Source organism: Crocuta crocuta, unplaced genomic scaffold (assembly GCF_008692635.1).
Source record: "Crocuta crocuta isolate KB4526 unplaced genomic scaffold, BGI_CrCroc_1.0 scaffold377, whole genome shotgun sequence".
In the NCBI taxonomy this organism is placed as follows: domain Eukaryota; kingdom Metazoa; phylum Chordata; class Mammalia; order Carnivora; family Hyaenidae; genus Crocuta; species Crocuta crocuta.
The window spans coordinates 1,233,380-1,377,558 of NW_027528209.1; the positions used below are offsets into that span (position 1 = coordinate 1,233,380).

At 39.7% G+C, this 144,179-nt stretch overlaps 2 protein-coding genes across 2 annotated transcripts in view; both read left to right on the plus strand.

The window, feature by feature from the left end:
• Positions 1 to 49,774: 49,774 nt before the first annotated feature.
• Positions 49,775 to 104,704, plus strand: SNX2 (sorting nexin 2). The gene is made up of 15 exons (XM_077753009.1): positions 49,775 to 49,920; positions 68,246 to 68,363; positions 74,424 to 74,587; positions 75,917 to 75,983; positions 76,337 to 76,380; positions 77,686 to 77,827; positions 83,235 to 83,313; positions 91,123 to 91,198; positions 92,295 to 92,408; positions 92,666 to 92,759; positions 94,124 to 94,329; positions 101,356 to 101,499; positions 102,693 to 102,773; positions 102,906 to 102,977; positions 104,546 to 104,704. Exons 1-15 carry the CDS (start codon positions 49,813 to 49,815, stop codon positions 104,594 to 104,596), a joined length of 1,560 nt encoding a protein of 519 aa, XP_077609135.1. The 5' UTR covers positions 49,775 to 49,812; the 3' UTR covers positions 104,597 to 104,704.
• A 37,940-nt stretch (positions 104,705 to 142,644) lies between these two features.
• Positions 142,645 to 144,179, plus strand: part of SNX24 (sorting nexin 24) — a 139,056-nt gene continuing 137,521 nt past the window's right edge. Inside the window, exon 1 of the mRNA XM_077753011.1 lies at positions 142,645 to 142,716. The gene's annotated coding sequence lies outside the window, so the exon portion shown is untranslated. The remainder of the gene's footprint in view (positions 142,717 to 144,179) is intronic.

Consider the following 144,179-nt stretch of genomic DNA (forward strand, 5'->3'; position numbering starts at 1 on the left):
TATGGTCCCATTTTTGCTTTAGGTGTATATAAACATGGTAAGTCTGGAAGGATGTCTTCCTGACTATTAGTCGTGGGTATGTTTCCACATTATGTAAAGACCTCTCCCTCTTTATTTGATCTCTATGTTGTTTAACTCCTCAGGAGTATCTGTGATGTTGATTTGTAGGAAAACATAATGCTTTTTAAAATGAAAACTATTATTGGGACACCTGGGGTGGTTCAGTTGGTTAAGCATCCAACTGTTGGTTTCGGCTCAGGTCATGGTCTCACAGTTCGTGAGTTCAAACCCCGCATCAGGATCTCTGCTGTCAGAACAAAGGCTACTTCAGATCCTCTGTCCTCCCCCTTCTCTGTCCCTCCCACTCTCAAAAGTAAATATTTTTTTTAAAGTTTAAAATAAAATCTATTGAAACAATTAATGATTAATTGCATAAATGTGCAAGGATTCACATAGGCATGATGCCAGAGTGGAAATGGAAAAATGAAAAAAAAAATTAAAGTACAACAAAAGATTAAGAGCTTTGACAAGAATAATGTAAATATTCAGCCCTTCTTTTCTTAGATGATTACTATCTTTATAAAGCGTTTCCTTTAGAAGACCAGGAAAAATAAAATCAAACAACACATGAAGGCCCTTTTAATACTTTCAATGGAACATCTTTTCCTCACATCTCTCTGGCTTAACGTAAAAAGCAAAGCAGGCTGTCTTGGAAGCAGATATGAAAACTCTATCTGGCCCCAGATCTAAAAAATATATCCAGATTATGCCCCACATCACAGGCACACTCGTCCTGTGGTATTTTCATCTACTGTTACTCTATGTCTCAGTGCTAAGAATCATAACCTAATCTAGAAGTCCCCTGAAATGGCCTTCTGGTGTATACATAAGTGCCTGTGCATGCTTTTCTGGGAAGAGGGATCACAACCTTCATCAGGTTTGCAAAGAGATCTTGATACAAATCTGCATCTACTTGATATAAATCCACATCACAAATAATAAGAATCACAGCATTCACGTGTTCATACATATCCGCATACTCAAAAGACATCTCTGATCACTGTTTTCCTTCCACTTGGTGTTATATGTGTAATAGGAATGTGATTAGCCACCTAATATATATCATTTCTATCACAGCCATGTACTGCACATAAGGATTATCTTTATTTTATCAGCGAGGTATGTAGAGAAGTATCACCCACTACAAAGTCTTGGACCCTCCTTCCTTTGCAAGCTGGGGATCTATGCCTCCCTCCCCACCTTGAATTTAGATGAGCATTGTGACTCAATTCCATCAATTGAATATGATGGAAGTGACATTGTGTCAATTTCCAGACCAATGCCTGGCTGGGCAGCTTCCATTTCCTGTCCTTTGGAATTATAGCTCTCGAAATACAGAACCTTTCCCAAGTTGCATATTTGTGAACAAAATAAGTAGTTCTAAACCTCGACAGTTGGGGCCAGTTTATTACTCAGTGATAGATAAATGGAATAAGAAAAGTAAGGCTTCGGGTAATTTTATAATCTGTCCAAGTGACCTCAAAATTTCAATCATCTGACCCCGGCATTACATTTTTCCCCATGAAAATTATGAAACACCTCCATGGCCCAAACTTTGACAGCATTTTCCTCCTCCAGACTTTCTGGACATTACTTCTCTCCATGCCCCTCTCTGAATCTGCTGTCCCAGAGGACCCAAGCTCTCTCCTTGTGCCAAATCCCATGTGGCCTTTTTTCTGCCCTCGTTCTCCGTGGTGACCTTGCTGATCACCACTTCTCTTTCCTTTTCTCAGAAGATATTCATACACACGCCATTACTTCAAGGTCAACACATCTAAATCCAAACGTACCATTTCTTCAAAACAATGACTATTTTAAAAGTTCATAGTACGTCAGAGAAAAATGAGTGGCTTTTCTTAGGTCACTGAACATTTTTATGAATGCATAGGTCTTTTTTTTTTTTAACTGCTTTGAAGTGTGTTACAGATTTAATTTTCTATGTGTAAATAGCTTTGGGGGCACCTGGGTGGGTGGCTCAGTTGGTTAAATGTCTGACTCTTGACTTCCGCTATGTCTTGATCTCATCTTTCATGAGATGGAGCCCCGCTCTGTACTGACTGTGCAGAGCCTGCTTGGAATTCTGTCTCTCCCTCTCTCTCTCTCTGCCCCTCCCCTACTCTCTCTCTCTATCTCAAAATACATAAATAAAACATTTTAAAAAATCAAACAAAAAGAAGATTTAAAATTAGTCTACATTAAGAAAGTAAAAAATCAGCCAGTATTCCAATAACACTTGCAGAAACCTATTGACTTACAAAGATGAAAAAGTCACTGGGTAAAAGAGTAACTGGTCTGTTTCCCTGGGGGCTGCCCATCAATTTCAGGAGCAAATTAACAAGGGCACATTTAAACCACAGACGGAACTTTTGTTGGACTCCAAAAAGAACTTCAAACTGTAATGATTTAAAATCATTCTATAAGCTAGGACTCTCTCTGTGGCAAATGATGGAAAATCCAACTCACGCTTGCTTAACTAATGAAAGAAACGTGTTGGTTCATCTATCTGCTGGTTCAAGGGTTACTCCACCTTCAGGCATAATGCCATCTACGGGCATATGCAATGTTCTATGCACTCCATTCATCGCCAAATCTCAAATCTGCCCTCCTCTGTATGTTGGCTTTGTCTTGAGATTCTCTTCCCTTTCAGAACCAAGATGGCTGCAACAGTGTCAGGCTTTCCATCCTTGCGTCATCACATTTTGCGGAGGTGTGAATACTCTTCTTTCTCAGAAGACTAGCCAATGTCCTCTCTTGTCCCCTTGGCTCTGATTGGCTTAGATGCCCATCACTATTAGCCGGCCAGAGGATTGGATATGCTAATTGGTTTTCCCCTAGAATAGGAGAAACCAGCACTCTAGTACAAATAATGGCTGAGCAGAGGGAAATGGTTTCCCCATGGAATGTTTTTTAATTTTTTAAATGTTTTTTTAAATTTATTTCTAAGAGAGAGAGAGAGGGAGAGCATGAGCAGGGAGGGTCAGAGAGAGAGGGAGATACGGAATCTGAAACAAGCTCCAGGCTCTTAGCTGGCTGTCAGCACAGAGCCCGCACGGGGCTTGAACCCACGAACCATGAGATCATGACCTGAGCTGAAGTCGGATGCTTAACCAACTGAGCCACCCAGGCGCCCCTCCCCACAATGGAATTTTAAAATACTAGAAAGAATGAGAATGTATGTTGGGCAATGGTAAGTGCCCACTATGATAATACTGTTATGTAAGAGATATTTTAAACTTTGCTTATATTGTTTATGTCTTTTTAAAGGTTATTTATTTATTTTGAGAAAGAGCGAGAACACAACCAAGGAAGGGGCAAAGAGAAGGATAGAAAGAATCCCACACAGGCACTACGCCATCAGCACACAGCCCGACACAGGGCTCAAACTCATGAACTGCGAGACCACGACCTGGCTTATATTTTTCAAAGTAAGAAATAGAGTTATTTAGTCTTATAAGTACCATGATGTGATATAGAAGAATAAAAAATATGAAGCCAAATTACTTTGATACCTAGTGAGATATTGATTTTGTTCCTCTTTAAGTCACTGCTCTTTCCAGCCTTGTCTCCTATATTTGTTCATGCAAATTTTGCTCCAGTCTCACAAATCAACTGTTCTAGATTGCAATACAGCTACTTCCTCTATGAAGCAATTGAAAAATAATGATTCTTTCCCAGCAATTTTCTCATAATTTTTAAGTTGAAATTTGCAAATTTACCACCAATTCCCACTCTCTAGACTGTGGAAGATATTACTTTGATGTTGGCAGTCTTGCCGCTGACCTTGAGTGTGGCCACAGACTTACCTATATAGCACTCCTGGAAGTTCCTAATAATCAAAATTGCTCATCAAATGAAACTTACGGGTCATCTTGGATGGATACTGGGCACTATATCCTCACTTGTTTCTGTTTGTAATCCTAATAGCTCATGTGTTATAAGCATAAACATTCAATAAGTGTTTGGAAAATGGAACTTAATTGAATGGAAGGCAAAACCTAAGAGTAACTTAGACAGTGGTAACTGATCAAAGCTAGTCATGAGTTACAGATACACCCTTCTAACATGAACATCTAAAATGTGAGAACTCAAGAGTTTCCTTTCCCCAAAAAGTGGGTTTTCCCAAAATGTGAAATAAAATCATAATGTGTATCACAGCTTCCCCTGAGGAAATGGTTGAAAATCATTTAAAGCAACACACTGGCATTTAACTAGTCCTGATCCTAAGAAATAAAATAGTTTAACAGATTCCCTAGTTAGAAAATATAATATGAGGCAAGTGATGTATTTGAAAAGAGGGGGGAAAAATCCATCCTCCTAGCCAGATCTGGCTGGGGAATAATTTCTGGAATTGTGGACAATTATTGTATATATTCTTAACCATAATTTTAGATGACCTTATAGCACTGGGAATTGCCCCGCTTTATAGCCCAGAAGTGATTACATAAAATAGTGTTAAAGTGATTATAATAAGAACTACACAGGCAGTAATGTTTGCTGCTTTGCAAAATACTTAGCCCAGGAGACTCTTTAAGGCTGAATGGAACAGAAAATACTGGTAGTCATAATAGATCTATTCCTCCAATAAAACTCTGCACACACTGGCAACCAAAACACAGAGCCATTTTCTCCGAATTTCACATCTCATTTACCACTTGACACCAAAGAACCCAATCACATTCTTCAAAAACGGAACAGACTAGCTATTTAGCATCATGTCACAAATGCTTCCTTACCTCATCTCCATGACATTTGTATTTAAAATGTTCTGATTTGAATGCACTGATATTTAATTGCTTAAGGCTAATCAGTGAAGAGAGTATCGAAACAACATAACAATTAAAAATTTTAGGGACTCCTGGGCAGCTCTGTCCATAGATCATGCAACTCTTCATCTTGGGTTTATGACTTGAGCCCCATGTAGGGTGTAGACATTACTTAAAAATAAAATCTTTTTTAAAAATTAAAAATTATATAGTGTCACTTAACCAACATAAGAATTCCAAGTTTTTGAGTGCTTTTAAATATCTGTTACCTTTTTAGTGATCTATCTATGTTTGTCATTAAGAACCTTCTAAAATAGGGTATTTGTCATATTTTTCTGTACAAATGGTATTTTAATGTTTCCATGTAGTTGATAAGGGAATGTTGTTCTTTGCAGAAGAATCCCAATTAATAAACATGGAAGACATATGGAACACCCAATAAGATAATAAATCTAGTAAATGAACACCAGTGGCAGTTAACACTAGTAGACAAAATATTCATGGAGAACTTTATAATGGGGACACCTGGCTGGCTAAGTCAGAAGAGCATGTGACTGCTGATCTCAGCATCATGAGTTTGAGTCCCCACACTGAGGGTAGAGATTACTTTAAAAAATAAAATCTCGGGGCGCCTGGGTGGCTTAGTCGGTTAAGCGTCCGACTTTCGCTTAGGTCATGATCTCGCGGTTCGTGGGTTCGAGCCCCGCGTCGGGCTCTGTGCTGACTGCCAACTGGGAGCCTGGAGCCTGTTTCAGTCTGTGACTCCCTCTCTCTCTGACTCTCCCCTGCTCACGCTGTCTCTCTCTCTCTCTCTCTCTCCTAGAAATAAATAAAACATTAAAAAAAAAATTAAAAAATAAAATCTCTCCAGATTGCCAGAGATAATACATGTATTCAGCAAAGCTGCAGGATACAAAATCAACGTGCAGAAACCTGTTGCATTTTTATGACCCAGTAATAAAGCAACAGAAAAAGAAATCAAGGGACCCTATTTGCAATTGCACCAAAACCAATAAGATACCTGGGTATAAACCCAACTAAAGAAGTAGCAGATCTACACTCTGAAAACCATAGAACTCATAGGAAAGAAATTGAAGAGGACACAAAGAAATTGAAAAGCATTCCATGATCATGCATTGGAAGAATAAACATTGTTAAAATTCCATACAACCCAAAGCAATTTACACATTTAATGCAATCCCTATCAAAATACCACCAACATTTTTCACAGAACTAGAACAAACAACCCAAAAATGTGTATGGAACCACAAAAGACTCCAAGTAGCCAAAGCAATCCTGAAAAAGAAAAACAAAATGGGAGGCAACATGAGTCCATATTTCAAGCTATATTACAAAGCTGTACTCATCAAGTAGTGTGGTACTGGCACAAAAACAGACACAGAGATATATGGAACAGAAGAAGAAAACCAAAAATAGACCCAGAGCTATATGGTCAACTCATCTTCGACAAAGCAGGAAAGAATATCCAATGGAAAAAAGACAATCTTTTCCACAAATGGTGTTGGGAAAACTGGACAGCAACTTGCAGAAGAATGAAAGCAGACTACTTTCTCACACCATACACAGAACAAAATTCAAAATGATGAAAGATCTAAATGTGAGATAAGAAACCATCAAAATACTAGAGGAGAACCCAGGCTGGAGCAACTTCTTACCAGACACATCACCAAAGGCAGGGAAACAAAATAAACATGAACTATTGGGATTTCATCAAGCTAAAAAGTTTCTGCACAGCAAAGGAAACAATCAACAAAACTGAAAAGCAACCAGTGGAATGGGAGAAGATATTTGTAAATGGCATATCAGATAAAGGGTTTGTATCCAAAATCAATAAGGAACTTACCAAACTCAACACCCAAAAAACAAATAATCCAGTTAAGAAATGAGCAGAAGACATGAATAGACACTTTTCCAAAGAAGACATCCAGATGGCTACCAGACCCATGAAAAGATATTCAATAGCCCTCAGCATAGGGAAATACAAATCAAAACCATGATGAGATAACACCTCACACTTGTTAGAATGGCTAAAATTAACAACACAAGAAACAACCCACTTGGTGAGTATGTAGAGAAAGGGGAACCCTCTTGCATTGTTGGTAGGAATGCAAACTGGTGCAGCCACCATGGGGAACAGTACAGAGGTTCCACAGGAAACTAAAAATAGAACTACCCTACAATCCAGTAATTAGACTATTAGGTATTTACCCAAAGGATACAAACATAGATTTGAAGAGGTGCACCCCAATTTTTATAGCAGCATTATCAACAATAGCCGAAGTATGGAGAGAACCCAAATCTCCATTGAGTGATGATTGGATAAAAAGATATGGTATGTATATATATTCCATTATGTGTGTGGGCATATATATATAATAAAAAGATATATATATATATAAGAGATATAAAAAGAGATATATATATATATATATATATCCACACACACAATGGAATATTACATCAGCCATCAAAAAGCATAAAATCTTTAAAAAAAGTGAAATCTTGCCATTTGCCATAAGGTGAATGGAGTTAGAGAGTATTATGCTAAGTGAAATAAGACAAATACAATATGATTTCACTCGTGTGTGGAATTTAAAAAACAAAATAGATGAATATATGGGGGGGCAAGAGAAGAGGGGGAAACAAACTATAAGAGACTCAATGATAGAGAACAAACTATGGGTTGATAGAGGTGGGTGGCGGATGGGTACTTAGGAGGGCACATCACTGAATTCTACTCCTGAAACCAATATTACACTGTATGTTAACTAACTGAATTTTAAATATAAATAAATAATAAAATCTTATTTAAAAAAAAAACTTTATAATGGAAGGATAAGGTTGACAATACCTGAACCTATTGATCGATCATTCAAAGTATTCAGGCAAACAGGATGTGATACCCTGATAGATTTTTTTGTCTATTGCTGCGTAGTATGTTACTCCAAAGTTTAATGGCTTAAAACAACACCAAACTTTATCATCTCACAAAATTTCTCTCATCAGGAATTGAGTGATTTATCTAGGCAGTCTAGCTCAAGGAATCTGGAAGTTGCCATCAAGATGTCAGCTACGGTTACAGTCATCTGAGGGCTCATCTGGGACTGGAAGATCCATTTCCAAGATGGCTCACTCTCATGGCTGTTGGCAGAAGGCTTTCTCCATAGGGCCACTGAGTTTGCATCTGCCCTGACATCTGGCTTCCTGAGACTGAGTGACCCAAGAAAGAGAGAAGCAGCAGCTTTAAGGTCTTTTATGACTTAACCTCATAAGTTACATATCATTCCACCTATGTCCTATTGTTTCACAAGTCAGTCTCACTATTCATTGGGGGGTGGGGGAGAACTACACAGGGCATAGATATGAGCAAGCATCTTTTTTTTTTAATGTTTTATTTATTTCTGAGAGAGAGAGAGACAGCGTGAGCAGGGGAGGGTCAGAGAGAGAGGGAGATACAGAATCTGAAACAGGCTCCAGGCTCTGAGCTAGCTGTCAGCACAGAGCCCGACGTGGGGCTCGAACCCACGAACTGTGAGATCATGACCTGAGCTGAAGTCAGACGCTTAACCGACTGAGCCACCCGGGCGCTCCAGATATGAGCAAGCATCTTGAAGGTCAGCTACCACAGATGGAAAGCATTCCTATGAAGTATTCTTGCCCCATCTCCCGTAATACCATTCGAGAGTTAATCAAACATGTGGATCTAACTACCAATTTATAAGAAAGAAGGGAGAGATGAGGAATGGGTACAGGAACAAATTAACACAGCAGAGAAATGGTCAATTCCTGAATGTGAGACAATATAAAGAGCTAGCCAGGGATATGGAGGAATGGTTATAGATGAAAACAGATTTAAGAGATATAACAGCCAAATGATAATAATTCAAACATCTCAATTGTAAGACTTTTTTCCCACAGTTGTGAACATTTCCAGGACTGGGTGTTAGATGGTATTTAAAAATTGCTTTAAGATAATGGCGTCATGGATGAATGCATGTAATGCCCTTATTTTTTACTGGAACCTGCTGAAGTATTTGAGATGCAAGGGCGTACCCCAACAAGGGGTACCTGGCATCTGACTTTGGCTCAGGTCATGACCTTGCAGTTCGTGAGTTTAAGCACCACATCCGGCTCGTTGCCGCAGAGCTCGCTTCATATTGTCTGTTCCCCTCTCTCCCTATACTTCCTCCACCCACAATCTCTCTCAAAAGCGAATAAAAATTTTTAAAAATAAAAATAAAAATAACCCAACAAAAGTGAAAAAGTTGGGGGACAGATAAGACACGATTGGCCAAAAAGGAGAAAATTGTTGACCCTGGCCAATGAATTTATGGGAGTTCATTCTGAGTATGTTTGAACAATCCCCATAGTTCTAAGCCACTCAAAGTTTGGGGTTAGTGACAATAGCTAGAGGTATCCAAAGAGGCACTGCAGGACTTTTAGGCCAGTTGGGGAACGAATGGGCCTGCAGTTGTGCGACCTTGGAGTCTGGGGCCAGGGCGAAGGCAGACTGAGATGCAAGGGGAGGGTGCGGAGGGGGCAGGGATGTCAACTTGGAGTGGATGCAAATGCCTGTGCTTCATGGTGATAACTGTTTCTTGTAGGGTAGTGACCCAAGACCAGAAAGGAAGGAAAGAATCCTGGGCTGGTAGCGGCCCACATCCTTCTATAATCCGCACTTGCTTCCTGTCCAATCACCACTATTTCCGGTGTAACTTCCCGGCAGGGATAATGCTTTATTTGTGTCTTTAAGTACATCTCTTATAATTTCAGCTCAAATTTCCCTAACTTTTATAAAAGTTTTTGTTCTGTTTGCAGTTTAAGATTTGTTTTCAAGGGTGTTGTCGGGGCAAGAAGATACTAGTTGCTTTTATTCTTCCTTTCAATCTGTATCTCTCATACGGGTATTGGAACAATATATTAAAGTGTGTGCTCCGTATTGAGCAATTTGGAGAAAGCCACGGTGCAAATGCCGAATGATAACTATCATGAGGATAAACTAGGCGCCACAAAGGAAGACTCAGAAAGACGGTGGATTTTTTAATAACTACTTTTATTTTATATTATTTTATTTTTTTAATAAAGGAGAATTTTCAATAAAGGTGAGAGAATAATATTTTTAATAGGAGAGATAATAAAAGGGAGAGAGAGAATCCCAAGCAGACTTCATACTGTCAGCAGAAAGTGCCATGTGGGGCTCAATCCCATGGATATGAGATCATGACCTGAGCCGAAATCAAGAGTCAGACATTTAACCAACTGAGCCACCAAGTGGCCCTCTTTTATATGTTTATTTACTTACTTACTTACTTGGTTTTGAGAGAGAGCTCAAGTGAGCAAGGGGCAAAGAGAAGGAGTGGAGAATGAGATAATCCCATGAGGGGCAGAGAGAGAGAGAGAGAGAGAGAGAGAGAAAGCGGGAATGAAAGAGAAGCGGGGTTCACCTGAAGCAAGACTCAAACTCACAAACCAAAAGTTCATGACCTGAGAAGAAGTCAGATGCTTAAGGGACTGAGACACCAAGTGCCCCCCAACCCCGCAAGGCACCCCTCTTATAACCACGTTTAATCCGCTCATTTTAAAAGTATTTGTATATGACTTGAATGAACAGACTCATTTATGACTGATTTACAAGGTTGTTTAAAATGTTTACAGCGTCTCTGTATAGAAACCTTTCCTGTATAGAAACATTAGCAATTTGAACACTCTGAATTCATGAGGAAGAATAAAGGACTGTCCACGGAAGAGGAAAGCCTCCCTCTGAAATCAACACAGAAATGGTTTTATCAAAATCTTTCCACTAAAACTTTGTAATTTATCCCCAAATAAATTGGAGTTCCCTCGCTACTCATGGCTCAGAAAACGAATCATCTTCTTGGTCAGATTCAGATATGATCTGTCCTTGAAAGTAGTGGTTAAGAAAGAGGAAAGGTGTGGTGCCTGGGCTGCTCAGTCAGTTAAGTGTCAGACTCTTTGTATCAGCTCAAGTCCTGATCTCACAGTCTGTGGGTTCAATCCCCACATGGGGCTCCAAGCTGATAGCACAGCTCTCTCTCCCACTGTCTCTCTGCACCCCCCTTCCTCTTGTGCGCACACACACATGCACTCATTTTCTCTCTTTCTCTTTCTCAAAAATAAATAAATAAACATAAAAAACAAAGAGGGTGCCTGGTGGCTCACTTGGTTTAGCATCCTCAGGTCATGATCTCACAAATGATCTAGCAGTTCCTGAGTTTGAGCCCCACGCTGGGCTGGCTGCCATCAGTTCAGGGCCCACTTTAATTCCTCTGTCCCCCTCTGTCTCTGCCCCTCCCCCGCTCATGCTCTCTCTCCCAAAAATAAACAAACATTAAAAAAAAAAAAGGAGGAAAGGTAGCCAATCATATCTCAATAAAGCTGGGGGAGAGCAGAGAAAGGAAGAGGAAACATAGCAAGTTTCAGTTTCCATAACTGAAATAAAGTTAATTACATGCTCAACTGTTCATGAAAAACACTTTCTTGTGTATATAATGCTTTTGTTTAGGGAATTTGTTTAATTTTTTCTATACCCTCCACATAGACGTCACAGTGATTTCAAATAAAGGAGTCAAAACCTGGACCTCTATTTAAACAATGGAACAAATTAGTTGTAAAATTTAAAATTCTGTCAAACTGATCACTTGGGGTTGTGTAGAACCATAAAACCTGATTTAATTAAAACACGATGTTCAATAAGGAATAAGTCAGGAAAAGAGCATGTGTTTTCTTATGAAAGAGACCCTGTTACCTAACTTATTAGTGAGCTCAAATATGTGTGGGACCAGTGTCTTTAACTGGATTCTTCCTGGGCTCAAAGATGGAGGCAGCCCATGAAACAAGTATTGCACCTGTTCCCTGGCATCTGGACCCTTCCATTGTGGTCCCTGGACCAACACCTTCCGTAACAACCAGGAGCTTGTTAGATAGGCAGACTTTCAGGCTCTCCCCATACCTACTGCATCAGAAAATATCCTTGAACACATTACCCACGTGATTGGTATCCACAGTATATTTTGAGAAGTAATGCTCTACATTATATCAGAATGCTTCAGATTCTTAATCTAGCCTCTCACTTCAAATCTTAACCACTAGACAGGTTTTCATCCCTGTCTCTGAGATGTTTCCTCCCCATTTCTGGCTCAGGCTTGCAGGGTATCAGATACAGCATCCTGGTCAAGACCCTTGCACCTCAAGTTGTAAGCCTGAGGATAGGGAACAGGTCAGAATCATATCTCTATCTATTTTAGTGCTTGCCACAAAGCTGAAACTTAAGTACCATTTGAAGAATGAATGAAATGGATGGCAAGTATGAAGCCTGGCCCCTCCTCCACTTACTAGCTGTGTGACATTGAATGAATTACTTAATTTCTCTGAGGCTCACTAAAATAGGAATCGTGATACCTACCTCAAAAATATTTCTGAGAATTCAATGAAACTAAATGCACCTGGAGTAGGTACACATTCCCTTCCAAGGGCTCTAGGTATTTTTTTCTTGTGTTGATAAAAGAATACTGTATTTCTTTCCATGTTTAACCATTGCCTCCTCTCTTAGTTGGCTCAGACTCCAATAATAGAATACCATACACTGAGTGGCTAGCTTAAACAACACGAGTCTATTTCCTCCCATCTCTGGAGGTTGAAAAGTCCAAGATCAAGGTGCCAGCAGGATCTGGTTTCTAGTGAAAACTCTTCCCGGATTACAGAGAGCATTCTTCTTGCTGTGTCCTTAAGCTATCTGGTGTCTCATCAGTTTTTTTTTTTTTTAAGAACACGATTCCCATCAGATAAGAAACCTACCTTTATGACCACATTTAACCTTAATACCTTGCAAAGGTCTCTGTCTCCAGATATGGTCACAGTAGGGCTTAGGGCTTCAATATATAAATTTAAGAGGACACGGTCCTAACAGCTCCAATACCTGGCATTGAAGGGCTCACAGTTACCAATATTCTGTGTGTTAGAAACACCTGCATCCGTTACAGCAACACCAATTCTACTTCTTTGGCCCTACAATGTCTTCATGTTTCCTCATTCCAATTTTTATATTTCTGTAGTGTTCTGTATCCATCTTACCCATAGACCCTCATGGGGATCTCTTGCCTAATAATTGTTATTAGTTTCCCTAGGTTCAGCAGAGCACTACACTAGTCAGCTACCTCTACACCTCATAAAACTTTAAGCCTTAGATTAAGGTAATAAGGTCTCAGAAATGCAAGTAGTATTTATTTCCCTATACTAAGTCAAGATGAAAATAGGTTAAACATGGGGCTCCTGGGTGGCTCAGTCAGTTAAGCACCGACTTCGGCTCAGGTCATGATCTCACGGTTCATGGGTTTGGGCCCTGGGTCGGGCTCTGTGCACACAGCTCAGAGCCTGGATCCTGTTTCGGCTTCTGTGTCTCCTTCTCTCTCTGACCCTCCCCTGCTCACGCTGTCTCTCTCTCTCTCTCACACAAATAAATAAAAAACATTAAAAAATTTTTTTAAAAAAAGGTTATATAATCACAGGAATTCCAAAACTTCACTTTGAAAAAAGATGATACAAACTAGTGTCCCTTTTTGAATTCATGTCTGACTATTCTTCTCCTCCCTCATCCTGTTCGAAATCAGCATATACTTCTTTAAAAAGAGCCATTACCTACTTTCCATTCATAGCAATGTTATTTTTTAAATGAACAGGCTTTCNACATTAAAAAAATTTTTTTAAAAAAGGTTATATAATCACAGGAATTCCAAAACTTCACTTTGAAAAAAGATGATACAAACTAGTGTCCCTTTTTGAATTCATGTCTGACTATTCTTCTCCTCCCTCATCCTGTTCGAAATCAGCATATACTTCTTTAAAAAGAGCCATTACCTACTTTCCATTCATAGCAATGTTATTTTTTAAATGAACAGGCTTTCCGGGGCACTTGAGTGGCTCAGTCAGTTAAGCATCCGACTTCTGCTCAGGTCATGATCTCAGGGTTTGTGAGTTCAAGCCCCACGTAGGGCTCTTTGCTGTCAGCACAGAGCTTACTTCAGATCTGCTGTCTCCCTTCCTCCGTCCCTTACCTGCTTGCTCTCTCTCCTTCTCTTTCAAAAATAAATAAGCATTTTAAAAAATGAACAGACTTTCCACTAAATCTCTAGATGTGAATGTCTTCTTTAACTGCTGTGATTATGTTAAAATCATGCCCAGCTGAATGGTTAAATATTCCTTAGAATTGTGCAGAGTTAGACAAAGCAATTACCTCAGAGAAACAATTAATGAGAGGTTATAATTCGGTAAATGTCTACTTCATATTGTCCTTGGTAAAAATATAAAGATGGGAAAAACACAGATTCTTTTGTCTTGGAGCTGGTTGGCTAGTGTGAAAGGCCCAGATATGAACAAAAATTAAATAAATTATCATCATTGATTCTCTAATGAAAATGTCTATAAGATACAAATGATTGGTGGCATGTTAGGTATACTTTGACTGTGGTTGTAAATCGATATTGATGATAGCAAAACTCTTCAAGAGCATTTTTTAGATTCTCTGTCTTCCATTCCTCTTCTCCTATTTTCTCTTGAATACATGCCAAGTAAGCTTTGATCCCATTGACTCCTTTTAAACAGTCTTTGTCAAGGTCACCAACTTCTCAGTTTGCCCCCTGGTTTAAATTCCAAGGTAACATCTCACAAATGTATTTCCTCAGCCTCAGCCTGGATCTTTCCTCAGCTGAACTCCAGACCATCCGCTGGAATGTAAGACAAATTTACAAGATGTATGGCATCAATGTAATCAAAAACTATAATATCTAGAACTGAGTCCTCAGTTTTCTGCCACAAACCTTCCTCCATGACCGTTCTCCCATATTTTATCTGCTGCTCAGGCCTCAGCACCTAGAATCATCCTTCATTTTTCTCTTTACCTTGCATCCTTTTATAGACTTCACCAGCAAGTCCTGTTGACTCTATCTCCAAATCGTATCCAAAACCCCACACTCCTCAATGCCACCAATGCTCAGCACCGCTCCAAACCGTCATTATTTCTCACCTGAATTCTGCAATAGCCTTATAACTGCCCCCACCCTCTGCTTTCACTCCTTCTCCCTTACACCTGATTGTCCACCCAGCTGCCAGAGATATCCTGCTAAAATTGCAGCCACATCACATCACTCTGCTCCAAACCATCCAGTAACTCCCCATATCACTCCAAGTAAAAGCAAACACACTGAGTGGACTGTAAGGTCCTGCGCTATTGTCTCACTATCCTCCCCTTTACATCTCTGAACTCCCCACCAGCTCCTCTCCCCCACCCTACTGTGATCCCACCTTGCTGGCTTCCTTGCTGCTGGTTAAGCACACCAGTCATGCTCCTGCTTCAAGGGCTTTGCTGTTCTCTCTGCTTGAAACGTTCTTATGCCAGATATCCTTCCGTATAGCCTGCTCCCTCACCACCTTTTGGTCTTTGCTAACGTATCACTTTTTATGTTAGGCCTTCTGTTCCAGACGTGGTTCAATCAAAGGAGCAGAAGCATATGGAAATAGATGATAGATAGATACATAGATTGATTTGAGAGAGAGAGAGAGAATGAGAAAGATTTGTTACAGAGATTATAACATTGACTTCATGCAATTGTGAGAGCTTGTTAACAGTCTCTGTGAGGCTGTTTTATTTTCTTTTTTCTAAATTGTGGATGTATAAGATAAAATGATTAGGTTGATTTATTTGTCTTGAATCAACAAATTGTTTTGGTGCCATCTAAGTACATATGAAGAGTTAGAAATTTGAAGTAAAATTTCAAGAGGATAGGTTGAATGTTAAGTATATTAGACCAATAAATATATAACTTCTATTGAAAAATCTTGGGAGTTTGGGTTTTATAGCTACACTCCATAGCAATTCTAATATCAATCACCCTGTCCAATGTTCTTCCTTTTAACTAACCAATAGTTCTTTTGTCATTGTAAATATCTATTGTCTTTTGATCTTTTGCATAGTAGCTATTGAGACAATGGGAATGGCTTTTATTGTTGCAGTCTATACAGCATTTGTGTGGACTCTCAAAGGACCCGGTGGGTCCTCTCAAGGTTGGGCTTGCTTCCAGCTTTTCTTGTCATCTTTGCTGTACTCATTGAAGTAACATGACAGGTAAAGCTGGCCGACTTGGACATAAAACTGTTTTCTTCACATCTGGATGTGGAGCTTGAAATGCTCCAGCTTGAAATCTACAACTCAGAGAATAGGGCACAAGAACACATTTAAAGATGGGAAGGACAAGGAGAAGCTGGAATCCAGCAGGACACCCTGGAATCCTTATCAGCTCTCAGTGCCTCCAACTTGCTGGTGTGGGTGTCCTCACGACCAGAGAAACTGGCCCCCTCCATCCTAGAACTAAGCATCCAGCTGGTCCAGGAGTCTGAGAAAGTGCAGCAGACAGGGGAAAGTGGGACTGCGGTTCTGGCCACTGCCCTACACTCATGACGTGAGCCAGCAAATCAGCTACACTTTATATGAGCTACAATCAAACCTGTCCCGACTTCTCAGGCATAAAGAACACAGTGGAGGCTGCTTCACTTCCTCCCTCCAAATATTACCCAAGAAATGTCCAGGGAAAGAAAGCATCATTCAGCCCACTCAAGTTACACATCACAAAGCCACCACCCTCTCCAGGATCACGCAGTCTGACATTGTGACCCTACCTCCAGCGCTCACTAACCTTGTGCAATTTGTCTCTATGGCATTAACTTTCTTCATAGTTTACTTACTTGTTTTCTCTACTGTCCTGGCTTGCCCACATAAATGTGAGCTTTGTAAGGACAGGGAGATTTGTCCACTGCTCTATGACTAAGGCCCAAAAGAGTGCCTGGCACACAGTGGACCTGTAAATATTTGTTGAATAAGCGAATTATAGAAGCATTCTGATGAACATTTTAACAGATCTTTAATTATGATTACTTGTCTCTAGGAGAATCACATACAGATTTTCTGACTGTAGCAAAGGAGAATTAGAGGTATCAGTGATAAACTTACAACATATGAAATAGCAAGACAGCTAAGAACTAATGAGCTATAACTTATTCCCACTCCTTATCTTTTAGGAACAGGGAACACATTTACAGAAAATGGTAAAGGAGCAAAAAGATGTTTTAGAACATCTTTCAGGTGATGTGTGGAACAGTGAAGATAAGGCTTTGTTAAAGATTGCTTATCACCTGATTTCTCCCATTCAATTAAGCACTTGATAAATATACCTGGCTCTTCTTGATGAGTATCTTGAACATTTTGTCTTATCTTCCACCCTCTTTTCAAAATGAGCATGCTGCGTGGAGACCTGTGCTCAGGTGTGAGCATGAGAGAGAAATGGAGATCAATGCTTCCTTTCCCCCTGCACCTTGTTCAAAGCCCCCTCCTCAAAGAAAACTTTCATCACCCAGTGATGGCATGAACTACTCCTTTTTGAAAAAACCCTATTATATCAGTTCATCTGCAACACAATTCATCTCTTTATGAATCTCTGTATGTCTCTCTTACAAGCTCACTCAAACAGCCGGGGTCCTGACATGAACCAAACAGCACACACACCCTGGGATAATTCATAAGGAACTTGGTACACAGATTCAGGCAGGGTGCAGAACTACCAGAGACAGTCTATGAATCTGGGTGCTGTCACCTCCTTACACACAAATGCAGGAAGGTATTCACGGAAGGAGAGAGATCTGTGGCCAGTGGGTCTCCTTGAGAGAAGCCAAGACTTTGTGTGATGGTCACTTTGTAAGGTGACTTCTCAGGGAGGTGACCAGGAGCATAAATACCTTGACCGCATTCTCCTCCCCTCCTCTAATTTATTTTCAAAGCAACCCATTGGCTGACCCCAGACAGAAGCCAGGAACCACAAGAACTCACTGATGACATCTCTGCTAGTCTGGTTCCTAGGACCAACGGCAAGTTGGGGGAGGATGTGTGACGAACCTTGAATCGCATGTGGAAGGCATGCGGCACTCCCAGTGAAAAGCAGGTAGTAGGTCTCTGTTTTAGTCCCCAGAGTACCTTCACAAATCACTTGGTGTTTAAATTGGACTGACACAATGTCTACGTGTGAGGTCTACTAACCTACCTCAATACAGCTGGGCAGAATGTGAGGTAGATCCCAGTGACGCCTGAGGGAGAGAGATGACAGGTTGACTGTGATTAGGTCCTGAGATTATCTCTCAGAAACCAGGAATCAACCTGAAAGGCAAGGATCTTCCACCAAGAGTCTTTGGCGACCTGATCAGGAGAAAAATTCAAGGGTAAGACCCTGAAAGAGCTTCGGAAATATTTTTGGTTAGTTGGTATGCTGACCTGAAGGCACCAGCACACTCCCCTAGGTGGGAGGCAGGGAAATGGCGCAATGAACCGTAAGAGCAATCAAACACTCCATTCCTTCAATGGCATGCCTGGTGGTGAAATAGTAGGGGATGAGAATTCACAGACTGGGCGTCACAGGGTAGCATCATGGGTCCTTGGGGAAAAAAAACCCTCATATAAAGGCAGTACTTGGCAACATCTCACAGCTTTCTCTTATTACTTGTTGCATTACTCTTAGAGCCTTCCAACTTTATATGTATGATTTGTGTGTTGTGTTTAAATGTTGGTCAGTGACAGAATAAAGGAAGATCAATGAAGAAAAGAGAAAGGTACCTGAGAACTTTGGAACTTAATTTTTTAAATGTCAACCTAAGGAAATCGGAGAGGGCCACGAGGAAAATGGCATATATCTTAAAGACCAATTAGCATTTTACATGCCTTTTATTAAATGGATATGTCCTTTAACTAGCCATATCGCTTTCACTCAACAGCCTAATAACCCAGAAAGTAGTAAAACTAAATGCCTACCTTATTGATTAGCTGTCAAAAATATTATAATATTTCACCTTTCTCATAAAATATGTGCTAAAAATTTATTAGGACATTAATATACAAATTTACCATTCCCGTGGACTATGCCATGAATCCAAAACAGCATGCTGCCTTTGGTCTTTTTAAAAGCAATGTTCTTGTACAGAACTACAGAAGATACATATAAATATAGCAATTTTCCTAAATAAGGATTTATTTCCATGAACCTTTCACATATGTTCTTAGTTCTTTTGTTAGGGTTTTAAAATAGCGTAATTTCTGCATGATCCTTTGAAGATCTTAAGATAAAAAAGAAACCATATAAACATATATTAAACAGAGCTTGTTTTTTCATTCCTGGAAACATAGGATAAAACCCAAAATTATTTTGAAACAATCATGTTTTTATCCCAGACGATAAGGGTCCTGTTTTATTTACCTTGGGGTTCCCAAAGTTGACGTTAATCCTGGCATCTCCTAAGTGTTTTATAAATGTTTTAATCACCATATATCCTAAATATGCAGGCTATATACCTCTCTTGTTATTAAAACCCATGCTATAAGAATTCTCACATTGGGGCGCCTGGGTGGCTTAGTTGATTAAGCGTCCGACTTTCGCTTAGGTCATGATCTCACAGTTCATGGGTTCGAGCCCCGCGTCGGGCTCTGTGCTGACTGCCAGCTTAGAGCCTGGAGCCTGTTTCAGTCTGTGACTCCCTCTCTCTCTGACCCTCCCCTGCTCATGCTGTCTCTCTCTCTGTCTCTCTCCTAGAAATAAATAAAACATTAAAAAAAAAAAGAATTCTCACATCACTGCAATGTACTATATACATGGCTTATCCAAAATGCGTGGAATAACGTCCGTGGTATATTTTATTCATTAGAAGGCTTTCAGCTTCCAGGAACAGAAAGCCTTGTTTTAGTCTTCCAAAACAACAGGAAAACTGATTCTCATGTGATAAGTGGTCATGAGATGGCGGGGGGAGGAGATGGGGCCAGGACTGGCAAAGTTGGCAGCTTAGTGACCTTTCCAAGGATGCAGATTCTTTCCATCTCTCTGTTTTGTTTCCTTGGCATATCAGCCTCATCTTCAGACTAACTCCCCCCACCACGGATAAATCCAGAAATGAATACATGGTTCAGAAAGAGGAAATAGAAAGTCCCTCTTCTTCTCTGAGTCTCTTTCTTTTTTTAATGTTTATTTACTATTGGGAGAGAAAGAGAGAGGAGGGTACAGGGAGAGAGGGACAAAGAGCAAGCAGGGGAGTGGCAGAGAGAGAGAGAGAGAGAGAGAGGGAGAGGGAGACACCGAGTCCAAAATAGGTTCCAGGCTCTGAGCTGTCAGCACAGAGCCCGATGCAGGGCTCGAACTCACCAGCTGTGAGATCATGACCTGAGCTGAAGTTGGCCACTTAACCAACTGAGCCACCCAGGTGCTCCCTCCCTGAGTCCTTTTTTGAGATCAAGGAAGACTTTCCCAGAATTCAACCATTACACGCTCAGCAGGCTTCTCCTCAAGTTTCAAGGGCCAGAATTGTGTGTGTGTGTTGTTGTTGTTGTTGTTGTTTAAGGAGACTACAACATCTTAATTATGTCAGAAACAGTTGTCCTCCTAAATTCTAATAGCACAATCAAGATTATTGCTACAAGCTTAATTGAAAGTAACAGTTTTGTTATAACTTAAGATAAGAAAGCTATGCTTTCACTTGCACAGCAAATGCTGCTAACTGCCGACCCAACAGCCATACTCCTTCCTTTTCTTCTTGGTCAAGATTTGTATTATTAGCAGAGGTCATCAAGATCATCTCACTGATACTAGTTCACAATAAAATGTACTCAAAAATTTTTTTTTGTTTCCTTTACTGAAAATCACCTTGTTTCATTCATGCTATTCGATATACCTAGGATACTACTGTGAACAATACAGACCAAATTTTCTGTCCACATAGAGCTTAAATGCTATTATGAATAAGATATACCTCATATGAGGTAACAATGGGTACCAGCTTAAAAATATGTAACATTAGTTTTTTATAGTCTTAGAATAATCAAGCTTCTCAAAATTTATCCTGAAAAAAATAGTCAAATGTGGTTGCAGGCATGTTCATTAAGTGGATGTTCACAACAGCAGCTAAGAGGAGAAAATTGGATATAGCCTAAATATCCAAAATCAGGGACCTGGTGGAGAGAGAGTTATTGTGTGTCTATTTAGATAATCATGAAAAATAATGATGGTTACTATGATGAGCTCTGAGTAATGTATACAATTGTCGAATCACTATATCGTAAACCTGAAACTAATATGACACTGTATGTTAGCTATACTAAAATTAAAATGAAAAAAAGATAAGCTCAATCCTGAAATAATTAGTATATATTAAAAACATTTTAAATAAAAGATAAATTCACATTTGCAAAGGAAAAACAAAAGACAAAAGGAATTATGGTGGTTATTATTTAGAATATTGTATAATCATTAAACATAATTGTGAGGAATAGTATTTATTTATTTGTAAAAATGTTCAGGACAGGGTTGCCTGGGTGGCTCAGTTGCTTGAGCATCCAACTTTGGCTCAGGTCATGACCTTGCAGTTCACGAGTTCAAGCCCTGCATCGGGCTCTGTGTTGACAGCTCAGAGCCTAGAGCCTGCTTCAGATTCTTTGTCTCCCTCTCTCTCTGCCCCTCCCTGACTCTCACGCTCTCTCTCTCTCTCAAAAATAAATCAACATTTTTTTAAGTGTTCAGGATATAACACTAAATGAAAAAATGAGCCACAAAGCAGTACATAAATTACAGTATGTTTCGTTACACATGAATATGAATAACATCAACACATTAACAGTATGTAATTACTAGGTGATGTAATTAGGTGATGTAAGTTAGAGTGAGGCTTTTTTCCACCTGTTTTCCAGGTTTTCATTTATGAACTTACAATGACTTGATATATAAGAAAGAAGGTGGGAAGTTAAAGTCATCGACCCTGATTTTAAAGTCTCACTATAATACCATCAACCATTTATTTATCACGTGCTTCCCACGTGCCAACCAATTCACTAAGCACTTTGTAAGTATTTTTTCATTTAATTCTTTCAACGATCAGATAGGTTAGGCATTGCTATTTTTTTCAGGTTTTTCCCCAGGCTATAAAATGGGTTTAATGGAAGTTAAATATCTTGGCCAAGATATACACTACTAAGAGTATATATAACTTCTAAGTGGTTCACCCTGAATTCAATCCAATCCAAAATAGTCTGAGTCAGAGTCTGGTCTTCTAAGCACTGATGCTATTAAGTCTACAAACAGAGGCAGTTAAAAGCAAGCTGAATATGGCAGAAAATCAATGAATTAGATCACAAAACTTTGGGGAAAATATAAATGGATAAACAGCTCTATCAAGAAGGCAGATTAACTACAGGAAACGATTTCCAAAAGAGTATCTTGGAAAAGAACATGATTTGACAGATGATAGATGATAGATAGATAGATAGATAGATAGATAGATAGATAGATAGATATAGATATATCCTTAAGAAAAGTGGAAAAGAATATAAACTGCTGGGGCGCCTGGGTGGCCCAGTTGGACAAGCGACCCACTTCAGCTCATGTCATGATCTTGCAGTTTGTGGGTTCGTACCCCGTGTTGGGCTCTGAGATGACAGCTTCGAGCTTGGAGCCCGCTTAAGATTCTGTGTCCCCCTCTCAATTTGCTCCTTCCTTGCTCATGCTCTCTCTCTCTCAAAAATAAACACTAAAAAAACTTTTTAAGGAGTATTAGCTACTAGCAGTGAAACATTTACAATTCCCTGCAAGAAAGAGAGCAGTCTAAAATTTAAAAATACGTTCCTCCTGAAACATGTGCCAAACACTGCTCCTCAGGAGAGTGGGTGTGGTTCGTAAACACACTAACCCCTGAGGCGAAGAATACAAAATGAAAGCAAAACTTTAGCAGCTACAGTAACCAGCAGAGTGAGTTGAGACTCTGAGCTGAGACTCACATTCAGATCTACTGGATGAGAAGTACCTCCTCCCACTTTGAAGGATTGACCTCCAGCCCAAAGCAGTAGTGTGTTCAAGTGCAGGACCCAGGGCATCTGCATGTCCAGGAGGACGCCACACCCAGAAACCAGGTGTTTCACTTCCCTCTTGCTCCAAACCACTCCAAAATTTAGCTGCTTAGACAGAGTTCTTTGGCTTGATGGGGCTCCATTAGGCAGTTCTTTCATGGCTCTTGCCTAGAATTGTTCGAGCATGGGGTGCCTGGGTGGCTCAGTCGGTTAAGCGTCCCACTTCAGCTCAGGTCATGATCTTGTTGTTCGTGAGTTCGAGCCCCACGTCAGGTTCTGGGCTGACAGCTCAGAGCCTGGAGTCTGCTTAAGATTCTGTGTCTCCCTCACCCTCTCTCTCTGCCCCTGCCCCACCCTCACTCATGCTCTGGTTCTCTCTCTCAAAATAAATAAAACATTAAAAAAAAAAAAAAAAGAATTGCTTGAGCATGTGCAGATATAGTAGCAGAGGCTGAAATGTGCAAGAGAATTCAGCTGCATGCCTGGCCCCCAGGCAGGGAAGGTGGGAAGGCCGGAGGCCCTCTCCTACACACCCCCAATCCCAAGTCGGCTTTCCCCTTCAAGAAGTGACCTAGGGATGCCTGGGTGGCTCAGTCGGTTAAGTGACCAACTCTTCATTTTGGCTCAGGTCTTGATCCCAGGGTCGTGAGATCGAGCCCCATGTGGGGGTTCTGTGGTAGGCATGGAGCCTGGTTAAGATTCTCTCTCTCCTGTTTCTGTCCCTCCCCTGCCTCTCAAAAAAATAAATACATAGGTAAAAGAAGTTACTTGTTTCCCAACGTGCAGTAAATACCCTCAGTGGAACTATCTAAGCGTGTGTCCTCACGGGCAGGCCAAGAATCCAAACTACACTGCCTGGGTCCCCAGCCCCTACCTCTGGGGGATGTGATTTGCAAGGGAGGTGGTACAGGAAAGGGAAATAACTTTCTCATCCGAGACATGGACTGTTGAACCCACAGCCACACATCGTGTGGTGAATCTGGGGCCGCAGTTGAGCCGCCCAGAGGGCATCGAGAACACGCTGGGACCTTGGGGCACCTCTGCATCTGCCCATCCCTGTATCTATCAAAATCCCAAGAGGCTCTTGTTTGTCCCTCTCTAAGTTGGAACAATATAGAAAAGGAGATCGGAGAAAGGGAGCTCTCAAATAAATCAAGCCGACAACCACATGTTCCATTAGTTTTTAAGAAAAAAGTGGAGAAACTACACAGAAACACATCAGCACTGGGTCTGGTGCCTAGTTAGTATTTACTAAAAGCTCATTTATTCATCATAGTGTTCATAAATCAAGGGACCTGTGCTAATGGTATTTAGACTCGAAGTCGTTTATGACTGTTTTAAATGTATGAATTGCTGGGGCGCCTGGGCAGCTCAGTCAGTTAAGCGTCCAACTTCTGCTCAGGTCATGATCTTGTGGTTTGAGAGTTGGAGCCCCTCATCAGGCCTCTACAGAGCCCGCTTAGGATCCTCTGTCCCCTTCTCTCTGCCCCTCTCCCAACTGGTGCTCACTCGCTCTCTTCTCTCTCTCAAAAATAAGTAAACAAGGAAAGGAAAGGAAAGGAAAGTCCCAGAGTGCCTGGTTGGCTCAGTTGGTTAAATTTCAAACTCTTGCAATGGACTCTGTGCTCTGTGCATGGAGCCTGCTTGGGATTCTGGCTCCCTCTCTCTCTGCCGCTCCCCTAGAATAAATAAACATAAACTTTTAAAGAATGTATATATATTAAATGTGTGAATTGCTGGCCCATTTTGTTGTACCTAATGACACTGCCTCTCCACTGTATCTCTTCCTTTAATGTGTTTGGAAAGTGTTTATATGGATAATTGTTAATTTGATTCAATAGCAAAAACAATAAATGCATGTTGGGCATTTCTTGTATTTAGATTTATTTTCATGGGGCTTGTAATTGAACTTCTAGTCTTAATATAAGAAGAGTTTTAACCATAATTTTTAGGGGAGGTTTTACAATTTCATGTAAGACTTTTAAATATTCTTCCACTGAATTTTTATGTGCTATATTTTATTTTATTTCATTTTTCAGTGTTATAGTTACTCAAATCTTCCCAAGATTTCAAATGATTCTTTTCTAACAGCTCTTCTGAGAAAATGATCCACATGCTATACAATTCACCCATTTAATGCGCACAACCGAAACTCTATAATTCAGTGGCTTCTGCGTATTCATAGAGCTGTACAACCATCATCTTGATCAATATTTAAATGTTTGCATCACCCCCAAAAAACCCCATGTTCCTTAGTCAACTGAGTCTTAGAAATAAGTAAGTTACATTTGTAAATAAGATAAACCTTAAATTCTCTTAATTGTTCTCATTGTACTCTTTCCAAACTTAGTAAGATTTCCACTTAAAATCACAAATATAAAACATTTATCAATTATTCACTTTTATTTATTTTTTGAGAGAGAGAGAGAGAGAGAAAACAAGTGGGGGATGGGCAGACAGAGAGGGAGATTGAATCTTAGCCAGGCTCAGCACTGTCAGCACAGAGCCTAACATGGGGCTCAATCTCACAACCCTAGGATCGTGACCTGAGCCAAAATTAAGAGTCGGCCGCTTAACTGACTGAGCCACCCAGGCACCCCCACTCGATCCGCTAAAATTGGAATCATGGGGTCCTCCTAACAAGCCACATTATCTAAAACATTACACATATCTAAATACATATTATTCCTTCACAAAAAAATGTTTTAATAATATGGATTATCTACTTCATCATTTCTACCTTCAATTCCAAATCTTTCCACATTCCACAAACCTTTCCATACACCTGCCCACTCAAGAAACACTGTGGTGCAAAGAAACATACTTTGGGATTTGCTTTCTAGAGCCAAGTTGACAAAATATGTTTTCATCCAAAAATAAACTTTTCTTAAAAAACATTAAAAAATAATAATTAAAAAAAATGTTTTCATCCAGTTGTAGTTGTATATCAACAAGAGACTTTGGCCAGAGATACCTGGAAGAACTCTTCTTGTAACCATGAGTGACAAGCTAAGCTTGCTTCTATGGGCACTGTAACAAAAAAAGGGGCTGTTGATGCCTTCGTGGCAGCTAAAGGGGGGAGTTTAGAATAACCTAGAATAGAGAGGGGCCCAAATATTATGGTGGCAGGCAGAGGCTGGAGGGAAAGCTGCAGAAGGGATTTTATATGAGGAAGGTAGCTGGGGAATTGTAGGACAGGAATGGCTAATATACTAAGCTGTAATTACCTTCTCTTATCTCCCAGCCTTCAGCAGAGGGCTGATAGTCTTTTATTTGAAGCCCAGAAGTAAGATGAGTGGGATGGCCAGGAGTAATGTAAGGAACATGGCACCTCTCAAGGAGCAGACAGCAATGGGAGCAAATGCAGAAGCAGCCTAGACACTTCTCCCCAACGCGATCTTCTTAAAATGGCACTGGGTTGCATTGACTAGCGCCTTGGGCCATGTTATTTGACTATTAGAGGAAAAGGTGACCCCAGAAGAACAGAAGGCTAGGAAACCCAGGCAGCAGAGGCTTACATTAAAGGAAGGTGCAGCCACATGCTTTTTAAAGAAACTTCTACTCTAGAGAAGAGACGATGGGTTCTTCCCTCCATTGCTCCTAAGAAGACCAAGTCACAGACTATCCCATTTTGCTGAGTTACAGAATTTGACAGTGACATTCAGCTACTCAGCACCTTAGTAGCCAAAGAAGCCTTCCCAGATCCCCTTTTTTGAACCAATGCTAATGAAAGAAGGTGTCATATCAGCCTTTCCTGTCATGAGGGAGGAAATGAATCATGTGACCGCTCTGGCAGGAAGAGCTCTTGATTTGTCGCGGAACTCCAAGGAGTTTTGAATTTTGACCCAAGTAAGCAGAATGCTTCGTGAATGTTTCCATCAGGGTTGTTTGTTTATCTTCAGAACCCTCTTGTATCAGTTAACACTTTAAAAATAGTACTTTATGTGCAACTATGATTATGTGTCTGCAAACAACTCACCTCTTTCGAGTGGGTACTTGGCTGATACAAAGACACAAAAATTGGGGCTCATTTCCCACTTTCAGTAATGACACCTTGGCACTTTGTACCCAAATCAGGCCATTTGGGTTTGGATCTTTGAGCTCCTAAGTGTCCACAGACAGCTTGGAGAATTAGTGTTAATATCCTTCCTTTATTTTCACCTTTGCTCGGGTGCATTATTAGTCAAGGGATGCATAAGGGAAGGGGTGTGCACTGCTTCATGTTATTGTGTCCTGGTGCTGGGAGCTCTTTCATTGGAACCACCACAGCCTGTCCCGGCCGCCTGTCCCTGGCACGTTGTCGGCACTCAGAAAGAGAAGTCAGCGAACGCTTTGGTAAGAGAAGTTGAAAACATGTGAGTGGCAGTTAGGAACTGTTCCATGTAACCTCAGTAAACAGTTAAATTTACCACAACTTCAACTTTGGTGCCATTTTACAGCTCACTCTCTGGGGGGGATTGCTCTTACTGACAGCCTTGACAGCCCACTCCCACTGAATGTGTCGCTTCTCAACTGCTTTGGGGACAGGAGATGTGGGTAGACACTGACACAAAAGGGATCCTATTTTCCTGCCAAAGAGAGAAAGGAAGTACGTGTAATACTGAGCAGAGCTATAGTAATTGAGTTTGCTTTTCCTCTTTTGTCAGCCTCCTCTGTGGGTTGACCCTTCTCATATGAAAAAGCCTTTCCCCACAGAATGGAGATACTCTTCTGGGCCTCAGTGTAGACCATTTCAACTGCAAGGTGAAAATCTAGAACATGGCGTTCCTTACAAAGGAAGGAGTTTGATTTTGACGTTGCATCTCTACTGTCCCAGTGAAATATCCCCAATATATTCCCAGCATTGTGGTAAGATGAGCAGATTTCTACCTGAGAACATTTTTCAGGTTTTTTTTTTCATATCGATATGTAATCATGAAATGCATGTGAAGTTTCTTTTTTTAATGTTTGTTTATTTTTGAAAGAGAGAGAGAGCAGGGGAGGTGCAGAGAGAGCGAGACACAGAATCCGAAGCAGGCTCCAGGCTCTGAGCTGTCAGCACAGAGCCCAAAGTCGGGCTCGAACCCATAAACCATGAGACCATGACTGGAACCCACGTCGGATGCTCAACCTACTAGCCACCCAGATGCCTGCATGTAAAACTAAGTGAGTAAATATAGTGTTACAATTGCATTGCATGTCCTCAAGGTTTGTATGTTGGAGTTCTAACCCCTAGTTCCTCAGAATGTGACCTTATTTGGTGATAGGGTCTTGACAGAGGGTAAGGCAAGCTCATGAAGGTGGTGCTTACCTCAGCATGACTGGTTTTCTTACACTAAGGGGAGAACTGGACACAGAGATACACATACAGAGAGAATGCCCTGTGAACATAAAGATGGCCATCTATAAGCAAGGAAGAAAGGCCTGGACCAGATTCTCCCTCGGAGCCCTCAGAGAGTATAAACCCTACCAACATCTTTTTTTTTTTTTTTTAATATTTTTATTTATTTCTAGGAGAGAGAGAGAGAGAGACAGCGTGAGCAGGGGAGGGTCAGAGAGAGAGGGAGATACAGACTCTGAAATAGGCTCCAGGCTCTGAGCTGGCAGTCAGCACAGAGCCCGACGCGGGGCTCGAACCCACGAACCGCGAGATCATGACCTAAGCAAAAGTCGGACGCTCAACCGACTAAGCCACCCAGGCGCCCCTAAACCCTACCAACATCTTGATCTGAGACTTCCACACCTCCAGAACAGAGACTGTATATTTCTGTTGTTTGAGTTGCTCTGTTCGCGGTACTTTGTTACGGCCACGCTAACAAATCGCTATGTCTGTCAAAGTAATCACCTTTCCTCCATGTCCAGCCAGAAGAGGCCGTAATTTGGGTATCTCCTTCAGGATCACAAACTCCAATGCCGCCAGTACCAAAGCGGGTAATCCAAAGAAGTGAATCTAGCGGGATGGACTACTGGGGACTGTTAAATGAGATGGAAGCACAAAGGAAGGTAGGCAGCCTCCAGCTCTAGCCAGTTGTGACCATGCAGAAGTACACGCCTGGCACCTCCAGATAATCCGGCTTTTTTGAGAGACACCCAAAGTGCAGATTTTTTGTAAGTGTAAAGAGCTCTCTATTTTCAAATATTGACAAGTAATCAAAGGAGATTTCAGTATTGTCCTGGCCAACACCACATGAGCCAAAACAAATGTGCAAGGATGCCCAGTTTCGCCTACCACTTGGTATTTTGAGGAGAGATTACAGAGGATGCTCCGGGAGCATAAGAGGAGGGAGCTGGGGATGTCATTTCTCCAGAAACTTCATTCCCAAGCTTCCTTGAGTGTAATCTGGGACTGTGTCACTAGTTCCGACCAATGGAATATGATGAGCGGAAATATGTCACTGGGATGCTGAAATTGGCAAATACCTGGATGCCCTCAGCTTACTGTCATCCCCTTCCAGAACACCCTTGGAGGTACGTACTGACCTTGCCAGTTTAAGAGGTCAGACTTTATCCGACGAGGGCAAGCACCTGGAGTGTGAAGAAAATCACAAGCTATCCACATGTGGGATATTTCTCCCTGACGCAGACACTGAAAGAGAAAATGAGAAAAGAGAAAGAAGGGGCAAGTTGCCTGATATTAAGATAAAGAATCAGGGGGCATGGTTCCAACTTCCTCTTCTCAATCCTGAAGAGCAGGAGAAACATGAGTTAGAGTCCGATTCCCGGTTCCAGCTGTGAAGGGTACACAGTAAGCAGTAAGTGGAAAGTAAAAGGTGTCTCTTCCTGGTGAACATCCACAAAGAGTTCATTACCCTTTCTGAATTTATTTGTCCCAAGCAGACCACTCAGAAGCACAGAGCATATATATTGACGGCTAAGGTGATCTTTTGCCTCTTGGCCATTCCTTTTTCCCACACAGACGGTGTGGGACAATGACTTAGAAGTAAAACTTGCACTTCCTCTTTTCAGCTCCACAATTATACCATCAGCATAATCACTACAAAATCCTAAGGAAATAATCTTGTCATTCATAGTTGTACTTCTAATATCTCCTTGGTCAAAGAACTTAGAATTGAATGAAGTCGTGATATTACTAGAATTGGAACATGCTTTCTGGATCCCAGCAAATGCCACAGAGAGGCTCTGCTCCTTCTTTGGTCTTGCAACTTGACCTTCGGGCTCTTTCAAAATTTCCATTCTCACCTAGGTATAAACCCCTGGGTCTTATGACTCTTAGATGAATACATATTAACTTACTTTTGCCTGCTTACGGAGAACCTTTTACTGCTTACCTGGGTTTATGTCCAACATTGCCCTGTCTGTTACCCATAAAGCCTTTGCTGTCTATTTCCTCCCATCTCCCACCAACATGTCTTCACCCAAAACCTCTCCGGTCAGGCCCTGTCTCATTAAGCTGACTTCTCAGGATTTCCAACATTTTCATGTTTTTATTTAAGTCTTTGCAATATTGCAGATTTGATCATGTAAACTTCTTTTTTTTTTTTTTTGGTAAGTTTATTTATTTATTTAGTAATCTCTACACCCGATATGGGGCTCAAATTCACAACCCCAACATAAATAGCTGCACATTCTGCCAGCTGAGCCAGATGAGCCAACCAGGTGCCTCTGTGATTTTCTTGAGAGTAGTAAGAATACAGTGTATTTCTTGATATATCCCAAGTACCTACTGTACATAGTAGCCTTATATATTGAATTGATCACAGCTATGTCATTTTAAAGTATCTGTACGTAAATATAATGATTTACTGTGATACTTTCCTTATTTCCATGTTTCAAAAATAAACCTTTTATCATGGAGAATAAATAAGCTTATTTAGTTAAGGACTGGCATATAGAAACATAGAAACTGGTTCTACCTTTATACCCACCTCTGTTAGTTGATGTTTATTTTTTATTGTAACACTTGACCAACCTAATGGCATTGGAGAATTATATTGTTCAGACCTTTTAACCATGTGACTGTTTATCTCACACGTTTACACTTGAGAACTAGTAGTTATAAAGTCAAATAAGCAAGCAATGTAGATTGTTATCCACAGAAAGAATTCATCAAGGACACAGGATGTTATAGACACAAAAGGTGGGTACATTTTATTGTTGTAGATTTTCCTCACTCAGCTGGAAATTTCCCTTTGTCATTTAAACATTAACTTGAATAGACTCAATTTTGCGTAAGTGGAGGCATTTTACTCGTCATCTCTGATGCAACTCAAGAACACTGTGTTTCAGACGTTGCTGCACTGTTCACTCTACTTCTGAATAGATCACCTTGTCAGAGACAAGCCATCAGAGTCCAATGGCTTCTGTTGGGTCTCTGAACTTTACTGATCTGATATGTCTCATGTTCTCGCTCTTCTCCTTTTTTAAACAATGTTTTGAGTAATCTCTATCCCCCAACGTGGGGCTCACAACCCCAAGATCAAGAGTGGCAGGCTCCCCTGTTTTCGCTCTTCTTTGTATGTTTGAATTTCTAAATGTAAGCTACAGGGATTATTTCCTAATGGGTACTTGGTGGGCAATTTAGATATAGCCTCATGACCTATTTACCAAAATGTCCTGGTGGTTTAGGAGTGGTTGGCGAGATCTCAAGGCAGGGAGGTAATCAGGAAGATAATGGTAGGGTAGGGAGCAGAGGATGTGATGTAAGATCAGATAGGAGATACACCTTCGGAGGTTGGCAGTGGGAAGGCTGGAAAGTCACTTGAGCCCCAGAAGGCAGTGGTAAAATGCCCTATGGAGAAGGGGTAGATTACAGCACAGTCCCCAGGAAATGGCTGGCAAGAATAACACAGAAAGGTGGCATGCAGGGGTTCAAGGTGAGTTTACCCTTGGGGCAACGACAAAGGATTAATCCTCCCGCCATCTCCCCAGAGGTACTTAAAAGGCCTGACAACATGACAACATGACGGCCAGCGGAGAATAGCACAGCCACAGTGCCCAGGGCTTCAAAACTCTACTGAGTAGAAACCAAAGCAGTTTCTAAAGTTCCATGTTAGCAAGGAGAAGTCTAATGCCTCATCACCTTTGTTTATTGAAGATGCATGAGGCAACCTACAAATGACAGGGTAATTAGAGCCAACAGCTAGGGTAGAGTCAGCGGTAGGACAGAAAACTGGCAATTCGCATACAAGTGCTTGGCTGAGTAAAACGGGTCCACTCAGGAAGACGCTGTTGTGTCAGGTGGCTCAGTGCATTAAGCGCCTGACTTCAGCTCAGGTCATGATCTCAGGGCTTTGTGAGTTCGAGCCCTGCATTGGGCTCCATGCTAAAAGCACGGAACCTGCTACAGATCCTCTGTCCCCCACTCTCTCTGCCCTTCCCCCGCTTGCTCACACTTTCTCTTTCTCCAAAAATAAAAAAAACAAAAAAAACCCTTTAACACAAATTCATTAAAATTACCAAGTAATTTTAATTTTTTTAAATATTTAGTTATTTTTGAGAGAAAGAGAGAGAGGCAGAGCACAAGTAGGGGAGGGGCAGAGTGACAGACAGACACAGAATCCAAAGCAGGCTCCAGGTTCTGAGCTGTCCACACAGAGCCCAATGCAGGACTCGAACTCATAAACCATGAGATCATGACCTGAGCCGAAGTCGGACACTTAACTGCCTGGGTCACCCAGGAGGCCCCGAAGTAATTTTTTACTAAAGTATAATTGACACATAATATTTTATTAGTCTCAGGTGTACATTTTTATACATTACATAATTTTATACATTACAAAATGATCCCAATGATGAGTCTAGGTACCTACCATACAGTTATTACAATATTATTTATCATATTCCCTATTACATCCTCATGACTTATTTATTTTATAACTAAAAACTAACACCTCTTAATCCCTTTCATCTATTTCACCTGCCCTCCTACTGCTACCACCCCCACCCCCGGAAACCAACAAATTGTTTCCTGTATCTGTAAATCTGTTTTGCTTTGTTTTATTTGTTCATTTGTTTTGTTTTTTAGATTCCGCACATAAGTGAAATTAGATGGTATTTGTCTTTCTGTGTCCAACTTCTTTTATTTGACATAATACCCTCTAAGTCTGTCCATGTTATTTTACAAATGGCAAGATCTCATCCTTTTAGTAGTGGCTGAGAAATACACCTGAGTGTGTATATATATATATATATATGTACATATACATATGTATACATATATGTATATATGTATACATAGAGAGAGAGGGAGAGAGAGACGGAGAGGGAGAGGGAGAAGGAGAGAGACCACATCTTCTTAATCCATTTATGTACTGACACTCGGGTTGCTTCCATATCTTGGCTATTACGAGTAATGCTGCAATTAACATGAGGGTGCATATAGCTTTCTGAATTGATGTTTTCAAATAAAGTTACTGGAATTTATGGTATTTCTGTTTTTAATTTTTTGAGGAATCTTCACTGTTTTCAATGGTGGCTAAAGTAATGGACATTCCCACCAATATTAACTTGTGGTAAGTTCTTTATATGCTCTGGCTATTAACCGCTTATCAGATGCATGATACGCAAAAATCTTCTCCAACTCAGTAAGTTGTGTTGTCATTTTGTTGATGGCTTCCTTCACCAGGCAAAACACTTTTTATTTTGATGTAGTCCCAGTTGTGTGTTTTAGTTTCTACTGTTCTTGCTGGAGGATACTGGTCCCCAAAAAATAATTTTAAGACGATATCAAAGAGCTTTCTGCCTATGTTTTCTTGTAAGAGTTTTATGGTTCCAGGTCTTACATTCAAATCTTTGTCTATCCTGAATTTATTTTTGTGGATGGTGTAAGGAAGTGGTCCAGTTTCATTCTTTTGCATATTGCTGTCTAGTTTTCCCGGCGCCATTTATTGAAAAGACTTATTCCTCCGTGCGTGTGTGTGTGTGTGCACTGAAGGTGTGTGCCACCTGCCTATTAGTTCCCCAAATTTCCACGTGACAGATGAGCCAGGGAAACCGGCCCCCTTATCTGCTGCTTCTTCATTCCATCAGTGTCTACAAATCAGATTCCATTCTCAGGAGTCATGGGCATGGCTCGCCCTTCCTGCTTCTTGCCCTGCGCCCTCCACCCCACCCCAGAAGGGGGCAAACAGTTGGTTTCAGGCCCCATCTCTGGGTGGCCTCCCTCTCACCCTCTCTCTGGGCCCACATGGCAGGGGTAAGGCAAGGCACTCCGGCTGACAGAGTTTTCGGGAATGCATGTATGTGTTGGGGGGAGTCTATATTTCCTAATTTGTATGCACAGAGTTCAATTGTGTTTGCATATTTTTTTTATTATTCTTTTTTTCTAGGGAGAGCGTGAGTCGGAGAGAGGGTTAGAGGGAGAAAGAGAGATAATTCCAAGCAGGGTCCATACTCAACACAGAGCCCAACGTGGAGCTCAGTCTCACAACCGTGAGATCATGACCTAAGCTGAAACCAAGAGTCCAGCGCTTAACTGACTGAGCCACCCAGGAAACCCTATAAATTAATTTTTTAAGTTATTATTTTCATGTAAATCTAGAGGAAAATGGTACAAAGAGAAAATGAGTAGTACAGAGAACATACGTCTTAAAATCCAGTGCTTTTTCTAGACAGGGTCTGCCAATTCATCTCTGAGCTTTGTTGAAGAGTTTTGAAGGAAACTCATCTAATTACGGATTCATAATATCCATAAGATAAAAACAGCTCAGTTTGAAAGTGTATTTTTAGTTCCATTTAAAAAAATGTTTATTTATTTTTGAGAGAGAAAGGGCAAGCATGAGCTCGGAAAAGGTAGAGACTCTTTCAGTGCAGGTGGGACTCTGCTGTCAGTGCAGAGTCCAAAGCAGGGCTCGATCCCATGAACTGTGAGATCATGACCTGGGCGGAAATCTGGAGTCAGACACTTAGCCAACTGAGCTACACAGGCGCCCCTGTCCCATATTTCAAGCAGACAAGCAGAAGCATTAATTGCCTGAAGTTCCATGGCTAATGTGTGACAGAAATAAGAATGGTCCCCTGCAAGTCACCACTCCAACACACTCATCCCTTCATTATAAGGTGGTTGTTCAAAAGAAGATGAGAAAACATGCAGGAGGTGTCATTTGAGTTTGACCAGAAGAAAGGGCACTATTTTAGCAAGGTGGAAAGGAAATAGAAAAGGCATTCATGGGGCTCAATTGGTTGGCCATCAGACTCTTGGTTTTGGCTGCTGTCATGATCTCATGGTTTCATGGGTTCAAGCCCCACCTCAAGCTCTGTGCTCACGGCGCAAGGCTGCTTGAGATGGTCTCCCACTCTCTCTGCCCCTCCCCTACTCATGCTTGTCTCTCTCTCTCAAAATAAGTAAACAAACATTTAAAAAAACAAGAGAAAGAAAAGGCATTCAAAGAAGGAGCAAGAGCACAAATGCAGCAGCAGAAAAGTAGGATCAGGAAAAAAAAAAGAGCTCATGAGTGTTAGGGTTCTGGGTGCCCAGCTGATGTGAAATGTAAATACTCTTTACTCATTGATTTGATACATAAAAATTTTAATTAAAAACTGGTTCTAAATATGATTCACAAAAAACCATTTTCGTTGGACGTAAGAATAGAAGTATATACTTCATAGGATTTTTGTGAAGATTAACCATTTTAACACGTAAAATAATTAGCAGTTAGGGAGCACAAGTAAGCACTCTGTAATCATTGGTTGCTATTATTATTTTAATTATTATTAAGTCATTATAGTTCCTGCTGGGTATTATCTAAACACATTGTTTTAAGAACACGTTTTTAAAAATCAGTAAAGCTTTGGGGCGCCTGGGTGGCTCAGTCGGTTGGGCGTCCGACTTCAGCTCAGGTCATGATCTCACAGTTTGTGGGTTCGAGCCCCGCGTCAGGCTCTGTGCTGACTGCCAGCTTAGAGCCTGGAGCCTCTTTTAGATTCTGTGTCTCCCTCTCTCTCTGACCCTCCCCTGCTCACGCTGTCTCTCTCTCTCTAAGAAATAAAGAAAATATTTTTTAAAAATCAGTAAAGCTTTCTTTCTTCCTCCTTCTTCCTTCCTCCTTCCTTTCTTCTCTCCTTCTTTCCTTCCTCCCTCCCTCCTTCCTTCCCTCTCCTTTCTTCTTTCTTTCTTTCCAACTTATCCTCCTGGAGGCAATGCCCTGGCCTTCATTATTTAAAGGAGAAAGTAGCTGTAGAAATTTCAGTTTATACTCTGCAGGCAGCAAGCACACCAGGAGCCAGTGAAGAGGCAAATCTCTGAGAGCGCTGTTTGCTCCCTCTATGCATAAACTCAAGCCTCTATCCAGAGCCAGAGCACTTATTTGAATAACACAAAGGAATCCATTTGATACATATTATGACAACAAACGAAATGATAATCAAAGAATTGGAAGACATAAAACTACATAGCAGCTGATTAAAAAACTAACTTTCCAGGGATGTCTGGGTGGCTCAGTCATTTACGCATCCAACTTCAGCTCAGGTCATGATCTCATGGCTCGTGAATCGAAGCCTCACGTTGGGCTCTGTGCTGACAGCTCAGAGCCTGGAACCTGCTTTGGATTCTGTGTCTCCTTCTCTCTCTGCCCCTTCCCTGCTCATGCTCTGTCTCTCTCTCTCTCAAAAATAAACATTTAAAACATTTTTCAATTAAAAAAACCTGACTTTCTAGTTCCAAAAGCAGATCCAAAATGGGCTTCTTTTTCTAGATCAGTCATCTCAAAATGTGATCTTCCAATCTGGCCCCACCTCAGAGCATTTGAATCAGTAATACTTGGGGGGGAAGGGGTGGAGCCCAGAAATCTGTCTTTGGTCAAGCCCTCCAGGGGACTCTGGTGCACACTCAAGCTTGAGAATCACTATCTCCGTAAGCTGACTTACACAAAGACCTAGTCCCACAGAGCGTGGAAAAAAAAAGCATTAACAAATTGACTGGCCTCTCTCAGCTCTCAGGACCAAGTGAGGGAGAAAGGAAAGGATTGTGAGTCAAAATATAGCCAAGGATCAGTTTCTCCAGCCACCACACCATAGGTGAGTGGAGGAGATGGGTGGGGGGAAGACGTTCATACAAATCTTCAGGAAAACTGAGTTTGAACTTGCTCCAATAAACAAGTTCAATGTGAACTAGCGGTGGCTGTGACACTGGCAACACGAACAGGGCACATGCTCTAATGCACTGTGCTGCCCCAGAGAGATGGACATCTGGCCCTTCCCTCCCACTGGGGGGCCAGATACAGCCCTCTCACGAGAGGGGCAGGAAGTGCCCAGTCGTAGCAATGGGAGCCAGGCATTCAGGCAGGGGCTGCCGGGCCAAGGGGACCCTCCAGTTCTTTTAAAACTTACCCTCAGGGGGGCGCCTGGGTGGCTTAGTCGGTTGAGCGTCCGACTTTCGCTTAGGTCATGATCTCGCGGTTCGTGGGTTCGAGCCCCGCGTCGGGCTCTGTGCTGACTGCCAGCTCAGAGCCTGGAGCCTGTTTCAGTCTGTGACTCCCTCTCTCTCTGACCCTCCCCTGCTCACGCTGTCTCTCTCTCTCCTAGAAATAAATAAAACATTAAAAAAAAATTTAAAAAAATAAAAAAATAAAACTTACCCTCAGGGTATTCAGTTCCAAGAAGACCAGTGGATGCTTGAAACTGCCGATAGTTCTGAAATCTCTGTACATTCTATTTTTTCCTTTGCATACATACAGGCCTATGATGAAGTTTAATTTATAAATTAAGCTAAGTAAGAAACTCACAACTAATAATAAAATAGAACAATTATAACAATACACTGTAATAGAAGTTTACGAATGTTGTCCCTCCCTCAAAATATCTTGTCCTGCCTTGCCCTTCCTCTTGTGGTGATGTGAGATGGCACAATGCCCACATGATACGATAAAGCGAGGTGCATGGTTTAGGCACTGTGACAGTGTTCTATCACTACTGGCCGCCTTCTTCTTCTTCTCCTCCTCCTTTTCATCTCCTCCTCCTCCTTCTTTTGAAAGAGAGAGAACGCACAAGCAGGGAAGGGGGAGAGAGATCGAGAGAATCTTTTTTTTTTAAGTTTACTTATTTATTTTGAGAGAGAGAAAGACAGAGCAAGGGAGGAGCAGAGAGAAAGGGTATAAGTGACATAATCCCAAGCAGGCCGAGGGATTGAAAACACCTCCCATGCGGGGATGAGACTCATGAACCAAGAGATCACGTCCTGAACCAAAATTAAGAGTCAGATGCTTCGCCAACTGAGCCACCCAGGTGCCCCCCGATAGAGAGAATCTTAAGCAGGCTCCAAACACATCATGAAGCCGGAACCAGGGCTCAGTCTCATGGCTCTGAGATCATGACCTAAGCTGAAACCAAGAGTCGGAAGCCATCCGATTGAGCCACCCAGGCGTCCCTATTGGCCTTCTAACAATATGTCAGAAGGAGAATCATGTGCTTTGGAACCCATGTTTGTCTTCAGGCAACTGATTCTGCAGAAAGAAAAATCACAGACAAAGGGGGACTAAAAGTCAGTCACCCACTAACATTTTAAAAACAGCATTGGTACCCAAACTTAAATAGGCTATATTTAATCTAGTTTGATCAGACTGTTTTATAACTAAAGGCATCAAATGCTTTGAGAATCTGGTATCAAAGACAGAACGGCTCACTATAATTGCTATGTACCTGGAGAGCCTTAGCCCCACAAAACTAGATATATGACTGTAATAAAAAAAATGCCCCACAATCACACCTTCATAGAGTTTAAAATTTGTGAGAAAAAAAATTAATTGTATGGTCTCTACCAATTACAGATAGGGTTTCTCAGAGGTTTAGTGTCATTTTGTACAATTTATTCATGAAACATCGTATCTCTGTGAAATATAAAGAAAACTTAGGGTTTTTATGTAATTAGAACATTCTTTTAAATGAGGAGGGCAACAAAAAATGGTATGTGAAGCCTGCTCCTTCATTGCAAAACGACAACTTTAATGTAAACACACACTGAGGAATAAGATGTTCTCATCAAAGACACTGAGTAATGAACAACAATGTCACAATATACCTCTGTAAACAACATATTGACTCTATAATATCTTTTTCCATCGATGCAAATATTTTCCATTTATGCTCTGTTTGCCAAGATAAAACCCTTTTTAAGTCACTTCCCTAAAATGACACCAACTTCTTTATTTTCTCTAAGTCCCGCTTTTACTTTCAACTAAAGATATGTTTAAAGTTTGGGCTTTACTAGAAATTATTTCAGGAAGGGGTTGGATATTGGCATGAGGAAAAAAAATTTTAATTTTATTAAAGACTACCAACTGAATGGAATGTCTTCTGATTCCAGTTTGTACGCACAGTGTTTCTTTTTCGAGAGCACCATGCAGACCGGGAGCTCCCTCCCATTAAGGAATTAAGTTTCTCAGTAAACCTCAGGGCTCTTTTGAGAATTTACTTGTCTAATAATGGTGCTTTGAGAGAAAATATAGTTCCCGTTCAAATGTCATCAGATGTACTGCTTTTGGGGATGATTTAAGTGTGATATAAAAGTGATAAGATTTGAGATTCCCTCATTAGTCTTAACTTTAAATAGATCATATCTATGCTGGCTGGAAGTCACAACATAGCTCTTTCATGGTCTGCTGCAAACTTTTTCAGTATTCCTCCCACCCCTGGTAATGCTTCTTGCTGTGGGAAGAGCAGCGTAAGCAGAAAATAAAATGTGCCTCTCTAATTCCATATGCCTCCCCGCCTCCGGGCCACCATTCTGCCTCATCTGTCTAGAATTTAAGGAATGAGATTTCTCTCTTTGGCTATATGCATTATCTCCTCTAATCTGCTGAAGACACCGTTAAGGAAGTTACTATTTTTATTGCCCTCATCTTGTAGATGAGGAAATTGACGCAAAAGGATAATCAGAAACTGCAAAGCCTGTGTGTTTTACCACCGCACGGTAGTTTTAGAGAAGGAAGAGCCTCAATCAATGTGTGTTCATGGAATGTATACCTACTTCCCTGAACTGTGGGCGCCTACTGCATACACCCTTCCTCCCAAAGACTAGGGTTTTTCGTGGTATTTGACCTCTCGTAATAGTAGTCATTGTAAGGAAAACCCGTGCTTATCAGAGATGATTTATAGTTGTATTATTTAGAATGAGATTTGGCTATGTGTGACCGAAATTCCCAAAGAATGGTGGCTTACGCACAATAGTAGTTTGTTTCTACCTGATATAAAAGCCTGGAGGTAAGCATTCTTGGGCTGGAACAGCAGATTCTCAGCACCAGGGACTCATGCCATCCCTGCTGCATTCCTATACCAGTCCCAGGCTTACTTATGGTTCAAGACGTCTGTCAGGGGGCCAGCAATTACATTTGAATTCCAGCCTGCAGAACGAGGAAGAGGGGGAAGGGTAAGTCTCATCCTTTTAAAAAAGAGATTTTTTAAAAGAGATTTCCCAGGGGGCGTCTGGTGGCTCAGTCCGGTGAGGGTGAGTGTCCCATTCTTCATTTCAGCTCCGGTCGTGACCCCAGGGTCGTGGAATCAAGCCCCTAGTCAGACTCCATGCTGAGCGTGAAGCCTGCTTCAGAGTCTCTTTTTCCCTCCCTCTGCCCCTCTCCCTGACCTGTGATCTCTCTTTCTCTCTCGCAGGAAAAAAGAGGCATTTCCTAGCAGTTGTGCATAAAACTTTGTTGACATTAAATAAGACAACCAGAATTTAGTCGCATGGCCACCCCTGGCTATAAGGAAGGAGGAAAAGTTCTCTGTATTCTGGATTGCCATGATGCCTCCTGAAACCTATTAAGGAGCAATGGGGGTAGGGCTGGATTTGGGGGATCAAGCCACCTGGGGGTGGGGAGCGGCAGGTGGGAATGCATTCCTGTTGGGAGGACAGCAGGGTGAACTGGGCACTTGAGAGATCTGGAGAGCATATACCTATAGAGACCCAGGTCACCCAAAGGCTTGTCACTTTTTACGGGGAAGCCAGAAATGTGGATGTTTATGTGAAATTCCTGATTTCTAAATATTGCCAGTTCATTAAAATGTAAAACACACACACACACACAAAAACCCAACGTGGGCAAAATAAATCCCATCTGTGTCAAGCCCACAGGCTGACAGTTTTCTTCCTTTGATCTAAAAGAGTCGGCTTTGTTTCGCTTAGATTTATTTTCAGTTAAACAGCAAATATTGTTAGAGTACAATGTGTAAAGGTGCCATGTCAAGGGCAATGAAGGACAAAAAGAGATTATCTTTCTTTGGAAAGATGATCTTTTCTTCGGAAAGTCTCTGTTGTAGGAGATGGGACTTATGACAAAAATTGGAAAAAAGACAATGCAATAAGTGGGTATTTATTTATTTTTCTGTCCACAGACTTAACTTTTTTCATCATTATTATTATTGTTTTATTTAAATTTAAGTTAGTTAACATACAGTGAGATTTTGGTTTCAGGAGTAGAATTTAGTGATCCATCACTCACATAATAACACCTGGTGCTTGGGGCGCCTGGGTGGCTTAGTCGGTTAAGCGTCCGACTTTCGCTTAGGTCATGATCTCGCAGTTCGTGGGTTCGAGCCCCGCGTCGGGCTCTGTGCTGACTGCCGGCTCGGAGCCTGGAGCCTGTTTCAGTCTGTGACTCCCTCTCTCTCTGACCCTCCCCTGCTCACGCTGTCTCTCTCTCTCTCTCTCTGCTAGAAATAAATAAAACATTTAAAAAAAAAAAATAACACCTGGTGCTCATCCCAATAAGTGCCCATCACCCATCGAGGCCATTCCCGCACCCACCCACCCCCCTCCAGCAACCCTCAGTTTGTTCTCTACAATAATGGGCTTTTAGTTTTATTTTTTCACTGTGGTCGAGTTTCTTTACCTGACCTCCAGAACTATCTTATTTCCCTAGGACTTTCCTCCATGTTTAATGGTTTCTGTCTCCATTTTAGCTCACCCGAGTAAAGAACTTCATCCCTGAGTTGGGTTTTTTTTTTTCCCCACATGGAATATTTTTTAAATTGTTTGCTTGTTTTGTTTCTTAGAATTATGTTATTGCCATGAGCATAGCAGGAAGGTGGGTATTACAGTTAGTTTCTCATATTCCACAAATGAGGAAAGTTACAATGTGGTTAATTGGTATAAGGTCACTTCGTGAATGCAGTTGTCCTAATATAAATCCAGGGCTATTGGGAATCATTTAAATCAGAGCTTTTTTATTTATTTTTTTTCAAATTTATTTTTTTTACCCTGAGTTCTGTATTCATAAATACAGAACGTCTTGGAAACATCAAATAGTCTCTAATTCTGTTTGCCAACATTCTATTTTTCTCAAAATTCCTTCACATGAGCCAGTCCCTGAAACCTAACCTTATAAACATACGTCTCTGAACTTGACTTATTGTTGTCCAAAGCATGTGGTGATGGGACAAGAATTGTCAATACGCGTCTACAGCGTTCACTATTACTCTTCCCAGAAGGAGAGAGGTGAGAGCCCAGGGTGAAGCCACTAGAACCACTGAGTCAATTCTCTTAAGAAAAGCATGGAGAGGGGTACCTGCGTGGCTCAGTCAGTTAAGCTTCCAACTTCAATTCAGGTTACGATCTCGCGGTTTGTGGGTTCAAGCCCCATGTCGGGCTCTGTGCTGACAGCTCAGAGTCTGGAGCCTGCTTCAGATTCTGTGTCTCCCTCTCTCTCTTACCCTCCCCTGCTCATGCTGTCTCTCTCTCCCTCTCTATCTCTCTCTCTCTCAGAAATAAATAAAACATTTAAAAAAAATTTTTAATTAAAAAAAAAGAAAAGCATGGAGAGTGGAGCACAAGCTAGTCCTCCTCTTCCCCTAGGGGACAGGAGACACCTAACTCCACTGCATCCTCTGGTGCTGTCATAACTGGCAGGCTGGAGTCACAGCTGGCTATCACGTTTGCAAGACCTAGGGCAAATGGAAAATGCAGGACCACTTGTTCATAATTGTGAAGAATTTGCAGACAGTGAGAGCAAACCATTAAAGCATTAAACTCAGCGTGGGGCATCTCTGAGTGCAGGATGCAGTGTGGCTGCACACATCTCATGGCCGTGAAGCTGGCTGTGACTGCTATCGTCATCAGGGAGGTGGGCAGCAGGTGGGTAGCGGGAAAACAAAGCCCAGAAACATAAACATTAAGTAAAGGATTTTGCGTTTTGGGGCGTTTTGGAGTGAGCGAGGCGCAAGGGCAGCTGGCAGTATGAGGGGGAAAACGGAGGGGAAGGGATAATGTGTTTTTGTTCATTAAGTGTTATGATCTGCATGTCTCCCTTTATGGTGTTCAAGGAAACACTTATTTTGAAAGACTGGTTTAGTCTGTAGGACTCTGGTGTCCTTCAAGGACTGAGACGCAGGGGTCACAACTATAGGCTCATTTCATAGCTACTAGGCAAGTCACTGGTTAAGGGATCACTGACACTTTTAGAGGACTGACTGGTAGTTTGTTTGCATTTATGATCTATGAGAAAGAGAACGCCATGCTTGACTGACTGACTTCCTTCCTCCAACAAATGTGAAGTCCTTCATTGTCTTTGAATAAGGAGCTTAAATATTTGCACTGAACAATTGTTAAAGTTAAGCAGCCAAAGGATTATTTGACTAAGCAACCAAAGGATTATTTTTCCTCGTACAACTGCAAAGAAGATCATAATGGATCTTCTTTTTCATAGCTGCTACTGTATATGTCCCCTCACTCAGTAGAAGTTAGGTTCAAGGAAACGTTCTCTCCAGAGTCTTCTTGATCTGTTGGCCTCACTCCTGTGCACCCTTCCATCCATATCTGACTTCCATTTTTCTCTTTTCACTATGGCTCCTCCGGCCACCATTCCTATTCAAACAATTGTTCTTACATCATTGATTTCTTCCCAGAAAACTCATTTGACCTCTTTGCCTTGAGTAATAGGTCACTTTCACCAAAAATATAGCTCATGGTGGGTTCTAAATATCACTGTTGTACTACTGCTTTTTAATACCCTTGAAGAAAGTTCCTTCTTCTTTAGATGCGTACCACCTGCTTTCGTCCCTTGCCATTGGAAACCATCTATTTTTGGTCACCCCTCCCTTTTCAGGGGTCTCAAAATATTTAGCTGCCTTATCTTTCCACCAAGCTCATTCTAAAACTATCTAACCTTGGATCAGTCCAACCACCCACCTCCTCTCCTACACCTCCAAAGCTAGACTACAGGAGAAAATAACACAAATGTTGGGATTATTGCCACCAGAAACATATGGTTTCCACCTCGGTTTAGGCTTCCAGTAGTATTTGCCAGTTCCTTGTATGTCCCGGGTGAATGTTCTCTCCAAATCTTCACAAGATGTGTTGAAAATACTCTTCAATTTCCTCACGCCACCTGTGCTGACACTGACCTCTTTTCTCTTAGAAATTAGCCTCTCTTACTCCATAGGGAAAAAAAATAATTGCTCTTGGGTATGGACTTTTTCCATTTCCTGCCCCCGTAGTATTTACAAATAAGTCTGTGAATGTACCCACCCTGTGGTAACCTGATTGCATCAGTGGCCCAAATTAATGGGCTCCCTTTTCCACACCCTTTATCCTCCAACTTTGTAGTCCCTTCCCATTCTCACCCCGGGGTTGGCTCTGCGACATTCCAGCGAAGGCTGGAAAAAGTTCTTGTGTGTCTCCACCTTCTTTTCTTGGAGTCCTGCCTTTGCCTGGAGAAGAAGCCCATTCTAGAAGGATCAAAATACATGTAGCAGCATTGAATTGTCTTAGCCCAGACCAGCCTTGTCCTGCAGGCCAGAGTCAATCCCTAAACCAATCACAGGTATGATCTGAACAAGCCCTAAGGCAGCATTTGCCAAATCTGGTCCAGTGGAGCCACCGCACTGACCTGAAGCCTCCTTAGAAATAATAAATGGTTTTGTTTTCAAGGACGACGTTTTGGATGGTGTGTTATGCACAATAGCTAATACAAACTCTGACCTCCCTCTCTGTTCTCAGAAGTGTACCTTCCTTTTTTAAAGCCGAATTCCTACCTCTTGCCCTCTTTCTCGTTCTTGCCTGTATCCATTCAGATACTCTTCCCTTCTGATCACATCTCTCTGTATTTTCAGCCTCTTGCTCTGCTTTCGCCTCTTTCCCTGATATATAAACATGTGTATATCTCTCTAAAATAAAACAAACACACACCAAAAAGTAAACATGTGTCTTCAGCAAGTTACTGACCTATTCTGTCATTCTTTCCATTTATATGTCTTGAAACAATAGTCCACACTTGTATATATGTCTGGGTTCTCCAGAGAAACACAACCAACAGGATGTACTATATATACAGACAGATTTATTTTAAGGAATAAGCTTATGCAATTGTGTAGACTTGCTAAGTCCAAAGATATATATATATATGTATATACATATATATATATGAATTCATACCTATATGTATCTGTGTGTAGATAGATAGATAGATAGATTTGAATGGGTATACTAGAAAGCTGGAGACTCAGAGGAATGTTGTAGTTCAAGTCCAAAGACAGTCTGGTTGCAAAATTCCATCTTGCTTAGGGGAGGTCAGTCTTTGTTCTATTAAGGCCTTCAACTGATTGGATGAGGCCCACCTTTATCATACAGAGTAATCTGCTTTACTCAAAGTCTGCTGCTTTAAATGTTAATCTCCTCCCAAATACATCTTCATGGAAAAATCATGGAAAAGATTAGACCAAATATCTGGGCACCATGGTCTGGGCAGGTAGACACACAAAATTAACCATCACAACTTGCTGTGTCCATTTTTTGTACTAATTAATTATTCATCCTTTTCAGTTATCATCAGTTATTAATATACCCAAGGCATTTAGTACAAACACTCTCTTTGTCCTTTTACTTCTTTTATAGCCCTCTCTCCTAGACTGCTTCCTATCTCTCTCTCTCTCTCTCTCTTTAGATAGAGAGTGTGTGTGTGAGCAAGGGAGAGGAACAGAGGGAGAGAGAGAGAATCCCAAGCAGTGCGGAGCCAGATGCGAGGCTTGATCCCACGACCCTGGGATCGTGACCTGAGCTGAAATCAAGCCTTGGATACCCAACCCAGCAATCCAGTACCCCCTTTGCCTTCTTCTTTTGTGCTAGTTGCTTTAACTACTATATGTTACATCTTCCACTTAGCCCTCTTTTCTGAGTTCTGTGTATTCATTCGTTTATCTATTGAAGGTATTAACAGGGTATCTATTTTTTTGAGTACGAAACCCTATTTAGAGATTTATGCCAACCTCTAACATGGCCCCCAAGATCCCTGCCTCTTGTTATTCGCACTTTTGTTCTGTCCCTCCCCCTGGGTGTTAACTTGTAATAAACATAATACAGCAAAGGCAATGAGATGCCTTGTTGCAAATTAGGTTATAAAAAGACTCTGGTCTCTGTCTTGCTCACCAAACAAGCGTTCTTTCTTGGCACTGTCCCACTCTCTCTTTCCTAGAGTCCTCAGCTCTGGGGGAAGCGGGCTGGCATATGGTGTGAGGGGCCTTACAGGGAGGCTTGTGTGGCAGTGAATTCACCTGTTCAGTCAAAAGGCAGTGGGAACTTGAGGCAGGCCACCAGCTCTCCCAGGTGCATCTTGAATTGGCTGCAGCCCAGGTAGATATCTTTACCGCAGACTTGTGAGACACCTTCAAGCCACAGGCACTTAGCTAAGGTGCACTCGGATTTATGACCCACAGAAATCATGAGAAAATATATATTTGTGTTTTTAAGCCATGTAAGTTTGGTGTAACATGTTTTACAGCAATAGATATCTAATACAGGGCTACCCAGGATCCGAAGTCACTTAAGAAACAGCCCCTAAGTGCAATGATTCGCCAGACTATTAGGGGTGATTGAAAAGTGGTCATAATCACAGTCCAATATGATAGTTGTTATAGAAACATACACAGAAGTGGTAGGAGAACAGAGAAGACAATTTCTCAGTTGTGTTTGAAGGCTGATGGATTCACTCAGCGGATTTTATTTGGTCATTGAATGCGGATATTAAGTCATCTGATGGAAATGAGCAGAAAAGGTGATAGGATGCTTGAGGAGAAAGTTAATTTTTAGATCCTTTACCAGAAAGAATAGTGAAGGATTTGGAAAAGAAATAAATAATGGAGTTGGGAGTTGAAGACCATGGGCTTATAGGACTTTCAGTTAAGGTTGGGGGTTACTTATCAAATGGTCTTAGCAATATGGATATAAGATGAGAGAGGCTGGTGGTTGAATTCTGAGTTTCAGACAAGATTAAACAGAAAAGCAAAAACCAAGGGATAAAAACACCTGAGAGAAGCAGTAAGGGAATTTTTATCATTCTGGCTCATGGAATTCAGGTTGAATAGGGAAAGAAAGACAATCAAAGCTGCGAAGAATTTGTGGGAAATGCAGCTGATTCTGACCTCCCTTCAACCACTAGGACTAAGGAAGTCAGTACTACTTGGCTTAAGCCTAGGTCAGCCCTCCATTCTTGAGTTGGAGGAGACTTTTAGCAGAGGGTGGGAAAGGAACGATTACCCAGAAGGAAGGCCCGTTATGATGCCATGAAAAGAGTGAATGAATGCTTTATAGCAGAGCCTATTGGTTCCCTCTGATAGGTTCCATTTCCTCCAGACTATGAGAACCTATAATTTTTAGGGACTAGAATAATGACTTCATTTCCTCATTTCCTGTATCTAGAGATAGCCAATAACTAATGAGCTGATCAAAGGGATGTGGGCAGAAGTGGTGCGTACAACTTCTGGATTCGGCCCTTGAAGGGAAGGGGATGGCATTCCATTTCCCCCTTTTACTCCTTTTCTTCCAGCTGGAAGGTAGTGGTGGTGGTGAGCCAACTGACCACGAGGAAGAGATTACATCCTAGGGAGGATAAAACAACAGAAGGAGCCCATAAATCCTAAATGATCTCATAGAGCTTTCATGGTCCGAGATGAAAGACAACTCAACTACATTTTTTTAAAGCCACTATGTGAACCAGACTGATGCCATTTTGGACAAATCTGCCATGATGACCCCTATGTGACCCAAAGCCTACCTGAGCACAGCTCCACCAACACCCCTACCACATTCTTTCTTTTTGTTTAGCCACACCCTTGAGTACACCTTCAGGGCATAACGTCCCTGATCTGTTTGGAGATATATGACACACACCTATTTTCAAACACTCTCCTCCTGTGTGGTCCCCCAGCAAGTACTCCCCAGTCTCTAAGCCTATAAAAGCAGATCTTACGGGAGGTGGAGTTGTGGAGATTTATTCTTCTTGCTGCCATGAAGACAGCTTCTATCTGTAAGTGCCCTTAATAAAACATTTCTTTGTCTTAGGGCCCCTTTGGCCTCTGAAGGTCATTCTGCACGTACCTCCCTTTTACAGAACAGCCACTTGTAATTTCTGTCACAGGTGGCTGCACTTATATTTCAGCCAGATGTGCAGCACAAAAAGTAATCTGGGAAAATAAATAATCGTAGCAGAAGACAGAAAGTAGTAAGCAATCAACAGAGGCAGAGGTAAAAATTAGGGATGCAGGAAAGAAACATGTCTACCCAGGCTGTGAGCTCTCGGAAGAGGTTAAAGTGTTTGATCAGTGACAGGCTCCAGACTGTAGGGTAGTGGGGTGCAGGATGGGGAATGCTCCTCAACAGCCGATTCTTCCAGACAGGGACACAGCAGTGGCTGATGTAAGCCATTACCAATGATGGAAAGCATTGGTGATGGTAGCATAACGGGGACAATTGGTATATGCATCAAATCAACCCAAGCAACATTTGAACTTTGGTGTGCTTATTTATGTTTAATCTTGGTTTCGGCTACTGCTTCTTAATAATCATCATAGAAATGTAGAAATTTCGAAGTGGGGGTGCCTGGGTGGCTCAGTTGGCTGAAGGTCTGACTCTTGATTTTGGCTCAGGTCATGATCTCAGTGTTCGAGTCCTGTGTTGGGCTCTGCACTGACAGTGTGGAGCCTGCTTGGGATTCTCTCTCTCCCCCCCCCCCCCCCCCGTCTCTATCTCTCTGTGCCTTTCCCCTCACAATCTCTCTCTTTCTCTCTCTCTCTCTGCCCCTTCCCCGTCATGATCTCTCTCTCAAAATAAATAAATAAATATTTAAAAAATTAGGAAAGGAAAAAAATCCTAGCAGATAGAAAAACCTGCTCTAATGCAGTTTAAAAAATAAGTCCAGAGATGCTAAGTAAGTTTCGTGCATAGTAGGACCCAGGCCTAATTCCCATGCCGTTGGGCGTTCAGAGTTTGTACTTAATCTGTAAAGAAGCCCATCAAAGCTTTTTATTCCTCCAGCAAAATCATAACCCCAGGTCGCTATTTGCAATGCCCTCTTTTAATTTTCCTTGAGCATACTTTGCATTAGCATAGCGCTTTTTAGCCTTCAGAATATTTTCACATATTTTCTCCTATGATCCTGAGAATAATCCTGTGCAATGAAGTGGGTGGAGGATTAGAAACACTGCCATTGTGCTGCTATGGAAATGGAAGCTCAAAGTCTTCGGAAGACCATCCTGGGGGACAAAGCGCTAGTAACTGGCGGAGGGAACGGAGTATTACGCTGTTGCCAATCATCCACTGAGTTTCCTGTCATTTGTCCAGGCTTTCTCTGACTTTATGGAGGAAGAATAATGGGTGGCTCATGTATTTAGATTTAAATGAACTAAAGTGGAATAAAGTTTAAAACTCAGCTCCTTAGTCACTGAAGTTACAAGAAGGGCTCAGTGGTCACGCGTGGCCAGCAGTGACTCTACAGGACAGCGCTGACACAGAACATTTCCATCAATCAGCGAGTTCCGTGGGACAGCCTAACAAGCGTCTCTTTTCCATCAAACCTCAGTCTTGCTTGCCCCCGGTCTGTGTGTAAACCAAGCCCAACGGCTGGTCGCCCAACTCTTGCACCTTCCTTCAGGACACTTGAAAAGTGGTAATGCCGGTCTTAAAAGTGGTAATTCCGAGAAATCATTTGGGCCAGACGTGCCGCAAAGGGGACGGTAATAAAAGGGCAGGAGTCTCCCACCGTCAGCACAGCAAGCAGACGGTGAAAGCGGACGGCGACCCAGACGCGGGGGCGGATGGAGAGGCAGTGGGGCGGAGCCGAGTACCGCGCNACGTGACAGGTCCGCGAGGCCCCGCTCGCGCAGTCGTCTGGACGAGCGAAGATGGCGGCGGAGAGGGAGCCTCCTCCGCTGGGGGACGGGAAGCCCACCGACTTTGAGGAGCTGGAGGACGGCGAAGACCTGTTCACCAGTACTGTGTCCACCCTAGAGGTGAGACCGCGTCGCCGTGGGTGCTGCGCTCCGCTACTGCTGCGCGTCTCACCTTTAGGTGCCTTTTCCCTGCCCGGACTTATCCCTCCCCACCCCCCCGGGTTTGCGGGGACCTGGTCGGGGCGACACCTGTGACGCGGGCCCCGCCTCTGGTACCTGTCAGTGCGCTGGAGCGTGGCCTGGGCGGCCAGCCTTCCTCACGAGACCAGCCTTGCGGGCTGGGGGTCGAGCTGATCCTTGAGGGGCCGGGACCGGCCGGAGCATTGCAGCGCCCTTTCCCGGCTCAGCCGGCCTCCCTCGGTGTCACTTGCACCTCCTCTCCAAAGCAGAGGGTCTTGCCCTGAGTCCTGGTAAACCTCACCACCCTCCCGGGCGACCTCCGCAGCCCCCTTTGCAGAGGCGCTTGCCTTTCCTTTCCTAGGGGAGGGTGTGCCCCTGGAAGGGGAGAGCAGTGAACGGAGGGTTGAGTGGCCGTGGCTGTCCGCGGAGCGTGTGGATGCACTTTTCCCGGTCGTGGCCCTTCATGGACTGCTAGTTCCCCTTGAGGGAGGTGCCCCTGTTCTGTACTGTTAAGTGCACTTGACCCGTTTTGTCGTCTTTAGTTCCTAGACTTCTTAAGAATGCTAGCGTTTATAAAATACAAAGTTGAAGACAGGGAGTAGTCCAGGAAACTGCTGGTTTGGGGTTTTTGTTTTAGTTTTTAAAAACAAACCGAGGAGAGATAACAGATCCTCAGTCCCTTTTTCCTCTTTTCTCGCATGGTCAGCGATCTCTAAAGTTGTGTTCCTGTTTTTGTCAGAGGAAACACTGTTAACTCTAATTGGCCTCCTAGATCCATTGCAGGTTTGAATTGCTTTGCATTTAAATGAAGGCACCCACACCTCATAGCCCAGTTTTAAGTGTGTGTATGTGTATTAAAGTGTAAGTAAATTGCCCTGAGGATTGTTTACCTTGGGCTATACTTCTTTATAAAGTGCTTTTGTAAGCTTTTTTTTGGCTTGTGCAACTCTACACCAAATCAATTGGAAATTACTGTAAAATATCCATTATCTAAAATTAAGTTAGCTGGAACTTGTAACTTCCGGGAATCGTTTTGATCATTGATCATACTCTGCAAAGTGTATATACGGGTTCCCAGCCAAATCCCATCTCCCCTTAGATCTTATGCTTCTTGAGGCTAGAAATGGTGCCTTGATCATCTTTGTGTTCCTCACAAGATCTTGAGCATTTGCATTGAGTAAATGTTTGCTGGATTTATTGTCAAAACCAGCATCTCCTAAGAATTTGTAAAAATTGCCTGCCATAACAGATGAACCTTTTGGGTTTAGGATTTTTTTTAGCCCTTTATACATACTCTGTAGCTGTCTTAAAATGTACTGAGAGTTAGTGTCTATGCAGAATTCTAAAACCTGTGTTTCTTTTGAGGACTCTAAAGGTTTTCCACCAGTTAGGATCCAGACAAACTGTTGACCTAGTGTGAATACTGTGAGCACTAAACGTTCTGTTTAATTGAGGCTTTTCAGTGTTGAGTAAAAGGAACTGTCAATTTCTATGTCCCACGTGGATGGGACTTTTTAATAAGATATGTGAATTTTTTCAATAAAAGTCTACAGAAGTTTGAGTATGGATAAATTTATCTTGGTTAGTGCACTGTGAAAGTTGTAAATAAAGTTGGCTTTGATTGGTAAGCTCAATGCCTTGTGTTATATAGACTCATTCAGGTTATTAGTTTTAAGGTAGTAAAACAGATTTGTAAAATCAGATTCTTTGCCTTTTAAACTGTTAGGGGAGGGATGGATATATAGCATTGTTTTTTAGTATATTGAAACTACTCTGAAGGAATGTTCTTTTTCAGCACTCTACTTTTGTTTCCAGAAGTGCTTCTCAAACCTCAGAGTGTAGGAGAAACGGAAAGGATTCTTATTTGAAGCGCAGATACCTTCTGCTCCCTGGACTCTGCATGTGGAATGCTTAAGATCTTCAAACTTTATACCTAAGTTACTTAGGGATCTTGTTAAAGTGGAAATTACGGTTCTGTAGGGCTGGGATAAGGCCATTATAATACATTTTTAACACACTCCTCCTTCATTGCTTCTGGTCCATAGACAGTAATGAGTTGCAAAGCCCTAGATGATTGTGAAGCAGGTCATCTACTTCGAATAGTTACCTAAGCTGTAAATCGAAAGTAAGACTTCCAGATTATTGTATTTTAATTTAAAAATGGGAATTTAAAAATTTATATTATTTATGTAGAAGCTTTTTAAATCAATTGAAATTCACATAAGTGAAAATTAAATTATAGACATTTTTGATGTCATTGTTAAGCTTGTAACAATTATACAATTAAGTGTGTATGATATTAGTACATTTTTAACACAGCATTGGACTCCTTTCCTTTCACAATTAAGAACAGTCACATAAAGCCAGATTTAGTAAATGAGGAATATTTAAAAATTATAGTGTTTGTTTCTGTTGTGACTGTGTAACAAGAAATTGGTGGAAGCTGGCATAGGGAGCAGGAAATGGACTGAAAAGGGGGGAAAAATCTAGTGAAAGCTTGTTTTTGGTACCTGAGACACAAGGCTTTTACATTGTTTAGGAATACTTCTTTTTCCTTAAATAATTCAACCCTAAGTTTAAAAGGTGCTTGCCCTAAAGCATCATGGAGAAATTAGATAGCACTTTAAAAACAGTAAAATCAGGAAATACATATTATAATATGTCTTTTCTCTATTTTAAACAGATGTACTGAAGTAGAATTCATATGCAGTTCACTCATTGAATGTGTACAATTTAATGGTTTATATATATTCGGAGATAGGTACAAAATCACCAGTTAGTTTTAGAATTTTAAAAGAATTCTAAAAGAATTCACCTCAAAAAGAAACCCTGTACTTTTCAACTATCACTCCTTGCCCCCATTCCCTAAATCTCTTAAGCAACCACTAATTAAATTTCTGTCTCTGTAAACTGTTTTGGACTTTGTATGAATGAAACCATATGATACGTGTTTTTTCGTGACTGGCTTATTTCACTTAGCATAATATTTTCAAAGTCTGTGCTTGATTCCTTTATGGAATGGAATGAAATGGGATAATCCGTTGGTGTGGCTATACGGCATTTTGTTTATCTATTCATCAGTTGATGGACACATGGGTTTCTGCGTTTGGGCTGTTACGAATAATGCCGCAGTAAGTATTTGTGTACAAGTAATAGCCAGACTGGTTTCCCAAAGCAGCCGCGCCATTTTACATTTCCACCAACCATGTGTGGGGTACTGGTTTCTCCATAGCCTCACCAACACCTGGTGTTATGACTTTTTTTTTATTGTTTATCTTAATGGGTGTTACATGCTCTTTTAGTGTGATTTTGATTGGATTTTCTTGATGAGTAAAAGTGTTGCACATCTTCTCATGTGTTTGTTGGCCATTTGTAGATCTTTTTTGGAGGAGTGTCTTCAGATCCTTTGCTCATTTTTTTAATTGAGTTGTCTTTTACTAATGAGTTATAAGAATGATTTGCAGATGTTTTCTCCCATTCTCTGGGTTGTCTTGTTACTGTTCTGGATGGTGTCCTTTTAAGCACATTTTTAAAAAATTTGATGAAGTCCAATTTATTTTTAAAATTTTGTTTCTCATGATTTTCACTGTCATATTTAAGAATCTCCTGCCAAATCTAAAGTAATGAAGGTTTACATGTATATTTTCTTCTAAGAATGTTATAGTTTTGGCTCTTTTAGGTCCTTGATCCGTTTTGAGTCCATTTTTGTATGTGTAATGAGGTAGGGTCCACCTTTATTCTTTTGTACATGGCAGTTCAGTTGTCCCAGCACCATTTGTTGAAAAGGTTATTCTTTTGCCATATGCATGATCTCGGCACCCTTGTTGCAAATGACTTGACCATAGGTGTTCTCACCTGGTTCTCAGCCTAACCTCAGATATAAAGGTCACTTGAAGGTAAGATGAGGACTGTAGTTTGCCCAGCAGTATCACATGATAGAGATTATAGAGCATTTCAAATGAAATTTCCAGTTGGGAGGCTCACAGGTCTTAAAATTCCTTTTCTTTAACCCCATGCTGCTCTAAGTGTTTGCAAGACATTTTACGTGGTTGACTTCAGCAAATACTTGGTTATTTTACCCTCTGCCATACTATTTGGATCATCATCAGAGTGCAGATATCAGCAACCTCCTGCAAATTTTTGAGGACAAAATCTCTGGTGGAGAAGAAAGAGGTGTACAGAAAACTCCGATACAGATTGTGATTTTATAATGGTCTGAAAACACAACCAGTTTTCACTGAAAGTACCAGTGAAATATGGGGAGATTCTTATTCCTATCAATGTTCCTGACACATAGCAGATGAACACTAAATGCTTCTCTTGGCTGGAAAAGCTCATTGAAGAGGTGTATTTAAGAGAAACCTTGAAGGGGTAATGAAATTTCTAAGTGGGAGAATATCAAGGATCACTTGAGGGTCAGTCTGTATTCTAGGGAACCATAAAAAATTCAGAGTGGCTGAATAGAGGATGTTACAAGTTTACTATGTGGTGAGATTGTGAAGGGCTTTGGAGTAGGGGGGGTGAGAGCTATGAATGTGTTGGCAGTCTGAAGGATAAATTTGAGTGGGAGGTATTATTGGTAAGTTGATGAGTCGGAGGCTATTTGAAGTCTAAGGTTAAAGACCTCAAAAGGGAAAGCAAGTGCAAGTAATAAAGGAGAAAAGGAAATTGATGTCACAGTAGATTAAAAGCCAGACATCTAAAGACTTTCAATATCTTCCTCTCTTGAGGTGATTCTTAGAGGAATTCCAAGTTTTATTTGGGGCTACATTACAGCAACTAAGAGAACATCAAGCAGCTAGAGATGCTGATGGGCTAGAAATGTTTTGGGAATCTGTCATAAACTTACTGAATGATTATATTAAACCAGTCTGTGGACATCTAGTCCCTGCTCTAAGGAGTGAGTGTATGAATCATCAAGAGTCAGTATAATAAACACAGCTCTGTGAATAAATGCCTGCAATACCAGATGGTACATGTGTAATTGAAACATGTGCATGGTACAAAATAGTATAGAAGACTAGAGTGACTTAATTACATAGAAATGGTCTTTGAAATTTTGAAAATGGTTGGAATTATCAAGAGAAAATAAGAGCATGACAAGGGACTTTTGACCAAGAATTACTAAATTAGTATGTATTGTACCAATACAGTAGGTAGTAGCAGTGCCTGTTTTCTTAATTCTGTTTTCTGATCTCTAGGTAGGCCTCCAATTTTAAATACTAATTTTTCTGAAAATTTCATTATGAATTACAGGTGTGTCAGAGCAAAAACATTTTGTGAACAGGTATTTAAAGGGGTGAGCATTGAAAAGTATTAGAAAGATTTATGAGCAGCACGACTCTAATTGACCACTTTCCCTTAAAGCTACTAAACTGAGGGATTTTAGAATGAACAGTTTTTAGTGCCTGTCAAAAAATAATATTATACGAAGTTGCTTAAGGCAGAGTTGCTCACTTTTTTGCAGACTTTTTTCTTAAAAAGAATGAAATTTGCTTTCAGTGCTCATTTTACAAATACCCACCTTCCTATGAAGTTGAACTGTTGTTGTTTTTTTCCCTGTGATGATAGTTTTTACTTGAGGCAAAATTTACCTCAGTTTAGTAAAGTGCACTACTACCTCACTCAAGACAGAGAGAGCTTCCATCACCTAAAATAAAATTCTCTCACATAGTTAACCCCTCCCCACTCCAAACCTCTGGCAACCAGTGATGTGTCTTCTGTCTATAGTTTTGTCTTGTTTCAGTGTCATATAGATTGAATCATACAGTATGAAACTTTGAATCTAGCTTCTTTAACTTAATATAAAGTAGATGAGACTCAGAGATGTTGCATATATCAGTAGTTCAGTCCTTTTTATTTCTGAATTTAATATTCCATTGTATCAGTGTATCACTGTTGATTGTTGTTTTGACTTTGTAAGAAACTGCCATCCTTCCTGCCACAATGGTTTGAGGGAGGTGAAGTCATTTGCTTTTAGTCCCACGAGTTAATGGCTGTAGTAATAATGTAATTCAAGATGATATCTGTTAGGACAGTGTTCTCTGAGTCTGAACCTTATTAATCTATGGTTTCATTAAAACGAAAGCATGACGTTTCAATATAAAAGTATGTCACTGTATTTCCTGGAGTCATAAAAGTTATTTCAGTATAGAAATTTTATACTTATTCAGAGTCCCATTTTGTATGTATTATTGAACGTTGGAATCTTGAAAACTAGCTCCAGGGAAACTTTTGTGCAGCTAGATTTGTCTGTTTTCGTCTTTGGTCAGGTTTCTATTCATTTCATCTTTGAAGTCTAATAAAATTATAAAAGAGTCGAAAGAAGGAAAGCAAGGGAAAGGAAGGGAAAGAAGGAAACTGCCCTGCTCTTTCCAAAGTAGATCTATCATTAATGTGAATAGCAGTGAATGAGAATACGAGTTGTTCCACATCCTGTCTGCATTTATTAATATCAGCTTTTCTTTTAGCTAGTGGTGAGCTTGAGACTGGATTCTGTTGGTTTGAAAGAAGTGATTGTTCAATATTCGGGTATTTGTAAGCTGGTTATTAAACCCAGCCATTGTTAAAATTAAGTTATACAAACATATTTAAATGAATTATGTTAAAAATGAAGGCACTAAGCATTCAAAACTCGTCACTTCCTAATTTCTTTACTACATATTATTATTTTTTATGCCCTTGAGGTCATATGTTTATTTGTATGGTGCAAAGTACATACCTTCCCAAGTCCACATTCAGGGAGGGGTAAGCATCCCCAGCAGGCTCGTTTACTCCATAGAAATCAGCGAAAGCTATAAGTCGGTCTTCTCTCCCAAAGACCCTAGCAACCAGCACACTGAAGACGTTTAGCTGTCCCTACAGGCTTGTTGTGTCAGCCCACTGTAGTTTTAATATGCATTCTCCAGTAATGTTTTTGAGTGTCTTTTTAGGTGCATATTCACCATCTGAAAATTATCTTTGGTGATGTTCTCCCTTTCACAGCTTTTGCCCATTTAAAAATTTGGCTTTCCTTGTTGAGCTTTGAGAATTCTTAATATATTCTAATTATACATCCTTTGCCAGATGTGTGTTTTGCAAATACTTTTCCCACTCTTGCTTGTCTTTTTATGCAATTAACATTAGTTTCACAGAAGGAAAGTTTATTATTTTGGTGAAGTTCAGGTTAGTCCTTTTATTGTTTGTTGATAGTATTTCATATGTCACATGACATCCTTTCCTAACACCAACCCAAGGCCACAAAGGTTTTATTTATGTTTCCTTCTAAAAGTTTTGTAATTTTAGCTTTCACGTTAGGCATAGGATTCATTTTGAGTTAATTTTCACATGAATTCAAGTTTCGAGTTTTTTGCACACAGATCTCTAGTTGTTCCAGCACCATTTATTGAAAGATAATCGTATTGTTAAGGTTTGTTTTGTGGCTGAAACTGTGGTCTTTTGTGGTAAATACTATGTTTGCACTTCAGAAGGATGTATGTAGTCAGTTGTTGATGGCTGTCATGTTCTGTAATTGTTGATTTTATTTTTCAAAATGTATTTCACCAATGGATCCTACATGCTTTATGCTAAGTTAAAGAAGCTAGACTTAAAAAGTTTCTTTATGATTTGTTTTTGCGTCTTTGTCAAAGATCAGTTGAACATACATGTACGTGTGTGTGTGTGTGTGTGTGTGTGTTTGCGTGTGTCCATTTCTGGACTCCATTCTTTGTCACTGATCTGTTGACTCTCCTTTTGCCAGTTATATGCTGTCTTACTATAGCCAAGTCTTGAAATTAGCGGGTGTAAATCCACTGGCTTTTTTCAAAATTGTTTTGGCTCTTCTACTTCTTTTACCTTTTCGTATAATTTTAGAAGCAATTTATTGATTTCTACCCAATATTTCACCTGAGGTTTTAATTGGGATTGTGATGAATCCATAGATTAGTTTGAGGAGAATTAACATATTAACAGTATTGAAGATTTAAGCATACGTTTACTATTTCTCTCCATTTATTTAGGTTTATTTAATTTTTCATCAGTGTTTAGTTTTCAGCATACCAATCTAGCACATGTTGTGTTCATTTATACCTATTTTGTGGTTTCTTTTACATTTGCTCATTGGTGGCATATTGACCCTCTATCCAACAAATGTATTAAACACTCATTAGTTCTAGTAGTTTTTTCTAGAGTCCTTGGTATTGTCATGTATATAATCATGCTATGATTAGAGTTTTCTTTCTTTCTTTCCAATATTTATGCCTTAATGTAATACCTAAGATTATCAGCATAATGTTGAATAAGAGTGGTAAAGTCAATATCATTTTCCCTTTTGTGAACTTAGGGGAAAAAGATTCTTTAAGATTCTTTGTCTTTTAAATATCATGTTATCTGTTAAGTTTTTCTTGTAGGTGTCTTTCATTAGGCTAAAGGAATTCTATTTATTTTCTGAAATTTTGTACTCATGAATGGATACGGGTTTTGGCAAATTCTTTTTCTGCATTTAATAACACGATCGTGTAGTTTTCTTCTTAGGTTAACAATGGATTATATTGATTGATATATCAATGGATTGATTGATTGACATGGATTATATTGATTGATTTTTTTAAAACACTGACTAAACCTTGCATTTCTTGGATAAGCCCCGCGGTCATAAATGTGCTTATCTTTTTTATATATTGTTGCATTCAGTTTGATAGTATTTTGCTTAGGCTGTTGTGTCTGTCGTGCTAGATATTCGTGTAATATTTTCTTTACTTACAATGTCTTTGATTTGGTACCAGAAATGCTGGTCTCATTAAAGGAATTGGAGAATATTTATTTCTCTTCTGCATTCTTAAAGAGCTGGAATGGAATTAGTCTTCTGTCTTCTTTAAAGGTTGCTAGAACTCACTGGTGAAGTCATCTGAGCATGTAGTTTTTTTGGAAGACTTTTAACTTCAAATTCATTATCTTTAATAGATACAGAACTATTTCTTCTTGTTGAACTTCTGTAGTATGTGTCTTTCAAGGAATTTGTTCATCCATTCTAGGTTGTGAAATAGGCATAAGATAAGGTTCATAATACTCTTATTTTCCTATAACAGTATTTATGGGGTCTCTTGGTGATGCCTTTGCCTTTTCATTCTGAATAGTGGAAATTTATTCACATATTTATATATTCATTTTAACCTCACTAGAGCATATCTTGGGATCTTTTCAAAGAATCATCTTTTCCTTTCTTTTTTTTTTTTTTAAAATTTTTTTTTTTTAATGTTTTATTTATTTTTAGGAGAGAGAGAGAGAGAGCGTGAGCAGGGGAGGGTCAGAGAGAGAGGGAGTCACAGGCTGAAACAGGCTCCAGGCTCTGAGCTGGCAGTCAGCACAGAGCCCGACGCGGGGCTCGAACCCACGAACCGCGAGATCATGACCTAAGCGAAAGTCGGACGCTTAACCGACTAAGCCACCCAGGCGCCCCTCATCTTTTCCTTTCTTGATTTTTTTTTCTATTGCTGGTCGAGGCTTTCATCATTGATTTGAAATTTGGATATTGGGTTTTTTTTTTTTTTTTTAATATTAGTAGCTATATTTTTATTTGTAAGCACTGTTTTAGCTGCATCCCACACACTTTGTTACTGTGTTGTGTTTAGTCAATTTAATCTATTCTTCACTTTCTGTGGTGACTTACTCTTTGACCTATGGATTATTTAGACATGTGTTAATTTCCCAAATTTGGCAATTTTCTCAGTAGCTTTTCTATTATTTCTAGTTTAATTTGCTTGTGGTCAGAGAAAGTTTTATGATTTTAGTTCTTTGTTAAGGTTTGTCTGGTGGCCTAGAATATGAACTGTTATGGTGAATATTCTGTGTCTACGTGAAAAGAATGTATGTAATCTAATGTTACTGTTGGAGTGTTCTTTAAATGTTAAGTCAAGTTGGTTAAAAGTAGTTTCCAGCTCTCCTCTATCTTCCCTTATTACATACCTGTTCTGTCAGTTGCTGAGAGAAGAATGCTCTCGTGTCCCAATATAATTGTAGACTTCAAATTTTTAATTTATAGTTTCAGTTCAATTTTTTCTTCATATTGAAACTTTGTTAGACACATAGGCATTTAGTATTGTTATGATTTCTTGGGAAATTAATGATCATTTTATCATATCGTGCCCCTCTTTATTGCAGATAGATCTGTTATTTTATTTGTTTCTTCTCTGTTTTTCCCTCTGTTTCCCCCCTTTTCCCCTTCTTTTGTATTATCTTAATGCTTGTAAGTATTTTTCATTTATCTACTGGATTTTTTGCTTTATTTTCCCTTCCTTTCTTTAAATATATAAATATACTCATATATACATATGTATATAGAATACATATGCATATCTATCTACATAGAGAGAGAGAAGGTGGTTGCTGTAGGGCTTACATAATATATACCTAATGACTTACAGTCCAATTAGAGTTAATAGTATACTTAGAAAAATAAAATGTAGATTCTTATGCCCATTTACCTGCCTTTATATTACAGTTTTCACGTGTATTATGTTATACATTGAAAACCTTACCATTGTTACAAGTTTTGCTTTTATAGTCAAACACTTTTTAAATGACTTAAAAGAAGGAAAATGATCTATTATATTTCTCGAGTTAGTTACTATTTCTGTAATTCTTAACTGTATTCTTGAAGTTCCAAGTCTGTGTTACTTATATCTAATATCTTCAGGCTGAAGATTGTCTTTTAGCATCCTCCCTCCCCTTCCTTTTTTTTTTTTTCAAGAACTGTCCTGGTGATGGTAGATCCCTATAGTTTTCTTTCATTTGATAATATCTTTATTCGAACTTTGTTCCTGAAGAATACTTTTGCTGGATATAGAATTACATTTACAGTTCTTTTCTTTCAACACTGTAAAGATACGGTGCGAATGTCATGGTTCCTGATTTCTGATGAGAAATAGGCAGTCTTTGTCATTGTCTCCCTAAATGTAAAATTTCCATTAGCTCTTTCAGGTTGTTGTTTTTTTGTGTTTGTTTGTTTTAAGTAGGCTTTACACCCAGCACAGAACCCAATGCAGGGCTTGAACTCACAACCCTGAAATTTAGACCTGAGCACAGATCAAGAGTTGTATAGTTAACTAGCTGAGCTACTCAGGCACCCTTCAAATTTTTTTATTTTTAATCTTTGGTTTTAAGACACTTTTTAAAACAATTTTTTGTAATGTTTATTTTTGAGAGAGAGACAGTATGAACAGGGGAGGGACAGAGAGAGAGGGTGACACAGGATCCGAACGAAGCAGACTCCAGGTTCTGAGCTGTCAGCACAGAGCCCAACACGGGTCTTGAACCCACGGACGTGAGATTATGACCTGAGCTGAAGTCAGATGCTTAACTGACTGAGCCACCCAGGTGCTCTGGTTTTCAGCCACTTTTTATGATGTGCCTGGGTATAGTTTTCCTGAAGCTGTCCTGTTAAAGTTACTTTGTTCTCAAATCTGTAAATTTATGTCTTTCAACACATTTGGGAAGTTTTCAGCCATCATTGCTTGAAATATTTTTGTGCACTTCTTTTTAGGACTTCAGTGATGTGAATGTTAGACTTTTTAAGATTGTCTCACAGGTCCCTGAGGTTCTGCTGTTTTTTTCCCCATTTTTTCCATTGTCACTTATTTATATTAGTTATTTTCTAATAATCTGTCTTCCTGTTCACTGATTTTTTTCTGTCAAGAACTGTATAAAACCGGAAATTTTATCTTCCTTGTAACACATTAACTTGTTTTATAGTTGCTGCAAGAAGACTTGATGAGGCACTTTTTTTTTAATGTTATTAAAATTTATTATTGAGAGAGAGAAACAGGGTGAGTGGGGGAGGGGCAGAAAGAGAGGGAGACCGAATCCAAAGCAGGCTCCAGACTCTGAGCTGTCAGTAGAGTGTGATGCATGGCTTGAACTCAGGAACTGCAAGATCATGACCAGAGCCGAAGTTGGATGCTCAGCCAGACTGAGCCACCCAGGTGCCGCCCCCTTGATTAAGCACTTTTTCTCAAAGCATAGCAAACAGCATGAGTATCAAGTTTGTGACAATTTCCCTTGCCTTTTTCTTGACACAGTGGTGTGATGAGGTGTGGTGGGGTGAAGGAGGTTGATACTGCACCTGCCTTTGATCTGTGTCACAGCTGAAGAATTTGAGGTTAGGGAACCAAATCATTTATATATAATTGGCAGTAAGTGTGCCTACTCTTTGCTCTAGAGGAGACGTTGTCTGTATTATACCAGACAATCAACAAATCTAGTCTTTGGAAAAGAGACAGTTACCTTCCCCCCACCCACCCAAGACTTTTTCCCAGAAACATTGCTTTCTGTTAGTCTTAGCTACCTACACTGTCACACTCTTTTGCTCAGCTTGGGCCACCCTTGCAGAAAACAAGTGAAAGAAAGGAGAGAAAATACTAATGAAGATTTCTGGGTCCCCTTTTCCCAGGTGAGCTGGTTAGACAAGTAGATTTTTCTTTTGGGGTTTTAGATGCCTGTGCTCTCATCACTGCTGCTTTCCTGCACTTAAGCAACTGGGTCCGGCCTCATGGCAGGGCCAAGAGAGAAAAAATGGGGTAGAGATAGGAAGAAAAGGAAAAGAATTTTCCACCTACATCTCTTGATAGCAGGTGCCCTGGTGTTATGGTCAGAAAATAAGAACTTTTCTTGGCATCATTTTCTGCTCACATGATTAGTATGATTCTGCAGTTGGAGCCATTCTCAGGAAAAGCCAAAAGAGAATAGACAGGGGGAGAAACCCATAAAATCACCCTCACATTTGTGTCTCTTTCCCCAGTCTACCTGCCATTATTTACTTTTAGATCTTTGTGTATTGTACTCTGTCCAGAGATTTTAGTGTTAGTCGGTGGGAAAGAAAGGGGCTCTAAGGGGTTTCTTTAATGTTGTTTGAGATCTTAAATACTACTTTTTAATTGAAGAGATACTAGCAACTCTCAGTGTTCAGCACACTAGTAGGTGATGATGTAGGGAGAAATATTAAACATTTTCTTTAAATATTGATGTCTCTCAGGTTCCCTTCTTTGAGAACTAGTTCTGATCACCCAGAACTTGTGCTCTAGGCAAAGAAATCATTAACGTTCTCTTCCATCACATCCTCACTCACTGGCCACTCTCCACACTCCTGTTCGTCCAGTAGAGAATAGCTCTTTCTCTCGCTAGGAGACTGAAAGGGGCACGGGGAGCTGGGGACAAAAATAGGTCCTCACTCACAGCCTTCAGTGAGGTGTTTAGTGTGCAAGTTATATACAGGACCTTAGTGCTTGTGTCTTACTCAGTACAAGAATATCTTAGTTTTAATGAATATTGTCAAGAAGCTGAATCATGTGGGTAGGTGCCTGCCTTTCTCATATAATGGCATATTATAAGCATCTTTAGTGCCAGTCTGCTTCATTTTATTAAAATAGATTTTATTTTTTAAAACAGTTTTACATTCACAGCAAAATTGAGTGGAAAGTACAGAGGTTTCCCATATACAGCCCCTACACGTATCTATATCCCCAGCCACTGTGGTGTGGTACGTTATGTTTGTTAGAATAGCTGAGTCCACACTGTGACATCGTAATCACCTAAAGTTTATGGTTGATAGTGTCTTACATGTTGTGGGTTTAGATAAGTGTGTAATGACACCACGTGTACNATCCTGTCTTCCCTCCCAACCTACTGACCTTCTTACTGTCTGTATAGTTTTGCATTTTCCAGAGTACCCTATGGGTGGGATCACAGGATATATAATCTTTTTAGACTGGATTCTTTCACTTAGTAATATGCATTTAAGTTTTCTTTGTGTCTTTTCATGGCTAGATAACTCATTTCCTTTTAGTGCTGAATAACATTCCTTTGACTGGAAGGAAGCACCAGTTTACTTAAGCCATTAACCTCCTGCAGGACATCTTGGTTGTTTCCAAATTTTGACAGTTAGGAATAAAAGCTACTCTAAACATCATGCGCTGTGTTTTTTGTGGACATAAGTTTTCAGGTCCTCTGGATAAATACTAAAGAAAGTGATGGCTGGACTGTATGATAAGAATATGTTTAGTTTTTTGAGAAACTGCCAAACTGTCTTCCAAAGTAGCTGTACCATTTTACATTCCCACCAGCAGTGAATACGAGGGTTGCTGTTGCTCCACATCATTGCCAGTATGTGCTGTTGTCAGAGCTACAGATTTTTGACCATCCTGATACATGTTTAGATATACCAGCATGAGGGGCTTGCAAAAAGCATGGAGGACATCAGAGAAACTATGCTACAAACACTATGGAGCTTAAAAATAGTTATGATGAATTAAAAATGCTATAAATGAGATACATAATAAAATGGAGGCATCCAATGCATGGATTGAAGAGGCAGAAAGGAGAATAAGTGATTTAGCAGACACAATTATAGAAAAAGAAGAAACTGGGAAAAAGAGAGATAAACTGACCCAGAGACATGAAAGAAGAGTTTGAGAGCTCAGTGATACAGTCAAACGGAACATTATCTGTATCATAGGAATCCCAGAAGAGGAAAAGGGAGGGAAAGGTGCTGAAGGAGTCCTAGAACAAATTATAGCAGAGAACTTTCCCAACATGGGGAGGGAAGTAGATGTTGAAATTCAAGAGGCACAGAGAACTCCCCTCAGACGTAACTTGAATCGACCTTCTGCATGACATATCATAGAGAAACTGGCAAAATATAAGGACAAAGAGAGAATTCTGAAAGCAGCTAGGGAGAAAAGGGCCCTAACATACAAAGGGAAACCTATCAGAGTGGTGACAGACCTATCTTCTGAAACTTGGCAGGCCAGAAAGGAACGGCAGGAGATCTAGAGTGTGATGAACAGAAAAAATCCTCTATCAGCCAAGAATCCTCTATCCAGCAAGCCTGTCATTCAGAATAGAAGGAGAGATAAAAGTCTTTTCCAAATAAACAAAATTGAAAGAATTTGTCACCACTAAACCAGCCCTACAAGAAATCCTGAGGGGGACTCTCTGAGGGAAATGCTGCAAGGAACACAAGATACTAGAGATACCACCGCAAGCATGAATCCCACAAACATCACAATGACTCTAAACTCATATATTTCAATAATAACACTGAATATAAATGGGCTGAAAGCTCCAATCAAAAGACATAGGGTAGCAGAATGGATAAAAAAACAAAATCCATCTATTTGCTGTCTACAAGAAACACATTTTAGACTGGAAGTCACCTTCAGATTAAAAGTAAGGGGATGGAGAAATATATATCATGCTACTGGAAGTCAAAAGAAAGCTGGAGTAGCTATACTTATATCAGACAAACTGGGCTTTAATTTAAGACAGTAACAAGGGATGAAGAAGGGTATTATATAATTACAGGGTCCATCCATCAGGAAGAACTAACAATTATAAATGTCTACACACCGAATATGGGAGCACCTAAGTATTTAAAACAATCACAAACAGAAACACTCTTATAGATAAGAATGTGCTGATAGCAGGGGACTTTAATACTCCACTTACAGCAATGGATAGATCAACCAGACAGAAAATCACTAAAGAAACAATGGACTTGAATGACACATTGGACCAGATGGATCTGACAGATATCTACATCCTGAGGTGATGGAATTCACTTTCTTCCCAAGTGCACGTGGCACATTCCCCCGAGATAGATCACATACTGGGACATAAAGCAGCCCTCAATAAATATAAAAGAAGTGAGATCATACCATGCACACTTTCAGATCACAATGCTGTGAAACTTGAGATCAGTCACAGGAAGAAATCTGGAAAACCTCCAAAAACATGGAGGTTAAAGAATACACTACTAAAGAACGAATGGGCCCATCAGGCAATTAGAGAAAAAATTAAAAAAGATATGGAAACAAATGAAAAAGAAAATATGGCAGCAAAGGCAGTCCTAAGAGGAAAGTACACTGCACTCCAGGCCTATTTCAAGAAATTAGAAAAAAGTGCAAGTGCAAAATCTAACAGCTCACCTAAAGGAACTAGAGGCAGAGCAACAAAAGCACCCCAAGGCCAGTAGGAGAAGATAAATAGTAAAAATCAGAGCAGAAATAAACAATATAGAAACCAAAGTAACAGTTGAACAGATCAATGAAACCAAGAGTTGGTTTTTTGAAAAAATAAACAAAATTGACATACCTCTAGCCAGGCTTCTCAGAAAAGAGAGCACTCAAATAGACAAAATCATGAATGAAAATGGACTTATTACAACCAACCCCTCAGAAATACAAGCAGTTATCAGGAATACTATGAAAAATTATATGTCAACAAATTGGACAACTTAGAAGAAATGGACAAATTCCTAAACACACACTCACTACCAAGATTCACACAGGAAGAGATAGAAAATCTGAACAGACCCATAGCTAGTGAAGAAATCGAATCAGTGATCAAAAATCTCCCAACAAATAAGAGCCCTGGACCAGATGTCTTCCCTGGGGAAGACATTTAAAACAGAATTAATACCCATTCTTCTCAAGCTATTCCAAAAAATAGAAATCGACGTAAAACTTCCGGACTCGTTTTATGAATCAGCATTACTTTCCTGAGCCAGACAGAGATCCAGCAAAAAAAAACCCTACAGGCCAATATCCTTGATGAATACAGATGCAAAAATCCTAAACAAGATACTTGCAAATCGAATCCAACAGCACATAAAAAAGAATTATCCACCAAGATCAAGTGGGATTCATTCCTGGGTTACAGAGCTGGTTCAGTATTCGCAAATCAATCAATATGATACATCACATCAAAAAAAGATAAAAACCATATGATCCTGTTGATAGATGCAGAAGAAGCATTTGACAAAATACAGGATCCCTTCTTAATAAAGACCCTCGAGAAAGTCAGGATAGAAGGAACTTACTTAAACATCATAAAAGCCATCTATGAGAAGCCCTCAGCTAACATCATCCTCAACGGGGAAAAACTGAGAGCTTTCCCCCTGAGATCTGGAACACGACAGGGATGTCCACTCTCACCACTGTTAACAGTGCTGGAAGTCCTAGCATCAGCCATCAGACAACAAAAGGAAATAAAGGCATCAGAATTGGCAAAGAAGAAGTCAAACTCTCACTTTTTGCAGACGACATGATACTGTACGTAGAAAACCTGACAGACTCCACCAGAAGCCTGCTAGAACTGATCCATGAATTCAGCAAAGTTGCAGGATACAAAATCAACATACAGAAATTGGTTGCATTTTCATACACCAACAATGAAGCAACAGAAGGAGAAATCAAGAAACTGATCCCATTCACAATTGCACAAGAAACCATAAAATACCTAGGAATAAACCTAACCAAAGATATGAGAGCTGTATGATGAAAACTATAGAAGACTTAGAAGGAAATTGAAGAAGACACAAAGAAATGGGAAAACATTCCATGCTCATGGATTGGAAGAATAAATATAGTTAAAATGTCATTACTACCCAAAGCAATCTACACATTCAATGCAATCCCAATCAAAATTGCACCAGCATTCTTCTCAAAACTAGAACAAACTGTCCTAAACTTTGTATGGGACCACAAAAGACCCCAAATACCCAAAGTAATATTGAAGAAGAAAACCAAAACGGGAAGTATCACCATCCCAGACTTTAACCTCTACTACAGAGTTGTCATCATCAAGACAGTATGTGCTTTGGACATAGACACTTTATGTGATGATTTTAAAAAAGAGTATTGGTTTTCAACTGTTCTGAAAAAGCTATAATAAAGCTAAAACCTTCACAATCTAGATTCTGTTTTGATAGTCATTATACTTTAAGGTTAAGAAGTACAAAAAGAGTCCCTGTGCTCATTTGAAATGTAAGTGTTCGGGGGGGAGCTTATTTTTAGTTTGAAACCATGGACATTTTAGAATGATTTTAGTTTTAATTCAACTACTACTTAACCTTTCTCTTTCAATGAAGGAAAACTTTGAACCTCTAATACATGCAACATGTTTTCAAGATCTGGTTTTTTACTCTTATAATCAATATTATTATATGTGGCTGTAAAGTATTAAGTTTTTGTTAATTATAAGTCAACATGATAAATTAGTATCTCTAAAGGGGTGGTCAAAAAAATTTTTTTAATCATAAATGAATTTTTGTTAAGAAGGAAAATGAATAAAAATGTGTTTTGGGTTCACTCTTACTCTCAGCAGAGGTATTATAAATAGCTATTCTTCTTCTTCACTTTTTATCAGGAGAAGGTTCTATTTCTATAATGTATAGAGTCATAATTATAACAGTTAAACATTGCTAATTCTTTATCTATTGTTACACTTTTAACAGTCAAGTCCATCATCTCCAGAACCAGCTAGTCTTCCCGCAGAAGATGGTAGTACAAACTCCAACGGCCGGAAACCTGCAGAGGTTGTGCTAGATGATGACAGGGAAGATCTTTTTGCAGGTAATTATAAATATCTCAATGTTTTTAGTAACAGTCCATTATAGTATATGTCCTGTTACAAGATATTCTGTAAAGCAAAATTGAAATTTTGCGTAAGGTATTAGTCTTGGAAGGATAGAAAGTTTCCAGTTAGATCACTTTGTGAAAAATACAGACTGTTGAGAGAAGCAAACATGTGATCCTTTCTTGTTTTAAGCATTTGAAAGTAAATCTCATGTTATAATTTGATGTTTTGATCAATATTTAGACTAAAAAAACTAATGATTACGGCACTCATACCTTGGCAGATAGCAGTAATTGTCATTTTATTTATTTGTAATGTTTTTATTTATTTCTGAGAGAGAGAGAGACAGCATGAGCAGGGGAGGGTCAGAGAGAGAGGAAGACAGAGAATCTGAAACAGGCTCCAGGCTCGGAGCTAGCTGTCAGCACAGAGCCTGACACGGGACTCGAACCCACCAACCATGAGATCATGACCTGAGCTGAAGTCGGATGCCCAACCGACTGAGCCACCCAGGCATCCCAGTAATTGTCATTTTATTACTTAGAGGGTAACACCAGCAAAATTAAACTCTGGACTTTAAAATCATTTCAAATCTGTTTGCTTTAATAAAATACCTTAGTATTTACCATAGTTCTATTTTGATTCCTTCTGGATGAGTAAATGGTGATTGAGGGATTTATTTATGATATAACGACAGGATTTGGTGCAGCTTTGCCTTTAAACTTCCTGGGTTCTCGGGGCAGCTGGCTGGCTGGGCTGCTGCCGTGTGATCTTTATCTCGGGGTTGGGTGTAGAGATTCTTTACAAATAAAATTTTAAAAAATTGGATTCTCTTCAAAACAGTTACCTGCTTTAACATTAAAACTTAGGTAAAAGTTGAAGCTTGGGATTTTAAACAAAGGACACAATCTGTTTAGAATTAATGACACAAAAAAATTGAAGTAGTAAATCTTTGTCTGTTTAACAGCTCAATTTACCTGAACTGGTTTTTATTAGGTTAAAATTTAATAACATGTCCTCAGCTCTTGTTGCATATTTGGACCATTCTGTATTTTTATATAAATGTCTTTGAAGATACAATTTTACATCTTGGGATGCTTGGGTGACTCAATCAGTTAAGTGTCCAACTTAAGCTCAGGTCATAATCTCGTGGTTTGTGAGTTTGAGCCAACAGCTCAGAGCCTGGATCCTGCTTCATATCCTGTGTCTCCCTCTCTCTCTGTCCCTTCCATGCCTGTATTGTCTCTCTCTCTCAAAGAAAAATAAACATTAAAAAAAAAAAAAAAAAAAACTAGTTCTCCATTCCAAGGGTCCATATAGCTTCCTGCTTGATTAGTTTTATGAAAAATNTCTAGTTCTCCATCCCAAAGGTCCATATAGCTTCCTGCTTGATTAGTTTTATGAAAAATTTTTACTACCAATGAATTCATGCATTTTAGCATGTCAAAAAATTTTAAATGCCATACCAAATACCTATCATATTTCCCATTTATTTATTTACTTATTTAGTGGCTATCTAACAACTTATAGTAAAATCACAGTTAACCAATGTTGTAATATTCCTTTTTGTTTTCTTTGACAGACTTTTCCCTAGGCATCCCTTACAAGTTTTTTCATGGCATTTATGTTTTAAACTAAAAGATGACATGAGTTCTTTCTCTCCTAATTGGGTACTAATTTAAAGTATGTATTCCTGGGGCGCCTGGGTGGCTCAGTTGATTAAGCATCCAACTTCTAGCTCAGATTCATGAGTTGAAGCCTCGTGTCAGGCTGTGTGGTTGATAACTCAGCCTGGAGCCTGCTGAGAGTTCTGTGTCTCCCTCTCTCTCTCTGCTCCTCCCCTGCTCGCTCGCTTGCTCTCTCTCAAAAAATAAATAAACAGGGGCGCCTGGGTGGCTTAGTCGGTTAAGCGTCCGACTTTCGCTTGGGTCATGATCTCGCGGTTCGTGGGTTCGAGCCCTGCATCGGGCTCTGTGCTGACAGCCAGCTCAGGGCCTGGAGCCTGTTTCAGTCTGTGACTCCCTCTCTCTCTGACCCTCCCCTGCTCACGCTGTCTCTCTCTCTCTCTCCTAGAAATAAATAAAACATTAAAAAATTTTTTTTAAATAAATAAATAATAAAAAATTAATAAAAGTTTTTTTAAAAACCTGGCACATCCAAAATATTTTTTAAAATAAAAAAATAGTGTATTCCTCTAATAGAGGGTTATACATAGAAGTTTTGAATTATCCGTTTTATAAAAGGCCCTTTCACCTTGAAATCTCAGAATTCATACATAAAGAGTATGCTGAAACCTATGTGAGGGTTGTTTTTTTTTTTTCTTAACCGGCATGCACAACTGATCAGTTTGCCAAAGTGAGAACTGTACAATGATATTTGCCCACTTAGCTTGATTTGAAAAGTCTTGTTTGTGTTTTCTCTACCTAGCACTCTGTACTAAATATGTGATTCAGTTATGGTCATTGTTGTATTTGTCTTAAAAAAGAGAGGGGCACCTGGGTGGCTCAGTCAGTTGAGTATCCACCTTTTGGTTCAGGTCATGATCTCACAGTTCATAGGTTTGAGCCCTGTGTCCACCTTTGCTCTTACAGCACAGAGCCTATCTGTCTCCCTGTATCTCTACCCCTCCCTTACTCCCAGTCTCTCTTCTCTCTGAAAAATAAGTAAACATTAAAAAAAAAAAAAACTTTAAAAAAAGAGAGAGACATGGGCACTAAACAGTAAACATAGTCATCTGTTTCTGTTTCCTTTGCTGTCTGAACATAAACACTTTCTTTAAATTTAAAAAAAATTTTTTTTTTTTTTTTTTTTGAGAGAGAGAGACAGAGTGTGAGCAGGGGAGCGCCAGAGAGATGGAGACATAGGATCCAAAGCAAGCTCCAGGCTCTGAGCTGTCAGCACAGAGCCCTATGCACAGCTCAGACCTACAAACTGTGAGATCATGACCTGAGCCGAAGTCAGATGCTTACCCAACTGACCCACTCAGGTGCCCCCAAACATAAATACTTTTTATGCTTAATCTTTTATCTTAAACTCAGCTATATTTCAAAATGACATCATTAGATATTCTAATAATCTGATTTTTTTTTAAGTTTATTTTATTTATTTTGAGAGAAAGACAGCTCAAGTAGGAAAGAGGTGGGGGGGGGGAGGGAGAGAATCCCAAGCAGGCTCCACACTGTCAGCGCAGAGCCCATTGTGGGCCTCTAACTCTCAAACCCTGAGATCGTGACCTGAGCCAACATCAAGAGTCGGATGCTTAACCTACTGAGCCACACAGGTGCCGCTAATCTGATCATTTTTATCTGAAAGGATTAATACTTCACTAGCATCTTAATGCCTTTAAGCTGGTATTTTATTCCTTCTATGGCAGAGTGGTTCTTGGAAACCATAAAAGAGCATCTGTTGTTAGGATGATGAAAACTGTTGTTCATTTAATAAAGACATGTACTTAGTGTATTTCCCCTCTGTGTCAGGGAGAGAATCTAAATATTGCTCTAGTGATCTAGCCATTTTGATTTTAAAACCATGAAGAGATTAGATACTATTGGTACTATGCTAAGATGTTTCGGGTAGCATTTCAGGTACTATTTTGTCAGAGGTGGTACCAGAAAAAGTTTGTAAGGGTGACATGTTACTGTTGCTAGTTTACTTGGTTGGAGAGCATTCACCAAATATGGTTGACTGCAAGCCCCTCCACCATCTGTTCGGCCTTCACACTGAGCTTCACTGCACATACTTCAAGACATTGTCATAGAGGAGTAACAGGGTGAGCAAATTGCCAATGTTGAAATTGTCTGACACTTTTAAATCTTGTTTTTGCCAGGGTCTTTAACTTATTTCAGTTATGATACCATTTGTAAGTTTAATTACCATTCCTTTGTTTAAAAAATTCTCTGGTATCTATGATATGAATGAAATTACTTTCTGACGTTAACAAAATCAATTCATATTTGTCCTCAATGTGTCTCTTCCAAGGAAAAGTTAATCTTTATATTTAAAACCTGTGGAGCATTTCCTGGAACCTTCAGATCTGGTTTAAGTTAAGATTTGTGAGTTTGTAGTATTGTTAGTTTACTTTTGTTAAAAGTCATGAGAAGACTTCAAGGCAGACTGTATGTTAGTTAATATGCTAAATCTAATCTCTAGCCATTTGTTTTCATTTTCCTCCTCTGTGTTAGCTACTTAAGTAGACCATAGTTAGCTTTTTTATTTTGAGGTAACCTACTATTTATGAAACAGCTTATCAGAGTCCTTGCAAGGAACACAAAATGTAGTATCAGCAAAGTAAAATGTGATTGAGAACTTAAAGTTACCAAATCCTGATACATCAGTAGAGTTTATATGCCTTTCCCTTTTTTTGGTCTCTGGATCTGTGACCTGTAGCACTGCCTCTTTCAGAGAATTTTAGATTTCTTTTTATTTTGTTTGCTGCTTGTTGTTTGGCTTGTCTGTAGATTGTAGATTTCACACCGCCTTGCTACGCTATACTGCTTTCTTATTTTCTTTTATTGCTCATTTGTTTTATTTCTTAAGAAATAAATAAATACTAGCACTCTTAACAACCTGAACCTGCATGTAAGCTTTTAGTTCGTTATATCAGGGTCATTTATTGTCTAATTGTCTATTTTACATCTATAGTCCATTTTCCTTCCTCTTGGTTAGTATGATGTTGCTTATGCTTTTTATTTTTAATTTAAAAATATAAAGAGAGCTATATCAAGTGAGGGTCTCATCAGCATGAGAAAACCAGTAAGAGTAGATTGATAGAATGTTGACCTGTTTACCCTGTTCACATTTAAATGTAAATGTTAACATTATTTACCTTATTTCAGGTAAATATGTTGTTACTGCTCTACTTTTTGAGGTCTTAAAATTAAAATGGATCACTGACTGCCATTACTACCCTCCCAAACCTCTGGGAATCTAAGAACCTCAGGTTAGAAACCACTGGTCTGATTCTGTTTCCCTTACAGCCCTGCCTTTCTTTTCCTGTTATCAGTTCTATAATCCAGCAGAACTGTGGTTCTCATTATGGCCACTGAATGTAATTACCATTTTTCTGGTTTTGCTTTTTGTTTATGATGATGTTTCATTTTCCTAGAATTCTTCCCCTATTTTTTCCTCTGTGCATCCGGGTCACTTTCATAAACTGTTGCTGATTTCCCCCAGCCTAAAGTGTTGTCTCTCACCTCAAATTGTAGTGTTTGTTCAGTAGTTTATATACCAATTAAATGTCTTGTAACATTCTTTTTATTGTTCTCTTGGCTATTATTTGTCTTTTATTATTATTTAACATTCCACATGCTTATGTCTTGTTTTCCCAACTAGATTATAAACTCCCTGAGGGCAGGTATGATACTTTATATTTCTTTGTGTTTCTCCAATGCATTTAGCACAGTGTTACATAGCTTGTAGACAATCAGTTTATTGATTTGATTTGATTTTAAATGTTTAATTTTAGATTTTTCAAGTGAATGAGCATTTTAAATTAAAACCTAAACAACTGTTTGCTTTGTGTTGTATTTGTGTATTCAACTAATATCCAGTAATCTTTAGCAGTTAATTGCTTTAGATCTCTTTGTGGATTTTCCATAAAATCCACAAGAGATTTTTAATCCCATTTGGGATATTTCTGGGCAGCCTGTTACCGTAAAATTTTTGTTTGTAAAGTAATCATAATGTTAGCTTGAATAAAAGATTTTGAAAGGTAAGTTACCTCAAGTATAAGATAGATGATAAACCCACACACAAATTAATGTGGAATTATCCACATCATTGCTTTCCTACTAGGTTTATCCCTATCACTAGTTTAGATAATTAAGCTGACTGACTTTAATTCTTCCTAAAATCAACAAAGTCACTGTTGGTTTTAAAGTTTTGATAAACAATTAAGGAATGATTTGTTAAATTATTTATAACAACCGTATTTAAATACCATTATTTTGATATTTGTGAGTGGCATAAAACTATTTTTCATAACTCATTAACTGCAGTATAGACTGCTGGGGTTTGTTGTCAGTGTTCCCTAAGTAACTTGTTTAATTTGTATCTAGAAGCCACAGAAGAAGTTTCTCTGGATAGTCCGGAAAGGGAACCTATCCTCTCCTCAGAACCTTCTCCTGCCGTTACACCTGTGACCCCTACGACACTCATTACTCCCAGAATGGAATCAAAGAGTATGTCTGCTCCTGTGATCTTCGACAGATCCAGGGAGGAGGTATGGGACAATGTGTCTGTTCTAGATTGGTGTGTAAATAGTAAGTTTTTTGTTCCCTGCCCAGCATCGCTCTCTTGTGAGGCATCACAATCAAAGCCATTTCACCATTTTGGGGAAAACATACTGGACTAAAGAAGTCAACTGGTGTGGCTTCTCATCTTACTCTCATCACTTGTTAACACAGTGATTTCGGCACGTTACTTTCCTTTTTGAGGATTTTGTCATCTGTGATCTCATGATCCCAATGTAGGACTGCAGGTTTCTGTGTCGGTCACATGAGAAAATGTATGAAAGTGCTTTGAAAACTTTAATAAAGTGACATTTTGAGTAATTTTATTTGATGAATCCTGCAGTAAATGTTAGTGGTTATATTGGCAGGGTGCAGAGTGGGCTATGAGTGGAGAGGAAGCACAGGGGGCCATCAGGCGTGTGAGGGTGGTATTTGTGGAAGTTACTGAGCTGTATTCTTAGGGCTTCTGATTTATATACTTGATCTTACTATTCAAATAAGGTTTAGTTTTTTTTTTTAATCTGTACAAGAGGACACCTTTGGGAAAAAAAGGTTATGGGTAGAAAAACTCACTTTTCTTTTAGATGACTTTAGGCTATTAATATTACTCTAAAATATTTGCAAGATTTTGCAGTTTCTGTGCTTCTTGGGAATGACAAGACTTGCCTGCAGAGCTGCTCCTAGATTGCTCATTTATAAAGGCATCCCAGAGTGCTTCAGTGTAGTCCAGGGGTGACCGTCTGTGCTACTTACTGCTTTCCAGTGCTTTCGTTGTCTTCAGGAAGAGCGTGTGTTTACTGGGTTATTAGACAAATCATGATGCTGAAGATTCTAAGTATAATTATTTCTGCTGATAAGTAGCATGCTACGGGCAAAAGAACCGCTACTTCCTGGTCATTAAAGAGTAGACACAAGTTCAAAAAGTGCTAATATTAAAAATAATTAAGGTGTTAGATTAATAGTTTGAATCTGAAGGTTCTGTATATAGAACAACAATAACAAAAATTCCACAGTATTCTTCCCGAAGGCTAAGTCTGCAGAGTTGTGAGAACACAGGCTTTCTGTAACTTCTCCAGATAATCCTTTTCCTGTTGTCTGTGTATGTGTGTGTGTTGTGTACATGTGCATAGGTGTGTATGTTTTTTTTAATATTGTCAGGAAGTATGAAAGCTTTTGTTTTTCAGATAATGGAATGCTGAGTGGTTTTTTAAATGCTTATGACACTGACCCTAATAAAAGATCGTGAAAATTAAAGTTGTTAGTGTTAGAACAGTAATCTAAACTGGAATCTTTAACATCAAAAAAGTTATCTTTACTAGATTGAAGAAGAAGCAAATGGAGATGTTTTTGATATAGAAATTGGTGTATCAGATCCAGAGAAAGTTGGTGAGTAAACATTCACTACATTTTAATTTCCTTCTTTTTGATAAATACCTTGGCTGTTAATATGCTGTTTTTCATTATTAAGTGCAATGCTGACAGTATTAAAATGGTACTTTTGTTCTTAAGCTTCTAAGGCTTTTTACCCATTTTACTTTTTACTCATTTTACTTTTTTTAGCTTTATTAAGTTATACTTAACAAATGTATATTTTTAAGATATACAGTGTGATGATTTAATATATGTACACAATAATATATTACCACAGTCAAGTCAGTCAACATATTACTTCACATAGTTACCTTTGTGTATGTGTTAAGCTTATTATTTTTAATAGTGTTGTTTGACTTTTCTTGTAGGTGATGGCATGAATGCTTACATGGCATATAGAGTGACAACAAAGGTGAGCCTTTGCTCCTTTAAAGGAGTAGTGACACCTCACCATGTGTAGTATGAGATTGCAACATCCTGTCTTTACCAAGGCGAAGATTTCACATAAGTAGCTAAATGGGTTAAGATTTATTAAGTACAGTATCCTCTAAAGGAGAGGGAAAGTGTTTTGCATTTTGTATGTAGGAGGGGACCTAATAGAGACAACCATAGGGGAAAGTGATGGGGGCAGGAGGTTCTTGGAGAACCTTGCTCCAGGCAAAGCGATTTGCTTTTATAAAAGCCAGGAGTCAAAGCATTGTGCAGGGGTTCTGCAAGAAGGGGTACCTGATTGAATTTTGGTGGTAACCTCCCTATATTATGAGCAGCCACATTAAGGAATTTGGGCTTCATCCTGATTATAATGGAGAGCAGCTGAAGAGGTTCAAGCAAGAGTGTGTGTGCACAATTAGATTTTTCTTTTAGAAAGATCTTTCCAACTACTACGTTGGGAGGGCGAGGTAGATGTCAGGATTTCCAGTTAATTCCTTTGTAATTTCTAAAGGATTGTAGGCCTTCAGATCTTAAGAGACAAAGAGGATCTGCAGCATTCCTAGCTGTGAGAAGCAATATCTTATACTAAGGAGTTGATTCTGGGCATGACCAAATTAATGGCTTCCTGAGTTGTGTAGGCGGTAGAATCAGTAGGGCTTGGATGTGCGGAGGGAAGGACTGACAACTCTGACTGGTTGTCAGAGTAACTCAGAGAAAACGCAGCACAGAGAGAGCAACACAGTTTGGATGGGGGTACAGATTTGTTATTTCACTGAACAGGTATTTACTCAACAATTAACCATGGGGCCTGGCTCTGTTCCAATTTAAGCACAGGGCTTAATAGGAAACAATACAGACAAGTGCCCTTCCCACATGGAGATTATGTTCCAGCAGAAGAGGTGGTGAATCTGAGGTGGCAGTAAGATATAAGTGGAAGTGTCCCTGGGACATTTTGATATATTGGACCGAAGCTCAGAGGAGATCTGGGCCAGAGGTCATAATTTAAGAGCCATTAACATAAATGTAATTAAAGTTGTTGAGATGAATCAAGGATAGAATAAAGCAAACATTTTGTCCCTTTAAGTTTCTGTAAAAAACAACAATATGTAACGTAGGGGTTTTTTTGGTTAGAAGTGTGTATTCCACATTTGTTAGCTACCTGCAGTCTTGGGCGAAGTAAAACAACGTGTGTGTAGGTATGCGTATATTCACAGTTATATGTGATACTAACTTCTGAAGAATTGCTTAGTATTCAAAATTTAAAATGCCTCTTCTTCACTTGTAGACTTCTCTTTCCATGTTCAGTAAGAGTGAATTTTCAGTTAAAAGAAGATTCAGTGACTTTCTCGGTTTACATAGCAAGTTAGCAAGCAAGTATTTACACGTTGGTTATATTGTACCACCAGCTCCAGAAAAGAGTATAGTAGGTAAGTTTGAATTAAAAAAAAAAAAGTTACTGCTACTAGTTCACTTTTAAACTACATAGATTATTAGGCTACCATGATCATTCATTATCAGGATAAATTATAATGTCTAGTAATACTGAATTTAATAAATATTCTGTTTATGATAATCACTCATCAACTAAAGAATGTATAAGCTAATACTTTTATTTTCTGACATCTTAAAATTTCGATTTATATAGGATCAATTTAGGATTCGATTTGTATAATATAATGATGTTACATATTGGGTCTGAATTTGTCAAGTTGAAAGCAATTGAAAACCCTAACATTTTACTAAGTAACACTCAGAAGATATTTAATATTGGTAGCATATTAACATTTTTCTAAGGAATGCAAGTATTTGGCTTTCAGCTATTCATTGTCCAGAAAGAAAATTTAATCCACACTAAATGCTAACTAAGTTGGACATAAATTTAAATGATAAGCAAATTAAAAAAAAAAAAAAAGATTTGATCTAGTCAGAATCTGATCTTTTAAGAGGTATCATGTTAGTATATTCCATACCTCAGTTTAATGCTTAGAAACATTTCTGCCTATACAGGTAATAAGGGCTTAGTTAACAATCTGCAGAAGGGAGCACCAGGTTGCCTCACTTGGTAGAGAAGGCAACTCTTGATCTCTCAGGTCTGGAGTCCAAGCCTCATACTGGGTGTAAGAAAGAAAGAAGAGGAAGAAGAAAGCATATACAGTTTCAAAAGAGGACAACTTACATTGTCCCATTAAAAGACTTCTGTCACCTCTTAAAATTTTGTTCTTCCTCTTCCCAGTGTTTTCAGTTACGAGTTTTTATTTATCTTATTTTATTCTGAAAATACTCAAAATGAATTCTGCTGATCTTTAAATTTTTGTTTTTACTTTTTAAAAATACTTTGTTTGAAAAGCAGTTCTGTTATCTTTTATGACTTTGAAACCTGATATATTTAAATGCATTTATTCTCTAGTTTTGTTTTTTTTTTAATTATAAAAAACTTGTTAGGGGCACCTGGCTAGCTCAGTTGGTAGAGCATGTGACTCTTGATCTCAGGGTCGTGAATTCAAGCCCCACGTTGGGGTAGGAGCTACTTTAAAAAACTTTTAAAAAATTAATAACAATGAACTCAATTTTTGTAAGACCCTATAAGTTTAAGTGGTAAGAGTGGCTTGCTTTTTGTTTTTTGTTTTTTTTTAGTTTTCCAAATCTCTAATATCTGGCTTAATAGAAAATAGCTATGTTCTTTTATCTGTTTCTGCTTTCAGTCTCTTGTGATATAACATGCCGTAAGACCTTTGTAAAACTCCACTGCACTCTCCAGAAAGAATGAGAGTAAAACAGACAATAATGTAGTATTATGAAAATAGCCTTTGGTACATACACCCTTCTCCCACACCAGTCCCAAAAAGGGTGTCAGAAACCTTTTGGGCATTCTGACTGTTCTTTGAGAACTGCTGACCTACTTCATAATCTTATTTCTCTTCTCTTTAATACTTTTGCAGTGGTATTTTTTTTGGCATCCTGCTATCCATATGGAAGTTAAGTTTCCTGTATCAGAAATTACTTTTTATTACCTTTTGTCTTTGACTTTAGATTGTGCAACTATTTTTATATGTCAAAAGAGGAAAAATAAATTATTTTTCTCATTTTGGTAGCTAACATGCTAATCCAGTCCATAAACAATGAGCAAAAATTTTTTTTTGAAAAAGTAAATTTTAACATCCACGTTAATTGTTTCAAGCTAATATTTTGCCTTAATAATCTTCAACCTTCCACAGATTGTTACCGCATAATAAATCGTATGTGTAGATTTAGAATAGAAGTAAGAAACTAATTCTTAAGAGCATCTTTTTCTGATATTGATCCTCACAGGCCTCAAAGTGTCATTAGGTGACAGTCACACAGTTAAGTTTGTATTATCCATTTATGTGGCCAGGATTGCCCATTACATTGTAAGGTTATCAATTAAATTATAAGCATAATTAACATTTATTGAAAGTTTACTATGCTTTTGCACTTTGCTAAGTAATTTATGGTGCATTCCTTCATTTAACCTTCACAACAACTTTATGAAACTAACTTGTTGTTATCCTTATGAAATTAATAAGGAAGGTAAAAAGGTTCATTAAGGTTACATAACCTGCCCAATGCCTTACAGCTACTAAGAGGCACACTGAGTTCTGAATGCAGGCCATCTTACTGTATAACTTACATTTTTAACCACTGTTCTAGTCTCCCTTTAATTTAGGTATATGATTTTTTAAAATATGGGTTAATTATGGTTTGCTTTTAATTTTTAAAATTTTTATCCAAAATAGAAAACTTTAGTTTTAAAAATAATCCAATGCCATGCTGTTGTAGAACCGTCTAATACGTATTCATGATGGATTGAGTTGTTTTAAAATTATTTATTTACATACTACTTTATTCCAGAAAGGACTTTTGAGACAACTACATATATAATTCAGTTTAAAAAAATCTAAATAAAGAAATTAGCAGGAAAAATAACCATAGTCAAATAGTAAGATGAAGACTAGTTAAATAGTTTCTTTAAAATGTACATGTAAAGTCTGAACAGTTACTAAAGGTGGGTAACGGATCGATCTAGGAACTTTCTGGCAGCCAGCCAAATAGAGAAGCAGTCATTTTTTTTCAGATTGTCTATCAGTTTTTTAAAATAAAAAAACAAACAAACAAACTCAGATGGTTAGGTGTCTGACTCTTGGTTTTGGTTTAGGTCCTGATCTCACAATTTGCGGGTTCTGCTCAAGTCACAGTGTCGCGGTTTGTGGGTTCGAGCCGTGCTAGGAGCACAGAGCTTGCTTGGGATTCTCCCTCTCTCTCTGCCCTCCCCGACTTGCTTGCACATGTGCACTGTCTCTGTCTCAAAATAAATAAATAAACTTAAAGAATAAAATAAAATTTTAAAAAATGAATAGGGTGTCCAAGGAACTGTTGGTACATGGGAGGCCCTCTTAATTATATAGCCAGTGGTTTTCAACTAGCACTGGACATGGGGGCAGGAGGGAAGGAATTGTAATTTGTTTTCTTTGCTGAAAAGTTAGATCTGCCCCGAAGGAATAGGAGTCTTTTCGTTAACCCACAGTTGTTAACCCGTTTGTAAGATTAGTTAACTGAAAACACTATTTCACTAAGCTTTTAGAAAGAACGACAAGGTGGAAAAGTTTTAAGAGTTAATTGGTTAGAGTGAGCATTTATTCGCTGTAATGGCCCCTAACAGTTACCTCTAGGAAATAGCATGAGCAGAAAATCCTTAACTTCATAGCGGTATGGTATGATTTTTTTTTTGAGGGAAACAATATGTTAAGTCATTAACACCCCACTTTTAGTGGTCCATCCAGGGCAGATAATTTGAGGTGTTTGAGTTTTCTTTTTCAAACTTGTATTTAAGAAGAATTCTGACCAACTTGACAATAAACTATTTGTAAAAAATTAAAAAAAATTGAAAAAAAAATAAAGAGTGTGGGCCACCTCTACCAGCTAGAAATCAAGGCAATGGATCCAGAAAGGGACCAGCCTTGCCAATGTCTTGATTATGGCCTTGTGAGACCTGTGTTAGACTGCTACCCTACAGAATTGTAAAATAAATATGTGTTGCTTTCGCTCCAGAAAAAGAAAAAAAGAATTCTGTTAAGCAAAACATTCATAGGTGATATGTTTATTTACCACATGTACCAGCCTGAATAAGAATTACATGGTTTTACATAATCCATTTTTAATAGCTTTATTGAGATACAGTTTACATGCTGTGTATCCATTTAAAGTGTATATAATTTCTGGTGTCTGGCTCAGTTGATAGAGTATGCAGCTCTTGATCTTAGGATTTTGAGTTCAAGCACCCCATTGGGTGTAGAGCTTGCTTAAAAACAATAAAGTGTGTATAATTAATTATAGTATATAAGGCTTTTAGTATATTCAGAGTTGTGCACACACCACCACATTCAGTTTTAGACATTCAGAAAGTCTTTAAAAAAAATTTTTTTAATGTTTATTTTAGGGAGAGAAAGTGCACATGGGCATGGAAGGGACAGAGAGAGAGGGAGACAAAGGATCCAAATTGGGCTCTGTGCTGGCAACGGAGAGCCCACCGCGTGGCTCTAACCCACAAATTGATCCTTAACCTACTGAGTCACTCAGGCGCCCTGTTGAGTATCTTTTTTTTTTTTTTTTAATATTTTTATTTATTTCTAGGAGAGAGAGACAGCGTGAGCAGGGGAGGGTCAGAGAGAGGGAGACACAGACTCTGAAACCGTCTCTGAGCCTCTGGCAGTCAGCACAGAGCCCGACGCGGGGCTCGAACCCACGAACCGCGAGATCATGACCTAAGCGAAAGTCGGAAGCTTAACCGACTAAGCCACCCAGGCGCCCCCCGTCGAGTATCTTTATTAGCATTTCCTGCTATCCTCTTAACTTCCTCAACCCCCCAGCCCTGGGCAGTCAATAATTTATTTTCTTTCTCTATAGATGTGCCTAGTCTGAACATTTCATATGAAGGGAAATGAATGAGCCTTTGTGACAGACATCTTCACTTAGATTTTTTTTTTTTTTTTTTTTTTTAGAGAGAGATGGGGGTAGAGAGAGAGCACAAGCCAGCTAGCCTGAAGCAGGCTCTGTACTCAGCGCAAAGCCTGACCACAGAGCCTGACGCGGGGCTCAATACTGGGATCATGACACTCAGCTGACTGAGCCACCCAGGGGCCCTTTCACTTAGCATCCATGTTGTAGCCTGTGTCATTACTTTGTTACTACAGAATTGATTCTGAAAGAAAAAAACATGGGAGAAAAGAAAAATATGCATTATGATACATTACTATTAAAATTGCCAGTACGGAAATGATTAACATGATTTTTTATGAAAGTTTTTTGTTTCAACTATTACAAAACCAGCTATGATAAATAGGATGTTTTTAGACTCTACAACAGGGAAAATGTTTAGCACATTCATGGATTACGCTTAATTTTTCTAGTCCCCAAACTAAAGAACCTTAATTATTACTCATAAGAAGTGAAATTATTGAGCTCTCATTTGCTAATTTGAATGTCTTTATACATTTTGAAATGCAAATACATTTTTACTTACCATGAGTGTAATGTATAACAATCAGAAGGAACCCAGAGTTTAGAAAACTACAGACACAACTTAGCATCTGCTAGCGTCTGCTTTATCTGGTCTCATGTTATGCATACTTACCAAGATGAGATGTTAATATATGAGTTTTAATTTCTTAAAAGTATGGTATTGGTTATGAATTGAGGAGCTTTTTTTTCCCCAACGTTCAAATTTAAAGTACATTTTACATCATGCAGAAATGACTATAAAAAACTGTTTCAAATAACAAAATTACCATGAGTCTCACATTGAGTGTTTTTTCAAAGGTATGACCAAGGTCAAAGTGGGTAAAGAAGACTCGTCGTCCACTGAATTCGTAGAAAAGCGGAGAGCAGCTCTTGAAAGGTAATTATAGACCAGCTGTGCTTTATTACTCTCATGTTTTTACTTCAGTAATATAAGTCTAATTCCGTTATATGGCACAACTATTTTTTTAGTAATTTTTTTCGTAGTACCATTTCATAATTCTACTAAGAGTGCTTTAAAATTTATTAAGAAAATTACTTTTTTCAACAACACAATACTGTGTTCTGTTTTCGTTAATTTTAATTTAGCAAGTAGTATGTCTAACATAACACCTATTTTTGTATCCTGTGTTATGAGCAGAAATGTAAAGGCATTAGTTGGGGATAGAATTAATGTATCATAGGGGTACCTGACTACTTCAGTTTGTAGAGCATGTTGATCTTGGTGTTGTAGTTCCAGCTCCACATTGCGTGTAGAGATTACTTAAAAATAAAATCTTTTTTAGGGTGCCTGGGTGGCTCATTTGGTTAAGCGTCTGACTTTGGCTTGAGTCACAATCTCACAGTTCGTGAGTTCAAACCCCTCGTCGGGCTCTGTGCTGACAGCCTGGAGCCTGCTTCGGATTCTGTGTGTGTCTCTCTCTCTACCCCTCGCCTGTTCCCACTCCATGTGTATCTTTCTCTCTCTCTGTCTCAAAAATAAACGTTAAAAAAAATTTTAATAAACAACATAAAATCTTTTTTAAAAAAATGTATCAGAGCTGTACTCAGCATGAGAAATAAGGAACAGCCAAGCTTGTAAAAAGATACCGTGAAACTTGTGACTGGGAAGAAAGGAATGATAAAAAATATTTGGATTTTTAATATTTAGTATTATTTAGGCTCTTCGTAAGTTCTGTCCATATTCACATTCTTTGTTGGATAATTTGGCCAACTGTAGTTCCATTGAATTATTACTTGGTTAGAAACATTACTAGATACCATGAAAAATTAAGTTTCTGTGCCCTCCTTTAATTTTGTATAATTGATTTTGACTTGACCACACAGTTGTATGAGCCATTTATTGAGTTGACTATATGCTTCAAGGCTGATACATTTGCTGTACCTTCATAGTACTTGACATGTTTCCTTTAGTTTTGAAGGCTTGTCTTCAATGTCACAGACTAAAAGAGGAGTGGATATAGGAGGAACCCACTCCCAGAATCTTAACATTTATTTATTCCTTCCTGCTGTGCTGCAAATTAAGAAAACAATTTTGAAACTATCTTAAAGCCAACTTTTAGAACATAAGTTGGTAATCACCTGGACATAGAAATTTTCTAATTTCATAGGGGTTTTTTTTGCTTGTCATTTTGATTGAATGTGCTTATTTATTTTCTCGTTAGGCTTAAAATCAGTAGATGGGCAGTTAGGACAGATTATAAGGAATAGTATATCTATCTCCAGGGTACACATTATTATTATTTAAACTATTTTTAAGTCACTTTATTTCTGGGCCTTAGTAGTAAATTGTTTCCATTTTAAGAAAATGCCACAGTACAGTCAGGTTTGAACAACTTACAGTAACAAAGCTGAGGAATGTGCAGCTTATTATTAGGGAGGTCTTAAAGGATGTGGTTGTGTCCATGAGAACTGCATTTACTCAGGAAAAGGATTTAAATTGTGTCCAAAGAAGTTTAGGTTAGGCTTTAGAATTGTTTCTGTTGTGAAAGAGGTCACAGACTGAATGTTTTTAAGAGTAAAGGTAGATAATGTTCTGCTTTGATTTCACTTAGTTCTTCCTGAAAGTGTAACCATGACCCTTTGAGAAACCTTTCAAGTCCTATTTTTCTATGAGTAAATTTGAAATGTTTCAGATGGCATGCTTGATAAGGAGCTTAATGAAGATTTATTGTACCAAGGACATATAATTTGATTCTTCATTCACCTGTCTTGGAACTCGAATGCATTGCATAGTACTTACCATAACATCATGCGGTATGAAACACTGAGGAGAGTTGTAAGAAAATATTCAGATTTGATCTAGTGGATATTTGAAAATAGTTTCTTTAGTGAAAAATGTTACTTGTTAAGTGTTACCTTAGTGGACTTCGCAGTAATAAAGATTAAAAAAAACCATGTAATAGGAAAAAGTTCATTTTTCAGTAAAAAATATGACTAAAGTAAATATAGGTATAAAGGTATAGAAGCAGAGGAACTGGAATGCTTTTTCTAAAGGGAGTTTTCTGTGGCATTTCTTAAAATTTAAAAATTAGAACAGGCTTATCTGTGGGATGCCTAACCAGGTTTAATCTAGTGGGCCAGGGAAGTATTTTCATCATATGTACTATGGTAATATATTTACATATTTATTTGTTTGTTCAACTCAGAAAATCTAGATGTCACTCTTAAAGGAAAGGATGAATATCTCGTGTTAAAATACAGGAAGAGAAAGGGAGTGGTTAAGAAAGGTACTCTCCTGGGCCACCCACACTCACTCAAGTAAGGAGGAAAGTACTTCTAGTAAGAGTTTCCCTAAGATCACTCTCTTGGTTTTCTTGAGAGTGCTTCACATTTTATCTTAAGAGCATATGGAGTTTATTTCATAGGTAAATATACACTTCTGCAGATATAAATAAGAGAAGTATAGAGTAGCATGATACTGTGTATAGGGAGTTATAACCCCTTCTCTGTTGAAGCCTGTACTCCGTTACATACTATAAACTATTTGTGTGACCTGGGGCAAGTTACTTAACTTAAACGCATTTTCTCTTATCTTAAGATATATCAGGATTGTGTTTATTCCAAGCACCTAAAAACTCTACTGGCTTGGCGTAAACAGTATAGATTAATTAATCTCTGCTTTCATATCAAGAAGTATTTAGGATTATCCAGTTCATCTGAAAATCTTGTTGCCACTTTCTGATATCTGGAATACAGTCATTTCTCACTATTACAGTAGTAGCCCACATGCTAGAATTAACTGCAGCAGGCTCCTCATTCGTTTCTGTTCCCATCCTTGAGCCTCTACTCTTTTAGTGCAGCAGTCAGAACTGTCCTCTTAAAATATAAATCAGATCATCTTCCTCGTTTCCTGTTTCACTCCCTAAAAGCCTAGTCCTTATAATGGCCTGGGAACCTTACATGCCGTGCCCTGCTCACTCCTCCCTGCTTGATCTCCTGTGCTCCTTGATCACTCTGCTCTAGGCCACACTGATGGTTCTGCTGCTTCTCAAAGATCCTTGGACTTTAAGAAACCTTGGCGTTTTCTCCCTGTCCTCTCCCACTGCCTAGAAAGCTTTTGTTCTCAAGTGTCTGCATGGCTAATTCCCTTCCCTCTATTATTTTTATTTTTTTAAATTATTTTTTTAATGTTTTATTTATTTTTGAGAGAGAGGGAGACACAGAATCTGAAGCAGGCTCCAGGCTCTGATCTGTCAGCACAGAACCCGACGCGGGGCTTGAACCTACGAGTTGTGAGATTATGACCTGAGCCAAAGTCGGAAGCTTAACCGACTGAGCCACCCAGGCGCCCCTCCCTTCCCTCTTTTAATTTTAAATGTTCAAGTATCCTCTTTCCAGTGAAGTATGTTCTGATCATTGGCTTTATTCTGACCTTAAGACAATTCTCTTTGAATTGTCCCCAGCCATTCCTTATACACTTGATCTCATTTGCTCTACTGTACTAGCTAGCCTCTTTTTTCCAAGCTTTTGCCAGCAGGTTACATACTATGTAATTTATATGTTTATTATATTTATAGTTTATGATCAGTCTTCTCTTATGAAAATACAGTTTTCTCTCATATTCTGAGTGTTCAGAACAGAAGGTGACATGCAGTTAGTCAATGCTTAACAAATATTTGGTTAATCCACAAGTGAATGGCATCAAAGCCCAGGTTCTTTCTGCCCTCCTGTTCTTTCATTTGTTAGCACATGTGTTTGAGTTTCAAGCAAGAGAAATATTTTTAACTTTATCCCTCTCAATTTTGTGTAACCTGCTTTATTTTGTTTTTTTCTTTAAGTCAGTCAGTCAGAACTTAAAACCCTAAGTGATTCTTCTAAATTTATCAGTAGCCTTTCCTTGGAGCAAATCTGAAGAACTACTTACTGTCTCATGTTAAGTGTGAGACTTACTTGTCAGTATTTCCATTGTGGCTTCCATTTCTCTCTTCCTTCAAATGTTTCTCTTTCTCCCTGTGCCTCTTTTTAGGTCTTCTCCCTGTATTCTTTTCCTCTTTTTGTTCTCCATCTGTCCTTTATTTATCTCCAACCACGCTGACCTTAATTCTGAATTGGTGAATATTTACAAATATTCATTAATTTGAAATATGTCTTAAGATGCTCAATAGCACTCATCACCAGGGAAATGCAGATTAAAACTACAGTGACATATCACCTCACATATGTGAGACTAGCTAAAATCAAGAAATCAGGAAACAAGTGTTGGCAAGAATGTAGAGAAAAAGGAACCCGTTTACACTGTTGATGGGAATGCAAACTGGTGCAGCCACTCTGGAAAACAGTATGGAGGTTCCTCAAAAAGTTAAAAATAGAACTACTCCATTCCAGGAATTGCACTATTGTGTATTTTCCCAGAAAATACAAAAGCACTTATTCAGAAGAATATATGCACCCCTGTGTTAATTGCAGCATTATTTATAATATGGAAGTAGCCCAAGTGTCAATGGATAGATGAATGGATAAAGATGTGGTGTTAGTGTATGGATAAAATAGAATATTACTCAGCCATAAAAGGAAATGAAATCTTGTCATTTGCAACAACATGGATGGAGCTAGAGAGTATATTACTAAGTGAAATAAGTGAGAGAAAGAAATACAGTATGATTTTATTCATATGTGGAATTTAAGAAACAAAACAAATGACCAGAGGAGAAAAAGAAAGAGTAAGGAAAACCAAGAAACAGACTCTTAGATAGAGAACACACTGTTAGTTACCAGAGGGGCGGAGGGGGAAGGGGGTGAACTAGGTGATGGGGATTAAGAGTGCACCTACCTTGATGAGCACTGAGTACTGTATAGAACTGGTGAATCGCTGTGTACTACACCTGAAAGTAATACCACACTGTATGTCAACTATAGTGTGACTAAAATAACAAACTTCTAAAAAATGAAAAAATACAAATCCATGTGAACATAAGGATTATGAAAATGAAGGATATAGTTTCATGGCTTGTAAGAAATGGTGAAAGTTATAATGGTAGTAAGATTGATGTGAAAGAGAAAAAATGCAAATCCACTCATTCCTTTATTGTATAATTTAAAAAAAGCAACCCCCTTAGTAATTGTCATTTAAATATGCCTGTTGAGGGGCACCTGGGTGGCTCAATTGGTCAAGTATCCAACTTCAGCTCAGGTCATGATCTCACCTCATGGTTCAGTATGTGGGTTCAGACTCTGCTGACAGCTCAGAGCCTGGAGCCTGCTTTGGATTCTGTGTCTCCCCCTCTCTCTGCCCCTCCCCTGCTTGCACTCTGTCTCTAAAAAATAAACATTAGGATAAAAATTTAAAAAAAATAAAATGTGCCTATTAAGATAAGTAGAGTAGATTTTATGTACTATCAATTTGAAGAATAAAATTCCATTGTATATGATAGTCCTTTGCGACTTTAAGAAAGCAAGTAGCGATTGTAGTATTAAAAATAATTCTATTATAGTGTATGTATAGGATAGAATTCCATGTAGTAAATAAAAACACATTAGAGAATAGTATTTAATGATGTAGAAAGGTACCCACAACTGTTTTGCAAGAAAGGATACACAACTTACAAGTATAATGGTGTAATATTTTTGTGAAAACCAAAGTATCTTTGAGTTTGTGTGTATACATATACCCTTAGGAAAAACATTAAAAGGTAATTATCTCTGGCACAAAAAATCTGTCTTCTGTGTCTGTTCTTAATTTTAATTTTATGTAATCTTAATACTTCTAAAGAAATGGTTAACTGCTGTTTACTTCTGTGTAACCTAAGCTTAAGAAGTGAGGTTTTCTGTCTAGAATACCCCTTTCCAAGATGATGTCTCAGAATGCTAGTTATGGTAGGGTGAAAAAAGGAAAATCTAGACAATAAATTCTGTTACTGTAGGGTTTAGCAAAGTTAGATGGAGTTTTTTCCTACAGTGCTTCACACGCTGCTCTTACTTATGACTCCAAGAGAGGGCTATGTATGTAATATATTTCAGACTTTCTTGATTATAGAACCTCTTTTCCCTGGAATACTGAGAGAGACTAGCATTCTACAGAGCTCACGTTGGAAAGCCACTTTAGGCTATGAGTAGTGCTAGGCAATTACACTGCGGTTTGAATCCCTAGGATGTTCAAAGTTTGGGTGCGATATGTTTCATCTTCCTTCCTGCTTGTTCCTTTACAAATGTCTGAATACTTGCTGTTTGCCACTTGTGTGCACTCCCGTGAATAGCCTATGCAAACTGCTTTAAGCGGTACAAACAACCAAACGACCTAATAGTAGTGGAGAACTTGAGTATTCAGATCGTAAGTAAAATCCCCGTGGGAGTATACCAGCATTTCTTTAACAGAATTAGCATTCCTGTTGCATCTCGTTTTTAGCTTGACAATATTGGTAGTAAATTTTTTAAGCCACAGTGTAGATTGTTTTGCACATACCTGATAAATGCTCTATTTCTGTTACAGTGTTTTCTTACGTGGGCTAATGACTTGAATTTTAATTTATTTAAATTTATAAAAACAGAAGTTAACATTTCCGCCATGATAAAACTGTCATTTTAACTATCATGTAGAATTTGACTTCATAGAAGGTTACCATTGAGTTTAGAAACTTGAGGCATGTTTTATAATCTTATAGTGAGATAGAAGAAAATTAGTGATTGCCTTTATTTTGTAGATTTAGAATAAACATATTAACTGTGAGGATAAATACTGTAATTGAAATACTACGACATGTAATCATTAAGGAAAGAATTTTGCAGAACATGAGATTAGATAAGTAATCAAGAATCATTAAATAGTGGACTTTTTTCTTTTTATGAAAGTGTTAATTTATTATGGATGATGGAAATTTGGGCTTTTCTATTTTGTAAAGGAAAAATTACTAGAGTTGGGCTAATAGTGATTTAGCAAGGGTGTTTCTCTTTACTTTTCATTCTTATTTTATGTTGTGTCATATAAGAAAAACATGAATCAAAAGCTGATTTGATAATTTAGATCTGCTGACAAACAAAAAATCTGGTAGGTGTTTCTCTTTTTTGGTGATCACAGCAATAAAAAAAAAAAAGAGTTGGTGGAATATATATAGAGATACTGTGTTAGGACTCGGAATTAACAGATGGGACCATGGTCACTCCACCCAAAAATAAAATTATTCAACAAACTCATATACCTTTTTACAACTCTAATACTTTGCATTGAGAAGCTTAGTAAATTGTTTAACTTCTCCTGTATACCCCACCTCCACCACCTGCTATCCCTTTTTGTATATGCTGAATTTTCTTTTTTTTTAAAGTGTTTTTTTTTTTTTTTTTTGAGACAGAGAGAGAGAGAGAGAGAGAGAGAATGAGCAGGGGAGGGTCAGAGAGGGAGACCCAGAATCTGAAGACAGGCTCCAGGCTCTGAGCTAGCTGTCAGCACAGAGCTCGATGCAGGGCTCGAACCCACGAACCGTGAGATCATGACCTGAGCTGAAGTCGGATGCTTAACCAACTGAGCCACCCAGGCGCTCCTGTATATGTTGAATTTTCGAAAGATAAAAAGCTTTTTAATCACTAAATTTCTGTAAGAGTCTAAACAAGAGTAAAAGAAGACTGATATTCTAGGAGGCAGACCAAAGACATTGTTTTACCTAATTTTTAAAATTTTTATGCCTCTGTTGAAATAATAATTAAAATAAGGTGCTACTTGTAAATAATAAAAGAGAAATTTTATTCTTTAATCAAGGTATCTTCAAAGAACAGTAAAGCATCCAACTTTACTACAGGACCCTGACTTAAGGCAGTTCCTGGAAAGTTCAGAGGTATGATTTCTACTTTAAATTTTTGTATGATATGAGCATTCTTATTATTTTTGTTTCTCATTTTAATAATTTTTATAAAAATAGATGTTTGGTAAATAGTGGGATTATTGGATGGAATAAAATTATTATTATTATTTTTTTTTTTTTGGTTTAGTGTTTGTTTATTGCAAGAAAGTGCATTCATGGGTGAGAGGCAGAGGGAGAGGGAGAGAGAGAATCTTAAGCAGGCTCCGCACTGAGTGCAGAGCTGATGACATGGGGCTCAGTCTCATGACCGTGAGCCTTGAGCTTACTGTTTTAATAATTTAAATTGCTAGTAAAATAGCTTTTCTGCTTTGGTAACTGTGGGATGACTACTTTCTTTTTCAAAATTTTAAAACCAGATTAGAATGATCTCTAAACATTCCAATTCTGAATGCCCTAAATTGTTACTTAGGCATTGTGTTGAAATCAGTTTTGGGGGGCCTCCTTTTAGAGACAGTTAAATGTATTTTTATGTCAGCATTCTACTATTCTTACCAAGGTTCTGAAATGCAAATTTGACTTAAAAGAGCTTAAGGTATAACCAGTGCTGCTCCTTTCATTTGAGATGTTTAATACATTTGGGACTTGTAACAGTTTAGAGTAATAATTATTATTTGAGATTTTTAAAAAATTTACTAGAATCCTAGAATTTTTTAAAAATTTAGAATCCCACAATCCTAACTGAGCATAAGGAGATTTTTCTCGAGACTTTCTTCTTCCTTCCTTATAAACAAGTTTATTTCTGCAAGCAAACAGGTGGCCAGTGTTAAGGTACTTGACAATTTCTTAATATATTTTGACAAACAGAGTGTTGTTCCATCTAAATGTAAACGTGCAGAAGAAAAGCAAATGGAAAGTCTATTTTTTAAGTTTTCCTTTGAGAGTGTACAAGTAGTGTATTTGAGAAATTAGGTCTCACTATTGAAATGTGTGAGAGTGAAGAAAATACAGCCTCCTTTTTTTCTTTTCTTTCTTTCTTTTTTTTGGAGGGGGTGTGCAGTCCCTTTTGTGCCCAGTTAAACCTCCAGGCTTTTAACCGGTTTGTTTGCCCTTATTTGTCATTCAATTCCAGCTGCCGAGAGCAGTTAACACCCAGGCTCTGAGCGGAGCAGGAATATTGAGGATGGTGAACAAGGCTGCCGACGCTGTCAACAAAATGACAATCAAGATGAATGAATCGGATGCAGTAAGAGCTGATTTTTCGACTTGAATAATGAGATGAATTAATGAGCCCAACAATTGCATTTTAAAGCTGTACAAGTAGAAAATAGGATATTAATTTGCTTATTGAGTTCAGTCCTCAGTCACATCACTTGACTACCATGGTTATATATACACGGTTAATTTGTTGCTCTAAAACTAGGAGTGTGGCTTGCTATTGGTAACCTAATTTACAGTGGTTTGTTCTTGCTAAATTAGCTCCATTTTTCATTTTTTTCTCAGTGGTTTGAAGAAAAGCAGCAGCAATTTGAAAATCTGGATCAGCAACTTAGGAAACTTCATGCTAGTGTTGAAGCCTTGGTCTGTCATAGAAAAGGTTTGTTTGCCTCATTATTGATGTGAATTCAAATATTTTATTTACATTTTATTAGAATGCACATTCTGGAGTTCCTATAGAAGAGAGAACAATAGTTTGAGTGTTTTGTATTTCAACCTTGTTAATATTTTTTTGTTCTATTTTAACCTTAGTTTAGAAGTATAAAAATCCTGAGCTTATAAAAGTATATTTTAAAGTTTGGATTAAAGCTATTGTTCATTTGATTAATACTTTCTTAAACATTCTTATAGTTTAATGAGTGAAGATGCCTTATTAGTAACTGATACAATAAAAAATATCAGGTTAAAAATTAATATTTGAAATTTGTCTTTAAAAAATTTCTCTGTGCCTGCATTTCCTAGAAAAATATGGATTATTTCCTTCCTTTTTTGAACAAATTTAAAACATCTGGGGGACGGGCTGTTAAAAATTGATTTAAAAAATTTGAATTGTGTGTTTTAACTCCATGGTGAAGGTTTTGTTGTTTTTTAAGAATATGAGGATTTTAATGTTAGCTTTCTAAAATTCTAAGTAATTTGGTGTGTACCACTAGCAGTAATCCATTTTAGTAAAATAACTACAGAAATCTATCAGTACACTTTTATTGAAAGTAGTTTATAATAGCTTTTGCCATTTGTACTGCATCTCGTAGAGAATGACTTTATGGTTCTTTTAGAGAATATTATGTAATGTAGAGCAATTTCTGGACAGTGTATTATTAGGTTTTGGCATCATATAACCCTATAAACATCTGTGTCTGAAATGATTATGTTCAGAAATCTCTTTAGAGATTCTTAGTATTTCTAGCAAGCATTGTTCAAGCATTGTATACAAAGAAAAAATTAGATTTCTATGAATTATACAGTTCTCTGCAGTTTTACCTTGATATTTTTCCAGTTACCTAAGTATTTTCATTAAAAAATAGAAACCTTTTCAATTTCAAATAAATGTGTAAATTCAAAGGAAGTTTCATTTCAAAAAATGTAGTATCAACCAATTTAAGTGCTTCCAGTGCTTTCCAGATGTAAAAAATATTTTTTATCTTTTATAGGAATACACAAAACAGCACTATAGGATGAAGGGGGAGGCAGATTATTATATTATTAAACATAGTTCACCCCTTGGGAATATAGCTAGTGGTTCTTCTTAATTTTTCTTTAACGTTCTTGTAATTTTCCATAGGGCTCTGAGCATTTGGCGTTTATGCCAAAGGCATTTTAATGACTGGTTGTTTTACGTTAATTATTCTAAAATAATTATTTGAGCAATAAGTGAATAGATAAAATTTTAGAAAGTAGAAAAATCAATGCATTATTTAAAAACTTTACTAGCGAACAGTAAAAGTGAATACTTGTTTATTTCAGAACTTTCAGCCAACACAGCTGCCTTTGCTAAAAGTGCTGCCATGTTAGGTAATTCTGAGGACCACACTGCTTTATCTAGAGCTTTGTCTCAGCTTGCAGAGGTGGAGGAGAAGATAGACCAGTTACATCAAGAACAAGCGTTTGCTGACTTTTATATGTTTTCAGAACTACTTAGTGACTACATTCGTCTTATTGCCGCAGTGAAAGTAAGCCTTATTTTGCGATCTTCCTTGAATTTTTCTCACTTCAGTGGTTTGCTTTTAAGAAGAATTTGGTTATCTATTCAGCATGGATTTAAGTGTGCAAGTTCTGTATTCTGCCAGGACATTTTGACTTCAAGGTGATGATTTGTAGCCCAATATTTTCTCCCACTATGACTTGGACAATATGGTAGATAAACCTGATGTTTTTAAGAGGTGTAAGAAATGCGAAATAAGGTAAAGCCCCAGTACACATTTACTTACATACTTACATATACAAGCTTGCAACTAGCTGATAGCATTTATTTGTTCATTCTAGCTTGAACTAAAACTAGCCACGGACTCTGTTATCATTAGTAAAGGTATAACAGGAAGCAGAACAAAACCAGAGCGGATTGTGGCATAAATATATTCAGTGGTGGCTTTCAGCATTCATCTTGAACTAGAAGCAAACATTCTTTGCATACATTGAAATGTGTAGTCACTACATATTTATAGCTGACATGGGACTAGATTAGATAATAAAGTGTGTTATCTTGTGGCAATGTTTAAGGATGAACAGTGAAGTTTCTGAATAGTTGGGAAAGTAATCGAGTCAACTAATGAAAATTAGTTTTTTACAGTAGTTAAATCAAAGTGAAGTCATCTATCCTCTGTTTCAAAAGGTATTTAAGACCTTACGGTGTCATTTGATTATTTATATGAGCATATAATTGTCATAGTGTCGAGGAACTAGGAATTTATCTTTTACTTTGAATTCAGACAGAAAGTTAATGAGACCTTGTTCCTTGCTTTCTTATGCAACATTTTTTCAGTTAAAGTCTGTGATCATTTTAGTATTAATGTATCGTCAGATCATTGATACACTGCATATTTATTTATGATCCTCTTCTCAAGCTAATGATGACAATCATTGCCAGAGAGTTCTTAGCTCTAAAGAATGGTGCTATCTTGGGATTGGTAACATTAACAGTTTTGTTTGTATTGACTCTTGGGCATTAGTCTTTATATTCCTGGTGGTTAATTTTGCTTTTCAGTTATTTAAATTAATATGGGTAATAGTTATTAGATTATACTTAATTGTATATGGGCACCTTGTGATATGCAGAAATCCATTTCAGACATAATGGTTCCTGTTTTTCTCCATCCATTCTCACCTCGTTCCAGAACTCGCACTAGCATGAGGGCTGCTGTAAAAAAGTAGAGCACCTTTCAGAATACCTGTGGATCCAAAAAGGGAAGCCGGGTAGGGTCTGTAAGAAGGAGTGCCTGCTGAGAAGCGCTCACCCAGGAGTTCACTCTCTGAGCCCTCACCTGGGCTGGCCCTGTGCAGCCTCAGTTTCCTGCTGTATTTGTACATTTTCTGAAATTCATTTAAGTTCATGTTTTGCCGGATAACATTGACACCAAAAGATATACCACAATCAGTGGAGTTTGGGAGATAATTTGTACAGTTCCCTGTCTTACAGATTGAGAGAGCATTAAAATGCTCATAACTGTCTAGGAGTAAAAAATAAAATAAAACACTTAATTTTATTTAATCCCGAGATTTATAAATTCATAAGAACAGGAGTTCTTTTCCACTTAATATCATTTTACGTAAATGAAACAGACTTTGAGAAGAACTGAATTACTGATTCATTGACTAAAAGAAAGTTAAAGAGCTATGCTTAAGTTATATCTTGAAGTAAATTAAGCTCTTTCACATTGGCTTTGTGTTTTCTGTTGAAACCTAGCCCAGGTCAGCTTCACCAAAGAGTTGAGAAATTATGGAATAGATTGAGAGGGAATTTTCTGGTCTTTATGTTTGGTTTGGTTTTTGTTTTAAACTGATTTATTTGTATTTGAAAACATGTTCCATGGATGTAATAAATCTAACAACCCAAAAAGGTCAAGTTCAGGAATGCCTGGGTGGCTCTGTCAGTTAAGCGTCCGACTTTGGCTTGGTTCACGTCATGATCTCGTAGTTCCTGGGTTCAAGCCCTGTGTCGGGCTCTGTGCTCATAGCTTGGAGCCTGGAGCTCTACTGGAGACTACTTTGGATTCTGTGTCTCCTCTCTCTGCTCCTCTCCTGCTCGCTCGCTCACTTACTCGCTCTCTCAAAAATAAATAATAAAAAAAATTTTTTTTAAAAAAAGGTCATGTTCTTCTCTACCCATTGCCACTAGTCTCGTTCCTCAAATGCTGTTACATTCTTATATGTCTTTACAGAATTAGCTATGTGTGTGTATGATGCTAATTTTCTTTTTTATTCCCTCCTTCCTTTCTCTTCTTGTCTTTCTTCATTCCTCCCTACATCTCTTCGTTTTTGCAGAAGGAGCATACTATATGCACTGTTCCTTGCCTGCTTTTTTCACCCCCTCCATTTTGGACAAGGGTTCATGTTAGCCTCTGTAGTTATGTTACATTCTTTTTAAGGTTTGCTTTGTAGTCTATTAGATAGCCTCAGTCTAGTTGTAAATATCAAGTTTTTTGAAAATTACTCTTTGGACATAAACTTCCTAGAAGTAGATAGAGTTGCTTGGCCAAAGGGTATGTGAATTTTAAATTTCAGTAAATATTCTCCTATCACTGTCCTAAGAGATTATACTTCTTCTACTCCCATCATGTTATGAGTTCCTTCTCCCTCCCCCAAAATGAAGGTGTTTTTTGGTATAAGTTTTCATTTCTTTAGTCACTATGAATTTAAGCCTCATGACAAATGTTAAGCCATTTCCATGTCTTTTTGTATATATGTGAACTCTTCATGTCCTGTGCCGTTTTATTTTGTTTTTTGTTTTCTGTATTTCTAATAGCTATTTAATACTACCAGCCCTTTGTTTTCATCCATATTGAAAATACTTTTCTGATGATAATTTTGAAGCTAAAAGTACTTGGAGAATTAGAGTATAGAGCTGAAGTGGGGAAGGAACTAAGCCCATCCATCTCCAGTATTACCTAAGCCTGGTCATGTATCCAGGAAACTCCTGCTTTCCCCTTTGCACAGGGCATGGCCTCTCACCTGTAGGACTCCACAGTTTGGCCAGTACTCTTACCTAACACATGTTAAGCATTGGACTTGTTGCATGCATTCTCATGTATTGGCTGCCTGTGAACCCCTGAAGTAGGGTCAGTGAAGACGTGGCTTTCAGTATGCTTTGCACTAGAATTCTTCATGAAGAATCCTCATAGAGAATGTCAACTTATAAACTATATAAATACCTTTTAAACCCACTAGATGGGTTCCCTAAAGAGTTGAAAAGCTTCATTTTGTGGCTGTGAGTAATCAGCATCCTTTGAGGACTCCAGGAAGCTGAGAGGCATACTTTCAGAATCACTGAATTAGAATGTGATAATAAATAAAATTAAAACTAGGAGTGCGTGGGTGGCTTCGTCAGTTGAGCATCTGACTCTTGATGTCAGCTCAGGTCTTGATCTCAGGGTCATGAGTTTAAGCCCTGTGCTGGGCATGAAGCATAAAACTAAAAAAATTTTAATTTCAAAAATTAAAATTAAAATTGTAGTGTCATGGTAGGCCAGGAAAAGTGTTCCACAACTGTGGTCTTGTCTGACCTAGACCCATTTGCACACAGATATATAACATAAATTGGCAGAGGGGTGGAGGTCCAGAGTGGATCATGAGTATCATCTGTCTCCCAGGAGAAGCTGGTTCTCCCGGGGCAGACTAGCTTCTAGACATCCAGGACAAGCATTAAGTTGTAATCTAATTGATATTTTCTTACTTTTTTATTCTTTACTTATATTAGAGAGAGAGACAGACAGACAATGTATGAGCGGGAAGGGGCAGAGAGATAGAGACAGAGACAGAATCTGAACCAGGCTCCAGGCTCTGGGCTGTCAGCATAGAGCCTAACACGGGGCTTGAACTCTTGAGGTGTGAGATCATAATCTGAGCTGAAGTTGGATGCTCAACTGAGCAACCCAGGCGCCCCTAAATGATTTTTAAGGTAGCATTTCTAGAATATCAAGTGTGGTTTTGGTCCCTTTTTTCTTTTTCGATTATAAGGGTAGGAAGACAAATGAAAAGTTATTGCTCTGTAGAGCTGAGATTAATTTTTTCTTTCTGATTATAAACCTGCTTCAATAGTTTTAACTATATTTTAGAGCTATATCTGTGCCACAATAAACATGATGGTTCTGGAGTCTTAGGAGATAATAAATTGGGCAGGGATTAATTTAGTTTAAATTACTATCTCGCCAGTTTATATATATTGAGAACTTAAGCAAGTGTTGAAATTGAAGGGCATTTTGTTTAGCTTTTGCCATGTATTCATACATATTTTAACGATCAAATTGTTACTAAATAGAGGAGTTTATAAATGAGGAGCTGATGTGGCCCTCTTGCGCTAAAGACTAGAAATAAAAGCTTAAGTTTCGGTGTTATGTGTAGGGGGTGAGTAAGGGGCAAGTATTGTTTGTTTTAAATGGTGGCTTTCTGTATCTCCTTATGGTAAACATATTGTTTTTATTGTTTTTCACCCAATTTGGCTGAAGCAAAATTAAGTTATAATAAATGCCTTGAGATACCTGGGTAGCTCACTTGGTTGAGTGCCTGACTCTTGATTTTGTTTCAGGTCATTATCTTACAGTTCTGGTGTCAAGCCCTGGGTGAGCTCCACGCTGATAGCACAGGGCCTGCTTGGGCTTTCTCTCTCTCTCTCTGTCTCTCTCTCTCTGTCTCTCTTTCTCTCTCTGCCCCTCCCCCCTCTTGTGTGTGCACACGCGTGCTCTCTCGCAAATAAACATTTAAAATAAAATAGAGTCTTAAGGACAATGTCTTTTAGCTATAAGAAAAGCAGATGAGATACCTGAGTGGCTTAGTCAGTTGAGCATCCGACTTAACGCTCAGGTTCGCAGGTTTGAGCCCCACATTCAGAGCCTATCTCTGCCCCTGCCCCACTTGTGTGCTCTCTCTCTCTCAAAAATTAAACATGAAAAAAAAATTTATTTTAAAGCAAAGGAGACAGTAAGATTTACTCAGTAATATGAAAAGAGAAATTATGTGAGATGACAAAAAGTAACAAAGTGGTGGCACCTGGGTGGCTCAGTTGATTGAGCATCCGACTTCAGATCAGGTCACGATCTCACAGTTCATGGATTCAAGCCCTGAGTTGGGCTCTGTGCTGACAGCCAGAGCCTGGAGCCTGTTTGGATTCTCTGTCTCCTCCTTTTTCTGCCCCTCCCCTGCTCATGCTCTCTCAAAAATAAATATGTGTTAAAAAAAATTTTTTTTTTAAACTGAACAAAGTGGATTTAAATACCTGAAATAAGATGCTTTGACTTATCAGTTTCCTTAGGATATCTTTTGTCCTGGTTAATTTGAAACATGCAGGGTATTTGGGGAAAAAACACTTTGGTTTTTAGTTAATTTGGAGGGTTTTTTTTTTGATGCTGTTGCCCACATTTTTGAAATACGTGGTGATATAAATGCAGTCCAACTATGGTTTTTTCCCATGTTACTATGTTGTTGTTATTTGTACTTTTAGTATAAATCTAGGAGTTCTAATTTATTTGTATGTGGTTTTTAGAAGTAATTGGTAATAGTACCTGCTAATTCTTAAATATCTGCTCGGTTAGTCACTGTGCTACCTAGATTTCATTTTATTTCCAGTCCACTAACATAGATCTCTTTTTCTTCCTTCTATATCTGGGGAATCTATGGCTTATGGAAATTAATTTACCCAGGATCATACAGTGACCAAGCTAGTATTTGAATCCAAATTTGATTTGTTCCAGATCCTATATTTTTATGATGTATTATCTCTATACTTTTCTCTTCAGCAAGTCCCTATACGGACATGGATTTATTTACTATTTCTTGATCCAAAAAGTTCTTTATTGGGGATAATGAAAATAACTCTGGTTTAGTGCTTTCTGGTTCACCCAGTGTATTAACACTGGCTTCATCTGTTCAGTTAGTTCTAAAGTAATACAAATGCATCCCCAACATCAAATGAGAGAAGGATTTATTATTACAGTCTCCCATCCTGTCCATCCTATCCTTCATGTGTTTTCATGAGATTCTAATTACTCTCTGATGTTCATATTTCTTTCTTCCATCCACTTGCTCTTACTTTGCCAAACTCCTTGATAGAATAGCAGATTGGTTGACTTGGTCTGTTACCATCTCTTGGTCTGGTTTTCATTTGGTCCTGCCTGCCTGATGTGTGTGTGTGTGCTTGTGTATCACACACATTCATTTTCCCTGTTCATCTTGTGGAGGACTGTCTCTTTTGTTGTTGTTGTTATACCTTTACTTTTTAATTGCTTTGCCTTTATTTGCTGTGGGTCATCTTTTCCACATTTTTACTTCCTGTTGTCGTATGGAACATTTTTTTTTATTTTATTTTTTCTCAATTTCTCTTTTTTTTTTTTTCAATTTCAGGCCTATTTCCAACACTTATATCTGCTTTTGATATTTTTTAAAAAATATTTTTATTTATTTCTAGGAGAGAGAGAGAGACAGCGTGAGCAGGGGAGGGTCAGAGAGAGAGGGAGTCACAGACTGAAACAGGCTCCAGGCTCTGAGCTGGCAGTCAGCACAGAGCCCGACGCGGGGCTCGAACCCACGAACCGCGAGATCATGACCTAAGCAAAAGTCGGACGCTTAACCGACTAAGCCACCCAGGCACCCCTGCTTTTGATATTTTTTAGTAGGAAAACTTACAGGGTAGATATGATACCAGCCTTTTTCCATTAAAGAAATCTTTCCTCAAAAAAGTCTGTTAGAAACTTATTACAAGCCAAATTTAAAACCTGAATGGCTAGTGAAATGCATCGCTGTATGTAGTTTCTATTTATTTACTCAGAGCTCTTCTGTTTCACCTAATCACAGGGACTTGTTTTTGCTTTTAAAGAAAGGAATACAGAAATTTTATTTTTTATTGGCATGTCTATTTTCATTATCTTAGCATATGAGAATGACATTTAAAATACTTGTTTTTATTGTTTTCAGTACTACTGAATTTCAAGTATTATGAAAGTATTTCAGTGTTAACTCTCATTTAATAGCTTTATGTCGTTCACTTACAGGGTGTGTTTGACCATCGAATGAAGTGCTGGCAGAAATGGGAAGATGCTCAAATTACTTTGCTCAAAAAACGTGAAACTGAAGCAAAAATGATGGTTGCTAACAAACCAGATAAAATACAGCAAGCTAAAAATGAAATAAGAGAGGTGATTAATATAAAGTGCTTTATTTATCACTTTACTCAAATTTTCCATGAGTCATTCATATATGCATAATTTTTCATAAATTTTTTTCTGAACCATTCAACACTAGCCATTTCTCCATAATTTTATGAACTGTGTTAGAATTACTTTACCATTTTGAACATCATTAAAATCTCCAGCGCCCTTTGTTACTTACACACAATTATTATGGAGTGGATAAAGAAGTACACAAGGAAAGAATTAAATTAACCTTTCATTAATAATTAACACATTGCTTTTGAGATGGTTAATTTGATTTCAGATAATTACTTATTTTATGTCTAAAAGTAGTTTTAGAGCATAAACTTGCCCCATATTTAGCTTTGCAAGCAACATTATTCCCCATATATATGTACTATATATAATATTTTAGTAAATTTGTATAAGTTTATTATAATTTATACACTTTTTTTGCCATGCTTCAATAAGGAAATTGAAGAGGTAGGACAACCTTTATATTATTAAAAGTAAATGTACCTGCTCTCTGAAGAGTATGTACCACTGTTTTGGTTACGTAGTGGGGAAATACCATTTCATTGCTAAAGTCTTCAGTTATTTTATTTTAGCTGTTTCATTGGTCACTGATCACATGTTTCGTTGTTTTTGTACTGAATTTAATGTTGACCAGTAGGTCTTCAGTAGACCGTAATTCCACACTTTTTTTTTTAATCTGAACATTTTACTATTAAAAAATGTTTTTTAAATGTTTGTCGTATACTTTTCTTAATTTGAAGTATTTCCATGGGCATATAAATTGTGAAGAATACACATTCTTGAACTTGGCAGAATAATTTTGATATATTATGGAATAGTTGATGATATCAAAAAGAGCACTGTTGAATCATTTCATAGTGAATTTTATACTCAAAATGCTTTCATCTATCTTAGTTATATATAATCAAGCTATGGAGATTGTCATTGATTAAGTACTAAAATATCCTTATCTTGAGTAAATGTGACAGTGAAATATTAAAGAAAATTAAGCTGATAGGTGTTTCTTCTCTCAGAAGTTAGATGTAAGTTTGAATGACCCTGAAACGGGCTTTGCCAGTAGTGAGCTTCCTCAGGGTTTATAGACCTTATATTAAATGAGCTAGTTTTATAATTTTTTCCTGACAAGACTTATAAATTTGTGCATTTTTGTTTGTTTTCATTAGTGGGAGGCAAAGGTACAACAAGGAGAAAGAGATTTTGAACAAATTTCTAAAACAATTCGAAAAGAAGTGGGAAGATTTGAGGCGAGTATAATGATTTTACACTTGTCCCAACAATGTGGTCATTTCTTTTTTTTTTTTTTTGCTATTATTTTGTAGTAAAGTCAAATTTAGTTTTATAACTAATGGACTTCTTCTTCATGTATTGCACTACAGAAAGAACGAGTGAAAGATTTTAAAACTGTTATTATCAAGTACTTAGAATCATTAGTACAAACACAGCAACAGGTAAGCTCATTTTATAATAACTTATTTTGTAACTTATAAACTTCTTCTCAGACTTACGTTGGTAAACTTTTTCACTTTAAACATGTCTGTGAAAGGAGGTTTTAAATGTCCGTGAAAGGAGGGACAAGAAGCGGGGTAGAGAAACTTAATGATCGCAGAGGACAGAGTTACCGGTGGTTAAATTGGAAAGCCTCATGTCCTCTGTGCCTCTGCTCGCCATCACCGGACGAGATGCCCTCTTCCCAGCGTTAGGTGATGAGACCCTCGCTGCACAGCCTTTCCCTTGTCCTGTCTTCCTAGCTTGACTCCCCTTGTGGTCACGGCTGTTTGGTACATCCTTACAGTAAACCCTCTTCCATCACAGGCCTCCACGGAGACACTAGCGGATTTAAGGGTGGGGGGTGTTATTTTGGTCTCTGTTTTATTTTGTGTGTGGTTTGTCATGATTGTGTGTCACAGGTGGCATTCGTCTCCTTCACCAGAGACCAAAGACCATGGGTTTTAGTTAAATTCTATAATAAGAAAATAGTAGTTTTTCCCCCCTATATTCTCTAGTATAAATGTGAATAATCAAATTATTTAATGGCTTGAATAAAAGGATTTCTTTCTCCAGTTTTAAAATATATAGATTAGAAGCTTGATTATGTAATACATAATAGAATGTTTTTTAATTGAGTGATGACATCATATCTTCAAATTATATTTAGTCTTTAAATTCTTAATTCACCAAGTTAGATTTTTTAAATATGACAATTTACATGAACTTGTTTTTAATGGAATCATTTTAAAAATAACTTCAGTATATTTACACTTTGGTTAATTCTGTGGACTATTAAAGAAACACTGGCAGCTAATCCTTCCAGTTTCAAAAGAGATTGCACATCCCTTTCTTTCCTCGCTGGTGGTTTCTTTTCTTGCTCCTTTTTTTTCCCCCATTCTTTTTGGCTAACATAAAATGAATACCCTCTGATCAGGATGTTACCACTTCATATTGGAAAAGTTTATTGCAGTTTTATTAATTAAGGTAGTCTCATTTTAATTTACATTAACAATCTGTTTCTGCATACAATTCCACGTAAGCCAAAAAAATCTTAACTTTTAAGGTATTTTAAAAATTATATTGTTTACATCAAAAACTGAAATTAGCCAGTGGTAATTGATACTTTAAGTCATTTACACATGAAATCTATTGACAGACTTCAGTTAGGAAAATGTAAGTGATCCCATTTAGAACCAGACTTTAGTAGGGGCTCCTGGGTGCCTCAGTCAGGTAAGCATCCAACTTCAGCTCCCAGTTTGTGGGTTCGAGCCCCACATCGGGCTCTGTGCTGACAGCTCAGAGCCTGGAGCCTGCTTTGGATTGTGTGTCTCCCTCTCTCTCTCTGCCCCTCCCCCACTTGTGCTCTCTCTCAAAAAGTAAGTAAACTTTAAAAAAAAAAGTTAGAACCAGGCTTTAATAAATGTTAGTCATTGTTAGCTACTTGTATATACATTTTTAAGTGCTGTAGGGAATATATGCAGATAAATGACAAAAAGGTAATTAGAATATCTTTGCTTATGATCCACAGCTGATCAAATACTGGGAGGCATTCCTACCTGAAGCCAAAGCCATTGCTTAGCGAGAAGATTTTCTGTTACGAAGACCTTGGATGTTTGTTCCAGTTATGCTGAATTCCACAGTGAAATCATTTAAAACCATCTAAATAAACCACTCTATATTTTATGAATTACANTCTGACATTTCAGTACAAGCTGCATGTCCTGACGCCCTCAGAACTCATGGTCTGTGGCATGACATTCTGCAATACTTTGCTGAATTGAACACTATCGTGTCTTAAATACCTGCACTAAACAGTGCACAGTAAGGCCAGAAAATTTTACATATTTTTTTCTTTACAATACATTCTGTAGTGCGTTTGCCCTCTTTACGGAGTGAATTATCAACACATTGATTAATGTTCACTTACACATTCCTGTACAGAAATTATGATTTTGTGATTACAGTAATAAAATGATATTCCTTGTGAAGTATTAGTAACAAATTATTTGGGTATATAAGCATATTAGAGATCTTTTAAAAGCATTTTCAATGGGAAGAAAATTTTGTTTCTAGATGTACATGGGTGATGTTATGATCCATTAATTTTTTTTAGTTGACAGAAAAGGCTGAACTCTTTTTGTTATAAATGACTAAATGAAGGTTAAGTTTTCTCCTGAAATCATCATAAACCAAAGAACATTTATCTTTTGATTCTACTCTGGGGTATGTTCTTGTCTTGAGTAAAGCAGAGAATGAATAATTGTCTTTGCTTGTTTTACTCCATCCCTATTACCAGTGTCCAATTTCGGAATTAGGGAAAAAAATGTATTGATGTGCTTCTGTGACAAGTCCTATGCTTTTGCTCATCTTCTGAGTCCTAAACTTTGCATAATTTAACTTATTCCTTGCCTTTTCCTTGTTTTTCATTTGTCATAACAGACAAAGAATGGTACCACACTAAAATCCCCTGTGATTTGGTGAATAACCATGAATAACATAAAGCATTTTACTTTGAAGTAAAATGGAATTGGTCTTTGGCAACCTTCTTACCTATTCTATATCCTGTTCAGATGGCTGTTATCTACTCCTTGATGCCAACGGAAGTTCAGGCTATGACCGGCATCGGAGTTGTTTGCATTTTTTAACATGTTCTTAAAGAAGCAGCTCACCACCTGCATCTCCCAGAGGAGACAGAGGTGGTACAGGTAACTGAGTCCTCTCTAGCCATTTACTGGGTGCAGTTAGTAGCTCTGAGTGTTCTCAGGGTATATCTGCTTCCACAGCTAACATCTCAGTGTTCTCAGGATGTGTTTGCTTCTCTTTGTTTTAGCTGAAGGTGTAAGCCTACTGTAGGTATTACTAATTTTTATACTCCTAGAACTCAGCAGAGTACCTGATTCTTAATAGGTTAATAGGAAAGACTTGATGAATCCAACAGGAAAAAGAAGTCCTGGAAGATGCAAAAATAATATACTCTCTCGTAAGAAGGAGAAGCTACGGCAGAAATAAGACTTGTCCTATAGCTTCTATTGGAGATAGATAACTTCTAAACTGAGAAATGAGCAGTTCAGAGTAGTGTATATCAGACGCCATCTTGCCCCATTAACACAGCATAATCTCGCCTTACTGGGAGTAGGTTGACTACAGTGAAGTCTTGTTATTATGTCCGAGTTATAATATATGGATATATACTTCCATATGGAAGTACAAATATATTACTTCCAGAGGTACAGTTCACATGTAGCTTAATAACTTAGTGTATCATCCATGCAGCTGTGGTATGTTCATTAGAACATTCAGTACCTCCCAATAAAATAATATTTTCAGTCTTGATCAAGCTGAAGAGAGTAACAGAGCCAGGCCCTGTTCCAGACTTCATTCCCCTCATTAGTCTTGACTAAAAGAGAAGGAGTCTTTTGGAAAGTTCAAGTAAATCATGTGAGCCTCTGATAGCTACCAACCTTTCTGGTATCTTCACCACTCGGCCCACCTCCACCTATCAGTCTTTGTCTCCCCTATTCATACTATTAAAATAATTTTACTCCAGATAAATAGAACAGAAACATTAATAGTACTAATAACACTAGTCTTTTGTATAGATCTGAATTTAATTTTTTCCCTTAAACGAGACAAATAAGGACTAAGCATAATACAATGGGTCAGGCTGAACCTGGAATCAACATACACGTGTTCAGTCTTCTATCACTTTGTAACTGTGTGACTTTGGCCTTACCATCTAAAATTCATCTTTAAAACAGGGGTATAGGACTGGTTCCTGAAGTGCCTTTCCACTTTAAAATAGTTTACTTAGGGGCACCTGGAATGCTCAGTTGGTTAAGTGTCCGACTTCGGCTCAGGTCATGAGCTCACAGTTGGTGAGTTCGAACCCCACGTCGGCCTCTCTGCTGTCAGGGCAGAGCCCATTTCGGATCCTCTGTCCCTGCCTCTCTCTGTCCCTCCCCTGCTCACACTGCTCCCCTGTCTCTCTCTCTCTCAAAAATAAACATTTAAGAATAAAATAAAATAGTTTGCTTAAAATACCAAACCTCGGTATAAATACTATTCTATTAGAAAATTAAATTGTAATAAAAATCACCTTGTATTAAAACAAGACTAGAAACGTATGTAAAAATAGGATTTCTATAACAAAAAGATGTTTTCCTGACTGTATTTTTTGACAACTCTTTTCAGCTATTCAGCTTGTTTTATACATACATATATATTTACACTAGCCTCCTAATACCCTTGTTTCATTGTTACTGTTCTTTAACCTTTTTAATTTTATTATCCATATCTAGTAAAGTTTTACAGGCTCCTCCTACATGCTGTTTCATAAGCGGTTTTTAAATTTAAAGAAGCCTCTTAACAAAGTTGTATTTCTCTCAAGGAATGAAATCAGAGGAATAGAAAAGAAAATGCTTCATATCTTGAGGTCTAAGGGAGTTATAAAGACTTACATTTTTCTGTCTTAAATAAAGCTTGTGACTTATAAAGTTATGGCTACTTCACTTTTCTTGTGGCTCCCTTTTTGAGTGGTCATGTGATTAATAAAGGTCAAGGAGACAGCAGGATTTCAGTAACAGTTACTAGAGACAGGCTGAGAAAAAGTCCTCATGTCTTAGAGGACTGGAGGTTGCTCAAGGATCCTTTTCCCCAAGAAAGATAACATCTGGGAAGAGGAAGTCCAGTCACTGGCTTGGGAACTTCGGAGGCATTTTCATATCCTATTCACTAGTCCGGAAATGCATATATTTCACCACGTGACCTAGTCACTGTTTCAAAGCACTGAAAACAGACTTTGAATAGAATCACCATCCCCTTCCTTATCCACAATCCAGATCTGCTAAGTGTCGGTGCTAAAACTCTCACAGTAAAGGCTGTGGTTGCAGATTCTAATGAAGGTAGATGGTTGGCCAGACGCAGAAATAGCAAGAAGAGAGGAATTACTAGAGTGCTGTGAATCGTTGCTGATTACCCTGCCTTTTACACTCCTTGCTATGGAGGGAGGTCATGGTAATTTGCGGATGAGCTCCTCCAGAGTAGAGGCCAATAAAAATGTAATGTGAGCCGCCTGAGTAATCTGAAGCTTTTTTTAGCCAAATTTTAATGAATAAAAGAAACATACAATTAAATAGATACCCAGTAGCTCGTGTCAAAATGTTATTTTAACTTGTAATCCAGTATATCAAGGATCATTGCAATATTTTACATTCCGCTTTTCATACTAAACCTCTGCTATCCCTTGTGTGTTTTCCATTCTTACCACATCTCCACTCACACTAGCCACACTGCAAGTGATTCGTTGTCACGGGTGACAAGCGGCTCTGATACTGGACGTTGTAGGTGTGAACAGTGCCTGTGGCAGTACTGTCTTGGTGCAAGACTTGGTAGCACGGTGCTTTGCAAGTAGTGGATACCCAAGTGTCCACTCTGAATTGTAGCACTGTATTCCCTTCGAAGCCGACCTCGAGACTTTCTGGGACAACAACTTCCTCTTCCTGATGAGCAGATCCGAGCTTAAATGCTTATGATTGTACTGATTTTTCCTGTTTTTCCTCTCTTAACCATCTGTGAACATTCTTCCTTGAAAACGTGTGATGAGCTTTTCAAGATTCCGGTTCTAATCATTAACGTACATAATCCTAGGAAGTCCTTTGGGATCCAGAGAATTTATTTCTTCAAACTATTAATTCAGAACTAGCTAAGAATAGAAGACTGTACAAAACAGGAAAGTTGTGGCTTGCTGTCTAATCTTTTGACGTACATGAAGAAATTAAAAATGGTCATCTTCCTTTCTCTTTGTCACATACCTTTTAAAAAGTTCCTTACGGATTATTTCAGAGTTTTTTTTTTTTTTTTAATTTACTGGATCAAATGGAAACTTGGTAAATAAAACCAACTAAGGTGAAGCTGCCCACTGGTTAATACACAGATTATTTTTATTCTTAAGGCCAGTTAATGGGATAAACTGTTTTAAGGGAGTACTTGGAGAAAAAGAAGGTTCTGTTTTAAATTTATAATTCTATATGTATGTTTAGTAAAAACTAAAATCAGACAAAATTTAACAAAGCTAAACAATAAATTGCCTTGTTGCTTCCATAGTCAAGTCTCGAGTTATCTCTTGATTTTACCTTACATCTTCTAGATCTTTATGTCAAACGTTCTCAGTATATATAGAAGTGTGTGTACATAAACACGTGTGTGCATGCGTCACAGGGACTTTTCAAACTTCGTTTCTAAGTTTCAGCTAAAAATATTGCCCAGCCTTCTTGCAGCTGAGACATAAGGCAAGCTGTTTATGCTTTTAGTTCCATTGCTTTAGGTACCGTTATTTCGCCAAAACCAGCTTGAGTTGATTCTGTTTCTGAATTGGATTCCTTCCTCATTTCTCCCGTTTCTCTCTCCCAGGGTCAGGATATCGTTACCAGGTACCAGAACTATCTTAAGTCTCCTCTGAAATGCGCATCATTTCAGTCCTCCAACTCTGTCAGCCCTCCAGCCTGCGGCTAGAATTGTCTTCCTAGAGAAGAACTCTTACCACAGTACCATGCACAGAAATCCTCAGTAGAATCCCTACGCACTACAGATAAAGTCCCAAATTATCCAAAAGCTGGTCTCAAACTACTTCCTGTCCCAAACATCCCCCTTCCCGTTGCCTTAAATGCTGCCCCTGTCTCGTGAGCATGCTCTGAACCTTCCTGAGTCTGTTGTTAACTTTGTCCAGGCTACCTTGTTGCCTTTACCTGCAATTGTTTATATCCTATCCATTCTTTAAGCCCAAATTTAAAAGTCCCTCTCTTCCAAATATCCTTTTTAGACTCCTAACTGGACATAAGCGAGGCACTTCTCTTGATCTTTCACTAGTACTCTAATACCATGTGCCTTCCCAATTGTACTTCCTGCTGTCTGTATTGCATTTCAGTTGATAGTTGTCTCAGTGCTGTGACTAGTCTCTGTGGCCCTGGGGGAATGACTGTGCTCTTGCCAGTGCTTGTAGAGCCTGGTATGTTACAGCCACAGGATGTATATAGTTACGCGTCTAGCCCACCAGTTCCAACCCTGGCTCAAGAAACTATATCATTGATTTTGAGCATAGTATTTTTCCATAAAACTTCGCTTCCATACCTGTAAAATGGAACGTAGTCCTTGTACTTGTTCAGGTACTCTTTAAGGGAGTTAAGATAATTAATGGGAATTTCTCAACAATAGCAAGTGCTTAATAAATATTAGCTATTATGTATCTAATAAGTGTTTACTCTGAATAATATCTCCATCTGAGCAAAGAATACCCGCCTTTGGGTTATTTCACCAGAATTTGAGTATGCTCAAAAAGTGTATGCTTAACTAGAGTCAAAATGGGCTTACCAGAAGGGTTTCCTCTCCACACTGCCCCTGGGATATGCTCTTGGAGCCCTGGGGCTGAGGGCCCGGCATGGAGGAGGGGAATGCTTCTGGTTAAGATCAGTTTGTATTCGGCAAACAGAAGTGTAGCACCATCCCCACTTAAGGTAGGTCTTGTCAGGAAATGCACTAGAGACATTGAATGAAGCCTAGAGCAAAGGAAAAGAAGGGTGAGATAGAAATGTGGCAGTTGCTTTGGGAGAGAAATTTATTTCCCCCAAGAACTTTGAAGATGCCGTAGACTAAGGGAAGTAGTAAACAGTGGAGAAAAAATACGGAGAATAAAAAGATGGTGATCGTGATTCGAGCCGCAGCAGTCTGCCAGCCAAGTGACAGGGAGGGTCTGACCACTCAGCAGTAATAGAAAGGGAGATAGTACGGGCGTCTGGGTGCCTCAGTTGATTAAGTGTCTGACTTCAGCTCAGGCCATGATCTCATGGTTCGTGGGTTCAAGCCCCTCATCGGGCTCTGTGCTGACAGCTCAGAGCCTGGAGCCTGTTTCAGATTCTGTATCTCCCTCTCTCTCTGACCTCCCCTGCTCACTCTGTCTCTCTCAGAAATAAATAAAACATTAAAAAAAATTTTAATTGTTAAAAAAGATAGTTTATGGAAATGAAAGTGGGTAGGTTTCATTTGATACATATTTGTTCAGTTTCCACTATGTGTCAGCACTGAAGCAATGGATTAAGATCAGAGAAATACAAGAAAGTTGTCTAAGATGATGCCCAGATTTCCAGCTTTTTTTTTTAAATTTTTTTAATGTTTTATTTATTTCTAGGAGAGAGAGAGACAGCGTGAGCAGGGGAGGGTCAGAGAGAGAGGGAGACACAGAATCTTAAGCAGGCTCCAGGCTCTGAGCTGGCAGTCAGCACAGAGCCCGACGCGGGGCTCGAACCCACGAACCGTGAGATCATGACCTAAACGAAAGTCGGACGCTTAACCGACTAAGCCACCCAGGCACTCCGCAGATTTCCAGCTTTAATGACTTGTGAATACTGCTGCGTTGCTTAACTGATATTAGTAGGAGTGTAGGCTTGGGGACTGGTGAAGTTCCTTGCAACATGTTGTTTCTGAGGTACTTTTGGACATCTAACATGAAAATATGAAAACAAGTCAGGACTAGATATTGCATCATCAATTTAGACATGTGACCACGCCCTGTTCCTTAAACCATGATTGTTCACGCAAGTAGCCTCAGAGAACAAAGAGAATGAGATTAGTTTGGCAAGGACACGTCCAGGGTAAAACTAACATCTAAGGTGGAAATGGAAGTTAAGAAGTCAGGTAGGTGGAAAAGACTCAGAAAGTAGAGAGGCTTATTCTGAACAAAAAGGAAAGGAAGGTGGTGTAAATTTGGAAATAGAGACTGCAGATTTTTTCTTGATGTAACAGGAAATTAGGCCATCAGGGAGTGATGTCACAGGAAAGCCGAAGAAGACCGCAGGTCAAGGAAGAATGGCATGTGTTCAGAAAGCTGACTTACAGATGCATAAGAAAAGCCATTACAAATGAGTTTGGGAATCGTGAATTTACAGTGAAGCCAACCAGAGAAAATACCCATTTCTTCAGCCACGAGAAAGTGGGATCCACAGATTGTTGGATTCATTCAAAACTAGAGATTGTGGGTGGGTGTGAAGGAAAGTCAAAGAGAAACGAATTTTGAAATAAATTTAAAAGACTACAGGGGTGCCTGGGTGGCTCAGTCGATCAAGGGGCTGACTTCGGCTCAGGTTCTGTTCTCATGGTTCATAGGTTCAAGCCCTGTGTTGGGTTCTATGCTGACAGCTCAGAGCCTGGAGCTTGTTCGGATTCTGTGTCTCCCTCTCTCTCTGCCCCTCCTCTGCTTACGCTCTGTCCCTCTCAAGAATAAACATTTAAAAACCATTTTTGAAATAAAAATTTAAAAAATAAAAGAAGGATGTAGATGCAGTGGTGAAGTGAAAGGAGAGAATGGTCAAAGGAGGAAACCTAAGTCTCAAAAATTACACTCATTGTTAGTATATTGGCATTAAAAAAAAAATACCATCAATCTGGCAAACAACTGCCGAGGCCTTTTTAGTAGTGCGATTCGGGTTAGTTCCTCAAATTTACTTTTTGATTTGCCAACCTATTGAAAGCTTTTGCTTGTCAATAGATGAAAATCGACTTCAGTCTTCTGATTTTTAAAGTAGTGTTTATCTCATCCAGTTAATACTTGCATACAGTTTGAAAATTAAACTAGTCTTAGGGGGCACCTGGCTGCCTCAGTCAGTGGAGTGGGCAACTCTTGATCTCAGGATTGTGAGTTCAAATCCCATGTTGGGTGTAGAGATTTTTATACTTTATATAAATAAAGTCTTTATATATATAGACTTGAGTGGGAAGAAAATAAATAAACTAACATCAGAAAGGCTACACGACAAAATAGCGTGCTTCTATGCCCCACATGTCCTCAGTTTCCCAGTCCTTTTCCTGAAAGATAACCTCTTTCTACTTTTAGTTGTTCTGCCCTTTACATCACCTTCACATTTCTAAATAAAGTGCATGTCCTGCTATCTTTTGAGTCCTCAGTTTTAGACATCATCTCCTTATCTTCTTTATGGAGCTTATTTCCCCTCCTCTGCCGTCTGTCTGCCTCGCGCCCTCATGCCCCCACTCCCCTTCAAGTCTAGTTAGGTTACAATTTCTGGTTAAATCCGTATTTAATGGTTGCAAAATTATGTCTATACAAATATTGTTCACCATGGCAAGTTGTAGTATATTTAATCATGATTTCCTTTCTTTTTTAAAAACTAAACTTTATTGTTTAGAACAATATTAGACTTAAAGAATCTTGTGAAGAGTTCCCCTCTATACCTCATTTCCCTAATTTTTTACATATGATTTTTAGAAAGCGGTATTATTTGCGGCACCTGGGTAGCTCAGACGGCTAAACATCTGACTTCAGCTTCAGGTCATGATCTCACGGTTCTATGCTGACAGCTCACAGCCTGGAGCCTGTTTCAGATTCTGTGTCTCCCTCCCTCTTTTCTCCTCTCTGCTCATGCTCTGCCTCTCTCAAAAATAAATAAACATTAAAAAAATTTTTTAAAAAACAGTATGATTTTGTTTAATGTTTATTTATTATTTTTGAGAGAGAGACAGAGCACTAGCAGGGGAGAGGCAGAGAGAGGAAGACAGAGAATCCCAAGCAGACTCTGCAGGTATCACACAGAGCCCGACATGGGACTCAAACTCAAGAACTGGGAGATCACGACCTGAGCCAAAACCAAGAGTTGGACCCAGGCACCTCCCTTCTTCTTTCTTGATTTAGCCCTCATTTTGGTGGATATACAGAGTCGTTTCCTGGAAATGGATACATGGAAACAATACTTTTACTTTAATTCTTAATAGATCATTTAATGGAGTATATGTTGAGAATGATTTTCTCTAGAATTTTGAAGATAGTGCCTCATCGTCTTCCAGCTTCCAGTGTTGCTGTTGAGAATTCCAAAGCCATTCTGTCTTCTGATCCACTGTGTATGAGNTGCTATGGAATCTTACAGAGATTTGCTGTTATGTATGTCTACTTTCGTCTAGTATGGGTGCTTTCAATCCGGAAACCTGATTTCAGTTCTGGAAGTTCTCTTAAATTGTTTCACTCATGATGTCTTCCCTTCTGTATTCTCTGTCTTCTCTTTCTACAAGACCCATCATTTGGGTATTGGATGTCCTGGACTTGGGCCATTATTTTCTCTTATTTTCCATCTCTGTCATTGTTTTTTCTACTCTCTGATCATACTTTTTTGTTTTCTGACCACTCCTATTTTTTAGTGTTTATTTTGGGGGCACCTGAGTGGCTCAGTTGATTAAGCATCCAACTTTGGCTCAGGTCATGATCTCACGGTTTATGAGTTCAAGCCCCACATTAGGCTCTGTGCTGACGGCTCAGAGCCTGGAACCTGCTTCAGATTCTCTCTCTCTCTCAAAAATAAATAAACATTAAAAAAGTATGTTATGTTTATTTTTGAGAGCATGAGCAGGGGAAGGACAGAGAGAGGGAGACAGAGGAACTGAAGTGGGCTCTGTGCCGACAGCAGAGAGCCTAATGTGGGGCTCAAACTCAGGAACCATGAGATCATGACCTGAGCTGAAATCAGACACTGAACCCGATCAGCCACCCAGGTACCCCTGATTAGTCTGATTTTTAAGGCCCATATCTCTCTGAGGCTGTTGCTGAGAGTTGACTTTTTAAAGTTTTTTTCCCTCCCCGTTTCTGTATCCCCAAAATTATTTTTTCTATTTTGGTCTCTGTTCCATGTTAGATGCTTTCCTCAGATCCCTGTTAATCACCGAGCGCTTCTTCATGTTTAGCAGTGAAACATGTTTAGCCCTGAAAGCCAGTTGGATGCTCTGAGCATAGTCATGGCACCTGTGAAATTTGAGCATCACTGAAGAGAGATCTCACTGGGCTGTTTGTAGGAAAATTTCCAATGCGGCTGTGTCTCCAGATTTTTCCTCTTGGGCTGGTCAGATTTCCCAAAGAATATTTTTTCCTGTTTCCTGCCTGGATGGTAAAGGTATGGGTAAGTTTTCAACATTCATCATTGGGTATGAATATGTCACCATCCCCCAAACCCTCCACTTACAATGCAAAGTTTCTCTTCCCCTCTCTTGAGGACATACCCTCCAGAATGTCCAGAATAGCATGCAGGTGAGGAGGTGACTAAGGAAGGGATCTTCCTGACTCAGCTAGCTGTCACTCCACTCTTCCTACTTTTAACTACCTCCCGTTCTAGAGGCACATGCCGTTCCCTCTTGCTGTGCCTTTGACTATTGTGCTGTGAAAGTCAGGCTGGTTTCAGCTTTCCCACTTAAATTCGGTGTTTTCTTGTTTGCTACAACAGCTCCTTCTTGCCATTATGCTCCCTAGGTCACAAAAGTCTTGTTGCTGTTCTCTCTTCTCCTGTTTTCCCCATTTTTATGGGTTTATGAAAAAAAAAGAAACGTTCCTTATAGTTTTACTGGGACTGGGAGAAGACGTAAAATCAGTTATCGAAGTTCAATTTGTCATCTTAACCCCGAAATCTCTAAATAGTTTTTTTTAACAGCAACATAGTATTCATAGTGCAGATACACTAACATTTTAAAATCTCTGACAAGATGGAATTTGTTTCCAAATTTTTGCCATCAGAAGCAACGCAGTATTCTTGTACATACCTTCCCTGCCCTGCCCACAAAGAATTACTTTCAGATGTGAAATTTCTAGACTGATTATGTGCCTTTAGAACTGTAACAGCTACTTCCAATTTGTCATTCAACAAGCGTGTCCCAGGGGCGCCTGGGTGGCTCAGTTGGTTGAGCATCCGACTTTGGCTCAGATCATGATTTCAGGGTTTGTGATTGCGAGCCCCACGTTGGGCCCCCATTGATGGTAAGGAAACGGCATGGGCTTCTCTCACTCTTCCCCTCTCTCTGATCCTTCCTCCACTTGCGCCATCTCTCTCTCCCTCTCTCTCTCTCAATATATAAACTTAAAAAAAAAGGCTATCCCAGTTTACAGTCTTACCCCTAGTACTTACTTCTCCATCCTTGCCGTCACTGGAATAATGTTTGACATCTTTGCCAATCTAAACGTTGCAAAATGATCCCTCATTACTTCATCTGCATTGCCTTTATTACTACTGGATTTGAGCATCTCTTCTCAGTTACGTGGTACTTAGCCTCCACGATGGCCCCCCTTAATTTTTGCCTCCCGAGACTTAAACCATAGTGTAGTCAGCCCCCTCCCACATGGAATAGGGCCACGCTGTGTAACCAGTTGGATATTACAGAAACGATGGAGGATGACTTCTGAGGGTAAGTGGTAAAAAGTCACTGTGGCCTCGGCCCTAAGCTCTTAGAGATCTCTTGCCTTGGGGGAAGCCAGCCTCCGTGTCTCCAGTATAGTCAGAGGGACTGATGGGAAGATCCAAGAGGCCAGGACTGGGGCCTCCTGCCAGGGGCCAACATTAACGTGCCAGGCATGTGAGTGAACCGCCTCGTTGGTGGGTCCTGTAGTGCAGGAGGTACTGTCTGGAGATGACCGAGCCTTGGTGGGTATTTTGACGGCGGCCAAAGCTGCTCCCAGATTCCTGACCCACAGGAGATGGTAAGTATTAATTACTAAATTGAGTGAGGCGAGGTGGGAATTTGTTATGTGCCAATAAACATTTAACACAGATTTTCGGGCCCAGTGGACTTCTGGGAAATGCCTGTTCAAACTGAACGTTTCCTATTATGCCGTTTAAAAAATTTCGTATTCTTTACCTGTATAATGTACATCAGTCCTTCATTATACAGGTTGAAAATATTTTTCTATGTTTATTGATTTTTTTTTAAACTTGATGATCTTGATTACATTGCAATTGGCCTTTGAACAACATGGATTTGAACTGTGCAGGTCTGTGCTTACTTACATGTGGAATTTTTGATAAATACAGTATAGTACTATACCTGTGTTTTCTCTTTCTTATGGTTTTAACAACATTTTCTTTTCTCTAAGCTTTCTTTACTGTAGGAATACAGCATATAATGCATCTAACATACAAAACATATGTTCATTGAAGGTTTATATTCTGGGTAAGCCTTCTGTATAATGGTAAGCTATACATAGTTTAGTTTTGGGGGAGTCAAAAGTTATACATGGATTTTTTTTAAAAAAATTTTAATGCTTATTTTTCAGAGAGAGAGAGAGAGAGCATACGCAGGGGAGGGGCAGAGAGAGAGGGAGACACAGAATCAGAAGCAGGCTCCAGGCTTGACACAGGGCTTGAACCCACAGATTGAGAGATCATGACCTGAGCTGAAATTGGATGCTTAACCCACTGAGCTACCCAGGTGCCCCAAGGTATACATGGATTTTTAACTGCAGGACGAGTCAGTGCCCCAACCCCTATTTTATTCAAGGGTCAAGTGTAATTTTAAATCCTTATCTACTCTAAAATGGCTTTCCGTTAATGTCTTTGACATTTTGTATATTGTAATAAGAAGACTTTGTCCACATTAAGATTTTATAGCTTTGCTTTTTCATAAAGATTGTTACTATATATGGAGTTTGTTTTTAAAACCTGTTTTATTTTTCTTTCAAAGGGATAGCCAGTCATCCATCAACTATGATCTATACCACTTATCTAAACACCATTTATTTTTCACATATATTGAAATTTTATGATTTAAACATTTATGAAAACTACGTAAACACCATTTAGTGAATTCTTTCCCCCGTGAGTTTGAACTAACACTGCGGTTTTGCGCTCTGTGGCCATGTATTCAGGGATTTGTTTCTGGACTGCTTGGTTCCCTTGATCATGGTCTCATTCTGTTCCAGGATGACACTGATTTCATTACAGACTCTCCCTGACTGATGTTGGTTTCACTCAAGATGTTTTGTCTTTATGACGGTGCCAAAGCAAAACCCAGTCTTCACATTGCGAATTCCCATCTTCTCCCAGGTTAATGATGTCCAGTATGACACGCTCTTGTGATGCTGGGCGGCTGTAGCTCCCAGAGGACCAGGAGATCACAAGGAGGAAACAACTAGCAGACTTACCACATTCTTCTTCTTCTTCTTCTTTTGATGTTCAGTACAGTATTCGATAAGATCCATGAGATAGTCAACACTTGGTTCTAAAACAGGCTTTGTGTTTGACGATTTTGCCCAAATGTAGATTAACAGAAATGTTCTGAATATGTTCTGCACGTCATGCACTAAGATTCAGCGTTCAGTAGTTAAGTGTATTAAATGCATTTGTGACTTCATGATATTTTCAGCTTATGATGAGTTTACCGGGACGTAACCCTGTTGTAAGTCAAAGAAGGTCTGTACTGTAGCTTCATAGTGTTTTGATGTCCTGTAAATTTGACGTATGCCTTTATTCGTTTTTATTCTTTTTCAAACTTGCCCTGACCGTCCATTTTTCAGGTGAACTTTAGAACCAGCTTGTCACTTTTCTTAGCTTGTTGAGGGTTTAATGGCATTAACTTTATACATCATGTTGGTGAAAAGTCCAATCTTTAAAATATCGATTCTTCCCATCCAGAAACATGCCGTAACTGTTTTCAGATCTTCTTTTATGTCCCTAAATAAAGTTTTCTAGGTTTCTTCAAAAGGTCTTGAACATTTATTGGAAAGTTTATCCTTAGACATTATAAGTTTTAAGTGTTGTTATTGGTGATATCTTTTTTGTTTTTCCCAATGTTGTTTTCTAACTGATTAATGTTAGCATATCAGAAAGCTAGTGGATAGCAAATCTACTGATTAGTATATATTAATTTAATGCCATTATATATTGATATATAGATATAGATATAACACCAGATATGGCGCCTTATGAAGCTTTTACTAATTCTAATAATTTTTTAGTTGACTCTATTCTATGTAGGGTTTATCTTCACATAACTTTAGTTTTCTTTCTTCCTATCTAATATCTGTATCTCTTAGGTCTTTTATGTGTCTTATTTCACTGGCTAGGGTTCCAGCAAAATGTGAAAGAATAGTTGTGATAAACTTATCGGTGCTGTTATGATGCCTCCTCATATGATGCTGAATAGATTTGCTGTGGGATTATGGTTGTTAACCGATATTAACCTAAAGGTGGGGCACCAGGGTGGTTCAGGCAGTTAAGTGTGTGCAACTCTTAATCTCACCTCAGGTCAGGATCTCATGGTTTGTGAGATCAGGACCATGCGTTGGGCTCTGTGCTGACAGTCTGGAGCCTGCTTAGAATTCTCTTTCCCCCTCTCTCTCTGTCCCTTACCAACTAACACACACGATCCTCTCTCCCTCCCTCTCTAAGTAAATACATAAAAACTTCAAAAGAAAAAAAGATGTTTCTAGCTATTCCTAGCCTGCTAAGAATCATTAGGAAGCAGTACACTGATTTATTAATGATTTTTTAGGATTCATTGAAATATTCATTTGTTTTTTTTTTCTTTTCTAATACGACAATGCTAAGAAATGTATCAACAGATTTCCTAATGTTTAACCACCTTTATGTTGCTGGGATAAATTTTATTTGGTCAGGATATTTTAGGCTTATAATTAAATGTTGAATATGTAATACATTCCTGATAGATATCGGTCAAAAATTCTAATAAAGGGGCGCCAGGCTGGCTCAGTTGGTAGAGCATTCAGCTCTTGAACTTGGGTCAAAAACTAATATAAGTTGGTGTTTTAAGCAGTTTTTATTGCTGAACTATATTGCTACCTAATACTAGGTAAATATGGTATTTTTACTGTAAGAATTTTATACCTGATTTCTGGCAGAATTTTATTATTTTGTTTATGTAAGTGTTTTGCTTTTTTTATTAAAATTTTTTTTAACATTTACTTTTGAGAAAGAGAGAGACAGAACATGAGCAGGGGAAGCACAGAGAAAGACGGAGACAGAATCTGAGGCAGGCTCCAGGCTCTGAGCTGTCAGCACAGAGCCCGACGCGGGGCTCAAACTCTTGAATGGTAAGATCACAACCTGAGCTGACGTGGGACACTCAAGTGACCGAGCCACCCAGGCACCCCTTATTTTTGCTTTTATTAACAGATACTGACTGTTCCACGTCTTACATATATATTTGCCATGTATTTTTATCAATGTTCTGGGAAAAAAATTTAGCTGGCTTGTCACAGATTGTAGAGTCAGTCTAAAAATTATGTAGGAACAACAGAATAATACAGTTGCCACATTCTCTATAGTGCTATTCTTTTCTCCCCTTCTTAGTGCTTCCTCACAGAATTGATCTGGAAATTTAGCTCTTGAGGGGCGCCTGGGTGGCTCAGCCAGTTAAGCATCTGACTTGGTTTCGGCTCAGGTCATGATCTCACAGTCCTGAGATCAAGCCTTGCATCCACCTCCATTAAGATTCTCCCTATTCCCCTCCCTCTGTCCTTTTTCTGGTCCCAAGCACACTCTGTCTCTCCCTTTTTCTCTCTCTCAAAAAAAAAAAAAAAAGAAAGAAAAGAAGAAGAAAGGAAAGAAAAAAAAAAGAAATTTAGCTCTTTAAAAAAGGTTATCCCTTCTATTAGCTAGTAATTTCATAACTCTTTTCTCTGAGCCTCAGTTACGCCATCTATAATAACGGAAATTACAACTCTACCACTTATGGCTCAGCTGATAGACCCCAAGAACACGCCCATGTATTGAGAGCTCGCACAGATTTTCAGCAAGGCAAAACTAAATTATACACAGCTATTAGAATACAAGTAGGTTTCACTTGGACCATTCTGTCAGATCTTCAAGGATCCACACATTGCTGCCTGTTACGTTCAACAGGTAAACAGGTGAGCCATTGCAGAGCGAAGTGTATATGCCAGGTTACTAGCAGGCTTTGGGGGAAGGAGAGGGGAGAAAGCATGCTCAAAGCTTGACCAGCAATCTCTAGCACAAGGATTTTATGATTGCATCATCTGGGTTATGTTACCCACTGAGACTTTTTTTTTTAAGATTTTATTTTTAATCTCCACACACAATGTGGGGCTTGAACCCTGAGATCAAGAGTCACATGCTGTGCCAACTCAACCAGCCAGGAACCCCTACCCACTGAGACTTTAATAAGCTGTGTCAACCAATCTGGAAATTGTTTTGGTCTTCTGCCATGAGCAGCTATTATTATTTTATTAAAAAAATTGTTTTTAATGTTAATTTATTTTTGAGAGACAGAGAGAGACAGAGCGTGAATGAGGGAGGAGCAGAGAGAGGGGGAAACACAGAATCCACATCAGGCTCCAGGCTCTGAGCTGTCAGCATAGAGTCTGACATGGGGCTCAAACTCACAAGCTGTGAGATCACGACCTGAGCTGAAGTTGGACGCTTAACCGACCCAGGCGCTCCTATTTTGTTTTTTTTTAAACTTTAAGACTCACTTTTTTTTTTTTTTTTTTTNAAAAGACTCTTGATTTCGACTCAGGTCATGAACTCACGGTTCATGAGTTCGAGTCCAGTGCTGGGGCTTTGTGCTGACAGTACAGAGCCTTCTTGAGATTTCGTCTCCCTCTCTCTCTCTGCCATTCCCCCACTCGCTCGCTCTCTCAAAAGAAATAAAAATAAACTAAAAAAAATAACAAAAATTACAAAAACCCAGAAACACTACTTCTTAGTCCTTTAAAGTCCTACACAGATCACACTTCCTCATTGGGGGTTATTAGAAAGCTTAATACTGAGACACGGTAGGTAAGAGCATCTTGCATAGTACCTGCTGCATTCTGCTGGCTTTGTAAAGATTGAGTATTTAAGTACTTATGCAAGGCTTTCCAGAAAAATGTGCCAGGCAAAATGCCAAGCAGGGGATAAAAAATATTTTTAAAGGTACATGCCCTCAAACCTAATGGGTGAGGCAAGGAAATGAATTACACAGTACACGGTGACAGTCACCAGAGACTTAACAGAGCCTACAAGCCAGGCTCTGAACTCAGCACGGTGTCCACAGAACTGTTCCAAACATGAGCTGGTGCTGGCCAGCAGGAGAAAAGAGGAAGAGGAGTCTGGTCACGGGGCACAGATTTCTGCTGAGGCATGGAGTTCTGAGTGGCAGCTGCATTTGCAAGTGCGTGGGTCAGCAAGACAGGTCTTCAGATGAGCCTAATTGGAGGGTTTTGCAGGTCCCCATGGGCACATTCTTGAAGCAAAAGGTCCGATGTTTCCTCTTCTCCCAGGACTTAGGGGCTCAGCATCAACTTCAGAGCATACCAGGTTGCAATGCCCCCTGGCCTCTGGAGCAAAGCAGCTGTCTAGGGGCGTTTGGCTGGCTCCGGCCATAGAGTGTGAGACCCGATCTCTGGGTTGTGAGGTCAAGCCACACTTAACGTGTAGACATGACTTAAAATAAAAACTTAAAAGATGAAGAAGCTGATTGCCTGCAACCCCAAAGCTCACTGGCTGGTCACTTTACAGTGTGACCCACAAGTCACCTACAAGTTTCTATTCTGCTCCATGATTTTTTTTAACCTTTATTTAATTTTGAGAGACAGAGCGTGAGCGGGACAGGGGCAGAGAGACAGGGTGACAGAGAATCCGAAGCAGGCTCCAGGCTCTGAGCTGTCAGCACAGAGCCCCACGTGGGGCTTAAACTCACAAGCCAGGGAGATCATGAGCTGAGCCAAAGTCAGATGCTTAACTCACCGAGCCACCCAGGCGCCCCTCCATGCTTTAATCTAAGGCAGAAAACTCAAAAGAATTTGCAAAGGTAACCTGATTATCAGATTTCCTCAACTGGAACATTTCATCTTTTAGATACTTCAGCTTACTTGGTCCTGGTGTTCATGAAGGCCAGATTCCGGCCCTCTCTTTCCTTTTCTTGTTTTCTTTCTTCTCTTTTCTTCTTCGCGAGTGTGTCTTCTGTCTTCTAGTAAAAACGCCACAGTCAGAGGCAGTACTTGAGAAGTGGAGCCAGAAGCCAGAGCGCCGGGCTCTGCGCCCCGCTGACTTTCGGGTTCTGCATTACAAAGCCATTCCCAGCGTCGCCGGCGAACTCAGAACCAGACGCTGACCTTGGACTCGAAGGCAACTAGAAAAGCTCGGGAAAAAGTTGGAGGGTTCAGTGCGGCTAATGCCAGCCGAGAGTTAAAACGAAAACCCAAGCCTCCGAAACCAAATCAAGGAGCTCCACGCTTTTCTCTTCCGNACCATGCTAATTTAAAACATCATCATCGGTGGCTATTTATTAGCCAGCGTGAGCACGTGTGCGGGTTTTAGATGGCTTCCAAAGTTTTTTTTTCCTCCTAGTTCTGCAGTGCCGTGAGATGGCATCATCAGGTACTTTCTGAGCACCTGTTCCATCCCTTAGACTGATCCCTGAGAGCTGAGAAACGGGGCCCCTGATCTCGGGAGAGGTGAAGACCAGGGCCCGGGACCTTTGGGCGACAAGTTCCCTAAGGAAACTGTGGGTGGTTGATTTCCCAGTGAACTCAGGCACCTTTATCTAGACCATCATTGCTAGAGGGAGAAATGCTTCGTGTTGGTGAGACGTTGGAAGAATGGATTTCCAGTTGTTAAAGAGCAGGTAGGCGGAGAAGGTTGCACAGGGCAGGCAGCCGGAAAGGGCCGATACATTTTTTAGCTCTAACTCACTGGCTTGCTGAACACCAGCGCCATTTATTTGGCGGGGGAGAATTTGAGCCTTTCCCTCCTCTCAGCATTCTTGGGTTTTGGTGACAGCCTGTTTGGAACCTTGTGTGTTTTCATAGGGAGGATTAAATCTCCCTCTCAAGGGAATTTTGAGAATTAACAGTAGTGATTAAAAAAAAAAATTCAGGGAGTATGTGGGCTTTTGGGAATAAGTAGACCTCTGGTTCAGGTCCCAAAAGAAATATTGAGTGCCTTGTACTGGGGAGGAAAGTACAACTGGAGCGGGTAGGAGGGGGGTGAGGTGAGATCTGTTTGGCCCTTATTTATATAAATAAGTCTCTCCAGTGAATCCACATTTGGTTAAATATTCTCTATCTTCCTTTCAAAAAGGGGAGGGGGGATTGAACTTAAATTTTAACGTATGCAAGCCCTTTTCTGAAAGCCTTGAAACCTTGTTTGTCTTTAATTCTTCCAGATGCATCACTTCCCCCATCAGTATCAAGTTATACAGGGCTTACCATCTTTGGGGCATTTTTTTTTTTTTTTTTTTTTTTATTTTTTTTTTTTTTTTTGAGAGAGAGAGAGAGAGAGAGACAGCGTGAGCAGGGGAGGGTCAGAGAGAGAGGGAGATACAGAATCCAAAGCAGGCCCCAGGCTCTGAGCTTTCAGCACAGAGCCCAATGCGGGGCTCAAACCCACGAACCGTGAGATCACGATCCGCGAAGTTCGACGCTCAACCTACTGAGGCACCCAGGCATTCTTTAGGATCTAAAGATCATAGGCTGGTTGTTTGGTCATTAGATGTGTTTAGATGAAGAGCATCTCAGTAATCCACACTAAAAGTCAATTGCCTCCCCAAATAATCACTTTTAAATCAAAATTAAGGCTATTTGCCCATTAGTGGTTTTTTTCTCTTACAGGATCCATGTTTTCCCACACTGTTTTCAGATGTCTTTTCCTGACTTGTATTAGGGCCAGGCACGCGCCAGGTTGGAAATTAAATTGATTTGGAAGGAGTCTTTTTCTTGGTCAACTTGGCAGTGTGTAGATTGCCTATATGATGGCAGTGGTGTGCTTTTTAAAAGTTAACTTTACACAAATCCCAACTCATGTAGACTGGTAACCATATTGTTAAGATCCCGCTGCAAGTGAGTTTTTTTCCCCCCTCTGTGAGTCTAGGAAGCGGCTACTGGATACTTTGTGCCCTCTGAGCAGCTATTTTGTTAACTGCTCAGCAGTTGGTCATTTAGCAAATATTAACTGAGTGCCTGTTCCCTGTCTGTATTCTAGGTCCTGGGAATTTAGCAGCGGATAATATTTCGCCTTTAAAAAACCCTCAGAATGTAAAAATATGATCTCTGTTTCCTCAACAAGCAACTCGTGAAATAATGTATACTTCAGAGTAAAACACATCTTTTTTCCTTTGGCGATCATGTCTGTTTTAAATTTAAGAAATCGTGTGCTCGAACAAATTCAGTAATCGGAGGTTTATAGTAGAAAAGGGTGGTTCTTTTTCCTTGCTTCTAATCCCATGCCTTCAAGACATTAAACGTGGGGGTGCTGTCTCAGAGACTTTTCTGTTTGCCCTGAAAACATGGGTTTTTTCCGTAGAATAAATTGTAAGATTCATCCTACAAGATGGATACCTTTCTTTTTTTTTTTTTTAAATGTTTTATTTATTTCTAGGAGACAGAGAGAGAGACACAGCATGAGCAGGGGAGGGTCAGAGAGAGGGAGTCACAGACTGAAACAGGCTCCAGGCTCTGAGCTGGCAGTCAGCACAGGGCCTGACGCGGGGCTCGAACCCACGAACCGCGAGATCATGACCTAAGTGAAAGTCGGACGCTTAACCTACTAAGCTACCCAGGCGCCCCAAGATGGATACCTTTCTGTACCAATATGCATAGGCCTGTTTCCTCCTAGCTACTAGCAGAAGGATCTTCCTCTTAAGGAATATGCCATCGTTTGTTGACCCAGATCTCTTGTTGATGGCTATTGATATTTGCTTCTAATTAAAAAAAAAACTTTTTAAATGTTATTTATTTTGAGAAAGAGCAAGTGGGGGGGGGGGCGGGCAGAGAGTGTGAGAGAGAATCCCAAGCAGGCTTCACACTGTCAGCACAGAGCCTGATGCAGTGTGGGCAGGAACTCACAGACCATGAGATCATGTCTTGAGCTGGTATCAAGAATGGGACACTTCTGTTTCTCCCTCTGTCTCTGACCCTCCCCTGCTCACGCTGTCTCTCTCTCTTCAGAAATAAATAAAAAACATTAGGAAAAAAAAAAAAAAGAATGGGACATTTAACCGCCTGAGCCGCCCAGGTGCCTGGACATTTGCTTCTAATTTTTAGCCCCTGTGGCAAATGTTGATCCATCCCTGCACGTGCTTTTTATTATGCCTACTGCTAGGGCACACGTGGAACATTAACTGGAAGTGGTACTTCTGGGTCGTTTCAAGTTTTTATAGATATTGCTCAATTGTTATTCAAAGAAGTTACACAAAGTTATGCTCCATGTTCAGGGTAGTTTACCTTTAAAGGGTGCATTTTTGGGGCACCTGGGTGACTCAGTTAAGTGTCCGATTTCGGCTCAGGTCATGATCTCACATTTTGTGGGTTTGAGCCCCGTGTTGGGCTCTGTGCCGACAGCTCAGAGCCTGGAGCCTGCTTCAGATTCTGTGTCTCCCTTTCTCTCTGACCCTCCCCTGCTCATGCTCTCTCTCTCTGTCTCTCTCTTTCTCTCTCTCTCTCTCTCAGAAATAAATAAAACATTAAACAAAGTTTAAAGGGTGCATTTTTGCCCTTTGCATCCTTAAACATTCACTGCAGGCTCGCATGATGTCAAGTGGGGAATTGAAAGGTGCAGGGATGGTGTTCCCTAGGGGTTCTCAGCCAGGAGGGGGAAAGGTAGGGAAGGGCTAGGGTGCCCTGATGCAGCTGGGGTCTTGAGGAGGAAGAGGGCGGCTGTGCCCTGCCTGAGAGCGGCTGTGTGCAGATGGGGCTGATTTCTGATTCAGAAATCAGATTAGGTTTTTGCTGGCATTGTCAGTTCTAGAAGGAGGAAGTGCAGGGCAAAATGTCATCTCAGAGGGAAAGGCATTTTAAGCTCCCAGATTTTAAAAAAAAAAAAAAAACAGAGAGGAGAGGCCCTTCTAAATCCTTTGAGTGTATAAAGAAGCCGGAGAGGCAGGTCTAACAAAATTCACAGGCACTCTAATAGCCCTGCCCTGGGGGGTTATCCTCTACCCACCCTGTGTCCCCATGGCTTATTTGTTGGCTGGCTGTTCACCTGCTAGGCTCTCGCCTCCTTGCGACTCGGATGGTGCCAGTCCCCACAGCTGTACTCCCGCACGGCGCCTGTCACATAGTCAGAATTCAGCACGTGTGCGCTGAATAAATGACGAATGATTGAGTCTTCTAATAGGAGAGGCAGACCGAAGAAGCGGTGGATAGGAGGCCGGAAGCAGCTCACTGGGTGGGCGGAGGTCTGGGTGCAGACTGGAATTTCCAGTAGCAGCAGGGATTGGGCCCGGTCACCACTGACCCTTGAGAGAGAGAGAGAGAGAGAGAGAGAGAGATGAGGACAGACCCACTCACTCACTTTGAGAGCTGTAAGGAAGTATGGACTCTCACCCGGACTTGGGGAAGACGCTGGAGGATCTTAAGGAGGGAAGCAACATCCATGATGATGAGCTTTGGATTTAGAAAGAGGACCCTGGAGCATTAATCATTGAAGGGATGCCGGCAGAAGGACCAGAAAGGAGAGAGGGTGAGAGCCTGAGCCAAGGGCAGCTGGGAAGGGAAAGGGGAAGGTGCCCATCTCCGGGGCCTGGTGACCGGGTACAAGGGAGGTGTGACTGGTGGACGCAGTTGCTGTTGACCCAGTTATGGCGGAAGCAAGGAGGAAATTTCATTTCGGGACGGACTGAGTTTTTTGTGATTGATGAGGCTGTTTAACTTTGGAGCTCAGGATAGAGGTCTGGGCTAGAAATACTGCTCTAGGGGGTCATTCAGCACAAAAGGTGAAAAAAGCATCAAAGTTGATACTGTTCTCAGAAAGGGCATGTGGAGTGAGGAAAGAAAGACTGAAGGTAAACTCCCAGAGTTCGCAGGAGCCTAGATGTGTCAGCACTGGGTCCTGGGGCAGGAGGGAGGAGGAAGCAAAGGGGTGTGAATTGGGAAGAGAGAGAATGGTGGATGCTTGATGGAAAGGCGAGTGCTGGGTGTGGCTGAGTCATCTTGTATGGATGGAGAGCAGGTCATTGGACATGATGGTAAGCAGGTCATGGGTACCGGTAGAGGCTACTATTTTCAGGTTTCAGATGTGTTGGTAAAAATAGCAAAACTAGAATTACCTAGGTAGCAACACAAAAGTTTGATTGTATTAGATTTCATTTTTTATAGCTGTAAAAAAAAAAGGCATTGAATTACATGGTTTTTCAAGTTTGCTTTAACTCTATGTCTGTGACTTTAACTATATGTGTTATGTTTATACAAATCTATCTTTTTCTTGGATTTTGGACTCTCACTGATTTACTTGATGTATCATGCTTTTTACTACATAAGGCAGCTACATATATACATGATCATAATGTTAAGATATGTGCAGGGATCATTATTGTTTTAATACTTTATAGATTAGGGGCACCTGAGTGGCTTAGTCAGTTAAGCATCCAGCTTCAGCTCAGCTCATGATCTCGCAGTTTGTGGGTTTGAGCCCCACTTTGGGCTCTATGCTGACAGCTTGGAGCCTGGAGCCCACTTTAGATTCCATGTCTCTCTCTGTCTCTGCCTCTCTGCTACTTGTGCACGTGCTCTCTCTCTCAAAGATGAATAAACATTTAAAAAAATTTAGGGGGCACCTGGATGGCTCAATTGGTTGAACATCTGACTTCAGCTCAGGTCATGATCTCATGGTCTGTAGGTTCGAGCCCTGTGTCAGGCTCTGGGCTGACAGCTTAGAGCCTGGAGACTGCTTTGGATTCTGTCTCCTTCTGCCCCTCCCCTGCTCTTTCTGTCTGTATCTCTCAAAAATAAACATTAAAAATTTTTTTAAAAAAAATTTTAGATGGGGCACCTGAGTGGCTCAGTCGGTTAAGTGCCCAACTTCAGCTCAGGTCATGATCTCACTTCTCGTGTGTTGGAGCCTCATGCAGGGCTCTGTGCTGACAGCTAGGAACTGGAGTCTACTTCGGATTCTGTGTCTCCCTCTCTCTTTGCTCCTTCCCTGCTCGCTCTCTGTCTCTGTCTCTCTTTCTCTCTCAAAAATAAACATTAAAAAAATTTAAAAAGTTTTTTAGGATACTTTATGGACTAAAATACAAAAATAGAACAACATGAGGAATCATTTACTCATTACTTTCAGTATTTTAAATGATTACTTTGTGTTGCCCCTATTCTTCCATTTTTAAAAATTCTGGAATATTTTAAAACAAATCTAAGATACAGTTTTACCTGTAGTCATTTCACTTAGAATATCCAACAAGTTAAAGACTTTAAAAAATATATAACCACAATGTCAGGATTATCCCCCAAATTAGCAACACCGTAATATCATTCCAGTTCTCAGTTGTTGTTGTTGTTGTTGTTTTTAGCATAACCCCAGTGGAGGCATCGCCTTGGAATTAACAGCATCTGCAGGAAATACTGTGATTGCCATTTTGCATTTGTCAAAATGAGGAGCTGAGTAAGGGCATCAGGCTCTACAGGAGTGGCCCTGCTCTCTGCTTGCATCCTCAGAGTGGCTTTCACCTGGTGACAGGAGGGAACAAGTTGCAGATCCAAAACAAAATGTGTGTGCTACAGCTTCCAGAAGAAGCGAGGGCGTTTCTTCAGAATATGGGCACTTTCCCCCGCCAGAAGCTCAGAACAAATCGCTCTCCTTTCAGATCCTCTTTTTTTTTTTTTTTTAATGTTTTTATTTCTAGGAGAGAGAGAGAGAGAGAGACAGCGTGAGCAGGGGAGGGTCAGAGAGAGAGGGAGTCACAGACTCTGAAACAGGCTCCAGGCTCTGAGCTGGCAGTCAGCACAGAGCCCGACGCGGGGCTCGAACCTACAAACCGCGAGATCATGACCTAAGCGAAAGTCAGACGCTTAACCGACTAAGCCACCCAGGCGCCCCGTCTCCTTTCAGATCTTCTTATCCCCAGTTGGGTTTTCAACCAATCCTGTTGCGGCGAGCTCTGTGCGCTGATTGGCGGAGGCCGCAGCCACCTGAACCAATCGCCTTGGCAAGGCTACATTACCTAGATGGAGTTAAAATAACAGGCCTTTCTGGAGCTGGGAATGAGGTCAGTCCCCTTCCTGCCACCTCACCCAGTAGGCACGACAGTGGGAGAAGGTCAGAAGGACAGGGAGACCACACCGTCCACCACAGTGTCCTAAAGCCACCCACTATAAGCATCCGTGGTGAAGGAGGCCTCTGTGTAACAAGGACGTAGCCCCCCGCAGTGCCTCATGCCTGTAAATCCACGGCATCAGCGAGCATAAAATATGTGCTGCATAATTCAATCAGGCGCACATAGGGTATGCTCCTTACCCTTATGGGCAAGAAACACAAATGTGAAACTATTCGTGAATATTTGCCAACATAGTACTACCTTGAGAATCAAAATAGGCACACAGGGATTGAATTTTGCAGGTATGGTGCTTAGAAATTTGGGGACAAAAGTTAGTTTGTTTTCCTTGAGCTAGAAATACATTTTAATCTTTTTTTAAAAATAGTTTTCATTTTGTAATTTAAATGTTTTTGTTTTAATATTATTATTATTTTATTTTAGAGAGAATGTGTGCAAGCAGGAGAGGAGAGGGACAGAGGGAGAGAGAGAGAGAGAGAGAGAGAGAGAGAGAGACTCTCAGATGGGCTCCATGCTCTGCCCGACTCGGGGCTGGATCCCACCACCCTGCAATCATGACCTGAGCTGAAATCAAGAGTCTAACACTCAACTGAGTGCACCACCCAGGTGCCCCATAATTTATATGTTTTTTAATTTATTTTTTGTTAAAAATTTAAAAAAATATTTATTCCTAAAATAAGGAGGGAGAGGAGCTGAGAGAGAGGAAGACACAGAATCCAAAGCAAGCTCCAGGCTCTGAGCTGTCAGCACCGAGCCCGGGTGCGAGGCTCAAACCCATACACTGTGAGATCATGACTCAGGCTGAAGTCGGATGGTCAATCGGCTGAGTCACCCAGGCGTCCCATATATGTTTTTTAAACTATTTTTAAACTATTTAATTTTAAAATAAAATTAAACTTTTAATTGTGAAATAATTTTAGATTTGCAGTGAAGTTACAAAGTTAGAAACTGAGAATACCTATATACCCCTCACCTAGTTTCTCTTATTAACATCATACATTACCATGGTAATGCAAGGAAACTAACATTGGTGCATTACTATTAACTATGCTCCAGACTTTATTTGGATTTCAGCAGTTTTTCCACTCCTCTCCAGTCCAGGATATCATGTTGCATTTAGTTTTGTCTGATGTGATGTGAAAGTAAGTTAGCAGTCCACATTATAGCACGCTGTCTCAAAAATGAGGCACGTATCGTTAGAAATGAACCTGTACAGATCAAATCAAATTTTAGCTACTTTAGATGCTTTATGCGTGTTTTTTACCATTTGGCAAAAGCCGACTTGTTCTGTTCCACCGGTTTATGACAGAGGCTGACACAGCCTAACAGTGAAAGGCTCAGGCTATAGACTCACGCTGTCTGCATTCAAATTTTGCCTCTAACATTTAGCTTGACGTCTGATTTTGGACAAACCACTTCATCTCTTGTGTTTTATTTTCCTCATTTATAAAAGAGAAGAATACTAGTACCTACCTTGTAGGGTGGTTTGAGGCTTCAATGACATAATTCTTGCAAAGTGCAAGGAATAATGTGTCTAGCTATGTTTATGGTTTATTCTTATTCTTTTGAGTAGGAACTCCCTTGAAGTTAACTACTTTTTTTAAAGCTCTTTCCTGTCAATGAATGTGGTCAGCAAAAGTCCAGGAGAAATATTCATGTCATACAAAAGAACATCTTGGCAAATACTTTGAGTTACTTCAGAAGTAACAATTAATATGGAATCGACTCATATTCTTATTACGACCTTCAAATTCTGTGATCAATTCGGGTTTTGTTTTCTAGCCTTATTTACTACCTAGGTTTTTTTTTTTTTTTCTTCCTTCAGGATGCTAAAGGCCAATGTATTTACATAAGTGATTAGGATATATTTTAGAAGGCATAGAGATACATGCTTCTCACCTCCTCTCTTCCACTCGCGTCCACTCCCCCCTGCCCTCCCCACAAGTACCCCTGCAAAACAGTGGGACTGTCAGGCTCACTCTCTGTTTTCTTATGCTGGTTTTGCAGGTACTCATTCAGATTTTTAATGTGAAATTTCTCTTATATTTCTTTGCATATGTCTTTTCTGTTTTAACTTCCTGTTGTCTTTCTCCCCCTCCCTTTAGAAAGTACCTGTTCTGTTATGAAGAATTCCAGCCTATAAAGCAATGAAGAAAATGATGCCTTTACTCGGCTTTTTAGATGATGAGCTCACAGCCAGTTTTGTTTCCGAATTTTTCCCTCTACTTCTTGCACATTCTCCCCTGTTGCATTGTGAAGCAAATCTCAGACCTGTCTCTCAGTATTTCCAGCTTGTGTCTCTGAGAAGCAAAAATTCCCCCTTTAAAAATATAATCATAATGTCATTATCAGACACTTTAAAAATGAGCAGTAAAAGAAAGTAGTAATTCTTCTGTTACCATAATTATCAGTCCATTTTTACATTTTCTTAATTTTCCTAAGCGTGTTCTTTTTTTAAATGCAGTTTGTTTGAATTTGATTGAAACTAGGTCCGTATCATGTGATTGCTTAGTATGTGTCCTAAATCTTGCTTAATGTCTAGGTTCTTTTAAACAGTTTTGGATTTTTTTGGGGGAGGGGCAGAGAGAGTGGGAGAAAGAGAATCCCAAGCAGGCTCCTCACTGTCAGTACAGAGCCCGACCCAGCGCTTGAACCCCATGAAGCCATGAGACCATGACCTGAGCTGAAATTAAGAGTCAGAAGCTNGACCAGGCGCTTGAACCCCATGAAGCCATGAGACCATGACCTGAGCTGAAATTAAGAGTCAGAAGCTCAACTGACTGAGCCCCCTAGGCGCCCCTGAATCTCTAGGTTCTTTTACCACCTTGTTCTCTTTCTCTTTTTTCTTCTACAATTATTTTGTTGTATAAACTGTGACATTTGTCCCATAGAGTTTTCCCCCACTGGATTCTGCTGATTCCATCCCTGTGTCATGATGAACACCTTTTTCAGTTCCTTACATCGTAAAAAGGTAGAGGCTGGGTCATTTTCAGGTTTGATTAGTGATTCCAGCAGCCATGAAGAACATTGCGTAGATCTCTTAATTCCTTAGTAGTTGCTAAGTATTGACAGTTTAATTTTATCATTCTTTCTTCATTTATTGGCTTGAATACATGTGTACAAAGAAACTATGCCTCATATTATCGGTTACCTTGAGGTGTAGTTTTTCTAGGAAAAGCAGGATAAATGTCTGATTCTTTCTTTTGTTATTTTTTTTTCAAAACCACAAGGTGATTGCCTCCAAAGATCACAAATTAAGGTTTTCAGAGAGACTCTCTTTAAAAAATCAGTATTGTTATGAATTTCTGGATATTAGCATATTTGATATAGTGCAGTCCCTTGCATTTATGATTCTTTTATACCTTTTTCCCTCTTTGGCCATCTTTTAAGTTTGGCATTTTTTTTCTTTTTTTTTTTTTAATGTTTTATTTATTTTTGACAGAGAGCATGAGCATGAGCTGGGGAGGGCTGGGGGGTGGGGGAACAGAAGATCCAAAGCAGGCTTTGTGCTGACAGCAGCAAGCCTGATGCAGGGCTGAAACCCACGAACTGCGAGATCATGACCTGAGTGAGCCGAAGTCAGACCCTCAGTCGACTGAGCCACCCAGGCGCCCCTCAAGCTTGGCATTTTCACATTGGACGCTGTGCCAGACACAACCTTAGTGGTCTTTGATCAGTTCCTTGCTTTCTAGCTTAACAAGGTATTCCAGGTCTGTCTTTTACCTTTCCTGCCCCAGGTCCAGAATTAGGGTCTTCCCTAAAGGTCTCTGGTTGTTTTCAGTGAGAAATGATATCTAGAGACTATGAGCTGGGCACAGGGTATTTGTGAAGGTTTTGAGATCTCTTTGGTGGTCAGAGCAGAGGCATTTTTTAAGTTGAGGCCAATAGGAATTTTTGTCTTGATCTTTTATCTTCAGTGGTGTCTTTTTTTGCCCGCATCGAAAAAGTGTTTGAAATGCTGAGATTGATGGAATTGGAATAGAGGTTTACTTTATCTCACATTATACACATCAGCACAGAGCTGGATGCGGGGCTTGAACCCATACGCTGTGAGATCATAACCTGAGATGAGATCAGGAGGCAGGTGCTTAACCAAGTCAGCCACCTAGGCTCCCCCTTAGGGATTCTTTTTTAGAAACTGATTTTGTTTTATACTTGTGTGAAGTGTGTCCTGCATTAGGTTTATCTGCTGAAATCTAGCTCCCTTTTATGTTCCTTTCATTCTCTTTTCTTCTTCTCCCCTTGATGACCATTAAAAAAAGATTGTAGTTTATCTTTCCATTAAAAAAAAAAAATAAATTAATACAGGTACATTTTTGTACCCTTAGATTAAAGCATAGTCTAAAATTAAACAGCAGTGTATTAAAATATTTTCTTCCACCTGCTTTTTTTTTTTTTATAACCTAACGATATACCTGTAGTTTACCCTCCAGAGGCATATTTAAAGTTGCCACATCCTTTTCTATAGCTCAATTGTTTTCCATTATTGGCTGCAGTCACTAGCCTTGTGCATATGGTGTTGCTGGTNTGTCAGGGCATCTTTAGAATAGATTCCTAGCACTGGGTTACTGGATCAAAAGGTACATGCGTATTTAAGTTGGCCGGGTATTATCAATTCCCCTTCCTTAGGGATTGTGTTCTTTTGCATTCGCGCAGCAGTTTATGAGATTACATGTTTCCTCACAAGCTTGCCAACTGAATGTGTTGTCAGGCCCTTGGGTTTTTGCCAATCTTGATTGGTAAGCAGTGGTATCTCAGTGTACACTCATTGTAATTTGCTGGCTCAGTTCTGATGACTAGTTTGGGCATTTTTGAAACATGCTAGTGTATCTTGTGGTTGCTTTTCTTTTTCTTTTTCTTTTTTTTTGAAGTAGGTATCGGGTGGGTGGGTATTTGAAATAATCTATTGTCCCCTTGTTTAGAAGTTGTTTGGGAAACTAGAAGCTTCTCTCCCATCTTCACTCTCACCCTTCTCTCCGCCTTGCTGGTGGATATTCTTACTATCAGGATCGCACAAAGCAGGTAGAGAAGATACTCATTCCTGTGATTATGCCTTATGCGCCGAGGTCTCCCAGGCAGTGTACCGGTGTTGTGGGTTCAGGGGTAGCTGACGTGAATGCTTGCTCAGGAAGGATGAATGGAAGTTTGCCGGGTTGGGAAAGGGGAGATCATTTCCGGTTTCAGGCAGGATGCGTCGAAGGGCAGGAAATACTGGGAGTCAGTAAGGATGGGTAGGTGGTAGGGGTAGGACCCGAGTTTGGAGATTGGGTTGAGTGGTTAGTGGGACTGTGGATTCTCAGAATTTTATTCTGGTGTTTGTCAAAAATAACGAGCATGTTTGTCAGTTGGTTGGTTGGTAAGAGAATAAAGACGTCAGAGGTACAGAATGACCCAAACATACGCAGAGATAGTCAATCTCACCAGTAATTAAAGAAAAACAAAATAAAACAGACTTGTAAAAAGTGAAGAGGCAAGGGGCTCCTGGCTGGCTCAGTCAGTAGAGCCTGTGACTCTTGATCTCTGGGTTGTGAGTTCAAGCCCTACGTTGGGAATAGAGCAAAAGAAAAAAATTGTATAGGTAAAATGAAAATGATTGATAAAAGCCAGTACTGATGGGAATAGGGGAGAGGGGGACAGGTTCTCTAATACACTGTCGATGAGACTACAACTTGGAAGATGTATTTTGGAGGCTAATTTGGCAATATTTACTAAAGAACATACATACTCTTGGACTGACCTTTCTTATTCTTTGGTCTCTACCCCCAGATGCACAAAGGTAGACACACGAAGCTATTCCTTGTAGCATTGTTTATAATGTCAAGGAAATATGGCAATGAATCATTTATTTAACAAATGTTTACTGACAGCCAGCTATGTGGCAGGCCCAGATCTGCCTGTTGGGGAGACAGCAGTGAACAGAGCAGTCAAGTATCCCCTCAAAGAGCTTATATTCTAGTTGGATGGGTGGAGAGGGGCAGACAGAGACCTGACAAGTACATTATACACAGTATCTCAGATACTGATAAGTGCTACTGACTCAAATATACATGGGGAGGGAAGTAAAGAGTAGAATTGAGAAGCCCTCCCTGGGAGAGTAACAGTAGAACTGAGCCCTGAGGTTGATGAGGGGTGAGCATGAGGTTATCTAGGGGAGGAGTGGTCCAGGCAGCGGGAACAGCTTGTGCACAAAGGGCAGGAAATAGGAATGTGCCTCGTGGGTTTTAGGACTAGAAATGAGCCCAGGGCAGCTGGACTGAGTCAGAGAAGAGAGGGTGGTAGGAGATGAGGTCACAGGTAACATGGTGTAGGGGTAATGTGAGGAGAAGTGGTGGGCTGCGGAGGGCTGAGCCCGTAGACTAGGTAGGCACTGATAAGGCTTTTCTTTTCAGAGATGGGAACCAGAGGAGGGATGTGATTCAGTTAAGCATGGACCACGAGCCTTGTGCCGGGCCCTCTTTGAGATGCTGAGGACACAGTGAAGAAACAGATGGAAATCCCTGTCCTTCTGTGGTGGTGGCAGGAGTTCTGTTTTAAAAGGGTCAGTATTGTGGCGCCTGGGTGGCTCTGTCGGTTGAGCATCCAGCTTCGGCTCAGGTCATGTTATCATGGTTTGTGAGTTCGAGCTCTGCTTCAGGGTTTCTGCTGACAGCTCATAGCCTGGAGCTTAGGATTCTGTGTCTCCCTCGCGCTCTGCCCCTCCCCCACCCACGCGCATGCGCGCCCTCTCATTTTTTCTCTCTGTCTCTCTCTGTCTCTCAAAAATAATCATTAAAAAAAAAAGGACCATTCTTATTTTGGTGAGAAGAGACTCTAGGAGTATTGAGTGTAGGCAGAAAGCTCACTTAGGAAGCTACTCTAGTTTCCCGGGTAAAAGATGACAATGGCTTAGCACAGCTCTATAAGTAGATGGGGTGGAAGAAGGTTACCTTGTGGGTAGACTCTGCTCCTGGAGCCAGTGGGATTCACTGATGGAATGGATTTGGGGTGTGAGGAGAATAAAAGGATAGGAGCAGGGCTCTGAGATTTTTAGTCCGAGCAAATGGAATAACAGTGGCACCATTTACTGAAATGAAGAATTTGAGTTGAGCAGATTTTGGAGGAAAGAGCAAAATTTTGGATGTGCTTAATTTGAAATGTTTGACCAAATATCTGGGTGCCCTGTGCCTCAGTCAGGTTGACATATAAAATTAACCATCACAAACAAACCTCCCCTTTGTAAAACTGACACTCATACGCATCTCCTTACACCACACCTAGTCTACAGATAAAGAAGACACTGACGAGGTTGTAATTCTGCCCGACACGATACAACTCTCCTGCGTGCAGCTGAAAACATGTGAACCCCTTACCCAGAAGAGGAGATAAATCCTGAGGCATGTTTACTCTTCTCCTTGACATCCCATAACTTAAGTACTATGATGTAAAGTTAACAACACTTAAATTCTGTGATGTAAAGTCAGTACCTCTTATGTTTCATGATAAAGTGATGAGAGGGAAGAAAAAGATATTTGTTTTATATATATGTTCATAGATAAGCACATAAACCTACTAAAGCTAAATAAGGAGGGAATACTTTTGACAATTCCAGTCCTCATTTTTATAACCCGTCACATAGTCTTGGCTGGTATTTATAAGTACTTTCTTTGTTGCTCACTCTGTCTTCCCTGTCTTCAGCAAACACCTCAGCTGGTTGTGGCTCTTGACCAGGTAGGGCGACTCAGATCTTTATTCCTGAAGGTCTGAGCCATTAGTAGTCCTGTTTGAATTGAGTCATTGTAGCTTTCCATTGACTTTAATCACAGGGCATCTTACTACTAAGGGACACCATCAGGGACCTCCTCCTATCCTAGATATGATCTCCCTCAGCTCCACTGTGGTCCTCTTTGCCCTGGCAAGTCAGGATCAGTCACCCTAGACACCACACTCATCCCCTGCCTGGCTTGTTGATTCAGAGACACAGGGAGCTCACAGTGGCCAAGTGGCAGTCTTAGCTTTCAGTTCAAAGGAGTCGCTGTGTCTTCTCTTGGAAGCATTCATCCTGTTGGAACTAACACCTCCAGGCCCACAAAGCATAAAGTCGCAGAGACCGTAAGCAAAAATTTTGCCAGTGGACACCTAGGGGTAATAGTGAGTGATGGCACTCCCATTTCTATGCCTTGATTCCTAGAACTGTGAATTCTGGTTATGGGGATACAGCATCAGGTACTGGACCCTGGTTCTAGCCATATATGGCCACTTAGAGAACTTTGTCCCCACCCTACATGGTGTTGCCACCCAGCTGGCACTGTAACTGAGTGTGCGAAAGGCCATTCTGCCATTCTGTCCAGCCACCCGCTTGAAGAGGGTGGGGAACATGATCAGACCAGTGAATTCCAGGTTTATGGACCCACTGCATCGTTTTATTTACTGTGAAGTGAGCCATTTAATCAAAAGCAGTGCTATGTGGAATACCATGGTCATGGATAAGGCATTCTGTAAGTCCAAGAATGGTAGTTGTAGCAACAGCATTGCATGAAGGGAAGGCAAATCCTTATCCAGAATAAATGTCTATTCCAGTGAAAACCAAACATTGTCCCTTCCACAATGGAAGTGGTCCAGTGTAATCGGCCTGCTCCTAGGTAGCTGGCTAATCACTTCATGGAGTGCTGCCATACTGGAGGTTCAGTATTGGTCTCTGCTGTTGGCAGATTGGGCACTCAGTGGAATCCATACCCAGATTGGACTCGTTAAATGGAAGTCTGTGTTGCCGAACCCGTGCATAACCTGCGTCCCTGTCCCCACAGCCATTTTGTGAGCCCATTGGGCAATGACAGGAGTGACTGGGGAGAGACTGGCATCTGCAGAACAAGTCATCCTAGCTACTTGATTGTTAAAATCCTACTTTGGTTAAATCCCTCTTTGATGACTGTTCACATGAGACACAAATAGTTTCACATTCTCCTCCTCCTCCCCTGCTGCTGCCTCCTTCTCCTCCTTTTTGCCTATTCAGAGAGGTCTGTCTATATAACCTCATCTTCACCTTAACTCAGAGCCACTTTGCCAGTCATGTTCTTTGCGTTTCCCTGACCACCCAGCCAAACCGTTGACCATAGCCCATGCATCAGTATTTAATTTCACATCTGACCCCTTCTCCTTTTAAGCGAAGTGAACTACTAGGTGCATTGCTTGAAATCTGCCCTGAGGGAGGGTTTCCCTTGACTGTTGTCCTTCATGGCTGTTCCAGAGAGGGACTAGAGTGGCCCAGGTGTGCACTCACAGGTGGTGCTTATATACAGTGCAGGCTCCTCTGTCAGCCAGGTCCTTCCTCTGTCAACTAATTCTGGCGAACTGCTCGTGAGGCCACACGTGCCGGCTAGTGCAGCAGGAGTGGGGACCCTGGGCATTTGGGGCACTTCGTCACGTAACTTACTTGTGCCTTCAGGGCCTGCTCGGGGCTGATCACGCATATGCCACTTCCCTTTGGTAACCAAGTGTCGCGGTGCCCATCTTTATAGCCTGGTGGGTCCGATAACACTCAGTTCATGAGGGGCAGCTCAGGTTGCCTGGTAACTTGGTGGTGTATTGTCCAGCCTCCGGTCCCGACCGAGGTGCAATAGTACGCCAAGAACTCTTTCTCCAAAGGAAAGTAGCTCTTCACGGAGGATGGTAGGGCTTTACTCTTGCTTCCTGAGGGCCTGCACTGTCACCCACCTGCGGGGGCCTGCCAGAGGCTCAGAGCAGCGTCCCTGTCTGCGTCTGCCACTTCCTGTACTTGGGCATCTGGTGGGTCATAACAACCCACATGGCAAAGCAGTTTGCACAGCACTGTGGACCTCTTAGAGATCTTTCACTTGTTCTGCGCCCCACTCAAAAGCAGTAGCTTTTCAGGTCATTTGGTAAAGAGGTTGGAATAACACAGAGTAGGTTGCCTCCAAAATCAAAAGAGGCCCACCACATGATACATTTTTCTTTATTGTTTATTTATTTTTGAGAGTGAAACAGACAGATAAAGCATGAGCTGGAAAGTGGCAGAGAGAGAGGGAGACGCAGAATCCGGAGCAGACTCCAGGTTCTGAGCTGTCAGTACAGAGCCCGACGCGGGGCTCAAACCCACGAACTGTGAGATCATGACCTGAGCTGAAGTCGGATGCTCAACCAACTGAGCCACCCAGGCGCCCCTGGGCCCACACACTATTAGAGGGACAGTCTGCTTTTTTTGGTCTGTAGGTTGAAATATTAATCTTACCCAAAACCACTTCACAGAAACACCCAGAACCATGTTTGACCAAATACCTGGGCGCCCTACGGTAGAATTCACCATCACCCTTCCTTCTAAAATTGAAATACATACTTCGTCAATAAACACTGTCGTGTTTTTCTTTCTTTTGTTTTAGGTCATATATGTGGGACATGAGAAAACATACTTTTATGTTTTATTACCTGGTATTTATTGTAAACTGTGTTCACTGCTTTCTTGCAGTTAGTTGGAAGGTTTTTTTCCTTCCGACACATACCCGTGGAAGGTTTGCATCTCTGTTTTCCACACATGATCATAGTGCAGGGAATAAAAATTTGTAGAAAAGGCCCTGCTTTCCTTGTTTATTATTAGTGGACAATTAGATCTCATTGTCAGTAAGAATTGATGGCTGCAGCTTCCAGATTATTGAGCCTGTGCTAATAAATGCAACAGTTGTTCATAATTTGGTGGTAAATGACCTTTAAATGTAGATGTTTACAGAGGCTGTCCTTGGGGAACAATTTAACTTCCAAATGACACCCATGAGTACTTGTTATCATTTAAATATGCTTCCTTTTGTCAATAACAGAATAACAAATACTGGTTAGATTTCTAATGTTGATTCAGATACCAGGGAACCTGCTGAATAAATTAGTGTACATTTGATTTATATTGACCAAAATTTTTTACATTGCTGTGTTACAGGTCAAGGTGACATGCATTTAAATGCATTGTAGAGCAGAGGTCATGCTTGAGTGACACGAATGCTTACACTGTTTTTAATTAACTTTTAAATATTATCCTAAAATTCCTTCTCAAATACCAATTATTAGGAGCAGGAGTGAAATTAACTTAGTAGAGAGAAACCTTATTTTAAAAGTCAATAATCTTGATCTTTCCCATAAAAATTACTGGAGTAAGTTATTGATACATTTTATCTTTTAATTCGTAAAGAAATCAGATGTGCTTTTTCCATCGTAGAGTCTGAATTCATTGTCTGTGGGTTTTACATGGATACGTTTGCAGAAATAACCTGAGGTAGTGTTGAAGATAAATTTTGCAAAGTAATGAACAGAGTCTTAGGTAGTGCAGGAAGTACTTTATCAGGGAAATGCATTTTCTTAGTGCTATGAACTTTTTCGTTCATGTTGTCATGTGTATGTGGACGGGGGATGATTTGCAGGGTGTAGATGTGAATGAATTTTGTCAGCCATTCATTTGTAGTCCAAAGTAGTGTGTGTTTTACGGAAGCTTTAATCAACACCCCATTTGCCCTTTGAGAGGCTCTTTTCACAATGAATGCTGCTGCTTTGTATATAAATATTGTTGGATCCAAAGCATTTTGCTATCAGTGTAGAATTTATTTCATTTATGACTCACGCAAGAAGGTTTACATACTTCAGAAGCTTAGAACTGAAAGGCACAAAGGATTTTGTTTGGTTTTGTTTTAAACCATGAAGATCTTTGTAGTTAATCAAGAGTGTGCTTTGGGAATTCAGGATAATTCTGAGCTTTGCCTCTCCGGAAGCTGCATGTCATCAGAAGGCAGGAGAAAGCTCCTCTCCATGAAAACGTTGCATCCAGAGGAACGTTTTCACTCCCCTCCAAAGCCATAAAGGACATTTACTCAGCCTGCAGTGAATGGCATTGGAGCTGGCTTATCAGTTTAGTTTCAGCCACAGTGTGGGTCCTTAGCCGGTAGCTTTGTTACTAAATTTCGATGTACCCAGAGCAGCGTTCACCCCAGATTGCCCAGAAGGGCAAAAGGAGTGACAGTGTTGAAAACAGTAGTAAGAGAGAAAAGGAAGTGGAGATATTAAAATTGAAAGTGGCAGGAGAATGACAAATGCTGCGCGTGCCCAGGAGATGAATCACTCAGTAGTGGGAATGCTTCTGAAGGACGCAGACGGAGTCACGTAGCATTTCTCTGAAGTGGGCCTTCCCCTAAGAGGTGGTTGATGAGTGGAAAGACTTCGGGGTGGCAGCCTGATGCCAGGGAGGAGGCAGGGAGTTGGGGAAAACAGGCTGATTGTGGATGTGATGGTGCCCCTGGTGGGTGGCCCTTTGGAACTCTGTCCAAATCAGGGCTTGGCTTCTGCTGCAAATGATGAGCTGCTAAGGCTGCGGCGCCCAGCCCCTGCTGCACGCTCGTATCACCTGGCTCCCTCCCTCAGGGGGTCTGTGGTTCTGGAATATGGACTGAGCGTGAGAAGTTTTAAAAGCTCCCTGGGTGATTCTAATGAGCGGTAGAAATAGAGCACTCTTCTAAAAAAGTCCCCGAGATGCTGGTGGAGATCATTAAAGCGGGTTACTTGTCCCAGTACATCTTAAGAGGGTAAGTCCGTGTTTCTTGGGACGGATTACATATACAGAGTTTTCAGACTCTCCGCCCAGAGATCCTCATGTACCTGGGGCTCCAGCTTTGGTACGGTTTAAAAGCTCTCCAATTGATTTTGGTTTGTAGCCACACCTGCAAGTTATGGAGTATGTGACTTGCTGTGTTCTGAAAAAGACGCCCAAAGGAGAAATGTTAGCTTCGTGTGAAGCTTTGAAGGACCGGTTCACATGGTGACCCAGCAGAAGTGCATCTCGGACCGAGGGCGTCAGCCACCCTGTGTCTTCACCGTCCCTCAGCTTTGGAGCCGGACAGACTTGCTTCCACATTCTAGGTGTGCTGCTGGCCAGGGCACGTGTGCTGTCATCAGCCTCCCTCGGCCTCATTTCCCTAAAACACTTCCCTCCTTTCTCTCTGAAAGCGTCCTTGTGAGTTCTGGGCACAGGGTAGGAACTGGCCATGTGGGCAGCTCTTGTTAGTTTTAGTCCTTTTTTTTTTTTTTTTTTTTAAAGAAGCCTCTACACCCAATGTGGAGCTTGAACTTACAACCCCAAGATCAGAAGTCACATGGGTAATGGACTGAGCCAGCCAGGTGCCCCATTTCTCATACTTTTAATTAAATCCTTGACAGTACGGGTCAAATGTCAGGATCTATTTACCTTCCTTTCATGTACTATGAAAATTTTTTTCCTTTTCTCTCACTTTTGAATAATTTCATATTTAATGCACTGCTTTAAAGGAATTCTTTTTATTTTTTTNGATCTTGTTGAGGATTTTTGCATCTGTATTCATCAAGGATATTGGCCTGTAGTTCTCTTTTTTTGCTGGATCTCTGTCTGGCTTGGGATTCAGAGTGATGCTGGCTTCATAAAATGAGTCCGGGAGTTTTCCTTCAATTTCTATTTTTTGGAATAAAAGAATTCTTTTTAAAAAGTAATATCAAAAGATCCTTGCAGGGCTTTCATATTAGAGGATGACATTTACAGGGTCCTCGTCACCTCGTCTGTAAGAACACATGAAGAGTGCTGAAGGTATGATTAAACATCCAGTTATTGACAACTGTTTATCGATCACAGAACCCATGGGTAAGTTCCAGCTACTCGTCTTCGCTTTAGATGCTTAACAGTGTTCTCAGGTAAAACTTTGAATTGGTTTTCTACATTCTGCAAGTATAAAGTCTTCTTAGAAGAGGCCAGACAATCCTACCGCCATTTATAAGTGCTTGAGTATATGCCACTGGCTTGGCAGTGGGGGTGAGGCCATTCCCTTTCCAGATCCATTCTTGGTGTTTTGCTCGGAACTGAGAGAGACACAGAAAGTGAGAGAGACAGAGGAGAGAGAGCAGGGGGAGGGAGAGAAAGAGACTCCCAAGCAGGCTCCACACTGTCAGCTCATAGCCCGACATGGGGCTCGAACTCACAAATTATGAGACTGTGACTTGAGCCAAAATCGAGAGTCCGACGCTTAACTGACTGAGCCACTCAGGTGCCCCCAGAAGTAAAACTTGTGACTCATCACTGTTCGGCGTTGTTAGGTTTGGTTTTAACCAATGATGTTTTAACCTAGAGTTTTGTGTTTTGAAGCTGGTTTCTACAGTCAGGGTTGGCTCCTTTAGTGAGTTTTGAGTCTAAAAAAGTTCTGTGGCTCTCATCTCTCTTTTTTTTTTTTTNGTCAGACACTTAACTTCCTGAGCTACCCAGGCACCCCGGAGAGAGAGAGAATCTTAAGCAGGCTCCATGCTCTGCACAGAGTCTGACCACACAGCCTGATTGCATGCTCCTGGGACCATGGCCTAAG

Coding starts and splice junctions, on each gene's coding strand:
- SNX2 (XM_077753009.1), top strand. CDS start 49,813: ATGGCGGCGGAGAGGGAGCCTCCTCCGCTGGGGGACGGGAAGCCCACC. Junction 83,314..91,122: donor CGGAGAGCAGCTCTTGAAAG/GTAATTATAGAC, acceptor TCTTTAATCAAG/GTATCTTCAAAGAACAGTAA. Junction 92,760..94,123: donor CTTGGTCTGTCATAGAAAAG/GTTTGTTTGCCT, acceptor TGTTTATTTCAG/AACTTTCAGCCAACACAGCT.